Raw genomic sequence first — 144,179 nt, forward strand, 5'->3', positions numbered from 1 at the left:
ATACCGTATTTATACGGATTCCAAGGAAATGAGACATCATATTTGTATGATGCTCAAAGAGAATAAGAGACCATTTTTGAATGAACTCAGAGGGATTTGAAATACCGTATTTATACAGATTTCAGGAAAATGAGACATCATATTCATATGACGCTCAAAGGAAATTAAGAGACCATTTTCAAATGGACTCAGAGAGAATAAAATACCGTATTTATACAAATTCCAAGGAAATGAGACATTATATTCATATGACCCTCAAAGATAATAAGCATTTTCAAATGGACTCAGAGAGAATGAAATACTGTATTTATACGGATTCCAATGACATGAGACATCATATTCGTATGATGCTCAAAGAGAATAAGAGATCATTTTCGAATGGACTCAGAGAGAATGGAATACCGTATTTATACGGATTCCAAGGAAATGAGACATCATATTCGTATGATGCTCAAAGAGAATAAGAGACCATTTTCGAATGGACTCAGAGAGAATGAAATACCGTATTTATACGAATTTCAAGGAAATGAGACACCATATTCGTATGATGCTTAAAGAGAATAAGAGACCATTTTTGAATGGACTCACAGAGAATGGAATACCGTATTTATACGGATTCCAAGGAAATGAGACATCATATTCGTATGATGGTCAAAGAGAATAGACCATTTTCAAATGGACTCAGAGAGATATGATAATTTGAGTTTTGACAAAGATTGTCAGAAAAAGAAAATCGAAATCCCAATTTAACAACTTTGGAAGCAAAAGATTTAGTAATACCATATAATAAAGGACTTAAGACCCGAATTTGAAATGCTACTTCAGTAACAACCTGGCCTAGCTTGAGGCATCCTGACTTTATTCTTTCACCAGAGTTTGTTCTTCTCAAAGATTATTCGCCATTCATGACAGTCTTGCTTTTTCCAAATTTTTCAGAACTTGTTGATGAACCTTTTTAAGAGTGATTGCACCCTACAACGATTTTTAAAAGAGAATTTGTAAAAAAAATTCTAAAAATAAAACCACAGACATTTGTAATAAAATAACAAATAAGAAAGATTACTCAAGTAATCCCGTGATGCTTCTGACAGTATTTTCTTTGGGTTAAGTTAGCCTCTTTTAAAGAATGTTTCTCTATTGATAAACATCTTCACTTATTATTTAAGACAGTATGTATTTTTCTACCAGCCTTCCGATTGCTAGAAATTAATGCCCCTAGTTTCAAGAATTGTTGTTATTTTTATGCCTGACCTACTGTGATTTCAGAGATCAATGTAATTCTTCAGGCGTGAACCCAATCTTACCACGACCAAGTCTCCCTTTTTGGATTTTCAACTTGGCGGACTGCTCGGCCTTAACTTTTGCCTAAATCGCCTTTTTAGGTTTTCAACTCAGCAGGGGAATGATCCTAAATTTTGCCTAGATCGCCTTTTCAGGTTTCAATCTAGCGGATCTTCAAGCTCCATTTCTTTTCTTTCTTTTTTTACTTTTTTTTTTCATTTTTCTTTCTTTATTTGAACACCAAAAGGACTTTATAGGTGAGGTATGGAATTCAAATATTAGATTTCCACTTGCTTTTAATAAAATCACTCCAATGAGACCCACCCAAAATCGCATGTGAGAAAGAGAAGGTCGGTGGGAAAGGTCTATCAAATGTAGGGCTCGGATCATCCCATGGTGTGTATCCATCAAGCATTGAATGGTTCGGATCTTTTACGGTGTAGGCAGCACTCACACGGGTGAAGGCTTACCTTGCTTTAGGGATTTGAACGAATTAATTATGGGATCCATCTGGGCACAACTAGGGCTGATTTTGGGAATTCATATCGAGTTTTTTTTTCTTGAAATTGGGTTGGGACAGGGCTGATTCCTATTCAATTTTTTAGCAAAAGCCTGACCCCAAATTGCACCCCTAGGCCCATCAAATGGATGGTTCGGGCCATTACCAATATACACAGGTGGGAGCTATCCCATGGGTGGTTCGGATCATCCCCATGGTTTGGTCTGTTCATGGGTTTCAATAAATTAATATTGGGCTCACAAAATGAACTCCCTGAGATGATGCTAACTGTTCATTAGATGAGTCAAAACATAAATGGGTTCAAATGTAAATTGGTCATGCCCTTAATCTTTTCTACAGGATGATCTGAACTATTCATTTGAATGAGCTATGGCATAAACGAGTTGCGCCCTCCTAAATCACTCCCTAGAACGATCCAAACCCTTCAATTGATGGGCTGCAACGGATATTGGCCGAAACATATATGGACCCCAATGCAAAGCGATTTTATTTGTCGGATCCAAATAAGTTCAAAAGTCATGTTTCCCGTTAAAAATAATGCAGGGGACACTTGCTTGATCAAAATGCTCAATGTGGGCCCACCAAATGGGTCCAAATTCTCTCTTGTTCGGATTCTTGTGAATAACCATTCTCAACACCTGGCGGAAAAAATGCAAAACATGACGGAAACGACCAAAAATATTTAGAAATATAAGAGACGGACGCGGAAAGGAAAAACATTGATAAACCGATAGAAAAACACTAATTTCTTTGTTGATTAAGGCAGAGCTAAATGGGGGTGTCTACACTTGCATTTGTCTTTTATGTAAAAGGGAGAATGTAAAGTTTGTTGTTAGTATCTGCCGGGTGTAACAATTCGTTAGTGGCAGCCTTTTATGGGTGTGAGCCAACAAATCAGGTAACGAGTAAAACAATTTCTTTTTCTCCTCTGATTCTCTCTTCTATCTCCTTCTTCTTCCCTTTGCCTGTAACTTCGCAACTTCAAGAACTCTCTGAGCTTTCCCCTCTGCAACCGTATCATTGGTGCTTCCATTGATTCGTCCTCACCTCCTCGCCATGGCCGACAATATCCGAGCTCAGTCCAAAATCGACGAACAACTGAAACAACACCAGCAACAACTTAATGAATTGCGTTTGATGCAATCTCAGCAACATGAAGAGCTTGTCAATCTTTTTTTTTTTTAAATTAATAAACTTGTAATATTTAAGAAGAGCTTGTGAGTCTAATCAAACAATTACAGAGCAGACCACAGCTCGCTTCGATTCCTCGAACCAGTGGAGACGAACACTCTTCTGCAACTTCAGAGGAAACAATCGTTCCAACTAAGCAACATTTCAACAAGTTCATTAGAAAGGATGTACCAAAATTCGATGGGACCGATCCAATCGGGTGGACATTCAAGGTAGAACATTTTTTTTCTTATTATGGAACACCAAATGATCAGACATTAGCAATCACTTCGTTCCATCTCGAAGGCCCTGCCCTTTCTTGGTTCTAATGGGCTAAAGCAAACAACCTACTGCATTCATGGAAGGGTTTCTTAGACGCCATACAACTCCGATTTGGCCCATCGCTCTACGAGGACCACAAAGGCGAGTTATCAAAGCTTCACCAAACGTCTTCAGTGGAGGATTATCAAACAAGATTTGAAGATTTGTCTAACAAGGTCAGTGGACTATCCGAATCGTTTCTCATAAGTTTTTTTATTTCTGGGCTAAAACCAGATCTGAAGAGGGAACTACTTGTTCAACAACCAACTTCTCTGTTACAAGCAGTGTCCTTAGCTCGAGTTTATGAGCAGAAATATGAAGATCTAAGAAAACCCTGGAAACCTGCCTGGCCTAAACCTCCAAGCGGACCTGGTTTGCTGCCAACTCCTAATTTCCCCGTTAAAAATCCACCTACAATCCCACAGAAACAAATTCCGGTGAGAACTAGACAATTGACAAAGGAGGAGATGAAACTTAAAAGGGAAAAAGGGGTTTGCTACTTTTGTGATGAAAAATATGTTCCAGGACATGATTGTCGAAGAAGGTTATACCATCTTGCAGCTCTGGAAGATGACAACGACCTTGACATTGACGAATAAGAAGACAATGCCCCATCGGACTGTTCTGAAAAAATGTCAGCGGATACTTCCGTAGGAATTAGTTTTCATGCATTGGTTGGACAACAAAACCCAAGCACAGTCAGAGTTACTGGGTTAAGTGCTACACATTCCATTCATGTCTTGATAGACGGTGGTTCAACTCATAATTTTGTCAGAGAGAAGGTTGCCGACTCTCTGCATTGGCCTCTAATGCCTACAGCACCTTTCAAGGTCCTCATTGGTAATGGTGAGTATTTGCTCTGCACTAAGAAATGTGTTAATGCTAATGCCTACAGCACCTTCAAATTGACCTCTTCATCCTACCGATCAAAGGAGCTGATGTCATTTTAGGAGTCCAATGGTTGGCACCATTGGGACCTATCCTAACTGATTATAAGTTAGCGACAATGGGGTTCACTTGGAATGGGAAACCTGTAAAGTTAGTAGGTGAAGCAGAATTGAATCCTTCTCCCCTAAAGGGCTACTCACTTAAAAGGCTCAACCAAAACTAATTCAATTGCTTCATACTTTCAGGTAATTTGCATTGAAGATACTTAGGATAGCTCTTGCCTGGGTGAATGCACATCAATTGAAGTTCCTGAAGGTTTACCAGCTACAGCATCAAACATTTTGCACCTTTTTGCAAGAGTGTTTCAACATCCAACAGGGCTACCTCCTAACCGTGAAGTGGATCATCAGATTCATCTAATTCCCAACTCATCTCCTGTCAATGTGAAACCATATAGATACCCCCATTTCCAAAAAAAATGAAATTGAAAGATTGGTCAAGGAAATGTTGTAAAATGGTATTATTACTCCCAGTCTTAGTCCTTACTCATCCCATGTTCTTTTAGTCAAAAAGAAAGACAGCACCTGGCGTTTCTGTGTTGATTACAGGGCTTTGAATGCTATCACAATCAAAGACAGATTCCATATACCAACGATTGATGAACTGATGGAAGAGCTGTATGGGGCAAGGGTGTTTTCCAAATTGGACTTATGATCGGGCTATCACTTGATTAGACTGTGAAAGGAGGACTGTGCTAAGACAACTTTTAGAACCCATGAAGGCCATTACGAGTTCTTGGTGATGCCATTTGGCCTCACCAATCCACCATCTACGTTCCAGCGCACCATGAACCAGATATTTAAGCCCTTCCTCCGAAGGTTTGTCATTGTCTTTTTTGATGATATCCTTGTTTATAACCACTCTATGGAAGCTCACCTGCGACACTTAAGCTCTGTTTTGGATTGCTTGTGTACTAACAAACTGTTTGTCAAAATGACTAAATGTCAATTTTGCCAACACAAGATCGATTACTTGGGACATTTAGTTTCGGGTATTGGTATGCAACCTGACCCTGACAAAATCCAAGTAATGAAAGATTGGCCTAGACCGACAAATTTAAAACAATTAAGGGGTTTTTCAGGTCTTACAGGTGACTACAGTTTGTCCAACACTATGCTACAGTGGCATCTCCTCTCACCAACCTTTTGAACAAAAATGCTTTTCACTGGTCTCAAGAAGCTCAATTAGCTTTTGATAAGCTAAAAACTACTGATGACACAGGTACTAGTTTTAGCATTACCAAACTTCTCACAAGATTTCATTTTAGAAACAGATGCCTCAAGCATTGCCATCAAGGCTGTTTTAATGCAAGACAAACACCCAATTGCTTACTTCAGCAAAAAGATGTCTCCCACATTGTCATTGGCTTCAGCTTATGTAAAAGAGTTATTTGCGATTACAGAGGCTGTACAAAAGTGGAGACAATACTTGCTTGGCAGAAATTCATTATCTATACAGACCATCGTAGCTTGAAGAACCTTATGGCTCAAACCATCCAAACTCCACAGTAGCAACAATATCTCTGCAAACTGCTAGGATACAATTACACTATTATGTACAAGTGTGGCAAGGAAAATCAGGTTGCAGATGCATTGTCTTGAATCGAGGAAGACCTGCGACCAGCAGATTCAATTTCTTCTGCTCAGCTGCAATTGGCGATATCTAGACCAATTTTTGATATCTTGGCACAACTTCAATTGGAAAACACCACTGACAGTGAATTTCTAGAGAAACACAGCCAAATTAGCCAGGAAATTGCTCCAGCAGAGTTCACAATCAGAAATGGAATCATCTTCCATAATCACAGGTTATTCATCAGCAGTACTTCTCCACTACGATTCAACATTGTGTTTGAATTTCATAGTACACTGCAGGGAGGCCACAGTGGGGCACTACGAACAATACTGAAAATCTCAGTAAATTTTTTCTGGTTTAAAGTGAGGAAGGATGTCAAGCAGTTTGTCAAGGACAGCCTCATATGCCAGCAGACGAAGTATTCCACTACCCCACCAATGGGATTGCTACAACCACTACCCATCCCTCATTTGATCTGGGAAGATATCGCAATGGACTTCATTACTGGGTTACCATTATCTCATGGTTTCACCACCATACTGGTAGTGGTTGATAGATTGTCCAAGTATGCCCATTTCAGAGCACTTGTTGGTAGTAAAACACCATGGCATGCCAAAGTCCGTTGTTTCTGACAGAGGCTACATTTTTGTAAGTAAATTCTGGTCAGAATTTTTCAAATTAAGTGGAACCTCATTGAATCTTTCATCAGCTTACCACCCATAAACAGATGGCCAATCTGAAGTACTTAATCGATGCGTAGAACAATATCTAAGGGCTTTTTCTCATGACAATCCAAAACAGTGGCATGATCTTTATTATGGGCAGAATACTCTTACAATACTTCATTCCATACTGCCATTAAAATGACCGCATTTGAAGTTGTCTATGGGAGACCACCTCCTTCTATACCCTCCTACATTTCAGGTTCTTCTACAATCGAGGCCGTAGATACTGAACTGACTCAAAGAGATACTATTTTGGCGAAACTCATGGCAAACTTAATTCAGGCTCAATCCAGAATGAAAGGCATGGCTGATCAGAAAAGACAAGACAAACAGTTGGAAGTGGGCAGGTGGGTTTTACTCAAACTTCAACCTTACAGACAACAACGATCGCCAACAGATCATCTCAAAAGCTGAGTAAGAGATTCTATGGACCTTATGAAATTATCTCCATAATTGGAAAGGTAGCCTATAAATTGAAGTTGCCTGACTGTACAGAATCCACCGTGTTTTCCATATATCCTTGCTCAAACCATTTCATGGACCCGCACCACAATCAATCTGCACTGTACCTGCTCAAAGTGGAAACAATCAACCCCTCATCTCTCCATTAGCTATCTTGGGAACTAGAATTGTGCTCCAAGGAAATAAACCAGTGAAACGAGTGCTGGTCCAATGGACAGAACTACTACTGGAGGACACCTCTTGGGAAAGTTTACAGGAACTACAGCAAGATTATCCGCACTTAAACCTCGAGGACAAGATTAATTTTCAAGGAGTGGGCAATGGTAGTACTACATATATGCCATTAACAATTGAACAAGTGTTAAGCAATGGGATTAAAGGGTTGGATGATGAGGATCATGAAGAGGACATAGAGAAATTGCAGGAATATGAAGAACAGAGCAGAGGACAAAGGGTTAGGCGTAAACCAGCATGGATTACATTGGTAATTAGGGATAATCTAAGGATAAGTAGCTAATAGCTGTTAAGTCATTTTGTTAATTTCTTGCATTTGTCTTTTATGTAAAAAGGAAGAATATAGAGTTTGTTGTTAGTATCTGCCAGGTGTAACAATTCGTTAGTGGCAGCCTTTTATGGGTGTGAGCACAATGAATAACGTAATGAGTAAAATGATTTCTTTCTCTCCTCTCTGATTCTCTCTTCCCCTTCTTCTTCCCTTTGCCTGTAACTTCTCAACTTCAAGAACTCTTTGAGCTTTCCCCTCTGCAACGGTATCAACCTCTAAACCATCTAATGACATTGAGAGAATCTCCTTCTACTACCACATTGTCTAGTTTGTTCCTTTCTAGGTGCACAATCTCCTGATGAGCAGCTCTAGCTTCCGCTTTACTCGCATATGAAAACCTAATAGGCCCAGAAAAGGCCCAAATGACTTCACTCCTGGAATCCCTCAAGACGTCACCTATACCTGCCGGCCCAAGATTTCCCATACTAGAACCATCAAAGTTGAGTTTAAGCAACCCTTGAGAGGGGGCCTGCCACTATTGTAAAATAGAAGGTCTAAGCTCTACACTGAAGCAATTCTCCTTCCACCCCTCCCACAAAGAATAACCCGGGAAAAAACGGAATAAAGGAAGGGATTTAGCCCAAGCAATTGTTAAAGCAATGACTTTGATAAAAAGAAATGAAATACTCAAGAGGGGGGGTGAATTGAATTTAACTCAATATTAGGCCTTTTGAAAATTACCTATGAACCCTAATTGGAATTTTTCTTCACTTAATTAAATATTTGGTTAGTGCAAATATAATTGAAAAACAAAGTAAAAATCCCAAGCCAAACAATAATGGAAATGCAAGAGTGAGAAATGACACACCGATATATAGTGGTTCGGCCAACGGCCTACTCCACTCTACTCAAGGTCGCACTTGAGGGATTCCACTATTGGAGACCTCCACGATGCCCGGCTCCGAGGCGGTTACAATTCCAAGGGATATTAAACAAGGATGCCCTTACACCTTTACAAAGACTCTCCTTCTCCGCCGAGTTCTAAGCGGTTGCTCTCTAGGGAATTAAAAACGGAATACCCTAGCCACCTATACAAGATATGAATGATTGATAGCTTGGCTTCTTCTTGAAAGCTTGATGCCCTTTGTAGTTCCTTGATTGCTCTTCAACAAGGATTTGCAAGTGATAGCTCTAAAATATCCAAACTCAATAGGTTCACAAGTGAAAGGCAAGTTTGGGAAAAACCAAAAATCTTAAGCTTGAAAGGGTTGCAAGTTTGCTTGAGTGCTTAAGAGGGTTTTTCAAAAATCAAGAGAGAGGAAATAATCCTCTAGATATTGTATAAATAGTCTCTCCTCAAAATATGACCGTTTGGGGGTGTAGATAACAAAAATCAAATTTTAAATCAAAACCCAACGGCTCTTTTTTGAGCTGTCGCAAGGTTCTCGGAGTTCCGAGAACCATTCTCGGAGTTCCGAGAACCATTCTCGGAGTTCTGAGAATTCTCGGAGTTCCGAGAAATATTCTCGGAGTTCCGAGAAATATTCTCGGAGTTCCGAGACAACGGCCAGAAACTGGAATTTTTCTACTGGACCATTTCTCGGAGTTCCGAGAAAATTTCTCGGAGTTCCGAGAAAATGTCCAGACGCTACTGGACCTTTTCTCGGAGTTCCGAGGGAACTCTCGGAGTTCCGAGCTCGGAGCTCCGAGAAAAAATCTCGGAGTTCCGAGCTCGGAGCTCCGAGAAAAAATCTCGGAGTTCCGAGAAGCCTAAAAATCCACATATTTTGAGATTTTATTTCTTGTTTGATTTTTGGCTTTTGGAACTCATCTCCTATGATTATTTTGGAATGTTTATGAGGGTCCCAACATGTTGGTCCACCACATAAGCATTCACTAATCCATTTTAAGTTCTTAAGTGTTCTTTGAAAAACATTTTGAAAACACTTTGCCTTGACTTGGAAATCTAAAGAGAAATGATGTACAATGATACCTATGTAGCTTTCAACTTCTCTTTAGTCTTGGTCTTCAATTGATCTTCCATCTTGTGTTTGCTTGCTTGAGAGATGAGGTGAGCTTCACTTAGCTCCTTTGACTCTTGTATGGGATATCTCCAAGCATGACCATGTTGTGTGTTGGTTTCTTCAATGATCAATCCTATCTCAAACACAACACTTCAAAGCAAATTGATTAGTATTCAAAAACACAATCAATTATGTTTAGAAACATCAAAACAAGATAGGAGAGTAGACCCTTGGGCTTACAATCTCCCCCTTTTTGATGATGACAAACAAAATTGATTATGAGGTGTGTGTGGAGTGACATAGTAGGCAAGTGAATACTAGAACTCCCCCTCAATATATGCACACATATACATGATACAAGTTATAAGCATGAGGTGCATATAGTAAATTTGAATAGATAATCAATTTCAAACCTTCTCCCCCTTTTGTCATCGACAGAAAGGGTGTAAAAAAAAATTTAGGAGTAGATAACTCCCCCTAAATCAATGCTTATGGTATAAAAATATTTAACCAAGTAATGCACATATACCTGTTCATGATCGAGATGTTGACATATGTCAAGATGTTAGGTATTTTAATTAAAGTGAAGATACCTCTCCAACTTAGAAAAACTAAGAAGGCTAAGAATATCAATTGAGTGATTTTTAAGATTAAAAGTTTGACATCTCATTCATGCAGATACTACCAAACAAAGATTATATATATAAATACTATATAAATAAGCTGGTTAAAGGCACAAAGTATTTATTTGGCAATTTCTTTAATTTGATCCGCACTCCAAATGTTTAAGGCACTTCGGATATAACAAATTCTATCATCACTAAGGGGTTTTGTAAAGATATCCGCTAATTGATCTTCAGTGTTGATATATTTTAAGCAAATATCCCATTTTTGTGAGTGATCTCTGATGAAGTGGTGCCTAATCTCAATGTGTTTTGTTCTTGAGTGTTGTATGGGGTTCTTTGTTAAGCATATAGCACTAGTATTGTCACATTGGATGAGAATATTTTCCATTTTGATTGCATAGTCCATCAATGTGCTTTTCATCCATAGGACTTGAGCACAGCAAGCTCCAGCTGCCACATATTCTGCTTCTGTTGTGGACAGAGCTACTGAATTTTGCTTCTTGCTAAACCATGAAACAAGTGATTTACCCAAGAATTGGCAAGTCCCACTAGTGCTTTTCCTATCTACTCTACATCCAGCAAAGTCTGCATCTGAATATCCGATGAGAGTGAAGGAAGATGATCTTTCATACCACAGTCCTAGACTTTGGGTTCCTCTTAAGTACTTGAAGATCTTCTTAACTGCTGATAGGTGAGATTCTTTAGGATCCGATTGAAATCGAGCACAGAGACAGACAGTAAACATAATGTCTGGTCTGCTGGCTGTCAAATAGAGCAAACTACCTATCATACTCCTATACAATTTTTGATCCACAGATTTGCCAAATGCATCTTTTTCTAGCTTAGCAGTAGTACTCATGGGGATTCTTGATGTCTTACTGCTATCCATGCCATACTTCTTTAATAACTCCTTTGTATATTTTTCTTGATTTAAAAATATTCCATTTTTGTATTGTTTAATTTGGAGTCCTAAGAAGTAGGTTAACTCTCCCATCATGCTCATTTCAAATTCATTTTTCATTAAGGTTGCAAATTCATCACACAATTTTTGATTAGTTGAGCCACAGATGGTATCATCCACATAGATTTGGACAAGGAGGATATCATGATTTTCTCTTTTGATAAATAAGGTTTTATCCACCTTTCCCATCTCGAATCCCTTTTCAACTAAGAAAGTGCAAAGCCTCTCATACCAAGCTCTAGGAGCTTGCTTTAATCCATATAAAGCTTTATCAAGCCTGAAGACATGATTTGGATGTTTGAAGTCTTCAAAACCTGGAGGTTGCTCAACATACACTTCCTCTTGGATATAGCCATTTAGGAAGGCACTTTTGACATCCATTTGATATAGTTTAAATCCTTTATGAGATGCATATGCCAAAAGTATCCTAATAGCCTCCATACGGGCAACAGGAGCAAATGTCTCATCATAATCTATCCCTTCCTCCTGATTGTACCCTTGGGCTACAAGCCTAGCTTTATTCCTAGTGATAATTCCATTTTCATCCAATTTATTTCTATACACCCATCTCGTGCCAATGACTGGATGATCACTAGGTCTAGGCACTAGCCTCCACACTTTGTTCCTTTCGAATTGACTTAGCTCTTCTTGCATAGCCATAAACCAATATTCATCCTTTTCAGCTTCCTTGATGGATTTTGGTTCTAATTCGGATAGGAACGCCAAATTGTTACTCACACTACGATAGTATGATCTAGTTCTTACTGGCAATGTGGCATCACCTAAAATTTGGGATTCAGGATGATCTACCAATGTTCTCCTATCCCTAGGCAATGAGTCATCATTTTCATTTTCTACTTCCTCACTAGGTAATGTATGACTTGTTGATGCATGAGGAGGAGCACTCAATTTTGGAAAAAGATGTTCAATGGGTTCATCCTCATCATGTGGCATTTCTTGTGGTGTTGGCTCTCTTTCATCAAATGTCACATGCATGGATTCTTCTACTACTAGGGTTCTCCTATTGAATACTCTATATGCCTTGCTATGAGAAGAATACCCTAAGAATATTCCATCATCCGATTTCCTATCAAATTTGTGTAGATTATCTTTGATGTTTAAATAAAGCATTTACATCCAAACACTCTAAAATAGCTTATATTTGGTTTCAAGTTTTTCCAAAGCTCATAAGGTGTCTTCTTATAAATTGGCCTTAGATATACCCTGTTTATGATATAGCAAGCGGTGCTAACCGCTTCGGCCCAAAAATATCTAGGGAGATCATTTTCATGCAACATAGTTCTAGCCATTTCTTGGAGAGTTCAATTCTTTCTTTCTACTACTCCATTTTGTTGAGGTGTTCTAGGTGCGGAAAAATTATGTTTTATGCCATGTTCATTACAATAAGTGTCAAAATGTACATTTTCAAATTCCGTTCCATGATCACTTCTAATGTAAGAGATAGCAACACCTTTTTCATTTTGTATTTGATTGCACAATATAAGGAAGTTTTCATAAGTTTCATCTTTGTGTGCTAGAAATATGACCCAAGTGAACCGTGAGTAGTCATCCACAACTACGAACACGTACCTCTTTCCACCTAGGCTACTTGTCTTCATTGGTCCAAAAAGATCCATATGAAGTAGCTCCAAGGGGTAGGAAGTTGAAATCATATTTTTAGGTGCAAATGAGCTTTTCAATTGTTTTCCTAATTGACAAGTTCTACAAATGTGATCCTTGATGAATTTGAACTTAGGCAATCCTCTAACACTTTCTTTTGAGGAGAGGGTCGAAATGAGATCCATTCCGGCATGACCCAACCTCCTATGCCATAGCCAAGAATCCTCACTAATGGCATTAAGACAAGTTACATTTTGGAGTCTAAGATCATCTAATCCAATTGTGTAAATGTTATTGTCTCTAGAACCTATGAATTTGACTACTCCATCTATCTTATTTTTAACAATGCATTTATCGGGATTGAAGACAACTTCAAAACCATTATCACATAATTGACTAATGCTAATAAGATTATGGGACAAGCCATCAACAAATAATACATCATGTATGGGAGAGGTAGAGTTACCTATGGTGCCTTCACCTTTGACTTTTCCTTTCTTATCATCTCCAAAGGTAACGTCTCCACCATCCTTGAGCGATAGGGATGCGAATTGAGTAAGGTCTCCGGTCATATGTCTAGAGCATCCACTATCAAGGTACCATGTGTTCTTCTTGTTATGGCTTTTAAGGCATACCTACATATGAATAGGCAAGTGAGATCCCTTAGGTACCCAAATCTTCCTAATCTTGCTATGTTCATTTGTTTTCACATTAGAGTTCAACTTAATCTTATCTTGTTTAGCATGTAAGCAAGCAACCTTGTAATGACCTTCTCGACCACAATAAAAGCAAATTTTGGTACCGCTAGAAGAAACCTTTTCAAGTTTAGTTTTATAGTTGGATATTGTGGTGTTCTATTTATGTCCAAGTCCACTTTTGTCACTTGACATTCTTTGAAGATTTACAAGCCTATCCAATTTTAATGAACTATTTTCAAATTTTTCAAAAAGTTTCTTTAGTTCATCATACTCAAAAGATAATCTACCATTTTCATGCTTTAGATTGTTGTTTTCATTTGAGAGTTCTTGTCGGTTTTTATTTAAGATTTTGATAGAAGCATTTAACTCATGAATTTCTACTTTGTATTTTTCATTCTTATCATCTAAAAATTCATGATCCTTTTTCAACCAACCAAATTCTTTTGTCATGTTAGCAAGAGAATTTTCAAGAGATGCAATTTTATCAAATTGAATTTCAAGTTCATCATTTGCATTTTGTAGGGAATCAAGAACTTCTTTTAAAACAATGACATCATTTAAAGTGTTTACCTCATTGTTGTCGTTTGTTGAGGCCATGAAGCATACGTTCTTTGCTATCAAGCAATCTTCGCCATCATTTTGTTCGCCTTCGCTATCAATTTCCTCATCCCATGTGGCGGTCATTCCTTTCTTGCCTTCTCTTCTCTTGAAGCGGTTGTTTGAAGTGGGTTCATTGTTGAGTGGACAATCCGGGCGAATGTGTCCAAGCTTCTTGCAACCGTAACATCATGGTTGAGTGGATCCATCACCGAATTCTTCTTTCTTCTTAAATGGAGGGTTTGTCCTTCTATTTCTCATCCCTCCCATGTTCCTTTGCAAGAATTTGATCCTTCTTGTTAGGAGGGCAACTTCATCTTCCATGTCTTCTATTGCATCTTCGTTTTCACCTACATTACAAGCAAAAGCAATTCCTTTTCCTTTTTCGATTTTAGTTTCGATTTCGGGTGCTTTTGTTTTGAAAATCATTTCATGGGTGATCAAGGACCCTATTAGTTCATCTAGGTTCAATGTGTTCATGTCCTTGGCTTCGGTGATTGCGGAGGTTTTGGATTCCCAAGACAAAGGTAAGGACCTAAGGATTTTAGTCACTAAATCTCTATTGGAAAATTGTTTTCCAAGACCCCTTAATCCATTTACAAGATTGGTGAATCTAGTGTACATGTCAGCAATTGTTTCATCGGATGTCATTTGAAAGAGTTCGTATTGCCGAAAAAGGTGGTTCATTTTGGATTCTTTTACTTGATTCGTTCCCTCATGGGTGACTTCTAAAGTGTCCCAAATTTCCTTAGCCGAATTCAAATTTGATACTCTATTGAATTCTCCGGGAGATAGAGCACAAATAAGAGAATTCATGGCTTTGGCATTATAATTCGAAGCTTGTTGTTCGGCTTCGGTCCAATCATTTAAATTTCTTGTGGGTAAGATGTATTCATTATTAATTGCTCTCCACATTTGATAGTCTTGGGTTAAAAAGATTTTCATTTTGGTTTTCCAAAAACCATAGTTTGTTCCATCAAAATAGGGTGGCCTAGTGTTTGAATAACCTTCATGGTGTTGAGGGTAGTTTGCCATTTTTAGAATCTTTACTCTAGACCGGTTAGGGTTTTCAAAAAAAAAGAGACGAGGCTCTGATACCAATTGAAATACTCAAGAGGGGGGGTGAATTGAATTTAACTCAATATTAGGCCTTTTGAAAATTACCTATGAACCCTAATTGGAATTTTTCTTCACTTAATTAAATATTTGGTTAGTGCAAATATAATTGAAAAACAAAGTGAAAATCCCAAGCCAAACAATAATGGAAATGCAAGAGTGAGAAATGACACACCGATATATAGTGGTTCGGCCAACGGCCTACTCCACTCTACTCAAGGTCGCACTTGAGGGATTCCACTATTGGAGACCTCCACGATGCCCGCCTCCGAGGCGGTTACAATTCCAAGGGATATTAAACAAGGATGCCCTTACACCTTTACAAAGACTCTCCTTCTCCACCGAGTTCTAAGCGGTTGCTCTCTAGGGAATTAAAAACAGAATACCCTAGCCACCTATACAAGATATGAAGGATTGATAGCTTGGCTTCTTCTTGAAAGCTTGATGCCCTTTGTAGTTCCTTGATTGCTCTTCAACAAGGATTTGCAAGTGATAGCTCTAAAATATCCAAACTCAATAGGTTCACAAGTGAAAGGCAAGTTTGGGAAAAACCAAAAATCTTAAGCTTGAAAGGGTTGCAAGTTTGCTTGAGTGCTTAAGAGGGTTTTTCAAAAATCAAGAGAGAGGAAATAATCCTCTAGATATTGTATAAATAGTCTCTCCTCAAAATATGACCGTTTGGGGGTGTAGATAACAAAAATCAAATTTTAAATCAAAACCCAACGGCTCTTTTTTGAGCTGTCGCAAGGTTCTCGGAGTTCCGAGACAACGGCCAGAAAATGGAATTTTTCTACTGGACCATTTCTCGGAGTTCCGAGAAAATTTCTCGGAGTTCCGAGGGAACTCTCGGAGTTCCGAGAAGCCTAAAAATCCACATATTTTGAGATTTTATTTCTTGTTTGATTTTTGGCTTTTGGAACTCATCTCCTATGATTATTTTGGAATATTTATGAGGGTCCCAACATGTTGGTCCACCACATAAGCATTCACTAATCCATTTTAAGTTCTTAAGTGTTCTTTGAAAAACATTTTGAAAACACTTTGCCTTGACTTGGAAATCTAAAGAGAAATGATGTACAATGATACCTATGTAGCTTTCAACTTCTCTTTAGTCTTGGTCTTCAATTGATCTTCCATCTTGTGTTTGCTTGCTTGAGAGATGAGGTGAGCTTCACTTAGCTCCTTTGACTCTTGTATGGGATATCTCCAAGCATGACCATGTTGTGTGTTGGTTTCTTCAATGATCAATCCTATCTCAAACACAACACTTCAAAGCAAATTGATTAGTATTCAAAAACACAATCAATTATGTTTAGAATCATCAAAACAAGATAGGAGAGTAGACCCTTGGGCTTACAAGAAAGTGTGGGGATTTGGATACACCCTCAAAAACTCTATTATTTCTTTCTTTCCATAGAACCCACATAGTAGTTAGGAGGGAGAGAGAGAGAGAGAGAGAGAGAGAGAGAAGAACTTTCCCTTTTTCTTCCATGGGACCATCAACTAGTTTTCAAAACGCTCTTGTAAAGTGGATGGGAAACCCCAAAAGATTCTAAATCTGGAGAGAATGCCACTCCACACCGCTCTGGCCACCTTACAATAAATAAAAAGATGATCCACAGATTCCTCGGCCGCTATGAATATTGCACAATGATCAACTATCATCATCTTTCTGCGTCTAAGAAGGTCCACCATCTAAATCCGATTACGGAGAGCCGCCCAACTAAATATACAAACTCTTGGCGGAGCTTTGATCTTCCATACCTTTGTTTCAATAGCGAGCAGAGGGCTAGGCACCATATGACTATAGAATGATTTAACTGAAAAGACCCCAGTAGAATCCCAAATCCATACTCTCTTATCCACGCCTGAAAAACTGATATAGCAACTCTCAAGCAAATCCAATAATCTTTCCACTGATTCTAACTCTCCGTAAAAAAAATTCAGAGCTAGGCACCAGATGACTGTAGAATGATTTAACTGAAAAGACCCCAGTAGAATCCCAAATCCATACTCTCTTATCCACCCCTGAAAAACTGACATAGCAACTCTCAAGCAAATCCAGTAATCTTCCCACTGATTCTAACTCTCTGTCAAAAAAATTCCTTCTGACGGACGGTTGCCAGATTACTCTTTCACCTTGTCTCTCAAAACACACATTTACCATAGCATCCTTATAGGCAACGGCTGCAAACAAATTTGGGAAGATCTCTTTAAGGGGCTGAGGGGAACACCGGCTCACATGCAAAAAACTAATTCTGTCACCCGAGTAAACTCCATCTCGGATACCTTGATTAACGTTGTAGCTTGTTTGCATTATATCCCGCCAAATAGTTACCCCTTGTTTGCTGAAACAATCTGTGGGTTTCCAATTGCCTTGCTTAGCTCCGTACTGATTGACAATTATCTTGGCTCATAACTGTGATTGCTCTGCCGTGGACCTCCATAACCATTTTCCCAGTAAAGAATTATTAACTTCCTTTATTTTCCTTATGCCCAAACCGCCACCTTTGATAGGTTTACAAACATCATCCCACCCAACTAAGGGAATTCCCTTTTCTCTTCTCCCCCCCCCCCCCCCCCCCCCCGAAAAAAAAAAATAAGAAAAAAAGAAAAAAAAGAAAAAAGAATCTCCTTTTGAAATCTGTTCTGTGCGTTTCGCAACACTGACACGTGAACAAAGACAACTGGTAAATGAGAATGTTTGACAAAACAGCCTTAATGAGAGCAACCCTACCTCCACCAGATTCTGCTTCCAGGTGTCTAACCTCTTTTTCTGTTCTTTCCACTATGGGATCCCAAGCTGACTTGCGAGGTATTTTCATTCTCTGCTAATTTTGGGAGATTTTGTTTCATACTAACCTAGTAGTCATGGCAGGTTGGTACCATTAAGTCTGAAGTTTAGTGTTTCTTTTAGGATGCCACACCTTGATTAAGTCTGAAATTTGTTTGACTCCTTCAGGTTGCAGGGTACTTGCAGAGACACATATAGTTGCACAATAGATTAGATGTTTATCTCTTAATGGGCTTTTAATGAGCACTTCTTATTAGCCATTTGCCTTCAGTTTCGATGCAATTATTTCTTGCATTCAACAGACAGGGTCTTGTTCTCCAGTTGTTCATGTGGTAAGACTACAGGGTTTAAAAACGCGGATGCAGGTCAAAATGCGACCAAAGAAATATCCTTGTCGACTCCGTATTGACCCGGCCAAGAATGTGTTTGACGTGGCTCAGTACATGGTTGATGCAGTCATTACTTGGGAGAGTCGAAGGAATTTTTATTGACTCTGTAGGACAAAACACGGAATGTGGAATGCGACCGAGGGAAAGGAAGTCGACTAGGGGTAGTGGAAGAATGTGGAGGGACTTGTTCTCCAGTTGTTCATGTAGTGGTAAGACCACAGCCTCAGGGTTTAAAAACACGGATGCGGGTCAAAATGCAACCAAAGAAAAATCCTTGTCAACTCCGTGTTGACCCGGCCAAGAATGTGTTTGACGCGGCTAAGTACATGGTTGACGCTGTCATAACTCAGGAGAGTCAAAGAAATTTTTACCGACTCTGTTGGACAAAACGCGGAAAGTGAAACGAGACCAAGGGAAAAGGGAGTAGACTCAGGGGAGTCCGCAATGACGCGGAGTTTTAAAACTATGGGTAAGAGTAGACCATCATTGTGAAATGTAAAAGTACACGCTCTTCAATTGTCTCTGGCATGCTATTGACTCATGTTAACATAGTTCTGACAATAGAAAAGCAGGTTTTCCCTAGTGTTCTTATGGGGTTTTCCCTAGTGTTCTTATGGTTCCCAGTGAAGCTGGACTTCTTGCTTCTCTGAAAGATGAAGGAGATGGTTTGCAGCTAATTTCTGGGTTGCTCTTACGTTATTACATAGCTGGTAAATGTTACTATTTACTTTATGGTATGGAACATGTCTTCCATCCTTCCAGTTGAACCTTTCAAAATGATTAAACAGATAGGTTTGTGATTTGTCAATGCCTTGGGGTTTCTCCAGAGTCTTTGGTTATAAATTTAGGAATCTTAGTTTGCATCCTTCTTAGAAGACTAGGTATCTTCTCTTAACGTTGCTGGCTATCATTCTCAAAAACATAATATTGTTTTTGGGGATGAATATAGGCTTGGAAAGTGATTTACTTTTTTTTATATCAAGTCAGAGTATAAGGGACTCTTTTACAGTTTATTAGTTTCAATCTTCAATGAAGGGCGCTGAAAATTATTTTTGATCATTAAATTTTCAGTTTGAGAAATTGCTGTTTTTCTTAGTTCTTACAATGGCCAAAGCTGCAATGTCCTCGTACGAAAATTATGATGTTTCTTTTTTTAAATGTGTCCTGTATTATATAACACTCTGCATTATTCAGCATTTTTCTTGACATTTTTTTACTGACATACATTCCTGAAGATTATTGCTGCCCCCTCTATTGGTAGTACTCCTAGAGCTTTACTTAAGACATCTTCTTACTTTTACATATTCTGTTAATTTTGTTTATCTTGTTCTTAGCCATGTGCTTATTTTACATATTCTCTTCTGTCTGTTGATCTTATTTCTCATGGTAATATGGCATAGATCCAATAATAAGAAAATTCTTGTATTACATTGTATCTACTTTGTAAGTACTAAGATTGAACTTTTAAATGCATTGCAATTGGGTTATTTGAGCTACACCTTTACATCTATACAACCTTATAACAAAAAAATGTTGTAAGCTAATATTAATCTTTTTATTAAATAGAAGCTAATACTAATCTATTAATTATAGCACAATATCCAACTGGAGTAAACTTTGGTATCCTGACCTTCCAAAGGACATAACTTGGTGCATGAGTACCTGTTTTAACCATTTTATATCTTTTTTTGAAAATCTTTTCAAGACCAACTGGTGCTATTTCTACATAGTGTCATGCTTAACAAAACTAATCCAAAGTTCTAAAACAGGATTTGTTTTGAATATTTGGTAAAAATTCAAACTCTTATAGTTATAGGTTCATTTCATTTTTAGAAGTCCCTAGGTCATTAAGATTGGTTTATTAAAATGAAGGATTCAAATAAGGAATGAAAGAGTGAGATTAAAAGCTGGTTTTAGGGTTTTAAAAGAAGCTATGGTTTATGGTAGGGTTTGAGATTAGGATTTAAAGGAATATGTAAAAAAACCAAAGGTTTCTATGGTTGGCGATTGGGGTGAGAATTATTTCTCTAAGGCTCTGTTTGGTTAGATGAGATTTTAGTGGAAGTAGTAGTCAACAAGGAGGTGACAAGGGTGGGATATGTGTAGACTTGTCTGAGAAGATTAGAGGGAATTTTGGAGAATTTTGGTAGTGTGTTTGGTTAGATGTCAAAGCATGTGGGAGAATGGAGGAGTGTCATTAACAAAATAAATAGTAGAAGAGAGAGAAAGAGGAGAGAGAAAGAGAGAAAAAAGTAATGATTACACATGGCATTTCATATTCTACTCTTCTCCCCTCTAAATTTTACCAAAAACAAGGTTTGGCATTGGAAAAGTAGGGGAGGGGACAATCCCGCCACATAGGCGCCACCTAAGCCAAAAGCTAATAATTATGTCTCTTCCATGTCTAGAAGTCCAATGGGATTTGAGCTAAAAAATGACAACCAAACAACATTTGGTATTTCATATTCCTAGAAATGCTCAGCCGCCTTCCCTACTTTTTGCAACCAAACAGAGCCTAAGGCTTTTTGAGGTGGTTTCTTGATTTTCTTGGAACGACCAAGAAAAGGGAAGTTTAGTTACTCGGCTAGGTATAAGATTGGGGGTTAGGGATAGTGTAGTTGATAGGGATGATGGTCATGGTCGGTTGGTTTCTTGAGGAAGATTCTAGAATCACTCTAGGGTTCCTAAGAATCACTCCTAGATTTTAAACAGCACACAACAAAGCACCATGGTGACAATGTAAAATTTTGTATGTTCTATTTAATAAGAGAGGAGAGTGGTACAATGGTATATAAATATTGCTTGACGTCACATTCTAATTGTATTCCTACTAGGATTGAAAATATAAGTTTGAAAAGTCAAACTTGAAGACTAAAGTTAACAATTGTGCCCAAACATATTTAAACAAAACTAAACCGATCCCAAATCATTGTATATAATTCCCAAACAAACAAAAGGAAGAGCAGACTGAACCCTATAGTCAACCAAGCACTAAATACTGAAATTACAGAAATACCTCTGCTTCCTATTTATTGAAAAACTGAAAATAACAACTATAGAGATAATCTACTCAGCTTCAATCCTAAGTGAGCCCCATGGCTTGGGAATCTCCCACATGGTCTCCACACCATCCTCATCATGATAAATCAGAATTCTGGCTTTGGAATTCAGTTCTTATGTCTCCTTTGATACACTTTAAAGGGCTATATTTTATTCCTATCATCTCTCCTCGACTGAAAAGAATTCGACCCTGAAGAGTTAAAATAATGGCATTGTTCATAAATTTCAGAGTTGAGGCCTTGTAACTCCTCTACTGTAATCCAAGTGCATTATGATAAAGTAAACACAGTTGCAAAGACCTGCTCATGAGAAAGTAAACTCACATACGTGATCATGCTAAATCAGAATTCTGGCTTTGGAATTCAGTTCTTATGTCTCCTTTGATGCACTTTAAAGGGCTGTATTTAATTCCTCTCATCTCTCCCTGACTGAAAAGAATTCGACCCTGAAGAGTTAAAATAATGGCATTGTTCATAAATTTCAGAGTTGAGGCCTTGTAACTCCTCTACTGTAATCCAAGTGCATTATGAGAAAGTAAACACAGTTGCAAAGACCTGATCATGAGAAAGTAAACTCACATACATGATTTTTTACTAGTTCCAGATTCTATATGCTATAGGTATGGTTGGGCAACTGTGGTAATCCTTCAAACAAGCCAACCATAATTTTGAAAAAAAACAATTGAACTACCCTGAACTTTCTATGATCCACGAATCTTGAGTTCCAGAACAACTATTTTAGGACTAAATACTTTATAACTTTTCAGATTCTATATGCTATAGGTATGGTTGGGCAACTGTGGTAATCCTTCAAACAAGCCAACCATAATTTTGAGAAAAAAAACAATTGAACTACCCTGAACTTTCATATATGATCCACGAATCTTGAGTTCCAGAACAACTATTTTAGGACTAAATACTTTATTGAAAAAATGCATAACTATCTTTTTGTGATTTTATATCTAAATATCTTGAGCTTAAATCTTGAAAACTAACACTATTTACAATGTAGCGAAATGTGGAAAACTACTTACAAAGGATAGGAAGAATAGAAGAGCAATTTTCTAAAAAGAGATCCCACTTAAAAAAGAAAAAGAAATTTATGCATCAGGTAAACTCCAAATCTCCGTCAATTTCCTCTTGTTCTCATACCCCATAACAAAATCACCTATAGAAAGGTTTGTTTCCTAAAACATCACTTCCCATTCCCATTGTATTTTCTTTGACCACAGGTCGTTGGGAAATTTCCCCCAATTTTTAATAAAATTTTCATCATTCAAAGAAAAAACACAGCCTAATAGCTAGATGCTTCTATATTTTAAAATAAGAAGGTATTATAGGTAACTGCTTTATTCAATTGAACTCTTTTACATATAGCAACCACCCTTGCATGTTTATTCTAAGAAAATTCTCGCTACTTACAGGCGTACTGCATATCAACTACCTATCTCCACTAACCTAAACTTAGCAATGATCTTCAACACACCCACTATATGTTTTAAACAATCATAAACTCATGTCCCTTTGTCCAGCAGAATAGGGGGAACCATCAAAGATTTGGATTGTTCATCGGTTGCTAGCATGGTATGCTATAGTAAACATAAGCTACAGAACCATCATCTCCATCAAAGTACACTAAAGAAGTCAACGAACTTATGCAATCACATGCGATGCTCTTAAGAAGACAAAGAAGACAAGATGAAATCTTCAACATACAATACATGGTAGTGCGTTTACATTATTAGTATGTCTTCATCCATGAAACAGAAACGCAGAATCGACTCAATCAAATTGTTAATTTTCTTTGCAATTATCTATCTTCAGCATTACAATCTCAGTATCCCTTCCACACAAAATTTAAAATCTACATACAGAAAACTAATTAGATGTTGCCTATGTATATTATAGAACTACCTGATAGACGATCGAGTATTTCAAATTTTCAATACATTCACCCTATATTAATTTTCAAAAAAAAGAAAGATTCACCCTAGATAGCTAAACCTCTAGGTCGACCTTATTAGGTTCAAACTAGGGGTGCAACTAGGGTTGAGGCTAACTCGAACCCGAACCGAGGAACCATTTACTCAACCCAACCTGCTTCTATCACAATGGCAGTCAGATCATCTTCATGGAGCACCTGTAAAACTCACTCTTCGTTGCTGCTTTCTTGTTTGTCTGCGTCATGCTGCAGTGTTTCCTTCAACCCTCAACATCTTGATCTTTTAATCCTTTGATACATACATCCTTGATTGGCCACAGAGACAGAGGGCCCCTGTTTTCCATCATCGGCCTCTGCGCTGAAACAATTTGCAGTGCATGCCTACTTGAGGCCTTCAGTTCTCGTAGGATTGATCCACTGAAACCCTGCAGTGTCGGTCTCTGACTCATCTGATTTTCTCAGGTTTTGGCCCTGCCAAGTCAATAGAAAACTCTTTGTACTCGCCCGCAAGAAAGAACTTGTCATGTCAATCTTCGACTGACCCAAGTCGACTAGGTTTTCCTTGAATGACTTCTAAACACTGGTTAGGTTAGATATGTAAACTTCAAAACACTGAGCAACATAAAATTGATCCCATCAATCATTAAAAACAATGGTCAATTCCTACTAAAGGAAATGACCTAGAAATACTAATTACCTCTCTCTCTCTCTCTCTCTCTCTCTCTCTCTCTCTCTCTCTCTCTCTCTCTCTCTCTCAGATAACCTTTGATGCTCTCATATCACTTATTTATTCTCTGCACTTCTGAAATTCTGGAAACATACATAAGTAAAACGTAGCAAAGACAAGATTGAGTAATATTTACAGACATTCAACTACAAAAATTGAATAATCTCTACAGTAATGAAACTCTCCTCTCATTCTTCCTTTACACAATATAGCAACCTAAAGTCTCATCCTTCTAAGAAAAATAACAATTTTATCTCACATTCTAGATCCTACCACCTAAAATAACGTGCTAATTTGGTTATGTTACTCAACCTAAAATTTCTCCGTGCTCTGACTACTGTAGCGACCCTGTCGTGAGTTATGTCCCAATAATTCGACATAGAATCTATCTCCAAACCACAACTACAAGCCTCCAACTCTGAAATGACTTTCAGTGGTAAGTTGTAATGTTTTATTTCAAATGAATGTATATCTGATTTCCTGATTCTGACAATGGGTTCCCACTTGTAGTTTCCCCTATTGTCCAAGAGTGCACTCTTGCAGAAGTTGGTTGCAAATACTAATGAGGAAAATGAAGATGAATTCCTGACATTCCTGGCGGCGCTCCTATCTTTGAATTATGTGCTAAATTCTGTTATGGCATGACCATCACCCTCAATGCATACAGTGTGGTTGCAGCTCGCTGCTCAGCAGAATACTTAGAAATGCATGAGAATATTGAGAAAGGAAACCTTATCTATAAAATTGAAGTCTTCCTTAACTCCAGCATCTTTCGCAGTTGGAAAGATTCAATCATCAATCTTCAGACAACAAAGTCTCTGCTAACCTAGTGTGAGGACTTGAAGCTGATCGCCCGTTGCATTGACTCTATAGATTCCAAAGCCTTCATTGATACTTCTAAGGTTTCATGGTCTTACAGCTATAAACAGAAATATCTCTCACAGAGAATGGCACTGAACCAGAGTGAAAAGGTGTCAGAAAAGAGCAGCCAGTTCCAAAAGACAGGTGGGTCGAGGATATGTATGAGCTTGAAATGGATTTCTACAGGCGAATTATAATGGCCATCACAACCAAGGGTAGAATCTCCAGTGTAGTGATTGGGGAAGCTCTGACAGCTTATACATTGCGAAGGCTCCCGAGCTTTGGAAAGAGAACGGATAAGGGTGGGGATGTGGTAAAAAATCTGTCACATTTAGAGACCATTGTGTGGCAGTTGCCTATGGAAACTGGTAGTATTCCATTTAGTTTTCTACTCTAGATATAAAGGCAGCAAGTGTATTGGACTCCGGAGAAATGGAAAAGAGAGCTGGTCAAGAAAATAGGGTTTTGATTCCGGCTCCTACAGGGGAGAATTTGATGTGTGATGTTGCTGTCGTTCAAAGCATAGTGGAGGAGTTCTTGATGCAGCAAACAAGAGGCCCTGCATTTGTACCAAGTGCTTCCAAGCTTGCCATGGGAAGACTAATTGATGGGTACCTTGCTGAAATTGCAAGGGACCGCAATCTTCCTCTGACAAACTTTGATAATCTAGCTGAGACGATAACAAGCGACTCGCGGCCAGTTCATGATGGACTTTATCGTGCCATTGACATGTTTCTGAATGTATGATGTTTCTGAAGGTATGTTAGTGTTCTCTTTTGCTTTGGTTTGTTCATTTTTTGGGTTAATGGATGGCTTTCCCTCTATAGCACTACTATCACTGATTTGTTAGGAATTAGAAACATGACATGAGGCTTTTGCACCAGTTACCTGCCAATATTTTGAAATGAGCACGCTATTCAGGTTCACATTGGCAATAAAGTTCTTTATGAATTTATGATTTGGGCGGATGGGTAAATCAGGGACTTGTGTTTCCTATCGTTTCATGCACTTGTCATCATCCTACTGCAACTTGATGTTTTTCCCCATACTCAAAAGTCGGGGAAATGCAGTGGGTGCGACTCTGTTTCCCCATAAAGATATGGCAATCTTTTGGGGATTAGAGGAGTTTTTATCTGGTGCCCGACCGTCAAGTCCCTTGTGGGCGGTACCACCCTTAATGTTTGATCCAACAGCAGACCACTTTTTAAGAGGCTGCTGATGTTTGATCCAACAACAGACCACTTTTAAAGAGGCTGCTGTTGGATCAAACATCAAGGGTGGTACTTTGGATGTACCACACACGAGGGACTTGACGGTCCGGCACTATATAATTTCTAGGGATTAGAGTTACCTATTAATAGCTTTCTTGTTAAAATTTTGTATATATATAGTTGGGATTAGTCCCCATATAATATAGACCTTCAGTGCCCTTTCTAATAAAGAAACCCGTCTTTCTTGCTTTCAGGTCAAGCTATATGTGTGTGTGTGTATATATATATATATATAAAAGAGAAAATGAGAGAAGCATTTGAATTTCTCCCAAAATTCTAATAGAATTACACATCACTTTTTTTTAACAAAGGCACTCATTCAACCTACATATTTTCAATCATACCCCCTCCTTTATGCTTTTTAACAAAGGCACTCATTAAAGCCACATAATTTCAATCCTACCTCCCTCCTTTATGCTTTTTGTAATAAAAAAAAGTGGACAAAGTCAACATAGTGATGTTTTTTCTTTGCAAAATTACGGATTTGGTACATATGTTACATAATACTATGGATTTTTGTGAACATATTACATAATACTACGGATTCAGGACGCCTTTCAAAATATTGACGAATTCCGGACACCTTAAGAGGAACAACATATTATGGAAACCTCTATAGATTGGAGGGCTAGGCTCAGCCTATGGAAATAATTTTACGGGCACAACCTATTTCTGTTGTGTTCCATCACATGGACGGTTTGGATCAACCTATGATGTGGTCCATACAGTTCTTTGTCGGCCTGTGCATCGCACGGGGTTTTTTTACTAGTGTGTGTGTGTGTGTGTGTGTGTGTGTGTCTATATATATATATTTATATATATATATATATATATAGAGAGAGAGAGAGAGAGAGAGAAGTGTAGCTACACATACGTGTAGCTAACTTAGCTACACCAACGGCTTAAAATACAGTGGGCCCCACATTGTTTGGGTGATGCAAACCATTCATTTGATGGGCCCTCACATAGATAGGGTGTGCCAAAAAAATCAGCTCCATAGGATCATCCCAACCCTACGATTTGTGGAGGCAAAATTGGACGTGTAAAAACCTTCACAAATCTATCAATTTTTGCCTTCACAGTTTGAAGGGTTGAGATGATCCTATGGAGCTGATTTTTTCGGCACACCCTATCAATGTGAGGGCCTATCAAATGAATGGTTTGGATCACCCAAATAATGTGGGCCCACTGTATTTTAAGCCGTCGGTGTAGCAAAATTAGCTACGCATATGTGTAGCTTCACTTAACTCATATATATATATATATATGAGGAAATGGTTTGTGAGCAGCTGCTCAGATAAGCTTTTCAGAGCAGGAGCTCACATACACATGTGGCCCCACATTTTTGAGGAAATGGACACAGTGTCTGTCCATTTTCTTCTCCACCTTTAATTGGGTTAGGATGATCCTCTTAATCTGATTTTTGGTACACACCTAAGTTATAAAATCCGTTTCGTTCGCCATTTTGCTTTAGCCACTGAAATGGTACACTTCAGCGTTTCGGCCGTTTCAGTCGAAACCTTTTGTTCCGCTTCCCGGAAGGATTTTTTTAAAAAAATAGTTAAAAATATGAAAAAAATAAAATAAAAAATCAGAAATTGTTAGAAAATTATAAGAGACAATTAAATGAAGCAAATATGTAAAAAGGCATCAATTTTATTCCTTAAAAAAGTTCAAGCACACTCACAAGCACACTAAGTTAAGTTCAATACATAAAAAATAAGAAAATACAACACAAAACAAGAAAATATATCTCTAAATCACATCTCACATCATGTCTCTAATACATAACTCACTACATCATGGTGAATAGGGTGGTTGAGGATCATCATACTCAACCGACTGGTAGCCCTCATCGTCGCCACCTGCACCACCAACTCCAGAAGGAGGATCTTCAAGGATTGTGTCGTCGTTGGCCCTAACAGTTGGCGCTTCAATGTTTTCCCAACCAATATTTTCAGGGGTGAAAATAACATCTTCATCTTCTGCAACCCAATCCATCATAACATCTAGGTGATCTATACACAGTGGGTCGCTAGTAGTAGAAGATTTTCTCTTTAAGTCACAGAAAATAATGTCCAACACAAATGACTTTAAAATTTAAACCGTTAAGACAAGTGGTGAGATCTGAGAACATTAACTTCAATTAAGTAGCATACCTTTCTCGAAACTTAAGGTTGTAATGCACAATCACTGAGTCATTCAATCGGCCATGCTCCAACCTGTTTCTCCTTACCGAGTGGATGTGTTCAAAGGTGTTCAAGTTCCTTTAACATCCAGTCGCACTACAGGTTTGGCAAAGAATTCTAACGGCGAAACTCTGTAATTCTTGGACGTCATTTCCAAATTGGTTCCACCATGCACTTGTACAAAACCAATGAATAGTTAATCATTTACCTATAGAAAGTTTAAATGAAATAAACTTAATTAAATGAATAAAGCAATAAATATACCTGGTCCCAACTTTCCTCGGTTGCGGATTGCCAACTTAGTTCCAAACATACTGGAAGACTCCTGATAGCACTCAATTTGACTGGTGATGGTCTCCCGCATTCCTTCATCAGCTACCAATCGGCGAACACTTTCCATCAAGCCTCTGGTGACTTCATTATGCTTAGAGAATGTTGGACTGAAAAAAGAGAGCAGAGTTTAGAAAATATCCCGTTGCGTGGAGGGGACTGTGAAGTTGTTTATCCCATTGTTGGTCAATAATCCTCTAGATGGGCATATAATTTGATTTTTTGTTACTTAACATGGCCTTGATATTTTCTTTGGCCCTATCCATGGCCTCATACAAGTAACCCATAGCTGGTTTGTCTTGCCTATCTACCAAGCGTAGCACTCTCACTAAAGGCTCGCTGATGTTTAAAATGTACTTACACTGGTCCCAAAATTCTTTGTCCAACCAACTATCTCTTCACTCAATTGGTGTCGGACATACCTACTAGCACTATACTCACCAGACACGATCATCTATTGAAGGGCTTTCCTATGTAACACCAGACTTTGTATGCTAATGAAATTTGTAGCAAATCTGGTCCACGCAGGACGACACAAGTCCCTCCCACCTCTGAAATTCTTTCTCATCAAGTTCAGTAGGGCTGCCTGGTTGTAGATAAACCTTATAATCTTTCGAGCCTTCTCAATTGTGCTTCCTATGAGAGGAAACACATGAGTTTTGCCCAAATGCTCTAAGATTAGATCTAAGCAATGAGCTGCACATGGGGTCCAGAAGAAGGTGCCATATTTGATTTCTAATATCTTCCCTGTAGCTTTATATCTCGGCTCACTATCAGTTATAAATTAGAATACATTGTCCGGACCCATATCTAAAACAATATCATCAAAAATCTTAAACAATGCATCGGCATTCTTCACTATGTCAGATGGATTAATAGATCTTAGGAAAACTACCCCTTTAGGACAATAAACCAAAAAGTTAATTAAGGCACGTTGTTTGGTGTCTATTCATCCATCGGCCATAATGCTACAGCCACTGAATTTCCATGAAAATTTAACTTCCGCTAAGTGGTTGTTTACTTCCTCAACATTTCTTTTTAATATGCCCCCCCCTCAAATCATGATAACTGGTTTCTTGTACCTGACCCTAGGCATTTACTGCATCAAACATCGGTTGCCAATATGGTGAATTGGCAACATTGAAAGGCAGGTTTGCATCGTAGCAAAGCATGTCAACCGCCATATTTGCACGATCAACGGTTTCTTTCGTTGCCAAAGCACTCTTAATGCTTGGCTGGGATCCAGGAGTTGTTCATGGTGCAAAAATATCTCTTAACCCCCTACAATACCCTTCTTCTTCCTCTTTGTCCCTCTTGGTTCTACAACAGTTTCCTTCCCCTTACACCTAGGCGGAGGTGGTCTCCCACTGTCAATGTCTTCTTCTTCCTCCTCCTCCCCCTTCCCCTCCTCCTCATCCTCATCTTCTGGTATGCCATAAAAGCCACCTACCTCTGCTCTAGTTACACTTTTTCTAGCCCTTTCTTTTTTCATCTGCTCTAACAGTTGTCCCATTTTCCATTTTACATTGGCATTGACTTTTTTACGTGCCACTACTTCGCCAAAAACACTCGCTAGATGTTGTTTAAGTCGTGTTATACCTCCATCCTTTATGATTTTATCACAAAAAGTGCACTGAACATAGTTTCGTTGACCCAGAAATACTAGGCCATAAGCCTATGCCGGGTCATCTGATCTTGCGAGTGCGGAACCAATAGATGAGGCTCCTCCAGAAGGTCCCGAACTCATTGTATTTTAATTTTAAATGAAAAAAGAGAACAAGGGAATAAAAGAAAAGAAAGTTCCACTTCCCTGAAATTGAAGCCTTTTGTTGGATGAGAGAAAATATAGTAGAGAAAGAAGAATCCTTCTAAGTTGGAGCCTTCAGAAGAGGAAGAGATCGAAGAGATAAGCCCTTTGTCTTATATGTTGAAGCCTTGTCCTGTATGTAGTTTTCAAGCTTTGCTCTCCCCTTAGAGAAATGATATTGATCTTGATCTTAGATGGTGGGAAAGAGTGTAATAGTGAAATTAGAAGAAGATTAGAGAAGCTTGAAGAGCTTAGAAGAAGATTAGAGTTGATCTTAGTTGGTGGGAAAGTGTAAATGATGTTTGTAAGAGAAGGGTGAAAGAGAAGAGTGTGGAAAAACAATGGTTAAAGGGGTATATTTAGGCTTGTGGATGCGAAAAGACGGAAAATTCCCTTTCAATGACTGTAAAACGGTCATAAAATGAGGGTCGAATCGTCAAAAAAATCCCCAACGGCTATAATGGCATACAGTGTAATTTTTTCTAACTTTTTCGCTTTTTCAAGCATTTTCAGGCGAAACAAGGTGTTTCGGACCGAAACGGTCCAAAATCCGAAACGAAACTTGAATTTTGTTCCAGATTTCGGACCGAAACCGAAATTTTGGTGCGTTTCGGCCGAAACGAAACGAGATTCACATCTTATGTACACACCCTATCCATGAAAGGGCCATCCAAATGAATCCTTTGGATCCCCCCAAAAATGTGGCCCCCTTATGGTTTGTGAACTCTGCTCAGATAAGCTTATCTGCGCTCGAGCGCAAAAACCCTTTACTCATATTATATTTTATATATATATATATATATATATATATATATATATATATATCTAATCTAATACTATATAGTAGAAGAGAAAATAAGAGAATTTTTTGTGGAATTACACATCACTTTTTTTGACTTTTTTTAACAAAGACACCCATTCAACACACATATTTTCAATCCTACCCCCCTCTATGCTTTTTTAATAAAAAAATCTATGGGGTGATCTTAACCATCCGATTTAAGAGGAACAACATATTATGGAAACCTCTATAAGATTGGAAGGTTAGGAACAACCTATGGAAATGATTTTTGGGGCACAACCTATTTATGTTGTTTTCCATCACATGGGACGGTTTAGATCAACTTGTGATGTGGTCCATACAATTCTTTGTTGGCCCGTGCATCGCACGGGGTTTTTTACTAGTATATATATATATATATATATAGTAGAAGAGAAAAGAAGTGAATTTTTTGAATTTTTTGAAAATTCTATGAGAATTACACATCACTTTTTTTGACTTTTTTTAACAAATGCACCCATTCAACCCACATATTTTCAATCATACCCCCTCCTTTATGCTTTTTAACAAAGGCACCCATTAAAGCTACATAATTTCAATCTTACCCCCCTCCTTTATGCTTTTTTAATAAAAAATCTATAGGGTGATCTTAACCATCCGATCGAAGAGGAATTATGGAAACCTCTATAGATTGGAGGGCTAGGATCAGCCTATGGAAATGATTTTTGGGTAGTAGAAGAGAAAAGAAGAGAATTCTTTGAATTTTTTGAAAATTCTATGAGAATTACACATTACTTTTTTTGACTTTTTTTAACAAATGCACCCATTCAACCCACATATTTTCAATCCTACCCCCTCCTTTATGCTTTTTAACAAAGGCACCCATTAAAGCCACATAATTTCAATCTTACCCCCCTCCTTTATGCTTTTTTAATAGAAAATCTATAGGGTGATCTTAACCATCCGATCGAAGAGGAATTATGGAAACCTATATAGATTGGAGGGCTAGGATCAGCCTATGGAAATGATTTTTGTGGCACAACCTATTTATGTTGTGTTCCATCACATGGACGGTTTAGATCAACCTATGATGTGGTCTATACAATTCTTTGTCGGCCAGTGCATCGCACGGGATTTTTTGCTAGTGTATATATATATATATATATATATATATATATATATATATATATATATTTATATATATATAGGGGAAAGTGATTGTGAGCGGCCCCTCATATAAGCTTATATGAGGTGACCGCTAAAAACATGGTGGGCCCACATTTTTGGGGTGATCCGAACCGCTCATTTGATAGGCCCTGACATAGATAGGGGGTGCCCAAAAACTCAGCTCCATAGGATCATCCCAATCCTTCGTACTGTGGAGGTGAAAGAGGGGGAATTGGACGGGTAAGTGGGCAAATTTATACCCACCCATTTTCCCCTCTTTCACCTCCATAGTTGTAAGGGTTGGGATGATCCTATGGAGCTGATTTTTTGGGCACCCTTTATCTATGTCAGTGCCTATCAAATGACCGGTTCGGATCACCCCAGAAATGTGGGCCCACCATGTTTTTAGCGGTCACCTCATATAAGCTTATATGAGGGGCTGCTCACAATCACTTTCCCCATATATATATATATATAGAGAGAGAGAGAGAGAGGTTTCTACACACAAGTGTAGATAAGTTATCTACACACTAGCTTAAAATACAATGGAGGCCCACATTGTTTGGGTGATCCAAATCATTCATTTGATTGGCCCTCACATAGATAGGGTGTTCACAAAAAGTCAGCTCCGTAGGATCATCCTAACCCTTTGAACCGTGGGGGCAAAAAATGGATAGATTTGTGAAGGTTTATACATGTCCATTTTACCTCCACAAATCGTAGGGTTGGGATGATCCTATGGAGCTGATTTTTTGTCGACACCCTATCTATGTGAGGGCCAATCAAATGAATGGTTTAGATCACCCAAACAATATGCCCTCCACTGTATTTTAAGCTAGTGTGTAGATAACTTATCTTCATTTGTGTATAGAAACCGTTTTCTCATATATATATATGTATATATATATATATATATATGTATATATATATACAATATATATACATATGTATATATATATCTATATATATATATAGAGAGAGAGAGAGAGGAAATGGTTTGTGAGCATGGTGGGCCCACATTGTTGAGGGGATCCAAAGCATTCATTTGGAAGGCCCTTTCATGGATAGAGTATCCACCAAAAATCAGCTCCATTGGATCATCTTAGGATGTCAATTTGTGGGGTGAAACAATGGGCAGATCAGTGGACAAACAATATCTGTTCATTTTCACCCCCCCCAAATGGACACCCTATGATGATCCAATGAAGCGGATTTTTGGTACACACTCCATCCATGATGAGGCATTTCAGATTAATGCTTAGGATCACCCAAAAAAAATGTGGGCACACCATGTTTCCTGCACTCGAGCGCGGGAACTTTTCTCTCTCTCTCTCTCTCTCTCTCTCTCTCTCTATATATATATATATATATATATATATATATATATATATATATATATATATATATAGCAGAAGAGAAAGAAGAGATTTTTTTGAATTTTTTGAAAATTCTATGAAAAAAGGAGAGAATTATTTGAATTTCTCCCAAAATTCTATGAGAATTACACATCACTTTTTTTTACTATTTTTAACAAAAGCACCCATACAACCTACATATTTTCAATCCTACCCCCTCCTTTATGCTTTTTAACAAATGCACCCATTAAAGCCACATAATTTCAATCTTAACCCCCTCCTTTATGCTTTTTAAATTATGGAAACCTCTATAGATTGGAGGGCTAGGATCAGCCTATGGAAATGATTTTACGGGCACAACCTATTGATGTTGTGTTCCATCACATGGACAGTTTGAATCAACCTATGATGTGGTCCGTACAGTTCTTTGTCGGCGCACGGGGTTTTTTTACTAGTATATATATATATATATATATATATATATATATATATATATATATATATATATATATATATATATATATATATATCTACTATTATATAGCTAGAGAAAAAAGGAATGTCTTTTCTTTTTCTGTGAGATTTACACACAGCATTACTCTCTTACTATTAACCCCTTTGCTGATATCTAACATCTATCTCTATGAGAAATTATTTGAGGGTAAAATCGTAATCTACATACAAAAAGTACCGACCTAGGATACCTGTCTATAAAAATTACGAAAAAAAACTATCAAGAAGAGGTAAAGACATATGACAATGACGAAAGAATTACTTTATATTAATCATGCAGGGCACTTGAAAAATATTGACGGATTCCGGGCAACTGAAGAGGAACAACAATTATGGAAACCTCTATCGATTGGAGGGCTAGGATCCACCTATATCTATTGGAGGGCTAGGATCAACCTATAGAAATGATTTTACGGGCACAACCGATTGATGTTGTGTTCCATCACATGGACGGTTTGGATCAACCTATAACTCGTTATAGATCGGAGGGTTCGGATCAACCTATCAAAATTATTTTTTGGGGCACAACTTATATAGGCAGTGGCCCATCTAATGGACGGTTTGGATCATCCTATGGTACGGGCCATACCGTACATTTTAATAAAGTGAGAGTGCGATCATCAAAATACGGTGAGTAGTGTCATTATAAAATATGGTAGTGAGGACAGTAACACTATATATAATTTGAAACTATCGTTGTTACTTGGATGTTCCCACGCGGGTTGGGTTCTACCCGAATTTGGGTTGGGTCAGGTTAAGCTTTTTCGTAAATCGGGTTGGGTTGGAAAAAATCAACCCGAATTGAAAATCTGGTCGGGTTGGGCTGTCGGGCACCCCGACCCAACCAGAAACCCGAATTTGGGTTCCATCTGAAGAATTTATGTATATGTGTTTTTTCTTTTTCAACATTGAAATAGTCTCCACAGTCCACAATGGACGGTTTGGATAATCCTATGGTGCGGGCCATACCGTACTTTAATAAAGTGAGGAGTGTGATCATCAAAATATAGTAGTGCGGATAACATTTCCCTTTCTTAATTATTATTCCCTGTTTGGTTTGGATTTTGAGAATCGATTGTGAGTTAAAAACTGATTATTGGTGACTCACTATTAGTTCTCAAAATCCAAAAAAACCCGGCTTGAGTTGAGGTGGTCAACAATTGGTACCATATCAAATCAGGTCAACCCGACCCAACCCAACCCGAATTGGAAATCAGGTTGGGTCAGGTTGAACACAGTCGGGTTGGAAATCGGGAACTACTTTTCGTTATTCACTATGTGCGGATCAAATTACGGAAAGTTTGATATTACGAATGCAGGACACCTGTAAAAATATTGACGAATTCTGGGCACCTTAAGAGGAACAACAATTATCGAAACCTCTATAGATTGGAGGGCTAGGATCAGCCTATGGAAATTATTTTACAGGCACAACCTATTTATGTTGTGTTCCATCACATGGACGGTTTAGATCAACATATGATGTGGTCTACAATTCTTTCACAGCCGTGCATCGTACGGGGTATTTTCTAGGATATGTACAGCAGAAGAGCAAATGGCGATTTTTTATAATTTCTTCAAACACGTTAGCGCTATTCCCCATCCATCGATTACGATTCTACACCTCTAAAGTTCTCCACTTCCTTATTTACCCCTGAGCTGCTGGGTCTCTGGATGCCTATTTGGAAGGGTAAAATGGTGCCCAGTTTCTTTTAACTCTGACTCTCTCTTTAGTATCTGTCCTCCGTTCCCTTCTCTCTCTCACGGTCGAAAGTCAGAGATATTTTCTGCCTATTCTCAGCTTTGTGAATAATTATGAGGGTTTTTCTCCGTCAACGCACCGTATTTTAGGGTTTTCCTCCTTCAACACCAGTCGCCAAAGACACAGAAAGAGGTCGATAAATGGTTGATTTCTAGGGTTTTCTCATTCAACACCCGTCCAAGTCTAGAGGCACCAAAGAAACACAGAGAGGTCGATTAATGGTGGATTCTAACAAAATGGGTATTGATAGGGTGTGAAAACACCAGCCTCTCACAGGCTGCCACCTGTCCCAGAGTAGGTGAGACCCAGCCTCTCACAGGCTGCCACCTGTCCCAGAGCAGGTGAGATCCAGCCTCTCACAGGCTGCCACCTGTCCCAAAGTAGGTGAGACTCAGCCTCTCACAGGCTGCCACCTGTCCCAGAGTAGGTGAGACTCAGCCTCTCACAGGCTGCCACCTGTTCAGAGTAGGTGAGATCCAGCCTCTCACAAGCCGCCACCTGTCCTGGACACCTGTCCAGGACACCTCAACAGATCTTCCCTATAAATAGGGGACGAAAGCTCAGACTCATGGGTAATGCTAAAAACCCTCTTCTCCCTAAAAACTCTGACTTCCCTTCACTCTTGCTCATACTGACTTGAGTGTCGAAGGACCTGTCCGGAGTAAAATCCGGTCTGGTCTTCTGACCTCGTTTGCCTTGTGCAGGACTAAGCACTCAGGACTAAGCACTCAGGTCTCATACTCAATCTCCCTCATCAGTCGCTCTCTGTTCTTACGCCACTGCTGTACCTGTTACCGATTTTCGGTCTAACAGATTGGCGCCATCCGTGGGACCAAGAACTAAAAGCTGTTCTTACATCTCACTTACAAAATGGCAGGGCGCAAGAGTGCGCGATTAGCTTCTGCGCAGAACGACCAAGCCGCGCTACCTCGCAGGACCCGGAGCGGTCGAATCGCCTCAATGGTAGTGGCAGCTTCTGCCGACCAAAGCCTTTCTCGCTCGGAGCATCACAATCCCGTGCCCACCTCGGAGCAAGTCCAAGCCCTCTTCCAGCAGATGACGGCCCTTGTTGGTCAGTACCAACAACTACTTCAAGCACCCCCTCTACCTCCTCCAGAGGCCCCGCGATCTGCCCAAGGAATCCACAGGGGAGAGTCATCACGTCATGGGGAGGGCAGAACTCATCACTCCGCTAGACAAGTTTATCGCCCCATAGTGAGGCACGCCCAGACAGAACCTCATCACCGCGAAAGATCGCGGTCTCGCTCCACGCAGAGGCGCCGGCCTCACGAAGATCGTTTGCCACCGGCAAAATCTCGACCTCGTCGTAGGAGTCCGGAAAGTCAGTCCGGTTCTGCGGCAAGCCCATTTGTGGGAAGAATCAGGTCCCCAGACCGCAGAACGGATCCGCTGCTACAGAGAATGGAGGAGATGAACCACCGGATAGAGGAATTGGCGAAGGATCAGAGCCGGCCCGCCTCTAGAGCGTTCTCAAGCAGAACGCCGTTCACTAAGGATGTCCTGAGTGCCCCAGCACCCAGAGGATTTAAGATGCCTGCCGTCCCTCAGTACGACGGCACTACCGATCCCGTGGATCATCTGGAGACATTTAGAACAATGATGCTCCTCCACGGCGCCTCCGACGGCTTCATCTGCAGAGCCTTCCCAACGACGCTCACTGGCGCGGCAAGAGACTGGTACTCCAGGATCAAACCAAACTCCATCAACAATTTCGACGATTTTGGAGAGGACCTCGTCCGCCACTTCATGAGCAGCCGCAGGCCAAAGAAAACAACAGCTTCCCTGATGGCCTTGCGACAGGAAGACAATGAGCCCCTGAAGGTGTTCGTCCGCCGCTTCAACAGGGAGGCACTACAGGTGCCCAATTTAGATCCCTCAGCGGCTATGAACGCACTCCTCACCGGTGCAAGATCTGATGATTTCCGTCGAGCGGTGGCTCGGCAAAATCCGCACTCACTGGCGGATCTCATGGCCGGGGCAGAAGAGTACATAACAGTGGAAGAAACACTGGCAGCTCTTAATTCAAACCGGAGGATAACCTCTGAAGAGAAGAATCTGCCTAAACAGCGTAGGGAGGATAAACCTCCCAGGAAAGAGAAGTCTCCACCCCCTCAGAGAAGAGAAGAGAACTTCACACCTCTCAATACCTCTAGAAAGCACATACTGGCAGCGATTAGTGAGGAGGAGTTTGTGAAGTGGCCGCCTAGAATGATCTCCAAAGGAAACAGAAGAGATCCATCAAAGTACTGTCGGTTCCACAAGGACCACGGCCATGACACAGAGGATTGCTGGCAGCTCAAGGGAGAAATTGAGCAGCTGATCAGCCGGGGTTATTTGAAAAAATACATCCAGAATGACGGCCGCACCCAAGGGCGCAAAGGAAAGAGTCCGCAGGGCCGTAGCCCTCGAAGATCACCGCAGCCGCCTCCTCAGGATAAGACTTCTCAGGTCACCAACGCGCAGCCTGAGGCACCCCGATCTCAACCAAGGGGGGTTATCAATACAATCATGGGCGGACCAGCCGCCGGGGGCACCTCCTCTGCTGCTCGAAAAGCATATGCACGGCAAGTTAACGCCGTTCACTCAACCAGCAAAAAGTCAAGAACGGAGAATGAGATCTCCTTCTCAGACGCAGATCTGGACAGCCTTATTTTGCCCCACGACGATGCATTGGTGTTAACCATGCTCGTTGCCAACTGGGAGGTAAAGAAGATTCTTGTGGACAACGGGAGCTCAGCGGATATTCTATACTACCATGCCTTCGAGAAAATGATGATAGGCGACGACCGTCTAAGGCCGGCGAACTCAGACTTGTTCGGCTTCTCCGGAGAGGTCGTAAAAGTGGTAGGGCAGATCGAGCTCCCTGTTCTTGTCGGAGATTCACCATGTCAAGCGTTCGCCATGGTTAACTTCCTGGTAGTGAAGGCCACCTCGGTCTATAATGCTATCTTGGGACGGCCTGGCCAGAATCTGATCCGAGCAGTCGCCTCAGCCTACCACCAAAAAATGAAATTCATAACCCCTAATGGTGTGGGGGAAGTCCGCGGAGATCAGCCTCAATCAAGGGAGTGCTATGCAATGGCACTGAAAGGAAAAAACGCAGTGGAATCACTGCCAATCGAACTGCTTGATATAAGGGACGAACTCAGGGGTACTCAACCCGCTGAGGACCTACTCTCCATCCCACTGTGCCCGGAGGACGGTGAGAAAGTCGCTCTGATCGGTTCCTCCCTTAGTAGTAGCCTTCAACATCAACTCACCGAGTTTCTCCAGGGCAATGCAGATGTCTTTGCATGGGTTCCTGCCGATATGCCCGGCATCGATCCAGAGATCAGCACTCATAGGCTTGGTGTCGATTCAACCTGCAGACCGGTGAAACAGAAAAGGAGACACTTTGCTTTTGAAAGGCGACAGGCAATAAAAGAAGAAGTGGAGAGGCTTCTGAAGGCTGACTTCATTCGCGAGATTCGATATCCGGACTGGCTAGCAAATGTAGTCCTAGTCAAAAAGACTAATGGAAAGTGGAGAACCTGCGTCGATTTTACTGATCTGAATAAGGCTTGTCCCAAGGACAGTTATCCGCTCCCGAAGATCGATCAGCTCATCGACGCCACAGCGGGTCATGAACTGTTGAGCTTCATGGACGCCTTCTCCGGATATAACCAGATCAGGATGTACGAATCGGATATACCAAAGACCTCATTCGTCACAGATCAAGGGACTTATTGCTACCGAGTCATGCCCTTCGGCCTCAAAAACGCCGGAGCTACTTACCAAAGGCTGGTGAACAGACTTTTTCAGAACCAGATCGGCCGAAATATGGAAGTGTATGTGGATGATATGCTGGTCAAAAGTCGAAGCGCACAGGACCACGTGTCTGATCTCAGAGAAACATTTCAGGTCCTCAAGAAGCACAACATGAAACTCAACCCCACCAAGTGCACCTTTGGTGTCAGTTCAGGGAAGTTCTTGGGATTCATGGTGAGTCAGCGAGGGATAGAAGCAAATCCCGAGAAGATCAGAGCTGTGATAGAGCTTACCGCCCCAAGAACCATCAGAGAAGTTCAGCGGCTCACGGGAATGATAGCGGCGCTGGGTCGCTTCATCTCCAAATCGGCGGAGAGATGCCTGCCTTTTTTCAGTGCGGTTAAGGGCCTCAAAACTGCGCCATGGACGGAAGAATGCCAGATTGCCTTCGACGAGCTGAAAAGGTATCTGTCCTCCCCGCCATTATTAACAAAGCCGGAGCCAGGTGAGGAGTTATTTCTATATCTCTCCGTTAGCTCCACGGCACTGGCAGCTGTCCTCGTCCGCGAGGAGCACCGCCAGCAAAAACCAATCTATTATGTCAGCAAGGTTCTTCACGACGCAGAAACAAGGTACTAGCGGGTCGAGAAATTGGCTTACGCGCTGGTAATGGCTGCAAGAAAATTAAGACCGTACTTTCAAGCTCATACTGTAAAGGTCTTGACTGACCAGCCGCTCCGGCAAGTACTCCATCGACCAGATATCTCCGGACGACTTGTGAAATGGGCCGTAGAGCTGAGCGAGTTCGACATCCAGTACGCTCCAAGGCCAGCCATCAAGGCCCAAGTACTGGCAGATTTCGTAGCAGAGTGCACCATCCCCCAGCAAGTCGCCGACCCTGAAACGGTACAACTCCCAGTTGCAGAGAAAGCGGTTCCTGACGAATGCATAGCAGAAACTCAGACAGAAATCTTGCAACCCCTGGCAGAGCAGGACTCCATGACCAGCACACCAACTTGGGAAGTATATGTCGATGGTTCTTCAAATAAAAACGGCTGTGGAGCAGGCCTCATCCTCACTGGGCCTGAGGAGTTCACTGCGGATTATGCTCTGAGATTCGGATTCCGTGCGTCCAACAATGAGGTAGAATATGAAGCCCTCCTTGCCGGAATGAACCTAGCAATTCATACCGGCGCCCGGAAATTAAAAGCATACTGCGACTCACAGCTGGTAGCAAATCAGATCCAAGGGGTCTACGAAGCTCGAGATGAGCGTATGGTTAAGTATCTTGCTAAGGTTCATCAACTCTCCAGCCGGTTTGCCAGTTTCGAGGTCATCAGAATACCACGGACAGAAAATGCCAAAGCAGATGTACTGTCGAAGCTGGCTGCTTCTGGATACACCACTCTTGGAAGCATACGTATGGAATTTCTACAAAGATCTAGCATCGAAAGAGAAGCCGCAGATATAATGCAGGTGGAGAACGAGCCGTGCTGGATTGATGAGATCGTTCATTACTTACGGGACGCGAAACTTCCCGAAGATAAGAAGGAAGCCCGTAAGGTGATACAGAGAGCCGCCCGATTCTCCCTCAGCGGTGACATTTTGTATAAAAGGTCCTACACTCTCCCGTACCTGAAGTGTCTGGGACCAAGTAACGCCGCGTACGCATTGCAAGAGACTCATGAAGGAATCTGTGGAGAACATCTGGGGGGCAAAGCCCTGGCGATCAAGGTACTCCTCAGAGGATTGTATTGGCCCACCATACGACAAGATGCGCTGAATCTGGTTAAAAAGTGCGAGAGGTGCCAGAAATTCTCCCCCACCATCCACCAGCCTGCTGTGGCGATGGCCCCAATTATCAGTCCACTCCCTTTTGCAGTATGGGGGATGGACATTCTGGGTCCTTTTCCACCGGCTTCCGGAAAGCGCATATTCGTAGTGGTGGCAATCGACTACTTCACCAAGTGGGTGGAGGCAGAACCTCTAGCCCAGATCACTGAGCAGAATATACAGAATTTCTTCTGGAAGGCAGTGGTCTGCAGATTTGGGATTCCCCGTGCCTTAATCACAGATAACGGCAAACAGTTCGACTGCCGAAACTTTCGGAAGTTCTGCTCTGACCTAAAGATTGAACAGAGATTCACTTCGGTAGCTCACCCCCAGACCAATGGGCAAACGGAAGTAACCAATAGGATCTTGCTTCAAGGGATAAAGAAAAGGCTGGATGAAAAGGCTGGCCGATGGGCAGATGAGCTCTACCATGTTCTGTGGGCTTACCGCACCACTCCTCGCACGACGACTGGTGAATCACCATTCAACCTCTCTTTTGGAACTGAAGCCGTGATACCTGTTGATATAGGCACCCCATCTCCCAGAGTCATCAGTTTCCATGAGCAACTGAACAGCGACGGACTCCGCGCCAACCTCGACTTACTAGAAGAAATCCGGGAGGAATCTCGAATCCGGGTCGCCGCTTATAAGCAGAAGGTGTCGAATTATCACGACTCCAAAATCCGCCCCAGAGAATTCAGGACAGGGGATCTGGTCCTAAGAAAGGCAGCCGTCTCCCAGCCGACGAAAGTAGGGAAACTTTCCCCAACTTGGGAGGGACCCTATCGAGTGAAGGAAGTTATCCGGCCAGGAAGCTACAGGCTAGAGACACTGGAGGAGCACCTATTACCTCATGCATGGAACTCCAAAAACCTCAGGAAATATTATCAGTAGTCGAATTATCCGGCGTGAAAAGGTGATCTTGTAAAGTTGTATATTTGTATATTTGTTGTTATGAATAAATAATCTTCTTGCAAATTCAGTGTCATTTTTATATCTGGAAACCCAGTTCACAAAACTTGGGTACTCACTGGAAACCCAGTTCTTAAACTTGGGTACGCACTGGAAACCCAGTTCTTAAACTTGGGTACGCACTGGAAACCCAGTTCACAAAACTTGGGTACTCACTGGAAACCCAGTTCTTAAACTTGGGTACGCACTGGAAACCCAGTTCTTAAACTTGGGTACGCACTGGAAACCCAGTTCACAAAACTTGGGTACTCATTGGAAACCCAGTTCTTAAACTTGGGTACGCATTGGAAACCCAGTTCACAAAACTTGGGTACTCGATGGAAACCCAGTTCACAAAACTTGGGTACGCATTCGACCATCAACGGCCTCACTCACAGGTTATCAAAATAAAAAGACAAAGTCAAGCAAATCACTCAGCTGAGAAGTATCAGAGACAGACAAATTTCATTGATCAGAATATGTGGGGCCTCGAGGGCCATTACAAAATTCACTTTAAACATGCTGGTAAAAGCTGTAGGGTCTCAAGGACCATTACAAAAAGAGGCCAAAACAAAACAAAAAAAATAAAATCTAAGCATCTGGAAGAGAGGTGTTGTCAGCAGGAGTATCAGCAGGAGTATCTGGCTCCTCATCAGTAATCTTCGGCCTGGCAGGGAGAGTCATGTTCTGCATCAACAGATTTGGATTGCAGGCCTGGAGCTCCTGGAGGCAGTCGTAGTATCCAAGACTGTAAGCCTCGCTCGACAGGCTGAAAAGTTCAGCCTCCTTTGCCTCTGTGGCCTCTTTTACTGCCTTCTCCTGTCTGTCAGTGGCCCTTCCTCTTTGAGCCTCCATGGCTTCAGCAGCCTTGGCCAGTTTCCTCTTCTCTGCGGCCAGATCTTCTTTTAACAACTTCCTCTCCTCCTCTATTCGCCCGATGCTCGTTTGAAGCTCCTGCACCTCAACGGCCAACTTTCCGTTCACCTCTTCAGATGAAGTAATGGCTTGGGAGAAGCTCTTACTCTTCTCCTTGAGGTCATTATAGTATAGCAAGATCTGAAGAAAGAACAGAAAGAAACAGGCATCAGTATGGTGAAAGGAAGAAATGGGCAGAAAGTTAGCAAATCGAAGCACTACTTCCTTACCTGGTAAGCGGAGGACAACACAGCCTCCTCTCCTGTAGCTGGCGGCTCGTAAAGGACCTGTTGCTTGTCCTTCTGCAGCAAACACTTGCTCATAAGCTCTGCTGCTACCCGGCTCTCGCCTAAGGCAGTGTCATCCTTCAGAACGGCCCAATTGGGTCGAAAGACTTGCTCACTAATCCCCGCAGGAGGGCGAGCCCCAGAACCGGCTCCGGTAGAAGCACCACCGGACTTAGAAGAGCCACCGCCCTGAGCAAAGGGGCCTATTAGCTTCACCTTAGTCTTGGGCTTCTGGGATGGGGGAGGAATGCCCTGTGACGGGGCCGGACTCCCCAGCACAGTCGCTTTTCTCTTCTGGCGCTCCTGCTGCGCCTGTTGAGCACCTTCTTGTGCCCGCGGCTGAGCTCCCTGCCTGATTTTCTCGACGGTTGATTGTTTCTTCATCTCTGCATGACAAATGAGCAGCCAACGGTCAGAAGCAAGTATATAAAAAATAAACAGATTGCATAGACAAGTCTAGCTACATACGTCCTGGAGTCGCGGCACTCACGCCCAGCCCGACCAGAATCGCCTCTTCAGAAAACTCCTTACAGCGGATGAGGCCCGATTGCTCGATCTCCTTCCGCATCAAGGCGAATGTTATCCTGTCCTCACCTTCGAGGAGCGGCTTTCGACTCAGTTTTGAGGTATCTGGAGTGTCCCAGACTAGAGGGACGGACCAGGGCTCACTGGCCTCCTGATCCACAACATAGAAGAATCTATTCTTCCACGAGTGAATCGACGAAGGAATGCCAGTGATTATCTTCCGTTCAGGGCGCTGGCTAATGTAGATCCAGCCCCCTTCTTTATGCTTCTTCAGGTGTGCACAAGCACGGAACAGTGACAAAGTCACACTCCTCTCTAACCGACCGTGGACGAGGTATAAAAACCCAACTAATAATCTCCATGAGTTCGGAGCTACCTGGGCCGGGGCTAGTCCGTAGTAACGTAGCACCGCTGAGAAAAAGGGGTGCAACGGAAATCGGAGTCCTGCCCTCAGTGACTCCTCATAAATACAGAGATCCTGGCTCTCGTTGCAGGCTCTGTCTCCCTCTATAGCTGCCCTCAGTTCAAATCTCGGGGGCACGCAGTATTTATCCCTGATATCTCCCAGCATAGACCTGGTGAGGTAGTTCTCCTCGACTAGAGCTCGCAAGTTGTATTTTGGATCGGCATCCATCCGCGCTCTAGCGATCACCTCCACCGCCCGGCCAGGACGGAATGTTGTGGACGCTTCATTAACGTCGCTCTCAACACTCCCTCCTGCTTGCGGGAGACTGCCAGTCAAGGGAGGAGTGGCATTCAGGTCTAAGATCACTTCATCCCTATCCCCTCCATCGTCACTATCTACAAGGTCTATCCTATCAGACGGACTAGCCAAAAAAGGCTCCTGAGGCATCCTAAAATCCGAAATACTGCTAGTGGAGGACCCCGTACCGGACTCGGAAGTGGAAGTACTACCAGACATAGTAAAAGGAAGGGCTGAGAGGAATACCGGTGAGTGGAGCCCTTAACTGATCTTGGGACGCGACTGCGAGCTACGAACTGCGAACTGCGAACTGCGAACTGCGATCTGCAATCTACGAACTGCGAGCTGCGAACTGAGAAGTTGAAACTCCCAGAGCAAGAAGAGGAAAAAGATGAAGGGTAAAAAGTAAAAAGTGAAGGGGGGTAAACCTCCTTATATAGTTTTTTCAGAGGCGGTGGGGTAATAAATGCCATGCACGCATCTCGAGGCCATCCGGGTTGCGCCACGTGTCCCCTATTTATGACGGACACATTCTCCCACCATCAATACGATCAAGCACGCGCGTAAACATTCACGTCCCAAAGATGGATCTCCGCACTCCGCACTCCGCACTCCGCACTCCGCACTCCGCACTCCGAACTCCGCATTCAGTCCGGAAAAAACCGTACTGGATATAACGCGTTCTCACAAGACGACAAAAATCAGTCCGGTCCGCACCGAACTGGCCGCTAGAAGACAAAATTCAGTCCGGAAAAAACCGTACTGGATATAACGCGTTCTCACAAGACGACAAAAATCAGTCCGGTCCGCACCGAACTGGCCGCTAGAAGACAAAATTCAGTCCGGAAAAAACCGTACTGGATATAACGCGTTCTCACAAGACGACAAAAATCAGTCCGGTCCGCACCGAACTGGCCGCTAGAAGACAAAATTCAGTCCGGAAAAAACCGTACTGGATATAACGCGTTCTCACAAGACGACAAAAATCAGTCCGGTCCGCACCGAACTGGCCGCTAGAAGACAAAATTCAGTCCGGGAAAAACCGTACTGGATATAACGCGTCCTCACAAGACGACAAAAACCAGTCCGGTTGAAGCCGTACTCCGGACTGCGAACTCCCAACTCCGGACTCCGGACTGCGAACTCCGGACTGGATATTTGACTCTGTGTTGCGCCAGGAGCCAGTCCGGTTGAAGCCGTACTCCGGACTGCGAACTCCCAACTCCGGACTCCGGACTGCGAACTCCGGACTGGGTATTTGACTCTGTGTTGCGCCAGGAGCCAGTCCGGTTGAAGCCGTACTCCGGACTGCGAACTCCCAACTCCGGACTCCGGACTGCGAACTCCGGACTGGGTATTTGACTCTGTGTTGCGCCAGGAGCCAGTCCGGTTGAAGCCGTACTCCGGACTGCGAACTCCCAACTCCGGACTCCGGACTGCGAACTCCGGACTGGGTATTTGACTCTGTGTTGCGCCAGGAGCCAGTCCGGTTGAAGCCGTACTCCGGACTGCGAACTGCGAACTCCGAACTCCTAAATCCGGACTGCGAACTCCGGACTCCGTGCTAAATTCTTCGATTCACCCCCGAACAACGTCTCCCCATCCAGAAAAACGAGTGATCACACTTTCCCAAGTCCTTCAATGACTTGGAAAACTGGGGGGCAACTGATAGGGTGTGAAAACACCAGCCTCTCACAGGCTGCCACCTGTCCCAGAGTAGGTGAGACCCAGCCTCTCACAGGCTGCCACCTGTCCCAGAGCAGGTGAGATCCAGCCTCTCACAGGCTGCCACCTGTCCCAAAGTAGGTGAGACTCAGCCTCTCACAGGCTGCCACCTGTCCCAGAGTAGGTGAGACTCAGCCTCTCACAGGCTGCCACCTGTTCAGAGTAGGTGAGATCCAGCCTCTCACAAGCCGCCACCTGTCCTGGACACCTGTCCAGGACACCTCAACAGATCTTCCCTATAAATAGGGGACGAAAGCTCAGACTCATGGGTAATGCTAAAAACCCTCTTCTCCCTAAAAACTCTGACTTCCCTTCACTCTTGCTCATACTGACTTGAGTGTCGAAGGACCTGTCCGGAGTAAAATCCGGTCTGGTCTTCTGACCTCGTTTGCCTTGTGCAGGACTAAGCACTCAGGACTAAGCACTCAGGTCTCATACTCAATCTCCCTCATCAGTCGCTCTCTGTTCTTACGCCACTGCTGTACCTGTTACCGATTTTCGGTCTAACAGGTATGTATTTTGGATTTTAATTCAGTTTCATAATTTTTATGCTACCATTTTGATTATTAAAATTTTTTGTTCATACACTTTGATCATTTTTTCATGTATCTGAATTGAAACTTCTCTGGTCTGTAGAAATATCAAGTTGCCAAGTGCACCCCTGATTCTACTCAAGCTAAATTCACTTCAGCCTTACTGTTAATATTATTTACTATCTATATCCATGCATTTTTGTTTGTTTTAAAAGTAAACAATTTTTATGCATCAGTTTATTCTTTTCCTCTGCTTTTATTTTATTTTCATTTTCTTTTCCTTTTCTATTCTACTAGGTTTTGATGGGTTCATTATGTAGTGATAAATGGGTGGTGAATGAGAGAGCCTGGTGATGTTAACAACTCAAACCTCTGATCTACAAGACTAAGAAAAACAACCCACTTTTCCTTTTCTTGTGCTGGGTTTTCATCTTTGAAATAGGTTATTGAACTTTTGTTCTTCTTGGGGATTTACGGAAACGAACTCAGTCACAAAATGTCTTGAAACGATTATTTGTCGTGGAAAGTTTCTGGTGGGAAAATTTTATTTTTCTATATATATTTTTTCAATTTGGTGATGTATATTTAAAAAAATGCTTTAATTTAATATTTTTCTATCCTATTGAGTTCCTATTTGGTTATTATTTTGTTATTTTCTTAATTCTTTTGAGTTTTGACCAATTTCGACTGTCGTTGTTTTACATTGGTGTTTTCGGGATACTGTCATCTGTTTGATGAAATGCCACAGAGAAGGTTTAAATTTCTAGAATTTTTTGGGATGTATCTTTTTGCATTAGGGATTGCACTAAAAAGTTAATAATTGTAGTTTGAGTCTATATTTTTAGTTTATGTTGAATACTTACTCCACTGCCAATTAGTATTAGTGTTACTCATTGCTTTTGCCATTTACCTATTCATTTCCATATGAAGTGAGCTAATGTGATATTTTTACTTTATGTAGGCAATTCGAACCCTTCCTCAAAGCCTTCCTCAAATGCTACATCTCTCAGAGTATGTTCTTAAATGTTCAAGCTTTTTTTCCTTAACTAATAATTCCTTTTCAGCCTTGCAAACACATATTTTGTTTGGAATTCTAGATGCAAATACAGAGGCAATGGTAATCGCTTTCTCCACAATTCGGTTCTTTCGATACAGACTCCAGTGAGTGACAGACGACCGTAGGTATCTTGCAGAACAAGAAGGCGGCACCGACGGGGATTCCCTCTTAATTAGTGGATTATGCCAATCAAGGTTTGGATTTTCAATTTTTTTCATTATTTTGCGATTTTGCTTATTTTTATCCATGTTTATGGCAAGTGAGAAACCTCTTCAATTATGGGACCTTTGTAACTATCATCTCTATGTTTTACTATTGAATTTGAAGTTCGTACAAGTTTTTTGTCTTGCTTCTGATAAGAAAATCATAATAGTTTTCCTCTATCTGTGTGTGTATATATATGAAAAGATTAGATGTTCTGTCATATTAAACTACTTATGATATTTGAAATGGTACAGCCTTGAGCACAAAAATTACATGGGTTTAAGAAGACCACAGGCCAGTAAAGTTTAGGACTAGCTGAAAATATGTTCATTGTATTTTGTACAGTTTAATAGCTTTGTACAGGTTACAACAATTGCATGTTCATTATATTTTGAAAGTTAACAACAAATGATTGCATGTAGCAATCAAGCCTCTTATTTATTTCCTTATGTTTATATTACATGTTTCATCGTGTTGTGTCTCTATCAGGTCTCGATTTTCTTTTGCAATAGTAATGGGATCATGTAGTTTGGATAAGCAGCAGAGGAAAACCAGAGGAGAACCAGCAGCCAAAGCTTTTCATAAGATTTTCTCTTACTTCCTACAAGTAGTCTTCGAAATTTCACCAGGTACGGTTTGCTAAGTGTTTTTTTCGATGTTTTTCTGTTACCCTGTTTGTTCATCCTTCCTGGATTATCTATCTTTTATTGGGTTTCTTTCATTATTTTTGGAGGTGAAGTTCGTGCAACTGGGTTTTTCTTTTATTGGTGTTTTTCTAATTTTTTTCTATTCTTCTTTAGCAATCCTCCTTCTGTCTCGCCGACAATCCGGCTCCGAAAATATTGATTCCGAATCTCAGCTTTGATCATAAAGAAGCATGGAGATTGTTTCTGGACAGATTCCTTTTTTGGAGCTGCAAATGTTAGTCTTCAGGCATCTTCTTTCTTTCAGATGAGCATGGGTTCAAAATCGCAGATGACGTAAGGTGATTTCTTCTAGGTACAGATTTTTCGGAAAAAAAGTCCCATTTAAAAAAAAACTGGGTTTTTTTTCACTTCGGTTCAGAGACTACACTAAAATTATCTTTCTTTTATTAGGTTTTAGTAGATGAACTTCATAAAGCAGGGATCGAAGCCATATGCATTTGGCGCTTATGGGAATGGTGTAAGTGAGGATTTATTTTTGGAATTGTGCGGGTATCTTTTGGGTCTAAATGGCTGGATTTTTTGTTTTTACATTGGAGCCAGGATAGTTGTTTGCTATATCTTAGAGACTGTAGTTATATGGGACATGGTTATTTTCTGATATTTATTGAATTGTTATTTTTTTAATTCTAATTTGGAGCTCAAGATAGTTGTTTGGAATGAACTGAAAGTAAGATGCGAGGTTGGATTACTTTCTTGGATGCATGCAGCGAACTATTCCAACTATTAAAAAACGTAACTTATTCTATATTTTCATATCTATGTGACATAGGTTGTCAAGATGAATCTTAGTGCCTTATTTTGGCATGGAAAAAAAAACAAATTAAACTCCAATATTTAATATTCTTACATCCAGATTTTTCGATATAATTTTGCATAGTTCATGCATGGATCTGTCTTGCATATTTTAGCATTGAAAGTTACAGCTTTTATAATGGCTTTTCATTGATCAACCGTCCACTATCTACACCTATATTAGGTTTGAAATCTTATGCTTGGAAAAAAATACCGATATAACAGCATATATTAATCATATCTGTTATGTACATCTCTTCTTCTACTTAATTCCAATTCTTTGTAGATTACTTTTTCTTACTATCCATTTGAAATGGGATTTGCTGGGGAACATCACAAAAGGAACAGATGTTGAAAGGGAGAGCAGCCACATACGCACAATTTTTGAATAATTGAAACTATGTGGCTGCTTTCTCATACGACAGCAGGTCCTCGAAAGGTCCTCGAAATGCCTTCATTTAATTATCCTTCTCAATCCCAACTTTGAATCATTTTGAATCATTGACTTTTTCTTTGTTGTGTTTGTTATTTTGCTACCTGTTCTGTTATTCTATAAATGATTGGAAAATGTATGAAAATGACAGATAAACCCAACTTTACTGACTTGAACCTTTCTAAAATGCATTTTTTTTTTCCATTTAACTAGAGCTGGAGCTGCCATAAGAAAAGCTGCTCCGAATGGGAACGATGTATGAAACCCTGGATACGTTCCACAAGCCCACATTTACAGGAACTCATGCATTGTATCGGTACTGTTTCCAAACTTCTATTCTTTACCTTCTTTTTCTGTTGTGGATTCTTCTTTCTTCTTATGTGCTCCATGGGCTTCTACACATGTATGAGGCTGAAACAGATAATGGATTGCATAGGTACCTTTTTTGGATTTCTATCTATAGTTCTTGGTGAAGTTTTAATGCATTTTGTCCTATTTTTGTTAATGTGTGGGTGTTAATGTATGGTTTCTTCTATATGTAAACCCTGTAAATCAGTGTCAGATGTTAATATGATGATACAAGAAATCCTTGGTATTTTTGGTTTTCTTTGCGTCTTTTTTTTCTTGTAACTGTACTTAAGATGGTGTTGTTTGCAAGTGTAGATGTTTTCCTTCAAATGAGTTATCCTACACTTTAATTCGTTCCCACTAGATCTATAGTCTAATTTGGTGCTTTTTCCATTTATGTTATACCCATGATTTCAGGCTTCAAACATGCAAAAAAAAAAAAAAAATTTGAAAAAATACTGCACTATTTTCTCTTTTATTTCGTTGACCAGCATATCTCATTTTATATTCAATTAACAGTCCATTCCTCTATTGGTTTATGTTTGAACGTAGCTGCTGGATTCTTTTAAAATATTCGTGTGAATTGTTTACCTGATTTATGCAAAACATATGCTTCAAATGTCAGTTTGGGGATTACTTTAGTGCATTTTAATCTTATTAAACGTCAATGGTTCCAACAAGTTGCTTTAGACTCCAGCATTTTTTTCCATTTTTCAGGCACATGCTGCATTTTCAACTTCCATCTTTTTTCAAATGCATCTTTTTTTTAATAGCTTTCATGCGCACTGGTCGTGCTGTTTATTCTATTCTGTAGTACCTCAGAATTCTCTTCTGTAGTTTTTATTTTCACAAATTGCTATATATATAATTTTTTATTTATCAAGGTGAAGACTATTAATTTCGGTTACTCTGCCTCTGATTTTAGCATCTTTCTATGTTGGAAAATTTGCGAAGAGCAAGGCTAAAGATATCTCTTGCCATTGCAGGTATCCTAGCAGAATGGTAGAGCCTCTTTAAAGGTCTTTGCTGATGGGAAATGCTTGAGAAGTGGGGCCATATTAATGCTGCTGCAACTAAGCCGTCTTCATGCTCAGCACCAAGTAGACCTGGCAAAACCGATCCGTGCCCACGGGTCGGGTCGGGGTTTTAGTGACCCGCCAAAATTGACCTGCGGGCCACTGAACCCGCAAAAACATGGGTTGGGTCGGGTCAACCGCGGGTACCCGCGGGTTTTATGCCTTTTTTTGGTTTTTATTATTTCTTTAAAAAACCTAAAAAAGACCCAAACTTTTTTGTCTTTATGCCTTTTAGTTTTATGCCCTAACTTAGCCACTTAGGGTTTCTTTCTTCCTTCATTATTTTTCTCAAACTCAAAGACAGAGAAGGGGATGCCACTGTCACCACCTCATTCCCCAGTCCTCACTCACTCCCTCACGAGTTACGGCCGAGTCATCGCCCTCTCTCAGCCTCTCTGCCGAAGCATAGGTACTCTCTCTCTCTCTCTCTCTCTCTCTCTCTCTCTCTCTCTCTCTGCCTTCTATAATATTGGATATTTCTGCTTCTCTTTTTTTTTTTAAAATGAAAATCCCCTCAATAGAGATTCGATTTATAAATGTGTGCTTCAAACCCTAATAGGGTTTGTTCTATTTGCAGATCTCAAATTGCTAGAGTCTAGAGATAATCTCTAAGAAACTACAAAAATAAAAAAAAGCACTCTTATTCTCAATTTGTGCAAGCTTCTCTTTCATTCATTAAATATTCAAAACCTAGGGTTTTTTTCTTGTGCAAAGATTTGGGTTTCTCCTTTTCTTGCAGAAACTCTTGGGTTTTTCTTTTGCGCAGTAATATTTTCCTCCCCCCTAGTGGATACACCCCCCCCCCCCACAGAAATCGTTAACTTTAAGCCTGTAGGAGTTAACGGTGGCTCCTCCACCCTTTTGTATATCCAAACAATTTCTGTTAAAGGGGGGGGGGGGGGGAATATCACTGCCCGTTTTTTTGGTATGTGTGTGTGCAGATTAGAGTTTTTTTTGGTGTATGTGTGCAGCCTAGGGTTTTCTCTTTTCTGTAAGTAATTCAATTTCTTTCAAGATAAAACCTACTTCGAATTCTTTCCTTATAGATTTATGCCGTTTGCTTTCATGAATTTTAACTGTTTTCAAATTTCAACTGTTTTCATCAGATCTCTTATTGGAGGAATTCTCGATAGCTGGGAAGAAAATTTTATCATTGATTTTCCTCATGGTATCAATGAGGAAAATCATTGATACCATGAGGAGTCTTATGGAGTCTACGAATAACAATATTCCTACGACTTCTGAAGATCCAAGTATTGCTACTATCGGTAACACTTTTAAACGCAAATCTCGTATTTGGGATGAGTTTGTAACCTATAAGGATGAGAATGGAAAAGATAGAGCAAAGTGCAAGAAATGCCCAAAAAGTTTTGCCATAGGTAGTAATACTCATGGGACTTCAAATTTGAAAAACCATGTTGAAACTGTTGGAAAATGTATTGGACGTTCCCATAAGGATGTAAATTAAATGCATATTGGTTATGATGCATCCTTGCGTGGCAAGAGAATAAGTCAAGAGACTTATCGTGAGAAAGTGGCAATATCCATTATGAAACATAATTATCCATTTTTCATGGTAGAACATGAAGGCACTAGGGATCTTCACATCTATCTGAATCAAGATGTAAAACCCTATTGTAGGAATACCGCTAAATCCGACTATTTGAAAATATACAAGAGAGAGAAAGAGAAGCTTATGGTTGCTTTGGGGAAAGTTTCAAGTAGGATATGTCTCACTTCGGATGTATGGTCATCAATCACAACTGAGGGGTATATTTGTCTTACGGCATATTACGTGGATGACAATTGGAGGTTGCATAGTAAAATTATTAAATTTTATCTCTTTCCTCCCCCACACAATGGTGTTCTTATGGCAGATAAGGTTTTTCAATTTCTTAAGGATTGGGGAATTGAGGAGAAATTTTTTTCTCTTACTTTAGACAACGCATCTAGCAATGATAGCATGCAAGAAATTAAAAAAAACCAACTTATTGTGCAAGATGCCTTGTTATGTAAGGGTGATTTTTTTCATGTTCGATGTTCTGCCCATATCTTGAACATAATTGTTCAAGATGGTTTGAAGATTGCTAATGTAGGTATAAAAAAGATTAGAGAAAGTGTGAAATATGTTAAAGGATCTGAGAATAGAATAATAAAGTTTGCTGAGTGTTGTGAACAAGTTGAAGTGAGACACTCCATGGGTTTGCGGATGGATGTACCAACTAGAGGAAAGCCACATTTTTAATGCTTGAAAGTGCCATCAAGTATCATCTTGCATTTCAACATTATGCTATGATAGAATCAGGGTGCAACTATTGTCCATCAATTGATGAATGGAAAAGGGGGGAGGAAATCTGCAAAATGCTGAAGCCGTTTTATGACATTCAATGCTTTTATCGGGTTTCGATTACCCAACGACAAATTTATATTTCCAATGTGTGGAAAATTCAAATCCAATTACTTGAAGAGAAGGAAAGCGAAGATGTTGTAATTAGTAGCATGACAGATGAAATGATCCCAAAGTTTGAAAAATATTGGGAGTCTTACAGTGTTCTGCTGGCTATGACTGCTTTTTTCGACCCTCGGTACAAGATGAATGTTGTGGAATTTTGCTATAAGAAGATTAATGACAACACATACAAGGAAAATGTGGCATGTGTCCGAGCGGCTTTGAATTTACTCTTGAAGAATATGTTTCCTAATTTTCTGTGGACACTTCGAATCATGCTTCAGCTATGATTAGTGACGACAGTTGCATAGATGATGACTTCAGTGTAAGTTACACTTCTTTTAATATTCTTATTGTATTTAATTTTTTAAGAAGTATATTTAATATAGTTGATGTTTAAATGATTTAGGAATTCGATTACTATGAGAGTGAACTTTGTACCTCCAAGAAATCCGAATTAGACATCTACTTGGAGGAGACAAAGTTTGATCATAAACAACAGTTGAATGTTTTAGAGTATTGGAAAGACAACGCCGGTAGATATCCTATTCTCTCTAAGATGGCACGTGATCTCATGAGTGTGCCAATAACTACCGTTGCTTCGGAATAGGCCTTTAGCATTGGAGCTAAAGTTCTCACCAAATATAGAAGCTCGCTAAGACCGGAAAATGCTGAAGCCGTAATTTGCACTCGCAATTGGTTATTTTGTTATCAAGATTAATGTAAGTTTTAATATTTAGTTTACCTACCATAGTCCATAGAACTACTAATATTTTTTAAAACATTTACGACTACTAATAATTACTAGATGAAGATCCTATGATATTTAATTACTTACATTTGCTAAATGTAGGTGAAGATCCTACGGATGAACAACTCGTAGTACCATTATCCAAGGTTTCTCCTTTGGAATCAAGAGGATCAACTAACACTAATGTCATTTGATTTGGTATAGTTTCTATTCATTGATTTGGTATAGGTTTTATTCATTGTTTCTATTCATTGATTTGTTATAGTTTCTATTCAATATTTTCCAATAGTTGACTTTTCATTGGTTTATATTCATTGATTTGATATAGTTTTTATTCATTGCAGGAGCCTTCTTCACCGGAGTTGGGAGACAACTGTCACAACTCTAAAGCATAGTCTCGCAAGCAAATGCAAGACCTTTTTGTTATTAATATTTCTTGGACTATTCTATGATGTTTTAGATTTAATGGGGATTATGTTTCTATGATGTTTCTTTTGGGAAAAGTTTCTATGATGTTTTACTTATGGATTTAATGGCAATTATGTTTCTATGATGTTTGGATGGTTAAGTATAAAAAGATTAGTTCCCAAGGCATTTTTCTGATTTATGTTGTAACATGAGATTCTTTGGTTCATTTTTTGACATTGGATTTTTCTTGTATTCCTTTGAGGGGAAATACTGTACATCTCCATGTGATTGTTAAGAGCTTTGCATAAACTCTATGGGCATGATGTGTGGATCATTTGTGCAGGTTGATATCAATGTATCTCCAGGATCCCATTAGAGCATGCTCCCCATACTTTTGAATTTTTATTTTTAGGTATATAAGTTTGGGAAATGATAGACTAAATACTGTATATATGTTTTACTAGAGCACTCTATGGGCATGATGTGTGGATGAGGATCATTTGTGCAGGTTGATATCAATGTATCTCCAGGATCCCATGCAAATGAAGAATCAGGTGCAATATAAATAGGTTGAGGCTGGCACCATTACTATAAATCCAATCTTAACATTAGAGGCTGATAAGTTGGTTGAGCTCAAGTTTTTCTAAATTGAGTGGATATTTATTAATATCAACTTGTGGCAGTTCTTGGTTTACTGCCTCTTGAGTTTATAGTTAATCAATTGATATGATATATTGATATGAAGTTAATGGTTTAGGATGAAAATGTCTGAAAGATCCAACAGGCAGACTGAGTTTAGTCATGCAATCAAGGGATTAACCAAGGGATTAACCTTCTAATGCAAAGGATAGTGATTTTGTCATGCTAATCTATTTTTTAAGGGTTTGATGCCTGATGAATAATAGATTCAATGCAGTTATTTCCCTCATGCTGCTCATTTACTGAAACTCTAGGTTTATGAAGATATCAAGTCATATTTAGTTCCTGAATGTTTTCAGAGCTCCACGGCGAGTTGCAGATTAGCGATGGAGGTGGTTTTAGATGCGTGTGATTAAGAAAAAGAGGAAATCATTAGGGCTTTTCTCCGCCCAATATAATTATAAATAGGTTATGGCTGGCACCATAGAATATAAATAGGTTGTGGCTGGCACCATAGGTTGATCCCAACCCTCCGATCTGAATGTTAGAGGGTTGATCACTTGATCCTAACCCTCTATAGATCGGAGGGTTAGGATCAACCTATTGAAATGATTTTTGGGGCACAACCTATTTAGGTTGTGGGCCATCTAATGGACGGTTTGGATCATACCACGGTGCCGGCCATACGCTACTCTTAAGTTTTAACATTTCCCTAAATTAAAAAAATGGTTTGAATTAAAAAATGGTTCCAATTTCCGGGTGAGCTGCAGGTTGACCCTGTCCACCCGCAGGCCGCGCAGGTCATGTAAATTCTGACCCTAAAAAATGCGGGTCATTTCCTGACCCGACCCGCACCCGCATCACCCGCTGGTTGACCCGGCCCGGCCCACCTGTTTGCCAGGTCTAGCTCCAAGTATTCACAGAAATTTTAGATGCTTATAACTTCAGAGTATTAAAGACGAAAAATATTAAAGACTCTTCAGCTAATTGATTTCTTGAAATATCGTAATAATGTTCATATTCATTTCTTATGAGCCTCTTCTCTGTTTTGTTGTCCTCTTCTTTTTGTTGGATTTTGGATTCTTCATTTGGTCTCAACGTTAAACACGCTAAAGGCATGCAGCATTGCTCTTTGGATATGGGTTATCCGTGAATTATATTTCCATCCACTATCAACACCTGTATTAGGTTTGAAATCTTATGGTTGGAAAAAAAACTGATATAACAGCATATATTAGTCATATCTGTTATGTACTCTTCTTCTACTTAATTCCAATTCTTTGTAGATTACTTTTTTTACCATCCATTTGAAATGGGATTTGCTAGGGAACATCAAAAAAGGAATGGGTGTTGCACGAGAAAGCAACCACATAGGCACACTTTTTTGATTTGATTAAGACTGTGGCAGCTCTCTCATAAGACAACAGCTCCGTGAAATGCTTTCATTTAATTATCCTTATCTGCCCGTGCATCGCACGGGTTTTTTTACTAGTGCATATATATATATATATATATATATATATATATATTGAGAGAGAGAGAAAGAGAGAGAAGTGTGCAGCTGCACAGATATGCTATATGTGCATGGGTACATTAAACACTTGTGACCCCACATTTTTAGGGTGATCCAAAGCATTCATTTGGAAGGCCCTTCCATGGATAGGGTGTGTACCAAAAATCAGCCTTATAGGATCATCCTAACCTTGTTATTTGTGGAGGGAAAAAATGGGCAGAAACAGTGTCTGTCAATTTTCCCCTCCATCTTTGATTGTGTTAGGATGATCCTATAGGGCTGATTTTTGGTACACACCATATCCATGGAAGGGCCTTCCAAATGAATGCTTTGGATCACTCAAAAAATGTGGAGCCACATGTGTTTTATATACCCATGCACATATAGCTTATCTATGCAGCTGCACATACTTTATTTTCTCATATATAAAGCCATTTCACGGATGACTTTTGCATAAGAGAACATGCTCACTTTTCAGCAGAGAGAGAGAGAGAGAGAGAGGTTCCTGCGCTCGAGCTCAGATAGCTTATCTACGCTCGAGAGCAGGAAACAAGGGTGGGCCTACATTTTTGGGGTGATCCTAAGCATTCATCTGTAAGGTCCCATCATGAATGGGGTGTGTACAAAAACTCAGCTCCATTGGATCATCTTAGCATGTCCATTTGTGGGTGAGAAAATGGACAGATACTGTTTGTCACAAATCTGCCCATTTTTTCGCTTCACATATGGAAGGGTTAGGTTGATCCAATGGAGTATTTTTTTGGTACACACCCCACCCCATCCATGATGGGGCCTTTCAGATGAATGCTTAGGATCCCCCAAAAAAAGTGGGCCCACCATGTTTCCTGCACTCGAGCACAGATAAGCTTATTTGTGCTCAGCACAGGAACTATTTCCTCTCTCTCTCTCTCTCTCTCTCTCTCTCTATATATATATATATATATATATATATATATATATATATAAAGCCATTTCGCGGTTGACTTTTGCATGAGAGAACAGCCACACAGGCTCACTTTTCAGCAGATTTTGTCTTATTCACTTAATTCATCAGAGGCGGGTGTTCTTTCATGCAAAAGTCAGTAAAAGTCAGCCGCAAAATGACTTTCCGCAAAATTACCGAGCAAATCCTGCACACTTCCAGTGGAACAAAGTGATGATATGATGTACCTTTTTCTAAATTTACCTGTGTTGCTTTTGGATTTGATAGATTTGATTCATTGGTCTTTTTTTTTTTTTTTGAATTATGGAAACGATCCTTCTCTTAGAATAGCCATTCTGGCAGTTATTCCTGTATTTAACAGTTAGCCTACTAATTCCTCACTCATTTTGTCTTTGGTTGTCTTGGTGCTGGAGCACCCTGGCCTGAGCAAGGGTTAGAAGAGGAAATGCAGGTTGATGGACTGCAAGGAGTCAACGGATGCATGTATGTACGCAGTACGTTGCTCAAAATGAGCGGCTACCTCTGCCGGTGGTTGTCCAAGTCCTCTTCTTTGAGCAAGTGAGAGCTACCACTGTGAACACCTGAAATTTTTGGGTGCCCAAAATACCCCCAATGCAAAATTCGTCCACCCTCTTAAAAGAGGGGTGTTTCAGTCTTTATAAAACCCATTAGGGATAGGACTCTAATAGAAAACTATAAATATACTCTTTAGGGTTCTGCAGAACATAATTCAACCCTAATCTCTTCTGCAGCCCTAAAAGAAAGAGAACCCAATTGAAGGAAAAGAAGATCAAGACCAAGAAATCGGAGAAGCGATCGTAGAGCCTTCGACCGAGAATCTGGGTAAGAACTTTGAGTATTCTTTGTTTGATACGAACTAAAAACAAGATTGATAGATTTTGATAAAGTCTAGATCGGTTAGAACTTGGTCTATGATTTATATAAGGGATGAATTCATGGATCCCTAAAAGAACTTTGATTTAGAACTATAATTAGAGTTTAGATCGATCCTAAAAAGATTTGATTATTGTTTGGTAATTAGATCTGAGGATTTTTTAGCATAAAATTAGATTAGATGGATTCCTCTCATCGATACGAGTCCATCAGATCCAACCATGCGTGCTTTGGGTGTCAAACGAATGAGTTATGGCCGTTTTAGTGTAAAAAATGGTGAAAAATCCCGTTTCGGGGAAAACTGGGTCCTCCCATGGGCGGACGACCTGCAAAAGTGGTGGTTGACTGGCGTTCTCTCGGGTTTGATCTCAGTCGAACGAACTGAGAAGTTCCCGGACGTCTGTCTGGCGTGGCAGTTTTTCCCCCGGCAGCTTAAACTTTGGAAATTTGTAACTTCTTTGTTTCTCTTCCGTTTTTGACGTTCTTGTACTCTACAAACATGCCGGAAATACGTTCTTTCTGTTAAAAATAGTTTCAAAAAGTTTTGGAAACTTTATAATGATGAAAATTCTAAAATACTAAAAAGAACCCTAGGACGATTTACCGATTCTTTTCCGATTGAGCACTAAAGGGTGTCTTATGTCAGTGGAAGGATATATATGCCTTATAGGACTGAAATTAATAATAGAATTCATGGGGAATATTCATACTATTAATTGTAGGTAACTAAGGTACACTGTGAAAATGATTTTGAACTTCAATCAAGGTGAGTAATAAGAGACTATACTGATGGGTTATTCCAAACCCTTTTTGACAATATTCTTTTTCTTCACATGCTTTACTGTTTGAAAACCAATTCAGATTATTGATTATTGCACCCTACTGAATATTGAGAACCATGATACCATATAAAATGAGACTGTACACCCATTATGAATCTTTTTGAACCACATGCTATTGAATACCTAACCCTTCTGAATATCGAATAAGTTTTCTTAGGATGCTAGTTTATTTCTTGACCCTTAGCCAATGGGGGAATGCATAATACTGTTGGTACTTAGATACCTCTGGCCAGTGTAATTACTGTCATGTAGTAGATAGATATCGAATCAATAAACATAGCACTATCAATGTCTCAAGAAACTCTGACCTATCGAATTTAACACCTATATCGAATATTGAAATTGAATGATGCCTTATTCCTGAAATTGATGCCCATTTAACTACCAATTTTTGTTATCGTTGAATGCCTTTGTAGACAACCCATTTTGACCAAACCCTAAACCATCATTTTGGATAAAATTCCCATCAAATGTATGAATTAGTATCCCAAATTTCATTATAGGATAATTTAGTGTCCTAAGTAGGTCCCTATAGAGTTTAAGGAAAATTCGATAAAATTGCCAAAAAGACGAGCTACACTGTGCAAGTTTATGTTTTTATCATTAATAAATGGAGTGTGATTCATCTAATTTGGAGTTGCTTAGGAAGGAAAAGGAGTAGTATATTATCCTAAGAAAAGGGGAGTGAGTAATCCATGTTGTTATTGCCTTGAGAAAAGATAAAATAATGTCACTTATGGTTTGTCGTATAAGGAAAGGGGAGGGAATTATCTAGTAAGGGGGTTGTCCAAGGTAATCGAAGGGGTGCAAATTTATCCTCCCTATATATTACAATCGATTAAGGGTTTTCAAGGGACTCTTTTTTTTTTTTTCGATTTATACACACACACACAGATAGAGACAGAGGGCGAAAAACAAATCATCAACCCTAGCTTTTATACTCATCTTCTCCGGCAATACTGCTTCTCCGGCCGATCTTTTCCTGCTAAACTCCGGTTGAGTACCTTCTCTTTTCTTTCTTAGTTTACCTCTTAGCCATCTCTTAGGTTTTGAACCCTAGCTTTCTCTTAAACCTTGGATCTGATTTATGAAACCCTAGCTCATCTATAAACCCTAGCTTTCCTTTTGTTACCTCAGATCTATTCATTTTTTTAACAAAAATTTCATAAGATCTGACCATCCTATTTCTTCTATTTCATCTTCTCCATAATTTATCATCGGTTTTAACCTCCATTTATTCTGGTCGAACCTCGGAATTTGCGATCTGCGGTCAAGGTATAAATTGCAGAAGGGAGAAGATCAAGAGAGGAAGTATTAGACTCGAACTTCAGCTTCAACGAATTTTGATCTGTTGAAAAGTAGAGGTATTCTTCTTGCTTTTTGATTTTCGATGTTTGAGGTTTTGTGCCTACTGTTTAAGAAATGTTCTCTGGCTTTTAGTGTTGTTTTGTTTGGGATTTGATATGTGTTTTCTTTTCATTAGCCTATATTTAGCAGATTTTAGTTGCCATCCAATTGATCTTACTCAAATCAATAAGTTTTAGTAGAGTTCGATTTAGTCATTCTCAGTGAGTTTTGAACATTTTGATATATATAATCAGCACTAGCTATTTTCCTAAAGAATTTCATCTTTCTGGTTATGTTTGGCATTGATTGGTTATGTATATTAAGATTCTCTTTCACTGAAAGTTTTTAGCCTCAATTACTCGTCTAGCGTGTGATGTATTTGATGATCAACTGATTTTAATCCATAAATGTTATGTCTTTTAAAATATATGATTCATAAATTTGTTTAGGATTTGAAATTATGCTCAATAAATCATAGTATCCACGAACAGGTAAATACGATTTTTCTTTGTATTTCCTTAAGATCATTGTATGTTATGGCTGATTAGGTTCATAAGGGTGCTCAAGGTAATAGCTGAGACATATATGATTACTGATGTTGTTAGCATCACATGATTTACATAATGGTTACAAGGAAAATATTTTATTATAAGTATCATGTGTCATGTTTTGAAGCTTGTGAAGGAGCAGAGGATGAATTAGCTTTATTCATGTGCTGAAGTAAAAATTCTTGTAGTGTATTGTGCTGAAATGGGATTCTTGCTTGTTACCTATTTGGTATAGTGACTAAGACAAGAAGTGTAATGGTTCTTGAAAATGAGGGTGTGGAAAAACTATACAACTTGATAAGGTGTGTATGTATATGTGAGTTTATGTCTGTGTATATGTCTCTGTGTGCAAAGTGTAAATGTGTGAGTGTGTGAACAAATGAGGTTGGGATTAGTTTTGCATAATCCAACCCACAGTTCAGCCCCTTGTTTTGCACAAGTTCAGTCTATGATTTAGCCCTTTGTTTTGCACAAGTTCAAGCCATGAATCAACCCTTGTTTTGCACTAAATAGTGCAGCCTTGTTTTGCACTAAATTCGGTCTATAGTACAGCCTTGTTTTACATCAATTTAGTTATTGTTTTGTGCTAAATCAAGCTCATAGTTCAGCCCCTGTTTTGACACAATTCAGCCCCTGTTTTGACGCAATTCAGCCCATAGTTCAATCATGTTTTGCACTAATCCAGTCCATGGTTCAGTCCCTGTGTTGCACAATATTAGTCCATGGTTTAGTCCCTGTTTCGTGTAATACAAAATCAACATATTGCATGTCAGCTCATGTGTTTGTGTGTAGCTGTGACAATGTACATATGTGCATGTAGCTGTGGGTGTGTGTTTTGTGTGCATAGGTGTATATGTATGTCAGCTGATGAGAGTGGGGTAGTGATTTGCTATATGGCTGTTCTCTCATGTAACAGGAGTTTGAGGTGTATGCGTAGAAGTCTGTGTGTAGGTGTGAGTGTGTATGAGTGTGTGTATGTGTATGTGTCTGTGAATGTATATCTATGTGTATGTGTGTGTATTCTCCTCGCTATGGTGATCCTTATGCTGTCCAGTTCTGAATTTTTTCTTTTTCGACTTCAAATGCTCAAAACTTCAAAAACAAACATCTCAATCTTGTATATCTCGTCGAGCCGGTCATTTCTACTTATGGCGGCCCAAATTTGGCCAAAAGATGAGAGAGTTATGCTCTTTTTAAGTTTTAGTCATTCAAGGTGTTAATTTTCTTAGTTTTTGAAAATTTATCGCATCGAACAACTTCTAGGCCACTTCTGGCTGATTCGGTCGGAGCCGTAGAAGAAAAAGTTGTTTGTTATGAGATTTCCTAAAATTTTGTCAATGTGTGCATTTTTCCAGAAACAATGTCCAGTGTGTCAAAAATCACTTTCAAAATTTCAGTTTTTTGGAAAAACTGTGTTTGTTGTAACAACAGATTGTCGGTCATTTTTGGGGCATTTCTGGCGGGATCTGGCCGGATCCGTAGAAGACAAAGTTATTCCTTGAATGATTTTCTAAAACTTTATTTTGATCAAATTTTCCAGAAACGATGTTTTGAATGTCAAAACTGAGTCCGAACTTTCAGTTAAAACACTAATGTCTTTTAATGGCGATGGATCAGAGGTGGCCATTTTTCGGTCACTTCTGGCCGGATCCAAACGAAGTGGTCAACTAAGAGAGTATCACTCATGCTGAGATCTACAATTTTTATTAGTAGGGTTTTTTATGGTTTTTATGTATAAGGGGTCTAAAATTCAATGCAAAGTTGCATTTTTCACACTATATGACATAACTATGCAATTTCTTGAAATTCATGGACAACATGAGCTCTATTCAATTTTAATGATTGTTTTGGATGTTTTGAGCTTGGTAGCAAGTTTTAGATCATATATTGAATCATTTTCATGAATTGTTTGGCATTTTTTACCCTTTTTGGTGAAAATTACATGTTGGGTGGAAATTTCACCTTTTCTTTTTCTTTTAAATTTTTTGAGCCTATATTGATTCTAATGCTTGTATTGAGATATGATGAGCATGCTAGCAACTCATAAATCATGTATTGATTAATTTTTATGATTTACTTTGTATTTCAGAGCCTTATTTGTCAAAATTGCATGTGTAGAATGCTTTCAATTTTTTTTATGCTAAATGAATGGAACCCGTGCTGCATGTCAACCTAGACATCTAAACTTCTAGGATCACTTCTAAATCATGTCTAAACCTTCCAAATTCTATGAGTTTTCCATTTAGGAGACCATTGTGGTCTCATTAGAGAGTCACACTAGGAGACACACTCTGTCTCATTAAGGCAGTTATCATTTGGAGACAAGTCTTATTGTTTAAGGCCTATCCCTTAAGAATTAAACCTTGACCTTGGTATAGAGTTAGCCCATAGGAGGCATACCCTGCCTCATTCATGGAATTCTTTCTAAGTTGTACCTCAACTTGTACCCACTACTAGTTGGAGACCAACTTGGTCTGTTTGTTGCCTTAGCCTTACTTATTCATTGCAAGGGCAATGATGAGTTGGAGCCCACCTTTGTGTTTAGGAGACTTGCCCAGTCTCACTAGCACCCTTGTATATCTTATTTGCATTTAGGAGTCATTCTTTGACTTATTTACACTCCTCTTAGAGCTGTTAGACATATTTTGATCTATTTGCACCTGTTTTAGTGTTGTTTGTTCAGTAGTCTATTTCATAGACTGTTAATTTGTCATCTAGCTTAGGAGTTTGTCCTTTAGCGTTTTTGTCACTCCTCTTTATTAGAGACTATCTCAGTCTTATTAGAACCTACCTATTTGAGATTTAGCTTTCATATTTGGGACACTAGTTTACCTTTTCATGTCTTTCCTTTTAGCCCTAGGGGTTTTACCTTATGGTGTTTACACTCTTCCACGATTTGGATTGCAGTGTGTTTTCTTATTTTGTTCCCTTTGGCTAAAAGAGTTAAAATTTTTAAATCCAAAAACACTTGAAAACATTTGGAGATTCAAAAACATTAAAATATTTTAAAACAATAAAAACATTTGAAATGTCAAAAAGTTAATTGTTTTAGGAGCGTACTAGGAAAGTTTATTTTTGAACTACGATGGCTTGATCCTTTTTCACGAGGTACGTAGGCAGCTTGGGATATATTTCCCAAGTCCAGCAACTTTGTAAATAAATCATTTAGACAACTTTAAAAATCTTATTTTTTTCAAAGACTCTTCCTCTAGAGTTAGGAGTTTGTCCTAGATAGAGAGTTTTAGAGTTAGGAGTTTGTCCTAGCTAAGAGTCTGTTACGCCTTCGTCCGGTCAGTTGGCAATCCACATCACCGACTGATGACTAGAATATAATGCGTTAGCTTGCCCATTATTTTCCTTAGGACATACAGCCTAGTTACACATAGAATATAGGAACCACTTGCATTAGTTTAGGGTTAAAAAACTTATATTTAGTTAGGGCATATAGGAAGTCCTAAAATTCACAATCCACTTAAATTTGAATATTGCTCAAAAAGCTTTAAAAATCAGTATGATCTTTTAGGTTGAGTCTAGTTTAGTGGTTTAGATGTCTTAGGCATCACAGTTTAGAATATGTGCGAAGAACTACGTGACTCTGATTCTTGTGGAGGCGGGGATATGTAGGCGGCTTGGATGAACATTAGACTATCCAAGAGTCGAGTAATACATTTAAAGTTTAGGGTCTGTTGTTAGTATTTTAGGAGTTGTGTTTGTTGTTCTCTAGTGTTTATTGCATAGGATTATGCTAGTATGCTTTCATTCTTTGATTGTCATTTGCAGTTTTAGTTGTAGCCGTTATTTATTCGCTATAGACTTGTTTAGTTGTAGTTTATCATGCTTAGCCTTAGCCATTTTTTGTTCTTTACAGTTTTCATTACTGCTCATAATCTTGCTTAATTATAAGTTATTCACCGCTCTTTTTATTGTCTTAACTCATGTGCAGCTGTAGTTCTTTCATTTGTTCATCTCATCATATACATCTATTCATTTTGCTGCATATACAGGATCTTATATTATATTAGGCGTTATGTGTTCACCCTAATTTATAGGCGCTATGTGTTTGCTCTAATTTAATAGGCGCTTTGTGTTCGTCCTAATGTATATAGGCGCTATGTGTTCGCCCTAAGTTCTCTTCCATTATTCTTTTATCTGTCTGTCATTTTATTTATTCTTTATTTCGTTTACTGTATTCTTAATTCATTTCATGATTAACTGCTAGTTTTAGATTTCTTTTCCTATACAGACCTCATACCTTTAGCTGTAGCATGCATGTGTTTGCCCACTAGAACTTAGACACCCATTAGACATGACACTCATAACTTAGCCATGTTTAGGTTCTATAGACACCCCCATTTTGCTCCGCTTTAATCAACAAAGAAGTCAGTGTGTCGTTGTCGGGTTTTAGTGTTTTCCTATCCCGTGTCTGTCCCTTATGCTTTCTCGATCTTTTCAATCATTTCCGCCATGTTTCGCATTTTTCCGCTAAGTGTTGAGAGGAGTCATTCACGAGAATTCGAGCAAGGGAGGAATTTGGACCCATTCGGTGGGCCCGCATTGAACGTTTGTTTAAATTCGGATCAACCGGGGAGCCCGCATATTGTTTTAATGAAAAATGATGGTTGAGCCTGCTACGATCTAGTGCATAAAGATGACCATCAAGGGAACGGTCAAGATCTCAGAAAAATCATTTTTTACACCTAATTTGGTTGCGACCATCAAGTTGAATTATTCGGATAATTCTTGGGAATAATTTTTAGGCACAAATTGGCGTGGATCATCCCATGAAGATGATTTAGGGGGGCAAGATCGGATTACTCTATGGAACTAATTATTGAAATGATTTGGGTTCACATCTTATGTATAATGCGGCCCACCCAATTAAGCGGCTCAGGATCATTATTGGAGGGGATTTAGAGAGGCCTGATTAATTTTAGCGGGACCCGTGTGGAGTGTATCTTGATTCAAATATACAGGGTGATTAATTTTAGTGGGACCCACTTGTTTATTTCGTTGTTATTTGAAGGACTTTTGCGACTAAATGTATAAGGATCTTGGCTATGTGGGTCAAGAACAAAGGGCCCACTAAAGTGTCGCAATGGCCCGTGTTAATTGGATATTGAAAAAGTAATGGACCGGCTGTGATGTCCTTGTTAGTTGTATGACCATGTCAATTACACATGTGATAAGGTGACTGGCTTAAGTTTCTAAATTAACGAGGTGTTGAAGTGGCCTTCTAATTAGAAAAGGGGAATATGTTTAGGCTTTGGTAAAATATCTTCAAGCAGCTTTGGTGGTGGATATGGACAGCACGTCTAATGCTACTATGGGCAACTTACCATATGGAAGGCATATAATTGGGAAGGGAATTTTGTTGAAGCATTTTGGTTGCCTTCCTAATATACATGCTCGTTTAAGGTCCAGCCTCAAGGAGAAAATATCCAAAGGTGAGGTATTATGCCACATATTATTATTTCAAATTAGCAATGGCTTTATTAGTAGGAAATAAGGGAGCCAAGGATTTTGATCCATAGCATCTTGTTTGTCTTGTGGTAACCGTATGGCCTAGGAAGAATAGAAGGTTCCCATTATATCTTTTTTTGGTTTCATATGTAATAGAAAACAAGACTAGGTGATTAGAAAGGATGACTAGCTTTCCATTCTAAGAAGATTAATTTAGCAACATCATGGTCAAGAGAATTGGAATATAAAAGAAAAAGAAAGAGAAACATGGAGGGGGGTGACTGGCGGTTCAAAAAAAAGAAAAAAGAAAAAACAGAGCAATCGGGTCTGTCTTCCTTTGAGATATCTTCGCAGCCTTTTTGTCTCTCGATCCCTCGGAGATATCTTGACAACCTTTTAGTCTCTCCATCTCTCTGAGGTATCCCCATAAGCCCAAGCTCCATTTCAAGAAAAAACAGAGTCTTGTCCTTTCCATTTCATAAAAACGAAAAAAACAGAGCCTCATTGCTCTCCCAAAAAAAGAAAAGAAAAAGAAAAACTCTTATCTCTCTCTTATCTCGCACACTCTCTATTCATCCCTCAATAGTTCACTCCCTCTCTCAACAGTTCTCTCTCTCTGTGCCTCACCTCCCATCCTCTCAACAGCAGATCGTTTTTTTTTTTGAAAAAAGAAAAAAAAAACAACAAAAAAAAAGAAAAAAAAGAAGAAAACAGAGTCTCGGTTTTTCTTTAAAAACTGAGGCATATTATTTTCTCTCTCTCTCTCTCTCTCACTCCCATCTCTCTGATACTCTCACTCACTCTCCCTCTCTGCTACCTACGCCCCTCTCCCTCTCTGTCACTCTTTCTCGCTCACAATCTCTCCACCACTATATTTCCCTCTCATTCTCTGTGTCTGTCTCTCAATCACTCCCTCTCTATCTCTCTTGCTCTCAATCACACTCTCTCCATATCTCTCTATCCTTCTTCACAGTGGTTTTAAAAAAAGAAAAGAAAAAAAAGAAGAAAGAAAGAGAAGAAGGCGGAGCGGATCGAGCGTCGGCGAGTTTTTTCAAATTTTTCGGCTTTTGGATTCGGCGAGGATCTCCATCACAGGTCAGTACATTATTCTCAGATTTTTCCCGGATGATTTGGTATTTTTTAATATTTTTGCATGATTTTTAAGCATTTAAATGAATTTAATTTAATGTTAAATGTGTATGCTCAAAATCATGATCTGCATGGGTGTTTCAATTCCGTTTCGTCTCGAAATTTAATACAATGATCTACTTAAATAGACTAAAATAACTGTAGGATCGGATCGGACATTGGATCAAAGGTTTTTTAGAATTTGAGTGAAGAGTGGAATTTTATTTAAAATAATGGCTGAGAATTCGAAAAAATAGCCATCTCAGGATGATCTATTTTTTGGAATTTAAAATTTTTCTTGTGTTCATCATATCAGAACAAGATTAAATGACGTTCTCCGGAGTCGTAATTTTCTCGAAAATCGTGTTTTAAAAATAGAAAACTCTTCAAAAATATCTTTTTGACGAAGAAAAATAAAATATATACTAAACAGATTCCAAAATTAATGAAATTTCGTGGGAAAATAATATGGTTCTGATACATTCTACCATGAATGTTTAAAGATTTTTGGATTTTATTTGGTATATCATTTGATGCTTTCTTTGAAAATTATCTGATTTTGTGAGAATTTTTACTGACATCAGATCAAGTTAAAATTCTCAAAATTTTTACAGTAATCTTATATTTCATATTTTTTGCTGCTGTAAAATTTTTAATTGATTTGAATCTTGTTCCCTATTGGTTGTAGTGTAAGTTCATAATCTGGTTTTACAATTGAAAAATCCGAAACTGGTAGTAAATAGTCTTTAAAATTCATGAAAATCTCACAGTATGCTATTTTTACTTATATCTTACTACTGTAGAAATTTCATTGAATTTTGATTTCTATTTGTAGTAGTTTCCGTGTTATTTTTGCAATCTGGTCTTATTATTGTTAAATCAAAATTAAATATGAGCTTAATGTAAAAATCTGTAAAACTCTTTCGGTAAGCTACATTCCATCATATCTTGCTTCTGTAGAAGTTTCAACTCGTTTCGAATTCGTTTGCAATAATTTCACTTGTAAAATCACTCATGTGTTTAAAATTGATAAAATCCATTGAAAATTCGAAATTAATTAAAAATCATCATAAAGTTTCTAAAGAACCTTGAATTTTTGTCACATGTTCACCCCTTAATTCATTGAAATCGAAATTTTAGGATTTTTAGATTTCCCTGGAAAAATGGCCAGTGCATCCATAATCGTATCCCTATTGCACTCGATCTTTGACAATTTGAATATTTAAGCTATAGCATGTTGTTGGCTCTGAGGTTACTGTCCACGGAAATCCTGAGATATGCCAGGCAATAAGATGCTATAACCTAAGTATTAAATTGCACAAGGAAAGAGCGCACGATTCCCTCCCTTGGATGCCATTCAAGGCCGAAATTGGTAAACCCTAGAACCATTGGTATTCCTTAAATGTCCAGAAATCGAAAATCCTCGAAATCTGAAATTAATTAACTTCAAGAACTGAAATCGATTCATCTCGTGTCTCTCGGAATCGTTGGATTATGGTTTCCGTCATAAGAACCATTAGAGCCCAATTTAGGAACACTGGTGTCGTGTCTTGTGCTAAGTTTTAGGGAGTCTTAGGTTTTAAGGAGTCCTAGAGTTAGGAGTCCAGCCTCATCACGGACGTTTGCTATGGATAGCAACCGTGCCATAGGTCTAGTTACACTAGTCACCCAATCTTTCCCTAGGACAAGCATAGTAAACTAGGATGTAGGCTAACCTGCATTGGTCTAAGGAACGACTTGCATTTAGATAAGAATCATATAACATCTTAGATGAAATCCTAGGATAATAAAATCCTCAACTTGAATTAAAATAATTTCTCTTAAAACTGTTGAAACAGTCAATCCCGTCTAGGTCGGTGTCTTAGTTGAGTTAGGTATAAGTAGCTTAGCTTAGGTGCACCAAACTACGTCGACTCTGATCCCAGTGAGGCTTGGGTACGTAGGCAGCTTGGATGTCTGATGGCATACCAACCGCGAGTCGGCTCCACAACAAATTGTGAGGTTTTGTATATTAATTTTCTTGTAAATTCTTAATTAAATCACTTAGGATTTTCCATGAAATTAGAATTTTAGGAGAACATTCACTTAGATTGAATTCAAATAAATTAAGAAATCAAGATACACATTTAGGATCTACATTGAAATTAGATCATAGGATGCATGTCATATAGTTCGCACATTAACAAAGAGTTGAATGAGCCATTTAAAATAAATTTAAAAGAGTTAACTTTTGAAATTGAAGACCGATTATCGGGCATGAATGGTGCATGTGGTGGATAACTCCCCATACCTTCCATTCTTGTAACCAGGTAACGAGTCTAGATTTCTGGTTAATTATGGGTCCTAGATCCCACATCTCGGTGGCGACTCTGTCACTCTCTTTTGTGTGGAATTCGGATTGCGTTAGTGATCCCAAGTTCACATAAAAGATGAATTAAAATCAATAATAAAAATGCACACGCCAATCGCGTGGGTACGAGAGACCAAGAGAGGGCAGTGGCGGCTCGCGCCCCACCCCTCTCGCGGGATCGGGTCCCACAGTGACACTTATTTTATTTATTTTGTATGTGCTTACTATCCCCGGGTCATGCATGTTTAGGTAGACGTTTTCCTCTAGGATATTCATTCCCATTTCACATATTTTTGCCCAAAACTCTTCAAAGTTAATAAATAAATGGCATAACAGACCAAGTGCTTGCACTAAGGCGGATTGAGATGCTCTTCGGACCTTCCTCATCCGTAATCAGGCACGGACCCATATATATTTCAAGTTATCCATTGCACAGAGGATTTTGTTTTTAGGTTCTATGGCCTATCCATGGATGGCGACTCTGAGTTATTTTAGGTACGTCTTGGCTTCGAGCCTTGGCTCCGGATCAAGAGGTATCTCATTCATTTATCGCCACTTGTGTTATGCTATGAGAGTGGCAACCGTTTTAAGAGTTCCTTCGTAGAGCTCCCCTTCATGTGGATGATCCAAAGGACCGACGGGGAACCCGTTCCTCATCGCCTCCTCAGGATCGGGCTCACAGCCTTACCGTATTTTGATTACTTTTGCTTTTGATGCCATATCTGTTAGTGTAGTTTCTTATTACATCACACGAGCGTGTTTTGCTCACCCCTTATTTAACAACTTTCAGATCATTAGGCGTGATTCCTGGTTGACGTTGGAGCAGTGAGGGAGTATTATCTAAAGATTTCATTATTTTCTTTATTTGGTTACTAGTGAGTATTAGAGAGCTTTAGACTCATCTATTTTAATTTCTTTAGCCTTGGACGAGAGAAATTGAATATGGACTGTAATGGTTTTATTTACTATGAGGTTTAATGGTTTAATGGTTTTATTTTCTTTAGCTTTAGACTCATTTATTTTGTTTATTGCTTGGCTTGCATGCTTGTGAAGGCAACTTTACAGGTATGTGGCATTGTCGCACCCCTAAGCCTTGTGATTGTAAATTAATATGTTTGTGAGTGGCTTGGGGGTGACAGAAAAGTGGTATCAGAGCGGGTTGGGGGTTGACAGAAAAGTGGTATCAGAGCGGCTTGGGGGGTGACAGAAAAGTGGTATCAGAGCCAAGGCTTTTGATCTTGGGCAAAAATTTGAAAAAGATCATAAGAGTGAGATTCGATAGTTAAGGAGAAACTTAGGAAGTGCTTGACGAACTTATGTGTATCGGGGACGCTTGACCACGCATGAGTTTGTCGCGCGAGGAGGACCCTGTCACAGGCTTTGGTGCACTTGGGGACGCCTACGAGGCAACATATTTTGTGGCAGGATAAAGAAATAAGAAAACATAGTAGAGCTCCATGGGAGGATTAGATTTGATTGAAATATAGTAAATATTGAGTGTGTAGACTATTACTGATCAGAGTTGTTTTATTGGATGATAGGATGGCAATTCAAACTGCTAGAGGATTTCAGACTGGACTTAGGAACTGCGGAAGGCGTGGAACCTGCGCTAGAGCCCTCCAGTGGATGGCAGCACAAAATGGCAATATGAATAACCCAATTCAAGAAGGACCTCAGATTAATCAGGATCAACACCCTCAACAGAATGATCAGCAGCCACTAGTAGGAAGTCAGGGTCAAGGAGTTCAGAATCCTCAACAAGGACAAAGAAATGAACAGCCAAATGAGGGAGCTCAAAATCAGCCACCAGTAGTGAATCAAGCTGCAAACCATCAGGGAGAAAATCTTAACATTGAATAAGGAGAGGTTCAAAATCTCATGCGCAGTGTGGTAGGATTGATAGATCGTCAGGGGCAACCGCAGCCCCCTCCTGTTCAGCATCAACACCTTGCAAACAATCGCCCTCATCAGACACAGGGGATCACTGAGTTTATGAGATTGGCACCCAGGATCTTTATGGGTACCACCAATGTGCAGGATGCTGAGCTATGGCTTTCTGGAGTGGAGAAAGCTTTTAGAGCAATGAACTGTGTAAGGGATGTGGAGAAAATTCGATATGCTAAGTATATGTTGGAAGGAAATGCCCTTCACTGGTGGGAAGGGATTGTACAGTTGAATGAAGATATAGAGGAGCCCTATACTTGGGCAGATTTCAGGGCAGACTTTCTGGATAGATATTTCCCTCACAGTACACTTTATCAGATGCAAAGGGACTTCATTGAACTATCTCAGGGTGAGAGGACTGTGGAAGAATATGAGATTGAGTTTGACAGACTGTCAAGGTATGTTCAGCTTGTCCCTATTGAAGCCATTAAGATAAACAAGTTCGAATAGGGACTTGCCTTGTATATCCGGAAGGGGATCACAGGACCCCGTTTTGAAGATTATAATGACTTGGTGGATCTGGCAAGACGGTTTGAGATGATAAGTAAGGAATCTAGAGAGAGTTTTCTACAGAATAAGAAAAAGAGGGTAAGAGAAAATGGAAACCAAAACACCCAGAACAGCGGGTTTGCCCCTAGAACCGAAATATGGTGGCCAAGTTGCACAGTCAGGGACAGGTGCAAGGATTAAGAATCAGGAAAACTTTTGGAGCACGTCGTGCTAATACAGAGATAAATCAGAATGACAAACCGAAGTGTACCCACTGTGGTGGTGTTCATACAGATGCTCAATGCAGGTAGAACCTTGAGGCTTGTTTTATATGTGGTGAGAAAGGTTAAAAAATCGCACAGTGTCCGATTGCGGCTGATGAAGTTCAGATAGTTCAGGGGCCTCAGATGACGAGAGCGCCGAGGCAGCCAGTTCAGACCATCCAGAGTCAACACGTACCCGCACCTTCTACAGGGCAGCAGAGGACAGGTGGACAGTGAGCCCCAACTCGTTTGTTTACCCTTACAGAGCAGGATGCACAGGAGGCTGGCACTGTAGTCGCAGGTATTTTACTTGTTGCTTCCTCTTTTGCTCATGTTTTATTTGATTCCAGTGCCACCCATTCCTTTATTTCAGGTAGATATGTTGACATTCATGATATTATTACTATGCCTATGGAGTCCGAGTTAAGTGTTAGTACTCCTATGGGAGGAAGTATGATGTCAAATAAGATATGTAGAATGTGCCCAATCAGAATAGGAGAAAGAGAACTACTGGCTGAGTTGATAGTCTTGCCGATGCATGACTTTGATGTGATCTTAGGGATGGACTGGTTGTCCTCCCATTATGCGACTGTGAAGTGTCATGAAGATAGTGGTCTTTCAGATTCCCGGTGAGGAAAGATTTAGTTTTGAAGGGAGACGTGCCAGACCTACTCCCAAGATAGTGTCGGCAATGAATGTAGGTCAATTGTTAAGGCAAGGGTGCGAAGCCTATTTGGCGGCTGTGACTGAGACCTCAAATGAGGATTTGAATATCAAAGATATACCTATAGTAAGAGAATTTTCTGACGTCTTCCCAGAAGACCTTTCTGATCTACCTCCTGATAGAGAGTTAGAGTTTTCTATTGATTTAGCACCGGTAACAACCCCAATATCTAAACCCCTTATCATATGGCCCCAACTGAAATGAAAGAGTTGAAAGAACAATTAGAAGAGTTTCTTGAGAAGGGTTTAGTCGACCCAGTGTATATCCGTGAGGAGCTCCTGTCTTATTCGTGAAGAAGAAGATTGGGAGTATGAGACTCTGTATCGATTACCCTGAACTGAATCGAGTAACTATGAAAAACAAGTACGCCTTACCCCGAATAGATGACCTATTTGACCAGCTTCAAGGAGCTAGTGTGTTCTCTAAGATAGACTTGTGATCGGGATACCACCAACTGAAAATAAAATTAGATGATGTTCCTAAGACAGCATTTCGTATTCGGTATGGGTACTACGAATTCCTCGTAATGCCATTTGGTTTGACAAACGCTCCAGCAGCATTCATGGATTTAATGAACTGAGTATTTAGACCCTTCTTGGATAAGTTCGTCGTAGTATTTATAGACGACATTTTGGTGTATTCCAAAAGTAAGGAAGAACACGAGCAACATTTAAGGCTAGTGTTGCAAGTGTTAAGGCAGGAGAAGCTGTTTGGCAAATTGAAGAAATGTGAATTTTGGTTAGACACTATATCATTTATGGGCCACTTAGTGTCGAAGGATGGTACTACAGTTGATCCAAAGAAGATAGAGACAGTTGTAGAGTGGGAAAGACCGAACAATGTGGCTGCGATTAGAAGTTTTCTAGGGCTAGCAGGATATTATAGAAGATTTGTAGAAGACTTTGCCCTCCCTGCTGCCCCTCTAACCCGACTGACCTGAAAGGAAGTTCGCTTTTCTTGGACGAAAGATTGTGAGAAGAGTTTGCAAGACCTGAAACACCGACTAGTGACCGCACCTATTCTTACCCTACCAGTCAGTGGCAAGGGATTTACGGTGTATAGTGATGCTTCTAAGAAAGGGATGGGATGTGTATTAATGCAAGATGGTAAAGTTGTTGCTTATGCCTCACACACTGACGGAGCCAGAGGGGGGTAGGGAGGGCAATTGCCCCCCCTGCAAATTGGATTTTTTCCCAAAGCCTTTGTATATAAGAACAAAGCCAAAGGGCAAGGAAGCAATTGCCCCCTTTGAAAAATAGTATTTTTCTATTCCATATATCATACTACTATTTTAAAAGTAGTATTTTTCAACTCTCTATATACCTAGTCTTTTTTGTGATCATATATGGTGTTTGCCTGCGAAGGCTAACGTAGTTTTCAAGAAGTGCTGTACGGGCCACACCATAAGGAGATCCAGATGGTCCATTTGATGGCCACAACGCAAATGAGTTGTGGCCGATCTTTAGAGGTTTCCATATATGCGGCTCCTTTATAGAGTGGAGGGCTAGGATCATCCTATGGAAGTGATTTTATTAAAGGGTGTAGGGCTAGCTAGGATCATCCTATGGATTTGTTTTTTGGGCACAACCAATTTATGTTGTGGCCCATCAAATGGACAGTTTGGACCATCCTATGGTGTAAGCCATACAATACTTTTTGAAAAATATCGGACTACACAAGCTTACAACATATAAAATCTCTTTTTCTAGTTTGAAATTTTGCAGAGTCTCATCAGGTTTGAGTGAATTTTGCAAATCAGGTCATGCCATCGATTTGTGACCAAAATACCTATGGTGGATTTTCTTTTCTTTTCTTTGTTTTTGCATTTTGAAAATGACTAAACCTATGGTGGATTTTTTTTTGTTTTTGCCCACTACAATAAACTCATGTCAGGAACTATGCTCCGCCCCCCCTCGAGCAAATTCCTGGCTCCGCCCCTAGCCTCACGACAGCTTAGATCTATGAAGAAAATTATCCCACCCATGATTTAGAATTAGTAGCGGTTGTTTTTCGTTGAAAATTTGGAGGGATTACCTCTATGGTGAAACTTGTGAGATCTTTACGGACCACAAGAGCTTGAAGTATGTGTTCACTCAGAGGGAGTTGATGAGGCTGCGTAGATGGTTGAAACTTCTGAAAGACTATGATTTGACCATTAGCTACGATCTTGGGAAAGCTAATGTTGTGGTAGATGACTTAAGTAGAAAATCCTCTGAGAATCTGGCTACCCTTATCACTTCACAACCACACATCCTGGAAGATTTGAGGCGATCAGAAATTGAGATTTTTGGTTATGATAGGCTTGCATTTACTTCTGCCATTCAAGTGCAGCCCACATTGTTGGAAAGAATTAGAATTGCTCAAAAGGATGATTCTCGATTGCAGAAAATTAGGGATGGATTGGGAACCGAGGTAGAGTCAAAATTCCAGATTCATGATGATGACTCTCTTCGATTTGGTAGTCGAATTTGTGTACCAGGCATTCCAGAACTTGTAGACACCCCCATTTTGCTATGCTTTAAAAAGCAAAAGGTTTGTTTGGTTTGTGTCAGTCATCTGCATTAGGTATTCTTGCATTTTAGGATGAATTTCACCTCATTTTAGGAATTTTGAAGTTGATTCGCAATCCTAAAGGTCTCTAGGGAGTGCCATTGATCTTCAGAAGATAAAAATTCAAGTTTCCAATCAAATAAGAAAATCTGCTATTTTTTGGTTTCTCAGGGTTTCCCTCATTTTTGCTTATTTTTGCACCTCGGGGGTATTTGGTCATTTTCAGTGTGTCTCATTTGATCATTGTGGGACATGATCCCGCGAGAGGGGCGTGGGGCGCGAGCCGCCGCGCCTCTCTCTCTCTTGGTCTCTCGTACCCACGCGATTGGCGTGTGCTTCTTAGTGTTGATTTAGATTCGTCTTTTATGTGAACTTGGGATCACTAAGGCAATCCGAATTCCACATAAGAGAGACTGACAGAGTCGCCACCTAGATGTGGGATCTAGGACCCGTAATTAACCAGAAATCTAGACTCGCTACCTAGTTACAAGAATGGAAGGTATGGGGAGTTATCCACCACATGCACCATTCCTGCCCGATAATCGGTCTTCGATTCCAAAAGCTAACTCTTTTAAATTTATTTTAAATGGCTCATTCAACTCTATGTTAATGTGCGAACTAAGTGACATGCATCCTAGAATCTAATTTCAATGTGAATCCTAGATGTGTATCTTGATTTATTAATTTGTCTGGATTCATTCTAAGTGAAAGTTCTCCTAGAATTCTAATTTCATGGAAAACCCTAACTGATTTGATTAAGTATTTACAAGAAAATTAATATACAAAACACCACAATTTGTTGTGGTGCCGACTCGCGGGTGGTATGCCGTCAGACATCCAAGCTGCCTACGTACCCAAGCCTCACTGGGATCAGAGTCGACGTAGTTCGGTGCACCTAAGCTAAGCTACTTATGCCTAACTCAACTAGGACACCGACCTAGACGGGATTGACTGTTTCAACAGTTTTAGGAGAAGTTATTTAATTCAAGTTGAGGATTTTATTATCTTAAGATTTCATCTAAGATGCTATATGATTCTCATCTAAATGCAAATGGTCCCTTAGACTAATGCAGGTTTGCCTACATCCTAGTTTACTAGGCTTGTCCTAGGGAAAGATTGGGTGACTAGTGTAACTAGACCTATGGCACGGTTGCTATACATAGCAAACGTCCGTGATGAGGCTGGACTCCTAACTCTAGGACTCCCTAAAACCTAAGACTCCCTAAAACTTAGGACACGACACGACACCGGTGTTCCTAAATTGGGCTCTAAGGGTCCTTACGACGGAAACCGTAATCCAACGGTTCCGAGAGACACGAGGTGAATCGATTTCAGTTCTTGAGGTTAGTGAAAAAAGGGATGGAAGAGATGATGAAATAGTGTGAGGGAATGAGAAAGATAGAGAAAGGTGCGACTGAACTTGGGAGTGCCAAATTGCCTACGTACCCCGCGATGGGGATCAAGCCACACGTAGTTCCGCTGGCGAGGTTGCTTGGATTTTGGAAGACAGAATTGGTATTTGTATCTGGAATCGGGTTTGCATTTGAGCATTGGACTTGAGATTCAGAAACATTGATCTAGCAATGGGATTTTGGAATTGGGAATTTGCATCAAAGAATTGAGCATATAGGAATCATCAAGGGTTTGAATTTTCGGAATTCAAAGTGGGCGGGCTTATGAGATTCGGCCAAATGGATTCAGACATGCGACTTGGATTGTGTTGGGATATTACTTGGTTGGATTGGGTTAATGGTTAGGGTCAAGTGAGTCGGGTCTAAGTTAGGAGCAAACCCGAGACTAGCCATGGTCTAACTAGGAGGAAGCAGGGTACAAACCAGGGTGCGGACCAGGGTGCACCAGGGTGCGAACCAGCAGGGAACCCGGGTGCGAACCAGCAGGGAACCAGGGTGCGAACCAGCAGGGGAACCAGGGTGCAACCAGCAGGGAACCTGGGTGCAACCAGCAGCGAACCTGGGTGCAACCAGGGTCTAACCAGAGTGCGAACCAGCAGGGAACCAGGGTGCGAACCAATATCGAACCAGGGTGCGAACCAGTAGGGAACCAGGGTGCAACCAGCAGGGAAGCAGGGTGCGAACCAGTAGGGAACCAGGGTGCGAACCCGTAGGGAACCAGGGTGCAACCAGCAGGGAACCAGGGTGCGAATCAGTAGGGAACCAGGGTGCAACCCGCATCGAACCTGGGTGCAACCAGCAGCGAACCTGGGTGCAACCAGGGTCTAACCAGAGGCTAACCAGGGGGAAAACAGACCCTACATGCTTCCTAACATGGTTTTTCTTTTAAAGTAAAAGATATGCATGAAAACAGACCCTACATAGAATTGAAATAAATGCCTACCTCTTTGGAAACCCACTTTGTGTTTGATTTTTCTTTGATGGTAATTCCTTGAAGATGATTCCTTGCTTGATAATGACTGCTTTTGATATATATCACCCAACGTATAAAATCACCCGATCCGGCAAGGATGGCCGAACCCTTGAAGAGATGAGGGAGAGGGATGAATTTTCTAAGAGAGGGGTTCTTTTTCTTCTTTTTCTTGGATGGTGGGATGAGAGGGTATTTATAGGAGAATGGGATAGGAGGTTAGGTGAGGTTAGGTGAGGTTAGGTAAGGTTAGGTGAGGTTAGGTGGTTAGGTGAGGTTAGGTGAGGTTTGGATGGTTAGGATGAGAGGAGAGGTTAGGTGAGGTTAGGTGAGGTTTGGATGGTTAGGATGAGAGGAGAGGTTAGGTGGTTTTGGATGGTTAGACCCAGGTCAAGATCTGCCATTGATCTAACGATTTACGGAAATCGGGTCTCGGAATGGAATCAGGGTTCGGGCTATGAAGTGACCCTATCTTATTTTGTCCCGATTGATGATCCGTAAAGTCAGATCAAGATATTAATGACCTAAAACATATATTAGGTTATTGTTGGTTAAAGTAAAGCAAAATGTGGGTGTCTACAGATGCCCCTCTTTGGTAGAGACGACGTAGTCATCGAATACCAAAGTTAAAATGACAGAACCATTTTGCGTAACTTTAATCGACAAAGGAACCCCCTAAACACAATGCAACCTAATATAATGCAAGACCTTAGATGAAATCCTAGAATTGGAATGCAATAAAACAAACCCGCTGCGGTGCCGCTGGCAACGAGAGAAATGGGATACCATTTTCAAATGGATTTTCGGAGGGAAAGGAATATCGCTTTTGAACAGCTTCAGAGGAAATGAGACGTCATTTTCAAATGGTCTCAGAGAGAATAATGGATGACTTTTGAAAGATTCTTAATGAAAATGCAGCATCATTTTTGAATGGGCTTGGGCAAGATAAAATACCGTATTTATACGGATTCCAAGGAAATGAGACATCATAGTTGTATGATGTTCAAAGGGTATAAGAGATCATTGTTGTATGGACTTGAAGAGAATGAAATACCGTATTTGTACGGATTCCAAGGAAATGAGACATCATAGTTGTATGATGTTCAAAGGGGATAAGAGACCATAGTTGTATGGACTCGAAGAGAATGAAATACCGTATTTGTACGGATTCCAAGGAAATGAGACATCATAGTTGTATGATGTTCAAAGGGTATAAGAGACCATAGTTGTATGGACTCGAAGAGAATGAAATACCGTATTTGTACGGATTCCAAGGAAATGAGACATCATAGTTGTATGATGTTCAAAGGGTATAAGAGACCATAGTTGTATGGACTCGAAGAGAATGAAATACCGTATTTGTAAGGATTCCAAGGAAATGAGACATCATAGTTGTATGATGTTCAAAGGGGATAAGAGATCAAAGTTGTATGGACTCGAAGAGAATGAAATACCGTATTTGTACGGATTCCAAGGAAATGAGACATCATAGTTGTATGATGTTCAAAGAGGATAAGAGACCATAGTTGTATGGACTTGAAGAGAATGAAATACCGTATTTGTACGGATTCCAAGGAAATGAGACATCATAGTTGTATGATGTTCAAAGGGGATAAGAGACCATAGTTGTATGGACTCGAAGAGAATGAAATACCATATTTGTACGGATTCCAAGGAAATGAGACATCATAGTTGTATGATGTTCAAAGGGTATAAGAGACCATAGTTGTATGGACTCGAAGAGAATGAAATACCGTATTTGTAAGGATTCCAAGGAAATGAGACATCATAGTTGTATGATGTTCAAAGGGGATAAGAGACCATAGTTGTATGGACTCGAAGAGAATGAAATACCGTATTTGTACGGATTCCAAGGAAATGAGACATCATAGATGTATGATGTTCAAAGAGGATAAGAGACCATAGTTGTATGGACTCGAAGAAAAGAGGCACCGTTCACAAACGGGCTCAAGGAGAAGACAAGACCATTCACAAATGGACTCGAGAAATGAGGCACCATTCACAAACGGGCTCAAGGAGGACGATACCATTCACAAATGGATTCGAGAAAAGAGGCGCCATTCACAAATGGGCTCAAGGATAAGACAAGACCATTCACAAATGGACTCGAGAAATGAGGCACCATTCACAAACGGGCTCAAGGAGAAGACGAGACCATTCACAAATGGATTCGAGAAATGAGGCACCGTTCACAAACGGGCTCAAGGAGAAGACAAGACCATTCACAAATGGACTCGAGAAATGAGGCACCGTTCACAAACGGGCTCAAAGAGGACACGAGACCATTCACAAATGGACTCAGAAAATGAGGCACCGTTCACAAACGGGCTCAAGGAGAAGATGAGACCATTCACAAATGGACTCAGAGAATGAGACACCGTTCACAAACGGGTTCAAGGAGAAGACGAGACCATTCACAAATGGACTTGAGAAATGAGGCCCCGTTCACAAACGGGCTCGAAGAATTTAGAGATTTTTTATGAACTTGAATTTGACGTAGGATTGGATTTTTTTTATTTTTTTTTTAATTAAGGATTTGGATTTGATAAATTTTTTTATTTTTGGAAAATGAGGTACCGTCCGCAAACGGGCTCAAGGAGAAGATGAGACCATTCACAAATGGCCTCGAGAACAGAGGCACCGTTCACAAACGGGCTCAAAGAGGACATTAGAGCATTCACAAATGGACTCAGAGAATGAGAAACCTGTTCACAAACGGGTTCAAGGAGAAGACGAGACCATTCACAAATGGACTTGAGAAATGAGGCCCCGTTCACAAACGGGCTCGAAGAATTTAGAGGTTTTCATGAATTTGAATTTGACGTAGAATTGGATTTGATGAATTTTAGATTTTTTTTTTTTTTTTGAACTCAATGAAATCGGGGATATTATGGATCGTGCCCGACAAAGATGTTGGAAACTAGGACTTTGACGAATGATGAAACGGCAAACCTTTGGAACGAAGAACCATTACTAGCAAGAATGGATTAGGAACATTTTTATGAAACTTCAACAAGATTTTTCTCAAAGAGACTGCTGGTCTTGTCTTCTGGGGATTTTGATAACTGAAACCTTGAACAAGACATTTGAGATTGGTAATTTAGAACAACGACTCTCTTGGATATTAACATGGAAAAGCGGGATCTGCTTCTTGACAGGTGTTTAGATAAACATTTCTTGACCAGGATAACTAACCGGAAGGGAATTATGAATTTGAATGGTTCATCTTTCTGAGAAATTGGCTCAACCACCATTGCATCTGAGGTTCTTCCAAGCTTAAGGTGCCTTCCTGGGGTATGATCTTTTTACGGAAGCTGGGCTTTCTGATGTTTCTACTTCTGAATTTTTCTGAGCTGATCTTCTTTGAAATGAAGTTGTTTGACTAAATTCTCGAGCTCTTTCAGGTATAATTGTAGGGAGCTGCCTAGGCCTGGCCTCCTTCACCAAGACAGTTACATCATTTGGACATAGGAACGACAATTGACTCTTTCTAAAGAGAAAACTTAGATGAAAGGCACTACTCAAAGGATTGAGCAGCCCTGAAGGAGTGAACTTAGAATAATAAAGATTGACTGACTATACTGACAAACATAGTGATGCTTCTGACTTAGTTAATGTTTTGTTTGGTAAGTCTATCCTTTCAAGGAATAGTTTTTCAATTGGTAAACACCGGACTTCTTCCTCGAAACAGTAATGCCTCAAGAATTTAATTACGACCCCTAAGATTGCTTAGCTTCAATGCCCCCAGTTTTGAGGATATCACTTGAATTTGCTTGAACTTCAGTTGATCTTCAGTCTTGATACCGGCTGTTGCCTTCTTATACTGATTCTCTTACCGTGACCAAGTCACCTCTTCAGGGTTTTTAACTTGGCGGACCGCGCTAGCCTTAACTTTTGCCTGAACCACCTTTCTAGGTTTTCGATCCAGCAGGCTATCCCCTTAGCTTTTGCCTAAGCCTCCCTTTTGGGTTTTCAACTTAGCAGGGGAATGATCTTAAATTTTGCCTAGACCGCCCTTTCAGGTTTTCAGTCTAGCAGATCTTCAAACTCCGTTCTTTTTCTTATTCATCATTTTTTTTTATTGTGTCTCGGGATCTAGCTCATTAGTTCTGAACACCGGAAGGACTTTATAGGTAGGATAGGGTTTTTCAAAGAATGGCTTAAGGCTCAACAAAGATTTCGACCGAACCTGTGAACAGGTTGCCTACATATCCCAAGGTAGGAATCAGGTCGTGTGTAGGTCAAGGCGAATGCCCCTAGTTTGAAGATAAATTGTTTGAAGGTTAATTGATTTTTCTTTTTTTTTCTTTCATTCTAGAATGATTGACTTCTCCTCTTTTGGAACTTGTCCCTTTTTTTTCGGGAACGATTGAATTTCTTTTTTTTTTTGGAACTTGTCCCCTTTTTTTTTTGGGAACGATTGAATTTCTTTTCTTTTGGAACTTGTCCCTTTTTTTTTCGGGAACGATTGTATTTCTTTTTTTTTGAATCGACCGAACTCGGTTCAACCGAGTTGCCTACGTACCCCAGTGTAGGGATCAGGTCTCGCGTAGTTCGGGGAAATGCCCCTGGTTTGATGGGTTTTCAAGAAAATTTTATTCAGGCTCGAAGGGTTTGCAAACCGGTATTCTTTTGACATTGGTTCTGATTTTGGGATTTATTCGGCCAAAGGGGGCCTTCCGATGTTCAGATTGGCTAGAGTCCGTCTGGTACTGATTATTTTTTTCTTTTTTGTTTTGTTTTGTTTTTTTTTTTTTTTACGGAGTTTGACGGCATTTCCAGGTAAGAGATAATGGATCTTCTTCTTCCAAGATTCTAAAGTGTGCTTTCGACTTTCATAGAGCGAAACTTGTTCTTTGACATCCTCCATCTATGGATTCGTACTCTCGATATCTGATGATAACTTTTCATTGTTTGCTCTTGAACTTTTCATCTTGAATTTGTTGGCTTTTTGCTATGAATTTGAGAACCAAGGTCATTGATTGGAAATATGAAAGTTGTTTCCACTCTATGCCCCTTGTATAGCATATATCTTCTCACTTTCTTCATTTTCTTTGAGCTTTCCATCTATGTCTTGCCCCTGGTATCGGTTGTAGCTTTTCTAGACAATCTTCTTATTCTTGAAATAATTTTATCAATTCTTCACACTCTTTAGAGGGTAATGTATTTTCAATCGGCATTCACTGAATCAAAGTTTCAGTGCCAGTGTTTATCATTTCAATTTCATCTTTGAAAGGTTGGGATTGGCGCTCCTCCTCTCGTTCAAGTAATTGCTGTGACTCAAGTGGAGTTTCGTCAATTTTGTCCTCATTTGAAGAGGGAGTCTTATTTTAAGATCAGAAGCACACTTAAGAACAGACACAAGTGAACTTTTTGGAACTGACTGAAATTTTATTTAAAGAAAAGCTATTACATCAGACGACCTATCCTGAACATGCTCAGGATTCACAACTCTAAATAAGAAAGGGAAACAGAAGATAAATTGCCTGGACTAGGCATTGACCTTTAACTGTAAGACCGGACTCAACAATTATACTGACCATGATGACTGACTCAACATAAAATAGTAAGTGACTAAAACTTTAACTGCTGCAACTGTTTGGCGTTGAAGGCTCGGTGAAGGCTGGTTCGTTCTGAACATCATCATGGCTGATACTTTCAATTTTGGACAATGATGACTGATTCGCATAGGGAAATGCCCCTAGCTCAAGGATTCTGAGAGTGAACTCTGAAGGACTTAGCAAAATAATCTTGAAAAAGGTAGCCCCTAGAGGAGGAACAGACCAGGGGTACAAGCAAGATTGGATTATCTGGACCAGGCATGATCAGATCATGAGAACGCATAATCGAAAATTGTGAGATTCTGCATCTGCCAGTTAGGGGATGGCATGAAGATACGATCGAATCGTATGACAGAAGAACGAAAGACGCACGATCAAAAGATTAGATGAGATAGCATAAGATTGCTTTCAACGGATAGATCATGAATGACTAATCCTATGAGATCTTTGGAAATGATGGGATTTATATCCTAACTCAAAGGGAATTTTTTTTTTTTTTTTTTTTTCACATTTTATCAGTGTTACCTGAAGGCATCAACCTTAATCCTAATCTATCGGAGTGGAGAGAGAATCTCGACTCATGACTTTGTTCGTGTATATAAGGACCGATCGTGACCATTGGAAGATGGACCACGGCCTAATCTAGACACCAATGGGTAGGATATCCTAAACTAGGCTCACACACGTGATGCACATGTGTTCGTATACTACATGCATGTGTGGGTTAATCTAGGGGTAAGGCCAAGAGTTCCCTTAGCGCGAATCCCTGCTCGATATACTGTACCAGTGTCCGGCGTATCAGTACGTGAACAAGAGATCCGTTTACGTACCATAAAGGTACCAGGCTAAGGGTGGAATGCTTCTCTAGCACAGAGGCACCAGGTGATGAAATCCCAGTCAACCATGCTAGATAACACTCCGGGTTCCTAAAATAGGACGTGTGTGCACGTGAGATGCAAGGGTTTAGATGCAAGTGATGTAAGTGTGTGCAATAAGTTCGCGCGATCTATGATGCCTTCAGGTTTTGTTAGATTAAGTTTGAGTAAAATGTGATGAGAAAATAAAACAAGACAAACTAATCTGACAAGTATACAAGAGATAGAGTTCTTATGAGCCAGTTAAATTAAATTCAAATGAATTATCTTTTGGAATTTTAATGAAGTTAGGTGATCCCCAGCAGAGTCGCCAGACTGTGGGACATGATCCCGCGAGAGGGGCGTGGGGCGCGAGCCGCCGCGCCTCTCTCTCTCTTGGTCTCTCGTACCCACGCGATTGGCGTGTGCTTCTTAGTGTTGATTTAGATTCGTCTTTTATGTGAACTTGGGATCACTAAGGCAATCCGAATTCCACATAAGAGAGACTGACAGAGTCGCCACCTAGATGTGGGATCTAGGACCCGTAATTAACCAGAAATCTAGACTCGCTACCTAGTTACAAGAATGGAAGGTATGGGGAGTTATCCACCACATGCACCATTCCTGCCCGATAATCGGTCTTCGATTCCAAAAGCTAACTCTTTTAAATTTATTTTAAATGGCTCATTCAACTCTATGTTAATGTGCGAACTAAGTGACATGCATCCTAGAATCTAATTTCAATGTGAATCCTAGATGTGTATCTTGATTTATTAATTTGTCTGGATTCATTCTAAGTGAAAGTTCTCCTAGAATTCTAATTTCATGGAAAACCCTAACTGATTTGATTAAGTATTTACAAGAAAATTAATATACAAAACACCACAATTTGTTGTGGTGCCGACTCGCGGGTGGTATGCCGTCAGACATCCAAGCTGCCTACGTACCCAAGCCTCACTGGGATCAGAGTCGACGTAGTTCGGTGCACCTAAGCTAAGCTACTTATGCCTAACTCAACTAGGACACCGACCTAGACGGGATTGACTGTTTCAACAGTTTTAGGAGAAGTTATTTAATTCAAGTTGAGGATTTTATTATCTTAAGATTTCATCTAAGATGCTATATGATTCTCATCTAAATGCAAATGGTCCCTTAGACTAATGCAGGTTTGCCTACATCCTAGTTTACTAGGCTTGTCCTAGGGAAAGATTGGGTGACTAGTGTAACTAGACCTATGGCACGGTTGCTATACATAGCAAACGTCCGTGATGAGGCTGGACTCCTAACTCTAGGACTCCCTAAAACCTAAGACTCCCTAAAACTTAGGACACGACACGACACCGGTGTTCCTAAATTGGGCTCTAAGGGTCCTTACGACGGAAACCGTAATCCAACGGTTCCGAGAGACACGAGGTGAATCGATTTCAGTTCTTGAGGTTAGTGAAAAAAGGGATGGAAGAGATGATGAAATAGTGTGAGGGAATGAGAAAGATAGAGAAAGGTGCGACTGAACTTGGGAGTGCCAAATTGCCTACGTACCCCGCGATGGGGATCAAGCCACACGTAGTTCCGCTGGCGAGGTTGCTTGGATTTTGGAAGACAGAATTGGTATTTGTATCTGGAATCGGGTTTGCATTTGAGCATTGGACTTGAGATTCAGAAACATTGATCTAGCAATGGGATTTTGGAATTGGGAATTTGCATCAAAGAATTGAGCATATAGGAATCATCAAGGGTTTGAATTTTCGGAATTCAAAGTGGGCGGGCTTATGAGATTCGGCCAAATGGATTCAGACATGCGACTCGGATTGTGTTGGGATATTACTTGGTTGGATTGGGTTAATGGTTAGGGTCAAGTGAGTCGGGTCTAAGTTAGGAGCAAACCCGAGACTAGCCATGGTCTAACTAGGAGGAAGCAGGGTACAAACCAGGGTGCGGACCAGGGTGCACCAGGGTGCGAACCAGCAGGGAACCCGGGTGCGAACCAGCAGGGAACCAGGGTGCGAACCAGCAGGGGAACCAGGGTGCAACCAGCAGGGAACCTGGGTGCAACCAGCAGCGAACCTGGGTGCAACCAGGGTCTAACCAGAGTGCGAACCAGCAGGGAACCAGGGTGCGAACCAATATCGAACCAGGGTGCGAACCAGTAGGGAACCAGGGTGCAACCAGCAGGGAAGCAGGGTGCGAACCAGTAGGGAACCAGGGTGCGAACCCGTAGGGAACCAGGGTGCAACCAGCAGGGAACCAGGGTGCGAATCAGTAGGGAACCAGGGTGCAACCCGCATCGAACCTGGGTGCAACCAGCAGCGAACCTGGGTGCAACCAGGGTCTAACCAGAGGCTAACCAGGGGGAAAACAGACCCTACATGCTTCCTAACATGGTTTTTCTTTTAAAGTAAAAGATATGCATGAAAACAGACCCTACATAGAATTGAAATAAATGCCTACCTCTTTGGAAACCCACTTTGTGTTTGATTTTTCTTTGATGGTAATTCCTTGAAGATGATTCCTTGCTTGATAATGACTGCTTTTGATATATATCACCCAACGTATAAAATCACCCGATCCGGCAAGGATGGCCGAACCCTTGAAGAGATGAGGGAGAGGGATGAATTTTCTAAGAGAGGGGTTCTTTTTCTTCTTTTTCTTGGATGGTGGGATGAGAGGGTATTTATAGGAGAATGGGATAGGAGGTTAGGTGAGGTTAGGTGAGGTTAGGTAAGGTTAGGTGAGGTTAGGTGGTTAGGTGAGGTTAGGTGAGGTTTGGATGGTTAGGATGAGAGGAGAGGTTAGGTGAGGTTAGGTGAGGTTTGGATGGTTAGGATGAGAGGAGAGGTTAGGTGGTTTTGGATGGTTAGACCCAGGTCAAGATCTGCCATTGATCTAACGATTTACGGAAATCGGGTCTCGGAATGGAATCAGGGTTCGGGCTATGAAGTGACCCTATCTTATTTTGTCCCGATTGATGATCCGTAAAGTCAGATCAAGATATTAATGACCTAAAACATATATTAGGTTATTGTTGGTTAAAGTAAAGCAAAATGTGGGTGTCTACAATCATCGAGTTGTGTCTGAGAAATCTTTAGGAATTACATGAATTTTGGAAAACCTGCTAAATTTAGAATTTCTTAGGGGTTTCACTTGATTTGAAAATTTCGTGTGTCGAGGGCATTTTGGGCATTTTCAGGGGATTCCAAGTGATCCTGTTTGATATCACCCACCAAAAGAAGCAAACTTAAAAAAATTTCTTTTTTAGGTTTGACCATGAAGACTTTCTATTTTTAACTTTCCTCTTTGGGGGCAATCCAATTTAAGGTCATTTTAGTCGCCTTTGGCTGCGTAATGATCAAACATGGGCATTTTGGTTTGAAAAATTACTTTTTCTAAAGGGGATGGTTCGACCATATGTCGAGGGTGCACCATAAATGTCATATGGGTTGGGTTCATCAATAAAAATTTTGAATTTAAAGGATTTTATTGAATTTTCATTGAAAAAACCCAAAATAGATGTCATGAGGCCCATTGGGCTAAAGCCCACAAGGTGGGGGTCCATGTGGACCCACTCATGTGGGTCGGCCATATAAGTGGGCGCCCCACATGGGGAGGCCACATGCAAAAATGTCCAACATGGGATGAGGTGGTTGGTGACATCATATTTGTTTTGAAAAAAATAATAAAGAAATGAAGAGTTATAATTAGAAAGGGCTAGTATAGTCAGTTTACTAAAACAGGCATAACATTTTAACTTCTAGTTCAAAAAATTTGTAATTATACTTGTTTTGAACATATCGAAAAGATCTACAACTTTGTAGTTTATGACTTTTCCTAATTCTGCCCCTAAATAGGTTGAAAAAGAGCTCGAACGTTAGGCATTCCTTTTTGGACCTGAATCTTTCATATATATGTTATTTCCATTGTGTGAGAGCTTCTAGAAGAGTCTTGAAAGATCTACCTTATGTAAAATGGCATGCCTTGCTTTGCAAGTAATCCTAATTAGAAACTAATCTAATTTCATAACTAAAGAGAAAGAAAGCAAAAGAAGAAAATTTGAAACTAGCTAAAGGTATGAGCTCTCACATTGGAAATTATTATTCCTTTTCCAAACCTAACTTTTTCTATATAAACAACCAACCCAACCCTTGGAGGGGCTCTTGAAAATTTGTCCCACTCTTCTCTCTCCCAAGGAAATTCATTTCCCCCTTTGTGAGTGCTTCGGTTCTTCTTCCCCAAGTGTTCTACACAAAGTGCTATTGGATTTCTCCTCTTCTTCAACACACAACATATTGGAGATTATTCAATCGATCTTCGAGATTTTCTATGGTGTGTTAAGGGTTGGTCAAAGCGTATATCTTGGATTACCAGCCCTAGAGACAAGGAAAAGCGACTGACGGTTAGTATTCGTCTCCCTTGAAACTAGGAACTAGAAAAAACATGTTAGGTTAGGTTTTTGGGTTTTCTTTCATAGATGATGCATATGAATGTATTTTTGGATGAAATTTTGACATGATCTAATATGAATCATATTCTTTTTAAATCCAGATTTTTGCTGAAAAATTAATTTGCTATGATTTAAAAATTAATTTTCTTTCAAAGCTCTTTCGATATGGCTTTAAATCTGATTTTCAAAGCAAGTGGTTTGAATCAATAGTTTTCTTCAAATCTGATTTTTCTGAGAGTAAAACATAATTAAAAACTTTTGGAAACCTAAATTTTCAGCCAAGATTGGCTCGTTTTGACGCCGATATCGTTCTCCGAGCAATTGCCCAGAAAAGAGTGATTTTTCGATAAAAAAATCAAATCTATAGCAATATATGTTGGAATTGGCTGAAATTTTTGTTCCAATAGTTTTTTACTATTTTCAGTTCACTCGAAAAGTTTCATGATTTTTTGAATTTATTTACTATGATTTTTAATTGATTTAAGGTATGTTTTAATTCGAATAAATATTAAATGAGTTTGAAAAATCACGAAACTTTCCAGAATAATATCTTATAAATATTTAAGAGTTTTTGAGAAAAATATTTTGAAATTAATTTCCTTCATTGTTTTAAAATCACAACTCTGTTTTACGCATAAAATGGCTATTTTTCCAATAAAATTTGATTTTTTCTACTAAATTATGATCTTATGAAGCTGAAATTTGGAAAAAAATGATTCGTATTTGATCTTTTGTGAATTTTTCATGATTTTAGGATTAGAATTGATATGTTTTTTTGGTTTTTCTTTCAAAATTTTCATATTTTGTCTGATTTGTAATTGGTGATAAATCATAATAAAAATTATTAAATTTTTTACAGTAGGCTTATAATATTAATATCTAGTTACTGTAAAAGTTTCGATTGAATTAGAATAGAATTTATATATATTGCTTTGTAAATTTACTACATGGTCGGATTTAGAAAAAAACCTTATAAAAGCTTGATTTTAATTCTAACAATCATGAAAACTTTCATAATGTCATATTTTAGCATTATTGAATTTCTATGAAAGTTTTAGTCGAATTGGAATCGAATTGGTATGTGTTGCTTTGTAAAATCACAATCTGGTCTGAAATTGATAAATCCATTAAAAATCCAATTTAAATCCAAAAATCATGAAAATTTTCAGACCATCTTAACTTTTCAGTAAGCATGTAATCCTTAAATTATTTTAACAGAAACCATAAATGTTAGTAATTTTATTTGTAATTTAGAGTACTAGGATAGTTTAGATGCCAAGGTTGCATTCATAATCGTATCCTAATTGCGATCAATCATTGACAATTTGAGCATTTAAATTATAGTATGTTATTGGCTCCGAGGTTGTAGTCCACGAAAATCCTGAGAAACATGCCAGACAATAATATACTGTAACTTATCTGCTAAATTGTGCAAGGGTGGAAAGCACGATTCCCTTCCATTGGTGCAACCCAAGGATGAAACTTCTCAGCCTTAGAGCCATTGGTATTCCTTAGATTTTAGGAGTTAGAAACCTTTTAAAAAAACTGGAAATCATTAACTTGATAATTTGGGTTGATTTAACCCATGATCTAATCATTTATGGAACCGTTGGATTACGGTCCTACCTCGTAGGAACTCTTAGAGCTGATTAGGAACACTTACGTCACGTTGTGTTCTAGGTTTTAGGGTGTCATAGAGTTAAGGAGTCCAGCCTCATCACGACCGTTTGCTATGGATAGCAACCGTGCCATAGATCTAGTTACATTAGTTAACCCATCTCCCTATAGGACAAGACTAGTTAACCTAGGATGTATGTTCACCTGCATTGGAGACAACCCAATTGAAGGAGAAGAAGATCAAGACCAAGAAATCGGAGAAGCGATCGTAGAGCCTTCGACCGCAAATCTGGGTAAGAACTTTGAGTATTCTTCATTTGATACGAACTAAAAACAAGATTGATAGACTTTGATAAAGTCTAAATCGGTTAGAACTTGGTGTATGATTGATCTAAGGGATGAATTCATGGATCTTTAAGAGAACTTTGATTTTAGAACTATAATTAGAGTTTAGATCGATCCCTAAAAAGATTTGATTAATTTTTGGTAATTACATCTGAGTATTTTCGAGCGTGAAATTGGATTTAGATGGATTCCTCTTGTCGATACGAGTCCAACAGATCCAACCACGCATGATTTGGGTGTCAAACGAATGAGTTATGGATGTTTTAGTGTCAAAAAGGTGAAAAATCACGTTTTGAGGAAAACTGGGTCCGCCCAAGGGCGGACGATCGGCAAAAGTGGCGTTCAATCGGCTATGATCTCAGTTGGACGAATTGAGAAGTTCCCGGACGTCCGGCACGACAGTTTTTCCCCCGGCAGCTTAAACTTCAAAAATTCAAAACTTCTTCGTTTCTCTTCCGTTTTCGATGCTCTTATACTCTACGGATATGCCGGAAATGCGTTCTTTCTATTAAAAATAGTTTTAAAAAGTTTTGGAAACTTTATAATGATGAAAATTTTAAAATACTAAAAAGAACTCTACGACGGTTTACTGTTTCTTTTCTGATTGATCACCAAAGGGTGTCTTATATCAGTGGAAGGATATATATTCCTTATAAGACTGAAATTAATAATGAAACTCATGGGAAATATTCATTTTATTGATTGTAGGTAACCAAGGTGTACTGTGAAAATGATTTTGAACTTCAATCGAGGTGAGTAATAAGGGATTATACTGATGGGTTATTCCAAACCCTTTTTGACAATATTCTTTTTGTTCACATGCTTTACTGTTTGAAAACCAATTCATATTATTGATCATTGCACCCTATTGAATATTGAAAACCATGATACTTTATAAATTGAGACTGTACACCCATTATGAACCTTTTTGAATAACATGCTATTGAAAACCTAACCCTTTTCAATATCGAATAAGTTTTTCTTGGGATGCTAGTTTATTTCTTGACCCTTAGCCAATGGGGGAATGCATAATACTGTTAGAACTTAGATACCTCTGGCCAGTGTAATTACTGTCATATGGTAGACATATATCGAATCAATATACATAGCACTATCGATGTCTAAAGAAACTTGACCTATCGAATTTGACACCCATATCGAATATTGAAATTGAATGATGCCTTATTTCTGAAATTGATACTCATTGAAGTACCAATTACTGTTATCGTTGAATGCCTTACCTTATTTTGATTGCTTTCGCTTTTGATTCCATATCTGTTAGTGTAGTCTCTTATTACATCACATGAGCGAATTTAGCTCACCCTTATTTAACAAATTTCAGATCCTGAGGTGTGATTCCAGCTTGACGTTGGAGCAGTGAGGGAGGATTATCCAAAGATTTCATTATTTTCTTTATTAGGTTACTAGTGAGTATTCTAGCTTTAGACTCATTTATTTTATTTTCTTTAGCATTGGGATGAGAGAAATTGAATATGGATTGTAATGGTTTTATTTACTTTGAGGTTTAATGGTTATTTGGATTCAGTTTGTTGAGCATGGTTTTGTTTATTGCTAGCATGCAAGCCTTGCATGCTTGTGAAGGCAACTTTACAGGCGCTGTCGCACCCCTAAGCCTTGTGATTGTAAATTATTATGCTTATGAGTGGCTTGGGTCTTGACAACCACCCCATCTACTGACCTCCTAGGCTGCATTAGGGCTATCCTACAAAGCGAGAACGGTGGGTCCCATGGGAGCTCGAGATCTACAACAAAACACACAGGATGTTTGGGACGCTGCCGTGTTGAATGAGGAGATCTAGTCCCTCAAGGGGGAGCTTGCTTCCATGAGATTGGGAACTGAGAGGAATGGTAGTAATATTGTTAAAAGTAGTGGTGACAAGGAAAGTAACAAAGTGAAGGGAGGGATCTTAAAGTCTAAGAAAATATTGAACGGTCATGCAAAGGGGTGTAGCATGGTGATATCAGCAGCTCTGAGACCTATGAGAGCCCGGGTTCAGGTTTGGCCAACCCAGAGGAGAAAAAGTCCACGCCTTCTCTTAGTAGTTATTAAAGAGAAACATTAGAACTGTTGCCATTTTCTGGTTAACATGGAAGCTTTGGAGGGAATTTTTCCATCTTTTGAACAGGGTTGGTTAGTTGGCACCAAGGCAAGCAGGAGGTTTTCGTTTCTTTTCCTTTTGTTTTGTATTTTTTTGGGTGGGTTATGTTGATGACCCAGTTTTTCTGTACCATAATAAGAAAGGAAATGACATGTCTGATTTAGCTTTGTTTGCTTTTCTAGTAGAAGGTAGGGAGATAAATGGTGTAATTTTCACTAATTAGAAGCTGTGTAACAAGGACACTTCATTAAAATTTCTGTAGTGTGTCTGAGATGATAACGTTTCTAATGTATTGACATGTCTTGAATTGTTACTCCAGCTTCCATGCGAGTATTACATATCATCTGCTACTCTTGGCGAATGGATATGGATACCAGATTCACAAGGGGGATTCTCGGTTAGTTTGTTTTTTTCATCAAATTAATGGCGATTTTGGATCTCTCCCTCTGCGCACGTATATGGTGTACATTGCCTCCCTCTCGAATCACGGCGTTTGTGTGGAACGTCGCCCATAAGTGTATCAATACATGTGATTGGCTCAAACGTTGAGGATTCTATCTTGCCAACTGGTGTAAAGACCTGGTCCCACAAATGTTGGGGAGATTTTAATAATTTTAATGTAAATCTTGGCCGTATATCCTTAGGCCAAAATCATAGTGTATTTCCACCACTTTTATAGCTCATTTTTGGGATATTAAATCTTGTCTGTTCGACTTGATTTTGGCCTCGTTAGATGGATATTTTGAATACCTAGCCAACGGACCCAAGATCGTGTGATTTAGACACAATTTGAGGAAGTTATAATCATTTTTCTGTTGGGATTATGTTTTATTAAGTAATTTATCTTATTAGGCAATTTTTAGGGTTAATTTGTAATCTAAGGCTCTTGTTAATCATCTCTTAAAAACTCTATTTCATTAAAAATCTTAAAATTTCCCTTAGAATTGAGTTTTCGTGGAAAATAACTAAAATCGAGAAAAATCTGTAATCAGATTTCTGCCCAAGAGAAAAATTAGGAAGAGATAAACATTAAATTGGAAAACCATTTTCCATCCCAAAGTGGCCCCATCTTCTTAATTTAAAAACTTGAAACAACTTAAGTTAGGTTCTAAAAGTTGATAATTATACCCTTTTAAAGTGTTTCAATAAAGAAAAGGACTCGTTCTATTAGTGTTCGAGTTAGAATAGGAAAACAACTAAGTAGTTGAGGTTAATTAGAAAAACAAACTAAAATACATCACAAAAAGTGGTTTTTATAAAAAAAACCAAAGCGTGGGTTTTTTCCCCACTTGTGCATGCACGCAAATCAAGGCAGAGAGAGAGGAGAGAAAAGAAAAGAAAAGAAAAAAAAGAAGGGAAAGATCGGTTTTTCTCCAATCCGATTTTTGGTCTTCGAGTGAGTGCCCGAAACATGTTTTTTTCCGTAGTTCTTGCTTGAAATTAGTGTTTTTGTTTCATTTTTCAAACTAGGGGTTTAAATGTGTTTCTTGATTTATCTTGAGTCCTTTTGAATCCAGAAAAGAGTTTTTGATCCTCTTTTCAGGGTTTACAATGTAGAAATTTTATTTTTCTTATGTAAACTATTACTAGATATACTTGAAAGCGTTGAAGGTTTTGTTTATGGATGTTTTAATCCATATGTGAGATTTAAATTGGGTTTTATCATTGTTTCTCACAAAATCAGCACACAACAATGATTGTTTTTCTAAGATTTCATCGAGTACTTGTCGTATAGATTATGTATGATCTTTTTCAATGAAAAATATGATACCTAAGTATGTTATATATATAGTTTCATGGTTGTTTTTCAGCAAAATTAGCATAAAAATAGTGTATTTATGGGCTATTTTTTAAAGATCCAACTATATATGAGTTATATGACTTATATAAGTTGTTGTATGTAATGTATATATATATAAGCCCTAAAGGGGCAAATTTTCAAAAAAATAGCACCTAAAAGGGGTCAAATAATTATTTTAATCACGATTTTAAAAAAGATCGGATTTATAAGTATTAAAATATATGTTATACAATTGTTTTAAAGAAAAAAATCAGCACTTAGCTTTAAAATTCAAGCCTTAATAAGTTTTTATAAGGAAAAGTTCATAAATAGGATATGGTTAAGAAATGTGTCTTTTAAGAAAAGAGGTTATAGGTAGGTTTATGAGTAGGAATATATTTAAAATAGATTTAACAAGTGAAAACAAAGAGGTTGAGTCGAACAAATTAAATTAGAGAAGAATTTTTAGCCTTAGCTAATTTAATTGACCCCTTGACATGTAATATTTACAGGATTTCTCTAATTGATACGTAACTCTAAGGCAAGTGATATTTGACTCATATAATAATGTTTTCATTAATGACTTTGATATTATAATTCCGTTCCTATGATCATGTTCATGTTTTTCGTTCCTATATTTTAGAACTGCCAAAATATCTGTTGAAATAACTATTTTATGATTCTATTTTTTGGCCATAAGTATATATACGATGATTTGGACCCGCATTACTTCGGTCTGTGATACACACACACAAAGCGGAAAATGATTGTGCGTTCGAGTGCATATAGCTTAAATGCGCTCGAGGGCACAAAACTCATGTGGGTCCACATTGTTAGGATGATCCAAAGTATTCATTTGAAAGGCCCTTACATAGGTAGGGTGTGTACAAAAAATCAGCTCCATAGGATCATCCTAAACATCCAAAAGTGGAGGGCAAAATGGATAGACACCGTTTGTCCAACAATCTGGCCATTTTGCCCTCCACTTTTGGGTGGGTTAGGATGATCCTATGGAGCTGATGTTTTATACACACACTATCTATGTAAGGGCCTTGCAAATGAATGGTTTGGATCACCAAAAAAATGTGGGACCCATGTGTTTGGGCCCTCAAGCGCATATAAGCTTATATGCGCTCAAGCGCACAATCATTTACCTCATACATATATATATATATATATATATATATATATATATATATATATATATATATATATATATATATATATATATGGGAAAAGTGAGTATGAGTGGTCCCTCATATAAGCTTATATGAGGTGACGGCTAGAAACACGGTGGGCCCACATTTTTGGGGGATCCAAACCATTCATTTTATAGGCCCTAACATAGATAGGGTGTGCCCAAAAAATCAACTCCATAGGATCATCCCAACCCTTCGAACTGGGGATGGTATGTCCAAGAGAATAATTATTACGATTTAAAACTTTATTCTTGGGATCAGCATGACCAGTATCTTGAGCACACCCCTGGATGTCATAATTCCACAGTAGTGGCTCTAGTTACAGCTCTAGCTTTAGACCACATTCCTGAATTTCTTTTAGTAGATCTTGTGGGAAAAAAATTGGGTTCCCCATCCTTGTTTTGATACAAAATACTCAGCTGCCTTCCCTAGTAAGACCTACACCCTATTCATCTCTTTCTTGCTCAAGACAACCTGAACCCCATTCATCTCCTTCTTGCTTGTTGGAAGGCCCGGATGACGATTTACCTAAAAGGCCAAGAGTTTGGCATTTGGGAAATTATTGAAAAGGGGTATACCGAACCGACCACTGATAGTGAAACTTGGAAAGACACCAAAAAGGCCGAATTCACTTTGAATTACAAGGCAATGAATTCCCTCATATGTGTCTATCTCCGGATGAGTTTAATAGGGTTTCTACCCTTAAGACCGCAAACGACATTTGGGATACACTTGAAGTAACCCACGAGGGAACTACTCAAGTGAAAAAGACTAAAATTAATCTACTTCTTAGTGATCTAGAATCATTTAAAATGAAACCCGGTGAATCCATCACCGAAATGTATACTAGATTTACTAACATCATGAATGAGTTAGAAGGCTTAGGTAAAGTCTTTTCAAACGAAGAAATTGTCAACAAAAATTCTTCGATTACTTCCGAAGATGTGGGATCCCAGGACAACCGCCATTGAAGAAGCAAAAAATATGAAGACTATGAAATTGGAGGAGTTAGTTGGATCTCTTATTCTATGCAACTGAGAGCATTGCATTCCTTCTTAGATTTTTCAAGTTCAAGATTTAATTTTTCTATTTCCTTCATAAGCTTGATGTTTTTGGAAACCTCAAGAATGTGTGCTTCTTGAAATTTCTCACAAGCATCATATGGATCATCATAAGTAAAGAAAATATTTTCATCTTCATCATTGTTTTCAATATTAAGAGCGGATAGAGAATTTACCTCCTTAGGTGAAAAGTCTTCTTCAACTCCCATGAGGCATATTTGGGACACTTCACCATTGCTTTCTTCGCTTCCGGACAAGCAACTAAGCCCATCATATGTTGCACTAAAGCTCTTCTTCTTGTCCTATCCTCTTCTTTTGTTGAACTTCTCATCGAGCATCTTAAGGGGGCAATCAGATCTTACATGTCCGAGCTTGTGGCATCTAAAGCACCTTAGTTCATCATTGTCATCTTTCTCTTTTTCTTTCTCTCTTCTAGAACTCTTCTCCTTTTGGAAGTCTCTCCTATTGTTTCTTGTGAATTTTTTGAACTTCCTTGTGTGGAGAGAGATATCTTCCCTCATAGCGTTGAGGTTTTTTGTAAGCCCAAAGGTTCCCCATGGGTTCAATCAATCACCTTGTTTTGATGATTAACAAACGCAAATTGATTAGTCGTTTATGGACTGATCATTTGCCTTGAGTGTTGTGCTTTAGACATGTCCTACACAAGTCAAATCATACTAGCACACACCTTGTTGGCCTATGCTTGAAAATGAACCAACCAATGGACGAAGGAACTAGAGCATTCTTGGACAAACCACACCTTGGAGGATCTACTAAGGACAAGCTCAACATCATCCATATCAAACATTGAACATACAGAGAAGATCATGAAGGCCAAAGCTGGAGGATCAAGAATTAATGCAAAGGACCAAGGAGCTTGTACCACAACTTGAAGATGTCAAGCATGGAAGCTCAATCATAGAAGATCCCAGCTCAAGAGAAGAGTTCAAGAGAGTGATAGAAAGGGTAGAATGTATTCCTATCTCTTTTGCATTTTCTCTTGTCAATGCACATTGTTTTAAATCCCTAAAACTAGTGAAAAACAATATTTTCCAAAGAGATTACAACACACCCTTCGAGTCTAATTGGATTAGTGAATGACCATGTGGTGTTCCATCATTGTGGAACCCTCATGACATTCCATTTAACATGATAAAATTGAGTTCCAAAAGCCAAAGAAAAATCAGCTCTGAAAAACAGAAAATCTGCTGAATTTAGGCTTCTCGGAACTCCGAGAGTTTTCTCGGAACATCGAGAGTTTTCTCGGAACTCTGAGAAATGGTCCAGTAGTAAATTTTTATACTCTGCCCATTTTTTCGGAACTCCGAGAACACTATGAACTCAAAAAAATATAGCCGTTGCGGCTACAACGGCTAGTGGTCTTTTTGACCAGAAAATTACCAGTTTGCCCCTGAAACGGTAATATTGAGTTGAGAATTTATATATACGTGTTGTATGGTTTCAAAACATTATTGAGAATATTTCCAACTCTAATTAAACCTTAGAAACACACTTGCAACTATTTTGGGTTAATTTCCCTCACCAACCAAACTCATTGTGCCTTGATTTGTGAAAATCATTTGAGATTGGTTTAGGCTTAAACTTATTTAATTTTAGAGAACATTGTGAGAGCTTCAATGTGCATTGTAGCCTACTTAGAGGCAAAGCTATCTTCTTCTTTGGAAAGCGCTTAGATCTCGGCGGTGAAGGAGAGACAAGAAATGTGGAATCGCTTAGAACTCGGAGAAGGAGAGTCATTGTAAAGGTGGAAGGGCATTCTTATTTAATTCCCTTGGAGTGTAAAAGCTTCGGAGCCGGGCGTGGTGGAGGTATCAATAGTGGAAATCTTCAAGTGTGACCTTGAGTAGAGTGGAGTAGGCCGTTTGCCGAACCACTATAAATCCTTTTGTCACTTGTGTTGGTATTTTCCTTTCCTCTCTCATCCTCTCACTCTATTATTTGTGCTTGCATTTTTACATAGTTAGAATTAAGTGAGTAGTTAGCATGTTGTTTTCAATTGAATAATTGTACCATGCTAACTAGGCTATAAATCACCTAATTAAGTTTGGTAATCAACAAGGGTTTTGAACTTATATTAATTTGTAATATTGTTTAAGTTCAACTATTTCAAACTTAATTAAACAAGGGATAGGTCTTGGGTGAAATATTAGGAAAAGTTTTTAAAAGACAAAAGGTTTTATAAACATCCAATTCACCCCTCCTCTAGGTGGCCAAACCTAGTCACTACTTAGATTTCAATTGGTATCAAAGCTTGGGCTCTTGATTAAGACCCTAACCGGTTAAGAGTTAAAAGATCAAATTTTTGGCAACTAGAAGATGGGATCTAGACTATCAATTTTGGATGGTTCGGATTATGGATCATGATTGATCCATATGAAGACATATTTAAAAGGTCTAGATAAAGATATGGTAAAGATAATTGAAAATGAATTTGTTTTAAATGCTAAATCTAAAGGAATATAATAAAAAATTATCTTTGCTAAATATAAATGCCCTAATTACAATATGTTGTGCATTACCACCTAACATTTATGAAAAAATATCCTCTTGCAAAAATGCTAAAAATATTTTGGACTCTATTGAAAATCTTCAAAATCAAAACATGTACTTAATGGGATTATTTAATGAAGACCCCTTGGATAATGTCGAATTCACATTTGAAGAACTTGTTGAAAATGTCCAAGAATTATATAAGAAACTTGAGGATCAACTAGCTAAGAATTTAAACTTGAAAAATAATTTAGCTAGTATTCACAAGGAGTTTAGGTCACTAGAAATAGATCATGTACATCTTAGTGAAGAAAATAAAATTTTTAAAAATAATTTTATTGAACTAAGTGATACCATTGCTTCACTAAGAGAAGAAAATCAACTCCTTAAAGAAGAAGATAGAATCAAGAATTCCTCATCTCTTGAAACAAATAACTTCAAAATGGAAATCAATGATTTGAAAATCAAGAATGAGAAACTTGAGTTGGAAAATTACAAACTACAAGAAAGTGTAAAACATAATTGCCATCATGACCATTCTTGTAGATCATCATGTTCATCCCTTCCATCTATCTACTCATATATGTCTTGTGATTTTTGTGGTAGATTTGGACATTACAAATCTAAATGTAAGTTTAGGTTTGTAAAAAATAGTAAGTTTGTTTGGGTTAGAAAAGATACATCAACTAGAACAAACTTGCTTGGAACCAACATGGTTTGGGTTCCAAAATCCCCTACCTGAATCACATCATATGATTAGTAGATTTAGGGGTATGAGCTTTAATTTAAATATCATTTGATAAATTTGATTGTATAGATACCATGTGCTTAGTCTTGTTTTGATTCCATGTATCTATGCATGCTTGATGCTTAAATGATGGATCTATTTTTATAATCCAAAGTCTATATACTTAAAATTTGATTTGTATTAGACTTTGACACATTGCACTAATTGTAATATCCATTGAAAAGGTTCCCTAGATATTCCATGTTGATATCTAGTTTATGTTTGTGCTTAATGATCACATCTTTGTAAAGAAATAAAATGTAGATACATTAGACTTATCATGTTCAATTCCCATGTATCTATGATAAGCTATTTATACCATATGTGACATGAAACACTAGGATTGTCTAATTTGTAATCTCATGTCATTATGCCCAGTAGAAGTAAACTATCCTCTTTGGTATGAATACATTTTTGGCTAAGTGCACACACTATGACTTAGATCGTATTGCACTTAGTATCCATCCACATAACATGCCACACTAGAACCTAATGTGAAAATCATAAATTGATCATTATAGAATATTCAACCACATCACTTGCCCATGTGTTCAAATTGTACTCACAAGTATATCCTCAAATTTGAACATTATTTAGTAGTTGCTAGAAGCTAGATTATACGATCTATCACATCTCTCTAGCGAAACCAAAAAGAGAAGAAACCCATAGGTTTAAAGACTTGAACTCAAATGAAAATTTATGGCATCAAATAGTATTTGAGTGAAATTTATGAATATGCCAAAATATTATTCTTTAAACTCTATTTTGGACAAATATGGCACTTACTAGATAATTGGGTACTTAAATTGTTTTAAAATATTATTTCTAGCAAAACTAAAATATTAAATGTCATGTTTAAGAAAAAAAAAACACATCAAATCCTTTCTTAGACATTTCTTGTGCCCTAGGTGAGCAAACATTTCAAATGACCTAGCACCTAGTTGTCCTTCAAGCCCATTCTATTACATGCTTTATGATTGACATTAAATGTAATAAGAATCATAGATGGGTCATAATCAAATGTATTTCCAAAGACTTAATTGGATAATCTCATGACTAAGTGTTTTCTTCAAGTAGTCATGAAGGTTCTTTTTGAAATACATTTGTCCAAGGTGTTACCACTTGTTGAATATTCTCTAAGTCCTTGGATCATTCCCTAAACTTACATAAGAATACATTAGTTAGGAAAATTGAAAAATGGTATAAATTTAATGTATTCAAGTAAAATTGAAAAACATCTTGTGAATCTAGTATCTTATTTGGGCATATCTCACCTTGGTGGTTGATACCCCTATACCTTGTGATGGGAACATGTGTCTCCCACACATTTTGTTTTTCCTATGAGTTTATGTACTATGTGCTTAATGCCTTATCTTTACATATGTGGTATGTGAATGTAGGAAGTAGATGTTTGGACTTTGTACTTCATTTGTCATGTTCACCTTGTCCAAACATGATTGACTATCCATGAAGACTTTGATATGGATCATATCTTTCTCATAAGGTATACTCTCACCTTCATGAATCATGGATGTCTCTCTAAGACATGGTATGTAATTGACCATTCTTACTATGTCCTAGTCTTATAGAATTGAACTCAAATTGGTTTATATGTATGTATTCTATAGTTACCACCCCTTGTTTGATAATATCTACACGTATGAGATGTTATACTTTTATCTTAAAAATCACTCAATTGGTGCCCTTAGCCTTCTTAGTTTCTAAGAGGGAGATGGTACATTCACCTTAATTAAAACACTTAACTATGTGGTCTTGTGCCAACATCTCAACATGGAAAGATATATGATTGTTTAATCTTCCTTATCTAGTTTATATGATATACACTTAGGGGAAATAAAATTTAAAATTGTAATCATTAATATCACACTTAGGGGGAGCATGAGCTAAAGATTGAAAATCTTTTGTGCTATGCTTGTTTATCATGATGAGCTAGACTATGGCTATCATTTTATCATGATAAATCGACACTTGGAGAATAAGTGTCATAGTAGCCCAAGGGTTGAGTCTAACATGTCATCTTTTGAAAAATATATTCAAAAACTTTTGGAGTCTATGCAAGGACATCCCTTTGGATTCATGCATTACATGATTCATTTTCAAAGGGGCAGTTTAAAGGTGAATTTGTCCTTATTTACTTATCATATGATTCCTAATGTGGTTATCACATCACATATGATAAATACACTCATTTGGAGTATGGTTGCTCCATATGGGTTGTCCGGGCTTGTCTTGTGTTCTTATTTTGGTATCAATTCCTTTTTGTGCAGACGAAAAGCCCATAGCCTAGAACTCAGTGTCATATTTCTTTAGGCTTTTGACTTATCTTGGATAATCGAATGTGCTATCATCCATTCCAAGGATAAGGTTTGTTGGCTAAGTATTCAATTGTTATATCTTTTGCCTATTGTGTCATGTCATGCCTTGCTTCATATGGTTTATATAAGGCCAATGACAAATACAAAGGGGGAGAGCTAATCTTTGCTATTTTTATGTTTACATGGATTATTGTGAGATGCTCACATTGTCCATTCAAACATATCCCCACTAATAGTGCTAAAAATTGCATATCTCTCTAGATATACATTCATAGGAGTGAACAAAAATTGCTAATCTTAGTTTCTATGGATTTGATTGCTTATCATGTGTACCTTCACTTGGATATTTGTATTTTCATGATAAGTTTCACTGTCATGCCATATATCCTAATAGTTAGCCATATTAGGTTCAAATATTCATTTCTATGCATGACAATTCAAAAGAATATTTTTAACTTGAAAAATATATGTTCTTGCTTGTCATGATGAGTCTATAACTACACATCATCTCATGATAAGATTCTAAGAGGATTTCAAAAATAAAATGGGGCTTATCATGCTAAACTTTAAACTTGCTTGTTTTCTTTCATGATAAGTAAAATATATGCTTTAACTTGCTAATCTATTATCATATGATGGGTCATAGGGTAGATTTATATTGGATTTATATATATACTAAGATATATCCTAAAAATTTATGCTAAAATTGGAATGTCTCTATTTTTTCCAACATAGGCTTGATTTGTATTAGTTATTCATTTCCTATGTTGCTTATCTCTTATCATGCCATATATAATTGATTTCATTGGCTAATCCTGATAAGAAGCTAGGGGAGCATCATATTCTTATTGAATATCTTTGATGCTTTATGTAATTGTGCTTAAAATGCTTAATCCTTCCTTTTTGCTTATGCCAAAAGGGGGAGAAGTTGTATAATTGATTAGATCCATTATCATATGCATTCTTGTATTATAACTTGTTAAATATAACTCATGCATATGTTGAGGGGGCAGTAGTAATGAATAAATTATTTATCTAATCCTCATAAGAGGTTCCTCCCACATATCTAATCAATTTGGTTTGTCATCATAAAAAAGGGGAAGATTTAAAGCCCAAGGGCTCTCCATGGGTTCAATCAATCACCTTGTTTGGATGATTAACAAACGCAAATTGATTAGTCATTTATGGACTGATCATTTGCCTTAAGTGTTGTGCTTTAGACAGGTCCTACATAAGTCCTATCATACTAGCACACACCTTGTTGGCCTATGCTTGAAAATGAACCAACCAATGGACGAAGGAGCTAGAGCATTCTTGGACAAACCACACCTTGGTGGATCTACCAAGGAGAAGCTCAACATCATCCATATCAAGCATTGAACATACAGAGAAGATCATGAAGGCCAAAGCTGGAGGATCAAGAACTAATGCAAAGGACCAAAGAGCTTGTACCACAACTTGAAAATGTAAAGCATAGAAGCTCAACCATAGAAGATCCCATCTCAAGAGAAGAGTTCAAGAGAGTGATAGAAAGAGCAGAATGTATTCCTATCTCTCTTGCATTTTCTCTTGTCAAGGCACATTGTTTTAAACCCCTAAAACTAGTGAAAAATAATATTTTTCAAAGAGACTACAACACACCCTTAGAGCCTAATTGGATTAGTGAATGACCATGTGGTGTTCCATCAATGTGGAACCCTCATGACATTCCATTTAACATGATAAAATTGAGTTCCAAAAGCCAAAGCAAAATCAGTTCTGAAAAATAAAAAATCTGCTGAACTTAGGCTTCTCGGAACTCCGAGAAATGTTCCAGGGAGTATAAATTATACTCTGGACATTTTTTCGGAACTCCATGAAATGGTCTAGTACTAAATTTTTATACTCTGACCGTTTTCTCGGAACTCCGAGAACACTATGAACTCAAAAAAATATAGCCGTTGCGGCTACAACGGCTAGTCGTCTTTTTGAGCTGAAAATTACCAGTTTGCCCCTGAAACGGTAATATTGAGTTGGGAACCTATATATACATGTTGTATGGTTTCAAAACATTATTGAGAATATTTTCAACTCTAATTAAACCCTAGAAACACACTTGCAACTATTTTTGGTTAATTTTTCTCACAAACCAAACTCATTGTGCCTTGATTTGTGAAAATCATTTGAGATTGGTTTAGGCTTAAACTTGTTTATTTTTAAGAGAACATTGTGAGAGCTTCAATGTGCATTGTAGCCTACTTAGAGGCAAAGCTATCTTCTTCTTTGGAAAGCGCTTAGATCTCGGCGGTGAAGGAGAGACACGAAAGGTGGAATCGCTTAGAACTCGGTGGAGAATGAGAGTCATTGTAAAGGTGGAATGGCATCCTTATTTATTTCCCTTGGAGTGTAAAAGCCTCAGAGCTGGGCGTCGTGGAGGTCTCAATAGTGAAAATCCTCAAGTGCGACCTTGAGTAGAGCGGAGTAGGCCGTTTGCCGAACCACTATAAATCCTTATGTCACTTGTGTTGGTATTTCCCTTTTCTCTCTCATCCTCTCACTCTATTATTTGTGCTTGCATTTTTACATAGTTAGAATTGAGTGAGCTGTTAGCATGTTGTTTTCAATTGAATAATTGTATCATGCTAACTAGGCTATATACCACCTAATTAAGTTTGCTAATCAACAAGGGTTTTGAACTTATATTAATTTGTAATATTGTTTAAGTTCAACTATTTCAAACTTGATTAAATAAGGGATAGATCTTGGGTGAAATATTAGGAAACGTTTTTAAAAGGCAAAAGGTTTTATAAACATTCTATTGACCCCTCCTCTAGGTTGCCAAACCAAGTCACTACTTGGATTTCATTTTCCTTCCCATTTTCACTTTCACTTCCACTTCCATTATCTTGAGCTTTGAAGGCTATGCTTTTCTTCTTTGGATCTTCTATTGGAGTTTCTTGCTGTTCCGTCTCCCTTTTCTTCATCTTCAAACCTCCATAGTTCAAAGGGTTGGGATGATCCTACGCAACTAATTTTTTGGGCACACCCTATCTATGTTAGGGCCTATCAAATGAATGGTTTGGATCACCTAAAAAATGTGGGCCCCCCATGTTTCTAGCCGTCACCTCATATAAGCTTATATGAGGGGCCGCTCACAAACACCTTTCCCTATATATATATATATATATATATATGAGGAAACTGTTGGTGAGCTTAAGCTCACCAAACTTATGGTGAGCTAGCTTGCCCAATCACATGGGGGCCCACTTTGTTAGGATGATCCAAACCATTCATTTGAAAGTCCCTTACATAGATGGGGGGTGTACCAAAAATCAGCTCCATAGGATCATCCTAACCCCTCCATTTGTGGAGGACAAAAATGGACCGACTTGTGACTGTCCATTTTTGTCCTCCACAAATGGAGGGGTTAGGATGATCCTATGGAGCTGATTTTTCCTACACCCCCTATCTGTGATAAGGCCTTGCAAATGAATGGTTTGGATCACTCCCCAAAATGTGGGACCCATGTGATTGGGCAAGCTAGCTCACCATAAGTTTGGTGAGCTTAAGCTCACCAACAGTTTCCTCTATATATATATATATACACCCTATCTGTGATAAGGCCTTGCAAATGAATGGTTTGGATCACTCCCCAAAATGTGGGACCCATGTGATTGGGCAAGCTAGCTCACCATAAGTTTGGTGAGCTTAAGCTCACCAACAGTTTCCTCCATATATATACAGATAGGGGGTGTACGAAAAATCAGCTCCATAGGATCATCCTAACCCCTCCATTTGTGGAGGACAAAAATGTGGCAGATTTGTGTCTGTCTATTTTTGTCCTCCACAAATGGAGGGGTTAGGATGATCCTATGGAGCTGATTTTTGGTACACCCCCTATCTATGATAAGGCCTTGCAAATGAATGGTTTGGATCACTCCCCAAAATGTGGGACCCATGTGATTGGGCAAGCTCCCTCACCATAAGTTTGGTGAGCTTAAGCTCACCAACAGTTTCCTCATATATATCCTATGGAGCTGATTTTTGGTACACCCCCCATATATATATATATGAGGAAACTGTTGGTGCGCTTAAGCTCACCATACTTATGGTGAGCTAGCTTGCCCAATCACATGGGGGCCCACTTTGTTAGGATGATCCAAAGCATTCATTTGAAAGGCCCTTACATAGATGGGGTGTGTACCAAAAATTAGTTCCATAGGATCATCCTAACCCATCCATTTGTGGAGGTCAAAATGGACAGACATTGTTTGTCCACAAATCTGCCCATTTTTGTCCTCCACAAATGGAGGGGTTAGGATGATCCTATGGAGCTGATTTTTGGTACACACCCTATCTATGATAGGGCCTTGTAAATGAATGGTTTGGATCACCACAGAAAATGTGGGACCCATGTGATTGGGCGCTTAAGCGCACCATAAGTTTGGTGAGCTTAAGCGCACCAACAGTTTCCTCTCTCTCTCTCTCTATATATATATATATGTGTGTGTATATATATATATATATATATATATATATATATATATATATATATATATATATATATATATATATATGAGAAAAGGGTTTCTGCGCTCAAGCGCAGATAGCTTATCTGCGTTCGAGTGCAGGAAACAGGGATGGGGCCACATTGTTCGGTGATCCTAACCATTAATTTGAAAGGTTCCATCATGGAATGGGTGTGTACCAAAAATCAGCTTCATTGGATCATCACAGGGTGTCCATTTGTGGGGGTGAAAATGGACAGATACTGTTTATCCACTAATATACCCATTTTCACCCCTCAAATGGATACCCTAAGATGATCCAATGGAGCTGATTTTTGGTGGATACCCTATCCATGAAAGGGCCTTCCAAATGAATGCTTCGGATCCCTCCAACAATGTAGGCCCGCCTCTGTTTTTGTACGCGAGGGCAGATAAGCTTATCTGCGCTCGAGCGCAGAAACCCTTTACTCACACACACACACACACACACACACACACACACACACACATATATATATATATATATATATATATATATATATATATGAGAGAATGGTACCTACACACATGTGTAGATAAGTTATCTACACACTAGCTTAAAATACAGTGGGGGCCGCATTATTTGGGTGATCCAAACCATTCATTTTTAAGGCCCTCATATAGATAGGGTGTCCACAAAAAATCAGATCTATAGGATCATCCTAACCATTCGAACTGTGGAGGCAAAAAATGGACTAATTTGTGAAGGTTTAAAGACATCCATTTTACCTCCACAAATCGTAGGGTTGGGATGATCCTATGGATCTGATTTTTTAAAGACACTCAATCTATGTGAGGGCCTTTAAAATGGATGGCTTAGATCACCCAAACAATGTGGGCCCCCACTGTATTTTAAGCTAGTGTGTAGAGAACTCTCTACACATATGTGTAGGAACCGTTTTCTCTCTCTCTCTCTCTCTCTCCCTCTCTCTCTATATATATATCTATGTGTGTGTGTATAGAGAGACAGAGAGAGCGGTTTCTACACACTAGTGTAGATAAGTTATCTACACGCTAGCTTAAAATATAGTAGGGGCCCACATTTTTTGGGTGATCCAAACAATTCATTTGATGGGTCCTCAAATAGATAGGGTATGCCCAAAAACTCAGCTTCATAGGATCGTCCTAGCCCTTCGAACCGTGGAGGCAAAAAATGGATAGATTTGTGAAGGTTTATACACGTCCATTTTACCTCCACATATCGTAGGGTTGGGATGATCCTATGGAGCTGATTTTTTCTGGACACCCTATCTCTATGAGGGCCAATCAAATGAATGGTTTGGATCACCCAAACAATATGCCCTCCACTGTATTTTAAGCTAGTGTAGATAACTTATCTACACTTGTGTGTAGAAACCGTTTTCTCATATATATATATATATATATATATATATATATATATATATATATATATATATATATGAGAAAACTGTTTGTGCGCTTAAGCGTTCGAAAAAATGGTGCGCTGAAGGGGTTTTTTCAAAACGCATGAATGAAGTGGGTCCCACTATCGAACGAAAATAGAAAAACCCAAATTAGACTCTCGTCTTCATCGTCTTCTCTGGACGAAAAAAGAAAAACCCAAATCAACCTCTCTCTCTCTCACCGATGCTCTCTCTCTCTCTCTCACCGATGCTCTCTCTCTCTCACCGATGCTCCTAAGAGGGAAAACCCAAATCGCACGAACCTCTCCTCGTTCTGTAACAGACTCTCAAATCGCACTCTCTCAAGCTCTCTCTCTCTTTCACCGATGCCTCTCCTCCTTCTGTAGAAAACCCAAATCGCACTCTCTCTCTCTCTCTCTCTGTTTTTCCTGGTTTTGGGTTTTGAAAATAACCCAAAACCTTCACCGCACTCTCTGTATCTCTTTCTTGTCTCTGGGTTTTGAAAGAAACCCAAAACGCTCAGCGCAGACTCTCTCTTTCTCTGTATCTCTTCGCTGGGTTTTGAAAAAAACCCAAAAACGCGCAGACTCTCTCGCAAGAAGAAAGTTGGGTTTGAAGAGAAAGCGAAAGTTGGGTTTGAAGAGAAAGCAAGGTTCGAGGTGAGTTTTCAATTTTCTTTCTTATTATCTACTAATCACAGCAAGAAGAAAAATCCGAAGAGATGTTTTGAAAAAAACCCAAAACGCAGACTCTCTATCTCCTCGGATTTTCCACAGAAATCTGTCGTTCGAGGTGGGTTTCTACTATTTTCGGTTTTTTTTTTCAATCCTCTGATTTGGGTGTGTTGGTCCATTTTTAACTAAATAAAGAGTGGCATAAAAGGAGTTCTTCTAATCATAGTTTTTCCTTTGAAACATCTCCAACCTAGGGTTTCTCTACCCTTCTTGGTTAATTAATTTTTTTTACATTTTCGTTTTCTGATCTGTGAAGAAAATGGGATTTTCTGATTTATGAAAATAATCTCTGATTTTTCAATCCATTTCTCTGCAACTTACAATTTTTTTTTTGTTTTAGGAATAGTTTCTCTCTGAGTGATTTGTTTACTTTTTTTCTTGTCTTGGTGATTGATTGATCTAACCCCCCTCCCCTATAAGAAGAATTTTGTTGACTTTGAAAGAAAAAAAATGGAGGGTTTCAGTTTGATTGTTTATGGTGTGTTAATGTCTGGAAAATTGGGGTTTACTATCAGAAAGAACATAGCTTTAACTCTCTTTCAACATGAAAATATCACTGCCTTTATTTTTTCTATCATGTCAGTACATTCTTATTTTTCTCTTCTTTCAATTACTAGGAAAATGGAACCAACCTCTTCGCAACCGTGTGGGTCACGTATCGAGGATAATGACCATACACAGTCTACTTTTGTTGATAATGCTTTCTCGCAAGCCTCCAGGTTAGGTATTGAAGAAGTTGACGCCCATGGTCTTATTGTGGTTGATGATGGGGTTAATCTGATTGAAGATAATATAGAATGGGCAGATACTGATATGAATGACGAAGATGAGAGTGGTAGTACACCCAATAAGGCTATTAGTGAGAATAGTAGTGTGAAGAAGCCGTTTGTGAACCAAGTGTTTGATGATTGGATGTCTGCGTTTGAATTCTACAATTCTTATGCCCTGGCTACTGGTTTTGGATTACGGAAATCCAGTACAAATAGTTCTAAAAAAACAAATGATGTGAACTCAAGGAAATTTGTGTGTGATAGAGAGGGGGTGAAAAAGTATAAGGGAAAGAAAGTGGATGATGGTAAGGAAAAGAGGGAACGACGAGCTGTCAGATTGAATTGCAAAGCTAAGATGATCATAAAACTAAGAGATGAGAAGTGGGTAGTGACCACCTTTGACGACATTCATTCTCACATTCTGACCTCCCCACTTAAGAGGCAAATGCACCGTTCCCATAATAGATTCAGTAAGAGTGAAAGTGTTAAGACGTTGATTGACTGTCTCGATGAGACTCAGATGCCGGCTGCGAGGATTGCAAAGGCTATTAATTCAACAAACGATGGAATATCAGGTGTGGTAACACCTGATCAAGTTGCTTCCCATTTGAGAAAAAAGAGGGTGAACAATATAGGCCAAGAAGCTGTCTTAGTGGCCAATCATCTCCAAAAGAAGAGATCAGAAGACCCGAATTTCTTTTTCTCAATGGAGTTGGATACGGATGGGACCTTCCGATCTATGTTCTGGGCTGACGCTAGGGCTAGAGATGCTTACATAACATTTAGCGATGTCATTGTATTTGATGTCACTTACAAAACCAATAGGTTATCTCTGCCATTTGCACCGTTTACGGGAGTGAACCATCATAGACAATCGACCCTATTCGGATGTGCCCTGTTAGCTGATGAGACAGAAGAAACCTTCAGTTGGTTATTTGAACAGTGGTTGACGTGCATGCATGGCAAAGCACCTGATGCAATAATAACTGATATGGATCCAGCCATGAAAAATGCAATTGGAAGAGTTTTTCCAGACACCCATCATAGATTTTGTTCGTGGCACATACACAGGCATTTGCTTGAGCATGTTGCAGAGATGAGGGATTCGACTAGTAAATTCTGCCTCGATTATAATCGGTGGTATTTTTCAAAAAACATAGAGGATTGTGAGCAGTTGTGGGAAGATTTGGTTTGTAATTATGAAATCGGGGACAGTGATTGGTTATCTAGGATGTGGGAGCAGCGAGAGCATTGGGTTCCGGCATATTGGCGAAACACATTTACTGCAGGAATGACTTCAAGTCAACGTAGCGAAAGCATGAATGCATTCTTTGATGGATATGTGAATAGCAAAACTAGCTTGCATGAGTTCTTAGATGCATGTGATAGGTGTAGTCACCCCATTTTGACTAAGCCCTAAACCCTCCCGGCTCATGCCAAATCTATCCGAATCTCAGCATTAGGGTCTCAAACTTCGCCCTCGGCTGGATTAGGGTCTCTTCTAACCCCTTGCAGAATTTCATCGAGATCAGGACTCGTTTGCCCAGCAATCGGGTTGAGAGGGTGTGTGTAGTGTAAATAGGGGATGGCCCACTAAGTTTTTCATTTTACCCTGAAATCCGTGTATTTGAAGGAAAATTCCAATCATCCAAAGACCTTAAGTGCCCATAAATACATTTTTAGAAGCCTTAGGACGTCAGAAATGTCCTGGCAAAATTTCAGAAAAATCCGACAAAAAAATTCGAAAAAGACAAGCGGAGTTAGTGCAGTTATCAAAATAAGGGGGTGATTTAGCTAGTCAAGATCGCGCATTTGTGCGCTTATCAATGGTAGTGCCATTATCATCACTCGAAAATGCCTAATAAAGGTCGATTTTTTTCGTCTCATTGGCCCTCTGGATTTTTACAGAAAAGAAAAAGAAATTCTGTTAGAAAGAGAAGAAAAATTCGAGAGAAAGAGAGAGACCTGTGCGAGAAACCCTAACTTTCCCATCTTTCGTCTTCTCCGATCTACATTCTCCGGTGAGCTTGAGTCCGGCCAACCATTCTTCATTTCGCCGCCGGCTATACTCCGATCTGAAGCTCTAACATCAGTTCTCCATTTTTTCCGATCAAGCCATCTTCTCCGGCAAGATCTTGCTAAAATCGGGTCATCTCATCGGAGATTTGATCTCTTAACAGGTAAATCTAGTCACCTCTCTCACTTCTTTAGCTTCCATAGCCATCATCACTGTGAAACCCTCGATCTATCACATTTTTCAACTTGAAACCCTAACTGAGAAATCACATTTTTATTTTTTATTTTTTTTTGCTCTGAATTCGTCAAAATGGAGCATCGATCAGGATTTCTTGAATCTTTCCCTGAGATTTTGTGATTTTCCTCTGGCATCATTTGATCTGATGATTTTAATTTGGGAGAGACGATTTGGAAGCGGTAATCTTGAATTTTGTATGATTTCTTCTCCGTTTTTACCGGTATCAAATCCAAAACTCTCTGATTTCCTTTTGTACATCTTTGATCTTCTTGAACTGGTTTTCTGCGCGAGATTTGGTGTTCTTCTTCAATTCTTCCAACTTCTCTTTTTGATTTTCGATTCGCACCTTTCGGTTCTTTGAACTTATTGTCTGTTGATTTTTCTGCAAAATGTCAAATTTCGCGGTCGAGTCACACTTTTTGCTGATGCCTAAGAGCATGTTTTTGAACTTTTGAGATTTAAAAAAAAAATCCTGCTTGAGCTCGTTTCTGGCATTTCTCCTGTTCGATCTGCAATTTTCCGAAGTGGAAAACTCGAATTCAAGCTCATCTTCTGAGCAAGCTCTATTCTTCTTACAATCGAAATTTTTTTTTTTAAAGAGAAGCTCCAGAAAGCATGTTTAGGATCTTCATATCTGATCTGGTTATTGTCATTTCTTTCAATTCATGTAAATTTTTTTTTTTCTTTCGATCCTTTATTTATTATTTGGATAGAGATTATGTTTATTATGATGGTGCAGGGAATGCAATTTAGTTTCAAATTCTGGTTTTTGCCTAGTGTATTTCTGTAATGTATAATTTCCTACTGTGTTGCATTGCTGATCTGAATCTTACTCCTCTGTTTTTGGATACATAAGCCTAGTCCATCTTGTCGCTTGTTTTAACTAATTTGTATGTTGGGATGAGATCCATTGGTTAGAAAATGCTATTTGAATTGAATTGTCACTCTTTAAAAATATGAGCTCACTAATGGACCTCATTTCCTTCATATATCATCAGTTATCTCCTTTTGGATTGTTTGCTTTATTGCTTATGATTCTATTTCAAGATAGCAATCCCAATGTGTGATGTCTTCTTTGTTCTTAGAGTTAGCTATCCATGGTTATATGTAGTCTCTTATTCTATACCTACCAAAATTTGTCTTTCATCAAGCTGGGTTTTGAATTCTGATTTGAGTTCGTAGTTATAAAAATGATGAGGACCATGGCAAAGGTTACAAATGAAGTTGAGCTTGTGCATTTAATAAATACATTATAAGCATCACTTGAAATTAAAGAGAAATGGATTGTTCAGGTGAGATCTCGAAGCTTATTATAATCATTCATTTTTATTTAAATAAATTGTTAATAGGAAGAAGGAGATCAGATGACTACTCTATTCGATATTATCGACATGAGTACTGTCTGATGTCAAGGCGGGATTAGAAATATTATCATGTGTATTTGATATCAGATGATTACTTTGGCATCATCTGATTTCATTGGAGTCCCCGCATTGGGGTTTGTGGTTGGTTTTGAAGTATTTTGATATTGTTTTTACTTTATTAGGCTATCCAGCGGCTGGTCTGGACTAATTAATGTTATTTATCATTTTATGATTGCTATTAGATTGTATATTCTTCTTTGCTTAGCATTTGATTTATTCTTAGAATAAAATTTGCGATTATCTGGTAGCCTTTTCGTCTCTTTTTGATAGACTAACACAGTCTTATAGATTTCTGTTAAAATTCTTTGATATTAGAATTCCCTCTCGTTGTAAGGGCGATGAAGGCGCTAGCCTAAGCCCATCCTTAGGGGACTCACTTAGTCCAAGTAGCACTCCTCTCATTTATTTAAAGACTTGTCCAAGTCTTTATGGTGTGTATTCCCTAGAAATTAGAAATCCATTCATTGCAAGGGCAATGAAAGAGTTCTCTAGAGCCCTCTCAGGGAGACAGGCTATGTCTCAGACAGAGAAAGTTGTATCCTTTAGAGACAAGCTTTGTCTCGTTAGTGAGTCCATCCTTAGGAGACATGCCGTGTCTCGTCAGCACCTCTTGGAGCTTATCTTTTTGTTTAGGAGTCTCACGCAATCTCATTTTTCTTTCTAAACCTCATCTTTGTGCGTCTCTTGGTTTTTGGAAGAACACCTTGCTCGGCTTGGCATCATACCCCTTACCTTATGGGTATTGGGTTGCACATTTGTTGCACCCTAGGGCTAGGTAGCTGTCCGGCCCGGCTGGGTGTTTTACCTAAACCAAATATGCACAAGGTCTCTTTTCCTTGTTAGCATTTTTCTCTATCCTACCTATATGTCTAAGAGACTTGCCCAGTCTCATTCTATTAGCATCCTCCTCTTTGTACATCATTTGGTTTTGGGAGAACATCCTACTCGGCTTGGCGACATACCCCTTACCCTTATGGGTATTAGGTTGCACATTTGTTGCACCTTAGGGCTAGGTAGCTGTCCGGCCCGGCTGGGTGTTTTACCTTTGCCAAATATGCACAAGGTCTTTCCTTATTACTTGTTGAGCTTTATCTTAGTTTGGTTAGTCCACTAGCACAGGAATCCGTCCTTAGTCTAGAGAGTCAATCCTCTTGTTCAGAAATCAAATTCTATCATCATAGGGGTTAGGATTCTATTCTACCTCTCATCGTATCATGTTTTTATCCACTCTTGCAAGGTATAGGATGCTGTCCAACCCTTGCAGAGCTGTGTTTCTGTTCTTTTCCCCCGCAAAGCATAGGATGCTGTCCAACCTTTGCGGGATGTCAGGAGTCTGTCCTCCCCTTATGATGATAGGATTTGTCCCCCTTGAGTCAAAAATACTTAAAAACAACAAAAACATCTAAAAAACCAAAAATCTCAAAAATCTTGAGTCATTAGGAGAGTAGTTAGGAATTCTGTTCCGAACTACGTTGGCTTGATCCTCTTCCACGAGGTACGTAGTGCAGCTTGGGATCCATATCCCAGGTCCAGCCAAACCTTTAAAAATAAAAGTTTCGAACCTTCAAAAATACAAAACTTCTTCAAAACCTTCTCAAAAAGATCTTCCCATAGAGTTAGGAGTCCGTCCTAGTTTGTTTGGGATGTTTTAGAATTAGGAGTCTGTCTTGATTTGTATTGATATGGTATGTCCCGTCGTGTGAGTGTCCCTAGAGTTAGGAGGCCTCAAGTCGATCGGTTAGACATTTAGTCGAACCGATGGCTAGACTAGGAAGCATATAGTTAGCCTTTGGTTTTCCTTAGGTTGCACAGCCTAGATACATATAGGATGTAGGGCCCACCTGCATTAGTGTAAGTCTAACCAACTTGCATTAGTTAGGGCATATAGAGAGTCCTGAAAATTACAATTCACTTGAATTTAAGCAATCATACAAAAAAGCTTTAAAAAATCAGTTGAGTCTAATGGATCGAGTCTAGGATAGCGGTTCTAGATGGTTAGGCATAGTAGTTTGGAATAGGGCATCGAACTACGTTGACTCCGATTCTTCCCGAGGCTGGGATACGTAGAGCAGCTGGGATGGACAGCCATCTTGGTTCGAGTCAGGTCGCATTAGAGTTAGGACTCATTTTGTCCAGTCAGGTATAGAGTTGATTTGTGTTGTATGTTTTTGCTGTGTTTTCTTACTTTCATGTACAGATCCTATACATTTAGCTGTGACATGCATGTGTTTGCACACCAGAACTTAGACACCCATTAGGCATGTCACTTATAACCTAGCTATGCTTAGGTGACACATGTTTCTTTTATTTTATCTTGTGTGCCTTTGATTTCATCTCCGAGACATGCATGATTAGATAGACGTCTTCTCGGAGATATTCATTCCCATTTCATATGATTTTCACCCAAAACTCTTCAAAATTATTAAGTAAATGGCATAAGAGACCAGGTGTTTACACTTGGGCGGATGAGGTGCTCTTTAGACCTTCCGAATTCGTAACCAGGCACGAACCCTCTTTTTATAATCTTTGGTTATCCGTTGCAACAGAGCATAGTATGGGATCCTTGGCCCACTTCCTTGGATGGCGACTCTTCTTTGTTTAAGGTACGCCTCGAATCTGGGCTAGTCCCCGAATCGAGAGGTATCTCACCTTTTATATCGCCACTCATGCTGTGAGAGGCACTTCTTTCGAGAGTTCCTTGGTAGAGCTCTCCATTCACGTGGATGATCCTGAGACTGACTCGCGTGGGGGCACACGTCCCCGACGCCTCTCTCGGATCGGGGTCCACAATAGGGCACTGGTTCAACGTCGTAAAACAGAAGCTGAAGAAGATTTCAAGTCGAAATATTCGAAAGCAAGTATGAAAACGAATAGCCCATTGGAAGAAGAGGCGGGGATATTCTATACGAGGAATATGTTTAACATTTTCCAGGATGAGTTGAGGGATAGTAGTGGTTGTTGGCACGACCACTTAAGCAAGGATGGGGCCGTGGAAGAATATTTGGTAGGTCTCAGAAATGATGTGAAGAGTAGATGGTGTAGGGTATTTTATTATGATTCTGATGGAATGACCTTCAAATGCGATTGTGCTTAGTTTGAAAGGGAGGGGATCTTATGCAAACATATCTTTCGTATTATGGATATGAAACAATTAAAGAAGGTCCCCGACCATTACATGTTGAGGAGATGGTCTATTCAGGCAATGTATCAAGTAGGGGGTACAATATCTACAAGGCCACAAGTGGGTAGTAGCGTCAATCCGTTTGAAAGGTGGTGCCTAATCTCAAGATGGCAGCGACTGGTTGATGGACCTGGAAGAGATGAGAAAGTTTTCAAGAGGATGACTGAATTTTGTGATCTTCTTTTCGCTGAAGAAGAACAAAAGCAGAAAGAAAATGAAGTTACATTTGAGGCAAGTGAGATACCAATCGTTGGTAGCAAAGTATATTCAAACTTTCCTGTGAGTCAAATAGCTGAAATCACAATTCGAGACCCACCAGTTGCGAAGACCAAGGGCCGTCCAAAGAATCCAACACGCTTGAAATCTGGCTTAGAGACATCTGTATCCGAAGCAAAGAAACGGACGTGCCAATCCTGTGGCGGAAAAGGACATTATAAGTCGACATGTAAAAATAAAGGCCAGGTTTGTTTTGTTCCGTACTTACTCATTTGTATGTGTACATGGACTTTCTTAAAGTGGTAATTGTAAATGTTTATATACTGATTCTGTTATGACGAATGGTAATAGAAGCCTAAAAGAAAGCGCCAAGAGGGAGAAGACGTAGAGGCAGAGGAAGAGGCATAGGAGGAGTACGTATAATTTTTTTTTTTTTATCATGATTCGCAACAGTTCTTATCTGTTTTTGAATTTGGTGGAGATGATACATGTACTTCTAATTGGTGCTGCATCAGCAGTGTTCGTATGCAGTTTTTGTAGTTGCAGGGATGAGCTACTTACTCATGCTCATTTGTGGTCAATGAGGGAGGAGTACTACTTCACAATTACATGTAGTGGTAAGGAGATTCTCGAGACAGATTTTGAAATTTAATGTCTTCCATATTATCAGTGTTAAATTATTGGGTGATCCAAGCCAGTCATTTGTTGGGCACTGCCCAAAATATAGCAATTCAATCCCTATATTTTCTGACCTTTACAGCTTTACCTGTAGGGTATTTTTATGTAGTCTTCTTTACACCTCAATTTGCATCTGTAGTGCTTCACTTATCTGCAGCCTTTTGAAAACCAAAATCCTATTGGCAGTGCAAAATTTTTACACTGAGCAATTCAGAAAATTTCTATTTTGTGCTCTACTTGCTTGTCTGGTACCCATAATCTGTATCGCTGTCCTCTTATCATTCTTGTTACTCACAATATTAGCTTCTACATGAAGATTTTTGCTAAACTTGTACTTATGCAAGGACAAAGTCTAACTTAGTTGTTAGGAGTTAGTGCATTTCATACCAACTTTGTGTAGGCCATCGCATCTATGACATTCTTAATCATCGGCAAAGGCTGATAATGTCGAGAAGTATCTGCACCACATTCATAACTAATGATTAGAAATCTTTGACATAGCTTAGAGATTAAACATTATCTAGATACTTAGATAGTAATATAATGCATAAATAAGGAACACTTTGAAGAGATCCAACTATTGCGTGTCTATAAATTTGATACAGCAGCACAAAGTCGTTTCCTGATAAAATTCTATGCATTAATAACAGCATTGAGAATATAAAAACAACCCTACAAATAACGGAAAGTCTTAAGGGACAGAAAATATGTAAGATAAAATGACAGGAAAATCCTTGGATCAAATGCATCTAACTCCAAACACCAACCCTCAGAACACTGTTATGTAATTTCTAATTTTTCACAGGAATTGAGACATTTTCATTGCTGATATAAATTATAATTGGTTGAAAAAAGCATGAATAGGATAACATGCGTGTCCCAAAAACATGTCCAACTAATGCCATGGGAAGGCACAAAGAGAAGGATTCACACTCTCATGAATCTTCCAAGAAGGATTCACATGTCCAACCTAAAACTAATGCCATTGGTTGTTAGGTAACTAATTAGTAACCAATACAGCAAAAGCCCAAGACTGGTGGAACAACAGTTTGGTTGTTAGGTAACTAACCAATATGCGAAAAGCCCAAGACTGATGGAACACTATGCCCTTAAACCACTTAGGATCGTAGTATTCCATCAAAGAATGATGGAACACTATGCCCAAGACTGATGGAACACTATGCCCTTAAACTGATGGAACACTATGCCCTTAAACCAATTTGACAACAAAGTGCTTGTTGAAGCGTATATATTATTGATTTTAATATATTAAACCGGGGTGTTAGGGTCACCCGGATTATCATTTATTACATCAGCATTTTCCAAAAAGGGGAAATTCTTGGCCTGATTCTGTTTAAAGTTTAAAACCTTATTGGATTGCAGCTACCATCTGAATCATTGAGCATGCTGATAGTTAAGTTAAATGTGTTTCTATTAACTATGAGACATCCAGCATTGAATGTGTTTTCAGAAACATGGATGACATTGTTTCCAAACAATACTGTTCAGACTGTCTTATTGAATCCTTTCTGTAATTTAGTAAATATTATTGGATATTTATCCTGTTCTCATGGTGATTGTATTATACATCTGCATCCTGGTTAGCTTCAAACTTGACCTTCAAGCCTAAAAAACCCGCTTGTAGGCTTGGTCCTTTTGAATTGTCCAACGAACCACAAATGTATATGTTTTTTCTCGGCTGAAGGGCACTGAATATTTTGTTGACTTTGTCTGATAAATTTGGTCTATGCTCCTTATTTGAACCGTACACTATTGTATAAGCTTTATGTTCTCAGTGACATGATAAAATTGTACTGTCACCTGTCATATGCTTTGTTTTAACTTTTTTTTATTTTTCGCAGATTTCCCTGATGAAATGCTAGAACTGGTTCTGTTTGCCCTGAAAGATTTAAGAAATTCACTGGTGGGATTATGCAATGGAGGTTCCAATGGAATTTTGTAGTGTTTCTGTTAACCCTGCCATTTGTTTTAGGTTTAAAATTGTGAAATGGCTCTTTTAAGTTAAGCAATGATTGTTATCTTTCAAAAAAAAAAAAAAACAGTTAAGCAGTGACTGTTAGTGCGGTGAACTTGCACTATGTTAATACTTAATAGTGGTTCATTACATAATGGACTCTTCTTTTTTCCTGTATGATCGGTTTCCCAATTAATGGATAGTGTCTATGGCATGATTTTGTTACTGCCCATGCACGAGTACTGTTTGTTCATGTCTTCCTTTCGTAGTTGTTCTATCCCTTCATTTTCAGGTGTGATAATGATTGGTGGCATGGTGCTGCGGTCAGGGCATTTTCACACTGTTAAGACATGCCTGCAGTTTTATTTCCACACGTTTGATTGGATGGTGTTTTACATTTCTTTGAGCATCACTAGTTTCATAGTATCTCTCTAAGCTTTTTGTTGGTTTTTTGCAAAATTGGCTACCAAATCCCCAATATTTAAATTGAAAATGATACATTCAGAGTTTGTCTCTGTTTGATAATGACTTCTGAGGATGGAAAAATAAATTCACTTTGCTGAGATGGTAAAAAGGGGTGGCCCTGTAGCTGGTTTTTTGGCAACCCCTTCATAAATATGAATGTGCTGTCAGCCCCATGGATGTGTAACCCCTTCATAAATATGAATGTCTACTTAGAACTTGAAGGAGCTACCTGCATCATACCGTGATTAGTCTACTGATATTGGCACTACCTTGTTTTGATAACTGTACTTACCATTTATTTCATTTCTAAGTGGCTTCTGCGAGCTTAAATTCATACAGTACAATAATCAATGGCTAATAAAAAATATGGAGAAGTAAATTTTTTGAACAAATGGCATGTTCTCATTGGTGGTACTCTCGGTTTCTATATCATTTCCCATATAGGGAATGGCTTTCCATCAAGTTAAATCCACCTAACTCATGAAGTTAAATCCAATCCCTCTATTGTCGGATGAATGGGCCCTCCTAAATGGATGGGCACTCATGTTAGGGCCCATCAAAATAATTTTTGGGGTTTTGAACCCAATGTAGGTAGGCCATATGCCTTGCCCTAGAAAGTTTAAGTGACTCTACTAGTGATAGCTTTGCACCATTTGATACTCTGTCGAAGTGTAGTAACTGGGCAACGCTTTTTTTGGAAGCTGTAGAAAGCTTAAAGAGCAAAGGTTACATAGTCTGGTATGGGATATGTTGGCAAATGTCTATTCCCGATCAGAAATGGTCCATGATGCCCTTTTTGTTCTCAGTAAGATGAATGAATTGAATTATAAAGCTTCCATATCGACTTATGACAGTCTGTTGTACAACCTGAGGCATACAGATATGATGTTGAATGTGTATGATGAGATTTTGGCCAATGGGATGTAATCAAATATTAGTGTGTAGATGCTATATGTGTACCTTTTCTTGGTTGAAAGAGAACACACTACAAAAAATAAAAACTGCATCTATTTTGTTATTTGTAGTAGTTATATTTTCAAATGCAATCCATTTTTATGTGAAATTTTCAAATTTTCAAATGCAATCCATTTTCCACCTTTTCCAAATTTATGTGACCAAATATCAACATGGATACAGGCATAGGAGGACAAGACCAAGTCCCATAAAAGAAGTACATTCCAAAAAAAGTTGAAAAAAAAACTACAAAGTCCACTAACGAAAGAAGTACATTTCATGCTTTAACATGAATAAGGTACAAGAAAAACATAATCCCTGTTGCTCCTAAGACTTTAAGGAAGCTGTTTTCATTCTTGAGGAAGCCGATCTCACTCTTGAGGAAGGCTATCTCATTCTTCATGAAGGCGATCTCATTTTCCAGTGCTTTTATGCGTTCCTCGTTTATCCCCTTCTCGCCACGATCTGCACATCCGTTGCTGCATGTCTCCGCTTCGTCATCCCAACGAAAAGATTTGCAATTGCGAGCCTGCATGTTATTTAAACATTACATTCCTTAAGTGTTCCAACATCTATTTCAAAAAGAAAATAGATAACAAGTAGAGAATGGCAAGTTTACTCACAGCACATGCCCAAAACGGCCGGCCTTGGTTATTGTTTATGTTGGTCCGAGTGATTCTTCGAACTAGTGGCTGTTTACACAAACATAAGTTTGAGCCCAATCCCTGGCATGACGTACCACTTCTGTTGCCTGAGGATGCCATAACGTTTCAATATGTACTGCAACATAATTGAATCGAAGAACATACATGAATATTGCAATCTGGCAGTCCCTCGAAAACGACCAATATTTAGGAACACAACAAAAAAAATACAGAAACACAAAAACACAGACAAATCACAGAAACAAATTTGGGCTAAATTTGGGCTTGTATGCAATCTCAAAACTTTGTAATTGCACTACAAAATATATTGATTTCAATTTCATAACTATTAAAACTGCAACCGGAAAATTTGCTATTAACAGAATTTATCACACAGATATGAACACTAAAAAAACACAAAGAACAATCATGAAAAATAATAGATAGAAAAGCCCAAATACCAGAAATTGAATGCACAAACAGGGTGGAGAAAAGCCCTTCGCGGAGAAAATACCAGAAATGTCGTGGTGAAGCCCTTCACGGAGAAAAAACATAAGCTCTCGACGTTCGAAGGGTTGAGATTTTTCATTTTTAACTTACAATGTACAAGGACCAAGGAGCTGATAGGCTTCCTCTCATTCTATTAGAGAAAAGGAACAATAAATAGATTCAAAATTACTCCATTAAGTACAGGGTTTCATCCAGAAAAGACATTCCTGATGTTTCAAGCATACATCACCAATGAAATTCCCAATTAAAACTCCCAATTATTAAACACAGATTGGACACTTTCTTTATACCTCCAACTCCCTACTCCACCTTTCACCACACAAATGTAACTAAAATTGAACATGGGTTTATAGTAGGATGTGAGTAGAGTTAGATAAATTAAAGAAAGAAAAGCCCCAATTCATTATAGCAAGAAGAAACGAAAAAAAAAAATCAGAAACAAAGAAGACGAAGGCAAGAAGCAGAAACCCTACTTCTCGTTTTTCCGAAGGGTTTGAAGGAAAAAAAAAGGGGTTGAGGGAAAAATTCTTTCCTTCAATCAAATTCTTGGTACTAACCTGGAAGGAAAAAATCAGATTTCACCATCAACCCTCGTGAAGCAGAAAACCCAACCCTCTTTTCTCTGTTTACAGAAACCGAACCCTCATGAAGCAGAAAACCCAACTTCATTTTTTTGTATTTGGGTTTTCTGATTCAATAAAAAAAAAAAGGGATTGAAGGAAAAAAATTTTGAAAAATCGTACTAACCTGGAAGAACGAAGCCGTCAGAGAAGAGAGAACTACGATCGTTGAAGCAGAAAACCCAAGGATCTCTTGAAGCAGAAACCCAACCTTCGTTCATTTTTCAACGGAACCCTTCAAACCTTTCCTTCAATCCCTCTTGAAGCCTTCAAACCCCAACCCTCCTACGATCGGAAGCAGAAAACCCAACGATCGTTAAACGATCGGAAGCCTTCAAACCCAACCCTCCTACGATCGTGCGCAGAAAACCCAACCCTCCTCCGTTTTTCCTTCAAACCCAACCCTCCTCGTTCTGTACAGAAGCTTCAAATGGAAGATTTGGTTGAGAGAGAGAGCATCGGTGAGAGAGAGAGAGAGAGCATCGGTGAGAGAGAGAGAGGTTGATTTGGGTTTTTCTTTTTTCGTCCAGAGAAGACGATGAAGACGAGAGTCTAATTTGGGTTTTTCTATTTTCGTTCGATAGTGGGACCCACTTCATTCATGCGTTTTGAAAAAACCCCTTCAGCGCACCATTTTTTCGAACGCTTAAGCGCACAAACAGTTTTCTCTATATATATATATATATATATATATATATATATATATATATATATATAGAGGAAAAGGATTGTACGCTCGAGCGTACCAAGCTTATGGTACGCTCGAGTGCCCAATCACATGGGTCCCACATTTTTGTGGTGATCCAAAGCATTCATTTGCAAGGTTCTATCATAGATAGGGTGTGTACTAAAAATCAGCTCCATTGAATCATCCTAACCCCTCCAAAAGTGGAGGGCAAAAATGGGTAGATTTGTGGACACAGTGTCTGTCCATTTTGACCTCCACAAATGGATAGGTTAGGATGATCCTATGGAGCTGATTTTTGGTACACACCCCATCTATGTAAGGGCCTTTCAAATGAATGCTTTGGATCATCCTAACAAAGTGGGCCCACATGTGATTGGGCACTCGAGCGTACCATAAGCTTGGTACACTCGAGCGTACAATCCTTTTCCTCATATATATATATATATATATATATATATATATATATATATATAGAGAGAGAGAGAGAGAGAGAGAGAGAGAGAGAGAGAACGGTTCATACACGTGTGTAGAGAAACTCTCTACACATTAGTAACCTCTTAAGCGCCTTTTAATAGAAGCCCTTGGATCACTTTGATCTCAACCATCCATGTTTGAGAAAATTAGGGCGTCGACCAAAAGCAACGAGTGAAGGAAAAAACCCATCTTCGTCGTCTCCTTTAGTTGCTGGTTTTGAGGAGAAACCCACCCAAAAACCTTCTTCCGTCTGTAACGAAATCTAAGGCCCTCATCTCCTTCTACGGATATCATCTCCCTCCTGCAGGTAAGGGTGTCTCCACTTTCTTTCCTTCTCTCTTTTATTTTGTGACCTAAAATGTAGGTTTTCTACCATTTTCTTCCATTCTATCCGTTGGAAAAGGGGTTATGGTTTCTTTTTTCATTTTTTAGCTTCGGTGGGAGGGGAAGATGGGTTTCAAAATTCAAGAAATCTGGATTATTGGAAAAGGGGTTACGGGTCCTTTTTGTTTTTCCTCACTTCTCACCCTCTACCCATTCTCTCCACTTGACAAACTAATTTATCATAAAAATAAAAAACATGGCCTAAATTTCAAGTGGATTATTGGAATTCTGTATTATTGGAAAAGGGGTTAGGGTTCCTTACTGTTTTTTGTTGGAAAATCCTAAAAAACAAGGAAGCAAAAACTCCATTCAATCCAGGTTTTATTTTTTCCTTGTTTTTTAGCCACTTCTCACCCTCTACCCATTCGTGCCCTCCCAAATCTCTCCTCCTACCACCTGCCCTAACCCTTTCTCCACTTATATTGCTTGCAAATGATTTTTGGGTTGTGATGTTGGTTTTTTAATGTGTTTTTGTGTATTTTAGGGGGATTTGGTTAGGGTTTCACATGAGTTGTAGATGAACCAATGCTTTCTATAAGTAGCTACTATATACACTTCTTGGTTTTTGGTTTCTTATAATGGTGGTTTTTGGTGTGAGATTCATCTTTAAGGTTTCTATTTACTTACATCTCTCATCAATTTGCAATTTTCTAAATTTTGAAGTTTTATGTTTATCTCGATCTGATGTATTTTGCGTTTGTATGGTTGATCACTTGCATCTTTAGGTTTTTTGATTCGCCTTTAGAGTATATGGATTCGTTGAGGCTCTCTATTGTGGAGGTTGATGAAAATAGATTAATTATGGGTGATGATACATTGTCGCAAGCCGATAGGTTATGTGTTGATAAAGGAAATAGATTAGAGATGGGTGATGAAGAGGAACCATAGGTTCATCTAGGTTGGGTGGATAATGACGAGGGTGGTATTGGTACATCAGAAACGCCTAGTAAGGATGATGTGGGGAGTTTTTAGCTAGCAAACCTTTTGAATGCAAACTTTTTGATAATTGTGAAGATGCCTATGCATTCTATAACTCATATGCGTTGACTACAGGTTTTGGAATTCGAAAAGGCAGGACCAATAGGTCCATAAAAACAGGTGAACCTATAAGGAAGAGTTACATATGTGATAAAGAGGGATTGAGAAATCTTAATGATAAGAGACAGATTGGGAAGTATGTGAAGCAGCGTTGTGAAATAAGAGAGGGTTGCGAGGTAAAGATGGAGATCAATTTCACAAAAGAGCAGAAGTGGGAAGTTAGAATTTTTGTGGAGGAACATTGCCATAATCTTACATCTCCATTGAAGACATAGTTGCATCATTCACATAATACATTACATAAGAAAGCCTCATGTAGGAACTTGATGGATAAAATGCACAGTGATGGGTCTACTGGCATTGCAAGGGCAATTAACGCTTCAAACGATGGTTCATCTAGTGCTCTCACACCAGATCAGGTGTCGTCTCATTTGAGAGCACAGAGGGCCAACAATATGGGACGTGAAGCTGCCACAGTAGCTAATTAGTTTCAACAGAAACGGGCGGAACATCCGGATTTTGAGTTTGCTATGGAGATAGATGTTGATGGAAACTTGAGATCGATATTTTGGGCGGATTCGAGGGCCAGGGAGGTGTACCTAACCTTTAGTGACGTAATTGTTTTTGACGTCACTTAGAAGGCGACCTAACAATGAGTACTTGCAAGGTGTAATTGATGAGATGGAGAAGCAATCTCTAAGCAGGGCAGGATCTCATAAACAGATTGTTGATGAAATACAAAAAGAGTTCCTTAGTAATGAAGAATTCCAAAGCTTGAGTAATATAAGTGATCTAGGCAAAAGTCAAGATAAACGATCTGCAAAATTGAAACCCTGGAGACAATAGTCATGGATTTCCATCTGAGGAGACTCGAATGAGATGGAAAAACAATCACTAAACAGGGCAGAATCTTGGAATCCGAGTAGTGTGGTGAGACTTGCTTTGATACTCTTTTAAACTAGGGGCATCGAAACTGAGCAATTCGAAGGGGGTAATAACCATGGCGAAAATCCTGATGAAGGAAATTAGAGCCTCTTGACATGGTTTTCGAGATTACTCTGAGAGCGGTTAGCCTTACCATAAAAAATAACACATCAAATTAAGGGTGAATCAAAAGTGAGTCGAGTCCTTCGAATAATGTACATCTTCTTTGATAGGGTCCTTCGAAGTCTGTTTCTCGTTCATATTCATTTTCCTTCAAGGTCCAAGTTGTCTGGCACTGAAAGAATGGGTGTATACCTTTCGAAGTGAAAAAAAACTCGGAATAGATCCTGGTTTAGGTATCAGAGAAAGGCAAGAAATATCATGTTCAGACATGATGGAGATGTCAAGTATCAAGCAATGGTCAATGCAAGGAGAAATTTTTGTGCTCAGTTATAATCCGATCTTTATTCTGAAGAAAGAACCCATGCAAATCCAAATTCCCCTACCAACCTTGGTTCTGCTTTCCTTGAGACTCTTGTCATGGAAGTACAATACACTAGGGGAATCTTTTATAACTTACGTCATAAAAGATATCAAACACACAAAGGCAATCAATGCCAATGTTTACAACAAGTTGAGATAAGAGAGATATGAGCATATTTTGAGCTAAATCTCTAAACTACTCAAATGAGTTCACTCTCTAGAAGAGTTAACTTTCAAAGAAAATTAATTTTCCCAGTGGAGTGTAGAATTTGCTCCCGCAATCTTCAAACCCCAGCGTAATGCTTTTTCACTTGTTGAAAGGGTCAATACCCAAGAAAACCCATCAAGTTATTTAGTCCAATCCTCAGCAAGGAACTCGTACTCCCCAATCTTCTCAGCAAGAGACATTTAATCCCAGAAAAATCATTCAAAATCAATCAATTTTCAACTCCTATTGGTTCCCAGGGCTCTTCGTGGTTTGCCAGTTACGTACACCATGGACCCTTGCATTCCTGTGTGCTCTTCATGATCTGTCTGTTAGGCTGTATCACGGACCCACTACCCTTATTCATTCAAGGCTCTTCATGGTCTACCATTCAGGTACACTATGGATCCTTGCTCCTTGAGTGGCTCTTCGTGATCTATATTTTGGGTTGCATCATGGACCTACTATCCTTATTCATTCAAGGCTCTTCGTGGTCTACCATTCAGGTACACCATGGATCATTGCTTCTTGAGTGGCTCTTCGTGATCTGTCTTTAAGGCTGTATCATGGACCTGCTATCCTTGTCCATTCTTGGCCATTTGGGTACACCATGGACCCTTGCTCCCCTAGTGGCTCTTCATGATCGGTCCTTGAGGCTATATTATGGACCCACTATCCTTATTCATTCTTGGCTCTTCGTGGTTTGCCAGGCAGGCACATCATGGACCCTTGCTTCCTGAGTGGCTCTTCATGATATGTCCTTTAGGGTATATCATGGACCCACTATCCATGCTCATTTCATTCATCTCAAATACTTGTTATTCTTGTTGGGCTCTTTGTGGCTTATTATCACAGACCCCAAATTTAGTGCTAGGCTCTTCATGGCTTATTGCCATGGACCCTAGATTCATCGCGTAGCTCTTCATGGCTTGTTGTCGTGGACCCTCGATTACTTCTTGGCTCTTCGTAGCTTATTGCTATAGACCCTCGAAATACAATTTTCTAAAAAAAATGTGTTTTTTCCGCGAGGCACTTCGTGGCTTACCACCATGGACCCTCGATTTTTGCTTGCTGGGTTCTTCGCGGCTTATTACCACGGACCCCAAATTATGGCTTGGCTCTTCAGGGCTGTGTGCCGTGGACCCTCGATATACAATTTCCAAAAAAACAAAAAATGTTCTCAGCAAGGCTCTTCTTGGCTTATCGCCATGGACCCTTGATCAAAATTTCCATTCAACTGTTGTTCTTTTTTGTCTAATTTGGTGAAAAGCTGGACCGCAACTTTATCTAGTTATTTTGTTGTTAGTAATGAAAGGTCAAGTCATGATCCGTCGTTCCACAGTGTATCGCCATCCAAGTGCAGAGTCAGGAATACCTGTGTAACCGATGTGTTACCCAAGTTATATGTTTGGTGGGAGACTATCTCACCAATATGTTTTGAATGCCGAGTTATGTGTCCATCGTTTCACCAAATTAATCATAAGTCTGTTGAATGTGAAATTTTAAAACTAAAATCCATTTTACCCTTGTGAATACCGTTTCAAAACCTAAAAACCCAAAATTTTGTTTTGTTTTGACCTTTTTTGCTAGTTTACCTTTGTGAATATCATTTCAAAACATAAAATTCAAAATTTTATCTGTTTCATTTCGAGTGGTCAAAATGTGTTGTCTGTTCAGCTTTGGCATTCGGGTGACAAGCACACTGCTAAAGAGGGGCATCTGTAGACACCCCATACCCCATTTTGACCGAACCCTAAGTAGCCAAGTTCTAATAAAATCTTGTCAAATCAGTGATCTAGAATCCCAAATTTCACCCTAGGGTAGGTTAGGGTCCCCCATAGGTCTCCGCAAAATTTCATCGAAATCCGTCAGGATTTGCTTAGCAAACGAGCGCAATTCGAAAGATAGTGATATAGTGTAGCAGAAGGAGAGTGATTTATCCAGTCTAAGGGGTTGTCTGGTTAGAGTAATTTGTAGCAGAGGATTGTTTCTGGGTAACTTAAAGGGGCAAATTTATTCCCTTAAATTTCATTAAATTCTTTTCTTATGGATCACCTTTGCCCATTCAACACAAATGTAAAATGTTTTGCAAAGGGGTGCCTGGGAAACTTAAGGGGCTTGAAAAATTAGCCAAAATCTCTATAAATATGAGGCTATGGCTTATTTTTTTCTAATTTTAGGGCTTATAGCAAAACCTAGCAGAGAGAACCTAGCAGAGAGAGGTAGAGAGAGAGAGAGAGAAAAGAAACCCTAGCTCTTGTTCCCTTCCTTCTCCGGCTTGCTCCGGTCATTTTCTGGACAAACTTTGATCAAGCTCCGGCTGGTACAAAGTAAGATTCAAGTGATTCAGTTGAAGAAAAAAGAAGAAGAAAGAAGAATCAAAATAGAGATAGAATAGGAGGGTGAAAATACATTATTTTCTGCATGAGGGGGTGCAATTACCAAGCTTAAGGGTTGTTAATTTCAGCCTCATTTTCACCTATAAAAGGAGAGATCGGCTGGGATTTTGGGGGGATCTACAGATCTGATTTCAGAGAAAAAAGAGATAAAGAAAGAAAGTTAGGGTTCCTTTTGCCTTTCTTCCGATCATCTTCCCCGGTGACCTCGCCGGAGCTCCGGGCAGTCGATTTCAACTTGTTATCTTGCTCTTCTACTTACCTCTAACCCTAGAGCTTGCTGTTATACCTTAGATCTGAGGTGTTCTTCCACCAAAACCCTATTTTACTTCAAGAAACCCTAAACCTCTTCTTTTTCTTTTCTCCGGCTCTGTTTTGTCTATGTACCCTAGCACAAGAGAGAAAACCCTAGAAAAATTGCGGAGGAGATAAAGGGAGTTGGAACTCCATCTTCATTTTCCCCATTCACTGCCACCATCTCAATTGATTCCGGCAATTTTGCCTGAATCCTTCCAAACCTTCTTGAAATCCGGCAATTACAACCTCCATTTCCAAGATCTGATGCATTCCCTACAAGATTTTTTTAAAGAAAAATCTGAGATGAGATACAAAAGAGAGATAAGCAGTAGAGTTGATGGAGAAGGGAATTAAGGTGTTTTTGAATTAAGAGTTGTAGAGATAAAAGAGAGGTTTGTAAAGGAAGCTTAGAAAGTTGAAGAGGAGATTCACATCTTGTAAAGACGTATTCATTTCCTGCTCTCAATTTGAAGGTATGATCTCTTGTTTATTTTATTTTTTTTCTCTATCTTTGTACTGTTGATCTTGTCTCGAATTATTCATTTGTGTTGAGAATAGAGTTGGAATTTTCTTAGAAAGCATGGAGGTATTCACTGTGTATTTTTTCCCATGAATTTTATTCTATTTAGAACTTTATATAACTACATCAAAAATATTTTCTTTACCTAATTTATGATAGATCCGTATCTTTAAGATTACCTCCATGACTCTAGGGGATTGACTTTGAAATGTATTGCTCCATGGTAATGTGTCTGATGTGTCAGTTCTTCCCTTTTATTTCCATAGCTTACCGGTAGATTTTTTTTTATATATACCAGTTTTTCTTTGTTTAGGAATAATGCTTCCAGCTATAGAGTGTATCTCCCTGTTATGTTTCACCCTGAATCTTTGAATGTGTAGTAAAGCGATTCTTTTCTTTGAATTTTTGTTGTGTTAATTACATTGATAAACCAGTGTTTAGGCCTCAAGTATTTTTTACAAACTTTATCTTTAACAAGAAAAAAGAAAGATTCAAATAAATTTTGTCTTGATTGCAACTTTTTGATAGTTCGTGTTGATTTTATAGTGCTCTGTCTTTGTTAGAAAATTATGATAACATTAGCATAACCCTTTGTAATAAAGCTAGTGGGCATGGGTCTAGTTTCTTGTGGAAAATGGTGTCAGCATTCTTATGTTTGGATAAAAGCTGTGATTTAGGGTGTTATACTTAATGGGCCTACAAGATATTTTAGAACTGTAATGCCTTACTAGCAGTCTTTGAATACAAATATATAAGGAATTTTTGTATACTCTACCAAGTCATAGCCTCGTGTCTCAAGCTTGTATATACTCAAAGTGTTTATGATCCTTTCATTTCGTTTTCATTTGTTTTATCTGGTCATTTGTTCCTATGTCTCATAATCTCAAAAGTTTTGATTATTCTTATAGTAAATTTAGAGGATAGCTACTGATGGTTATTTTATTATGATGGATTGGTCAGTTAGTTTTTATTTCTACGGGATCCCATATTCAAATGTTTGTGTGTTGATTAATGTACATGTATGTTTCAGACGAATATCCTGCAGGTTATGAATTTTGACTTAGTAATTAGGTGTTGCAGGGGCTTTCGTACAAAACAGTGAAATAGACGTAATGTTTTCTTTTACTCTAGCCTTGGAACTTATATTAGGAGACATATTTTTGATTTGAATCTGTTGTGGTTCACTTTGTTAAGTGATGGATATAATGTTTGGACAAAACTTATTTCGGTCTTAAGTTTCTTTTTCAAAAGTTTGTATAAGAATTCTTTAGTAGGAGCAGCCCTGTAGTGTTTTTAACTTGAGAAACATCAGTAATAATAAGACTCAATTATCATTTGTTTTGAAATTAGAAGGGTAATTTTAAGCAGGGCTTTCACCTAGGAATTTGTTCATGGAAATGGTTTTACTTAAGAACCTACACATGTAGATATCACTTTTATGATCTTAGCGAATAAAAGTGTTGCAATTTTGAGTTGGTAAGATATTATATTGAAGGATTTTCATTGGGATTTGCACTGTGTTATTTGGTGGTTTTGAGATTTGTCAAGATCCCAAATTTTGGGTTGTGTACTGTTAAAAAAAATCATGAATAACTCGTGGGAATTACTACTGTGAGTTTCCATATTATGTAGCTTCAGCTCTATTGTTTTAAAGATCAGGTTGGGAGTGGGTAAATTTTGACTAGTATACTGGAATGGTTACATTTGGTTATTGGTATTAGAGTTGCATGACCGTTTGGACTACCCAACTGCTCTTATATGTCTATGGCTATTGCTTCTTATTTATGTGATGTATTTGATTTACATGCACAATTTCAGTTAGTATCTTTCCCTTTATGAAGCTTACCAAGGCTTTCCATAGGATTTGTTTGAACTTTTTGACTACTCTTCAAACACCAAATGTCAAGCTGGGTTGGTGCTAATGCTGAAATATGATTATGATGATATCATTCCCTATTGATTACCACCATTCAAAAGCCAAAGTGTATTAGATAGCCCTTTTTTAAGGGCGATGAAGGCGTTAGCCCAAGTCCATCATTAGGGGACTTGCTTAGTCTGAGTAGCACTCCCCTCTTTTATTTAAAGGATTTGTCCAGTCTTTTAGATGTGTATCCCTTAAAACATAAGGTCCTCCTATTCATTGCACGGGTAATGAAAGAGTCATCTAGAGCCCCCTCTTAGGGGACAAGCTGTGTCTCATAAAGAAACAAGTTGTACCCTTTGGAGACAGGCTTTGTCTCACTAGTGAGTCAACTCATAGGAGACTACCCAAGTCTCATTATTAGCACATTCTTATTAGAAGTCTAACTTGGTCTGTAAGTTGCTGTAAGCCCAATGGTTTTTACCTTGGCATTCCCATCTTGTTTTGATGATTCCAATACACAAGTGATCATTTATCACTAATGTGTTTGTTTGTCTAAGTTGTAGATCTTGATAAAGTAAGATCAAGGATGCTTGGATTGAAGGCCAAGAAGCCCACATTGGACCACTAATTGGAAGGCCAAAGTCATCAAGCAAGAAGTCATGAAGACTTGAAGACATGAAGAAATTAATATTGAAGACCATTTTTTAATGTAATTGATCCAAACCTAGATTAGGTTTTTAGAGGCATAATTAAGGTAATCTCACACACCCTAAATAAACAAGTGATTGTATTTGTGGAGTTCCAACACCTTGGAACCCTCATAGCAATCCCATCTTGGTTGAGAACTGGAAGCCCAAAAACAGAATTGAAAATCTGCTCTGCATAGGCTTCTCGGAACTCCGAGAGTTTTTCTCGGAACTCCGAGAATTCTCGGAACTCCGAGAATTATTCTCGGAACTCCGAGAAATGGTCCAGTAGACTTTTTCCAATTTCTGTGTGGCTTCTCGGAACTCCGAGATTTTTTCTCGGAACTCCGAGAATTATTCTCGGAACTCCGAGAACACTCCAACGGTCTGAAAAAGAGCCGTTTGGAATTTTGCTGGAATTACCGTAATGCCACTGAACGGTCATATTTTGTTTTTCCTATAAATATGGGTGTTCTAAACATACAAACTATCAATCCTAACACTCTTAAACTTCATTTGAATACCCAAGAGTGAATCAAGCTTCAATTGTGCCTCTCATCACCAACTCTAGGATTTGGATCATAGGCTCTCAATTGTACATCTTTTGTAACCCTTGTGAAGGGATTTTTTAGTTCTTTCTTTCATCTTTCAAGATTTGTATTCGGGCGAGTATTCGGAGAAGCGGAGCCCTTTTTCTCCGTGGTGAGGATTGCCACCAAGGTTAAAGCAATTGTAATTGGCACCGATCTTCGCCAATGTTAAGAAGATCAAATAGTGAAGCCATCAACGGGTTTGGTTGGTGGAGTGGAGTAGGCCTCGGGTTTGAGGACCGAACCACTTTAAATCTCGGGTGCACTCTTTCTATCTCTTTGCTCTTTCATTTGCATTGCACCATTAGATTTAACTTGTATGCTTAAAATATTGTTTTTGATCTCTTAATCGGTTTAAGTTTTTCAAATTGGTAAATTCTAGTTTTCTTAAACAACCGTATTCTCCCTCCTCATAGTTGCCATTTCTATTATAACTTGGGACCCCCTATATCGGATTTTCAGTTGCCTATACCCATATTCTATCTATCATTGCAAGGGCAATGATAAGGTTACTTGGAGCCCTCCATAGGAGACATTCAGTGTCTCATTAGAGTTAGCTGTTTCTTCCATAGGAGACAGGCTTTGTCTCATTGGCCCTAGTTATCCTCTTGTTTTATGAGACATGTCATGTCTCATTAGCGCCCCTCTTAGAGTCACTAGCATAGGAGTCTGCCCTTAGGCAGAAAGTCTTTCCTCTAGATAGGAGTCTGTCCTTTAGTGTTAGGAGTCAGTCCTTCAGTTTCAGAAGTCAGTCCTATCATCATAAGGATTCTGTCCAACTTTTCATCAAGTCATGTGATTCTGTTCAATCCTTGCAAGGCATAGGATTCTGTCCAGCCCTTGTAGAGTCGGGATTCTGTCTCCCCGGCAAAGTATAGGATTCTGTCCAACCTTTGCGGGATATTACAAGTTTGTCCTACCCTTATGATGATAGGAATCTGTCATCTTGAGTCAAAATAACAAAAAACAATTGAAAACATGAAAACTCAAAAACATTCAGAAATTTCAAAACATCAAAACATCTGAAAAATTCAAATCATCTGAAAAGTCATTGAGTCACTAGGAGAGTAGTTACGAGAGTCTGTTTCCGAACTATGTTGGCTTGATCCTCTTCCACGAGGTACGTAAGCAGCTTGGGATCCATATCCCAAGTCCAGTCAAACCTTCAAAAATAAACATTTCCAACCTTAAAAAACAAATCATTTCAAATCTTCTAAAAATACAAAAATTCTTCAAAACCTTTCCAAAAAGATCTCCCCGAGAGTTAGGAGTCTGTCTTAGAAGTTTGGGGTGTCTTAGAGTTAGGAGTCTCTTATGGTTATGTTGATGCTTTGCGTGTCTTGTCGTGTGAGTGTCCCTAGAGTTAGGAGGCCTCGAGTCATGGTCAGTTAGACATTTAGTCGAACCGATGGCTAGACTAGGATGTACTTAGTTAGCCCATTATTTTTCTTAGGACATATAGCCTACTTACACATAGGATGTAAGGCACACCTGCATTAGTTTAAGGCTAAAAACTTACATTAGTCAGGGCATATAGGGAGTCCTAAAAATTACAATTCACTTGAACTTAAACAATCACACAAGAAGCTTGAAAAAATGGTCGAGTCGAGTATAGTTGATCGAGTCTAGGATAGCGGTTCTAGATGGTTAGGCATCGTAGCTTAGAATAGGCCACCGAACTACGTTGACTCTGATTCTTCCTGAGGCCGGGTGTGGATCCCGTCCCGAGGGGGGGTGGCCCCACGAGAGTGTGTGTCTTGTGATGATGATAGCGCCTTTGTCCATTGGATTTGAATATGATTGCTTTTTCCAGAAATTTAGGATAAAAATCCTAACTTCACGAAAGAAGCAACTGACCAGAGTCGCCACCTAGAGTAGGGATCTAGGACCCATGATTAACTCTGTTAATTTGGTCTACGCTTTGAGTTCTGGGTAAGTTACCTGGTTACGAAGTCGGAAGGTGTACCGCACGAAGTGCACAGCACCGACCTTGCCTAACTTTTGAAAGCTTTAATTATTTAGGTTTAACAAAGGGGGTGAATGTGAACTTTATTAACCTAGATGCATTCTAATTTTACTTTTTTAGCTGTTCACAGTTTAGACTCATGCGGGCCAGGAGTGATGATCCTAAATGCCTAGCTAGAATGCTTAGATGCCTATATGAGTGATTTGACATTTTATGAGATTTAGTTTAAGTTGAATTTGATTAATTGATTTGACTTAGAATGACCTATGCTATATGAACCTAGATCTAATGCAATGGACCTAAGTTGCATTTTCAGTATATTTATGAAGTTTGGGCTCTAAGATTCTATTGGGGAACCTAAAGTGCAACCTCTAAGTTTAGAACCTAAAATATTTTTACAATTGATCTTGAATTGTAATTGTCCAATTAGGTGAAAGTTCTTAGGTTCTTTAAGGATTTCAAATTTCAAAGAGTTCCCAATTCAAACAAAATAACTAAACATGCAATTTCTGTCAAAGACAAGTAACATGCTATTTTTAAAACATGGGAAGCAAAGTAACTAATCATGCAAAATGACCAAAGAACTAAACATGCAATCAATGATTTGAGAATGGGAGAAGGGATAGAAAGAGGGACGGAAGAGACGAAGAATGGTGTGAGGGAACGGGAATGATGGAGAAAGGTGCGGTTGAACTTGGTTTTGCCAAATTGCCTACGTACCCCGTCGCGGGGATCAAGCCACACGTAGTTCCGATTGGTGGTTGAGATTGAGAATTGGAACTGAGATTTGGGATTAGCTTTGGAAGCTAGGATTGAGAAGTGGAAACTTGGATGGGGAATTTAGATTGAGAGTGGGATTTTGGGAACTTGGAAGGAGGAATCGTCCGTAAGATTCGGCCAAAAGTTGTTCGGCTAATTAATTAGGCTCGGGGACATGACCAATTGGGTTTGGGAATGGGCATAGGAGAAGTTGAGTTGGGTGGGCTCGGACATGGATGAAGGTCCACTTGGGTTGGGTAAAGTTAGGTTGGATTGGGTTGACTCGAGTTAACTCGGGTTGGTTTGGGTTAGACCTGGGTACATGGAACCCGCATGGGTTTGGGTGGAAATAGTTCTGTTGGGATGGCGTTGATTGTGCACATTACATGCATGATTAACATCCCATGATTTGATTTCCAACTTAAGTTCGGTTGGGATGAATCCAAGCATGTTTGAGGTCAGCCTAAGCTCGGTTAGGGGTGGAACCCATATGGGTTTGGTTGTGCTGGACCAATTAGGTCCGGTTGAAATAGTTTGGGTTGGGTTTAATTCTTATTCGGCGGTGAGATGGGATACTAACTATGGGTATAGGGGTAATAGGCCTACGGCCATGGGGATGGGGTAATGGACCTGTAGTTAGATGATTTACTATTGAGGATGGAGGGGGAGATCATATGTATCATGAATGGGTATACGAATCACAGGGTGCTGCATGGGTTTGATGAAGTACACGGACGGGTGTTGGGTCATTGGATGAGAGATAGGCCTGGAGGTAGATGACCATGGGATGTTATGATGATCATGTGGTGGTGGGGTGCGAGCTGCAAATCCGAGTTCGGGTCGGGTTAACCTTGGACCGGGTGGGTTGAATCGAGTTTGAGGGGCTGGTCTGGGCTGGGTTGGGTTGAACCAGTTCGAACTGAGTCCGGGTTGAACCGGGATGGCTCGGATTGGGTCCGGCTTGGACCGGGCTGACTTGTATTGGGTCCGGATTAGACGGGCTGAACCGGGTTGACTTGGATTGGACCGAGGTAGTGGGCGAGGTGAGGCCGATTAGGGCTATGGATAACATACTACGGGATGGGGATGGGCTATGTGGCTGTAAAATATATGGATGTGGAACATGGGACGGGGATGAGGGCTGCTCGGTTGGGGTTGAGATCGGGTTCTGGGTTTGAGTTGAACCGGTTGGGTTGGGGCTGAACTGGGTTGGGGCTGAACCGGGTAGGTTCAGGTTGGCTTGGGTTGGACAGGGTTGGGTCCAGGATAACTCGGGTTGGGTTGGATTGGCTTGGTTGAGGGTTTGGGTTTGGGTTTGGTGTAACTTGGATCCGGTTGGGTGCGGCTCGGATTAGACTTGGCTTGGGTGCAGCTTGGGTAAGACCGAGTTGGGATTGGCTAGGTGTGGTTCGGGTTAAACCGGGGGTGAGTCGGGGTTGGATGTGTGTGACTCGGGTTGAGTAGGGATTAGACCGGTTGGATTCGATTGGGATTTTTGGTGGTTAAATGTGCACAGCACATGTAATTTGGGGAATCACACGGTGTACTTGAATATTTCAATTTGGTTTGCTTGGGTTTGGATAGGGTGGTGGGGTACAGTGCTAGAATTAATGGGTGGGGGGCATGTGAATTATGGATGTATGGATATGTGTGTGGATATTAGGATTAATGGTCATGAGTGTGGATGTGTTCTGATGGAATTAATGGGTAGGTAATAGATGTGGAGGTGGGAATAGATAATGGATGTAGATTGATGTTCGACTATGGATATAGAGGATGGGGGATGATGGGATTAATAGACATGGCATAGTCTGATGGGGTAGGTGTTGGGGTTGGGTTGATAGCCATAGGCCAGTTGTTGGCCGAGACCACTGGGATGGCAAGTTTGGTGGCTTATGGCCATGCGGGGGATGTGACATTAATGAAGGAATGCATGTGCTGTTTGGTTATGGGCGGGAGACATGGGGTTTGATTTAAATGATAAGAGGGCTGACGGCACATGGTTAGGTGAGATGGCGCTATGGATGGGTTGATGGTATGAATGAGATGAGAACATGGGCCATGGGATGTAACATTTGGGATTTACGCCATGGGTGAATGAGGTGGCTGAAGTTAGCTATGAAGTTATAGCTGCAGGCATGTGATGGTTATGAGATTGGGCGATGGAGATTGTGTGGGGTTGGGATTTAATCTAAGCGGAGGGGGGCTGTTTGGTTGGATGTGGGACCCTAAAGCATAGTCGAATGGGGACGGGACCCTAAGAGGTTTTGGATTGGATTTGGCTCGGGTTTAACTCGAGTTGGGGTGCAGATTACGGGTGAGGGTTAGGGGTGCAGCCTAGGGGTGCAGTCTTAGGGTGTGGCTTTGGGGGTGCGGCATACGGTGTGGTTTGGGGTATTTGATAAAAAAAAAATAGACAGAAGAGGGATGGAGAGAGACATGAACTAAGAGAGATATGCATGAATACCAGCCTTATATGCCATGAATTTTTAATTGAAAAATAAAAGACCTACCTCTTTTGCCGTTTGATGTCGATCCTTGATTTTTAGATGATTCCTTGAAGATACTTTGAACTGATTCCTTAGTGATTCCACGACCAAAGAGGGCGAATGAGAAGAAATGAGGGAGTGAGGGGGTTTGGACGAAATTTTGGAGGGAAGAGTGGCTAAGAGAGTTCTTCGTCGGCTCTCTTGGAGTATTTCCTTGTCTAGAGGAGAAGAGAGCATGAGTATTTATAGGTGAGGGAGGAGCTGAGTTGCCATCTTTAGGTTCTAGAGGTGTAGGGTGGAGGTTGAGTGATGGAAAAAGGAAGGGGAATGAATGACCAAGATCAAATTTTTCTAGAATATTCTCCCTCTTCTTTGGCATCTTCCATTTTAGCCATGGCCATGTTCAAAATGGCAGTCACTTATGCGGCCAGGATCAAGCACTAAAGATTTATGAACAATTCAAGGTCCAAGATGATCCCACTTGTCCTTGGAATCTTTGTAGATTTGGAAGCAAATTTCAAGGCAAGGAAAATGTCCAATTTGGTTGCCTTTGTAGATAATGGCAACGATTTGGATGGTTGCGATTAACTGCAATCTCCATGTGATCGAAAGAACGGGCGAGATCGGGTCTCCAAATATCCTGAAATCTTTGCAAAAATATGGAATAAGATTGGGTGGTTGAGATCAATTGCAATCCTTAGGGGATCAAAAGAATGGATGAGATGATGCCACCAAATCTCCTAGAATCTTTGTCAAAGATTTTCCAAATATTTTGAATGTGAAAATCGAAAAATGCGGTTTTCAGGAGATTTTGAAGTCCGATTTCGATAATTCTTTCGCCGTTGGAATCGTTGATTTTTCCTCTTTCATTTGAGCCCAATATTGCCGTAGAAATACTATTTTTCAAAATTTTTGACCAATGCGAGCCTCCGATCTCCGTCGGTAGATTATTTTTTCAAAGATCGAGCAAATCGGTGGTCCGAAGAAACAACTGATTCGATCAACTTTGGGCCAACGGTTAAAACTATTAAACCATAATATTGACAATGATTGAGACATAAACAAATTCTGTTATCAATGATTTAATGGGATGATTTCGACGGATCTCGCTTAACCCGCCTTGATCCGTGACTTTTCACTAGTTTTTTGCTTAGTTAAGTAACCCAATGTTTAATCCGGATTTGAGATTAACCTTGATTGATATTATTTTGACTAAATGATCACAAATCCTTGGTAAAGAAATACACCCAGGTCAACGTCTACCCTCGATCTGAAGATTTACGGAAATCGGGTCTCGGAATGGAATCAGGGCCCGGGCTGTGAAGTGACCCTAGCTTATTTTGTCCCGATTGATGATCTGTAAAGTCAGATCGAGATATTAATGACCTAAAACATATAAATCCATGATAGAGGGACTCTCAAAGGGATTTAACACACTAAATTCACCAATCAGGGTATTTTTTCAATTTTTCGAATCCAATCATCTCACCAGGTACATCTCTTTATTATTTTGGTTTTCAGAAAATTTGAGGATGCATATTTTACCAATGAAATTCCACGGATCAATATATTAGGTTATTGTTGGTTAAAGTGTAGCAAAATGAGGGTGTCTACACCGGGATACGTAGAATAACCGGGATACGTAGAATAGCCAGGATGACCATCTTGGTCCGGGTCAAATTTCTCATTAGAGTCTAGGGTTTGTCATGTTGTATCATGTGTGGTGCCGAGTCATGTTATGTGTTTTGTTATGTTTTCTTATTTTTCTGTACAGACCTTATACCTTTAGATGCAATATACATGCGTTTGCCCACCAGAACTTAGACACCAATTAGGCATGCCACTCATAACCTAGCTATGCTTATGTGACATTTCTTTCATTTATTTTGTGTGTGCTTATTATTCCCATCCCCGGGACATGCATGCTTAGGTAGATATTATCTCGAGGATATCCGTTCCCATTTCACATGATTTTTGCTCAAATTTTTTCAAAATTAATAAATAAATGGCATAACAGATCGGGTGTTTTACACTCGGGCGAATTGGGGGTGCCTAACACCTTCCCCATTCGTCATCAGGCATGAACTTTTGTATCTCTGGTTATCCGTTGTGATAGAGTATAGTATGGGATCCAAGGCCTACTTCCTTGGATGGCGACTCTGAGTTATTTTAGGTACGTCTCGATTCCGGGCTCGTTCCCGAATAAAGAGGTATCTCTTTTTACATCGCTAATCATGCTGTGAGGGGCACTCTTTCGAGAGTTCCTTGGTAGAGCTCTCCTTCACGTGTGGAGATCTTAGAGGATTGACGGGGATCTCGTATCCTCGCCGCCTTCCTTGGGATCGGGGTCCACAGGCTGGCGACTCTACTGGGGAGTTCTTGGAACATTGCCTGACTCTATTATAATGCTATTTTAATTAATTTTAAGGAAATTTGGGCCAAAATTTAGCTAAATGAGAACCTTTTCATTAGAATCCAGGGGCACCAAATAGTTGCGTAAATAAAACAAAGGTTCACACACTTCACTTCATGTTTTATTTTATTTTTGGTTTTGATATATATATATATATATATATATATATATATATATATATATATATATATATTAGAGTCGGCATCAGGGTATAAGTACAGTCAGGCTTGGTAGGAGGTGATTACCTGTACGGGGCACTGGGTGAGACTTATATCCAGGGCTATGCAGCCAATGAGCGTGATCCATTAACTCTGTGCATTGCTTAGATCATTTGTGATGTACAAGGGCATGGATCATAAGCATAGTTCACCTTTATAGTGTATAATGGGGCGATATTTTTGACACAACTAAATATATATGTATATAGGACATACATGTGCGACTAGCACATGTGAGCCTGGTTACAGCCTGGACTTGACCCATTTAGTATAGGAGAGTGGTTCGTCTTGTGCGCCCATTTGCACCGTTGTTTAGTACTCATCAGTCATTTATGAGTCGAGACTTCCTTGACTCCGCTAGACTAGATTAGGGTTGGTGCCCTTGGTTAGGATATATATATATTGATTATTAGATTAGGGCCTACTCCTAAGTGAGGTTTTCTTATCTAATTCAATCAATTATCTCAATTCATTTTTCATATGTAAATCTGGTCAGTGGCTTTTACTTGTCACCCTTATGGCCATAGTCTATCCTTTGACCCTTTGACTATATATCTGATTCATACCCTGTATCATGGATCCATATCCTATATGTGCATTATTAGATTATGGTTTACCTCTTAGTTAGGTTCTCCTTCATAATCTAATCAATTCTTTCTATTTGTCCATTCTGTGGATAATCATTAGATTATTGGCTCTTTATTCATAATCTATCCCGTGATCTATTATTCATAAAATTGATCAATGTTTTCCATCGTGGATTTACATTATTAGATTAGGGTTTACTTCTTAGTTAGGTTTAATCTAATCAATTATCCTTATCCATTCATCTTTTGGATTATGATTAGATCGATGGCCTTCAACCATCATTCTTATGGCCATATTATCCTTCGGTCTTTTGGTTGTAAATTGAACCCATCTCTAAATGTCACCGTTCATGGTCAGACCTTCATTTGATTATATATCTCTGATGACCATGTTTCGTTCACTGCTCATGAGCCCATCTTGCTACCATCATTTGGGTACAAATATCCTTGGTGAGGTTCTTATACTACAGAGTTTATTCACATACTCTTATGATGACTTGTGGGGATCTCTTTATATAGCCGTCATGCTGTCAAATTTTACCTAATACATTTTCAGTGTGATTGCTATTCTTTTGGGTTAGTTGATAAACCATGAGTTCACCTTACCCTGATCCTTTTGAGGGGCCATCGTCCTTTTGAGGATAGACTCCTAACT

General features: G+C 39.2%; 4 protein-coding genes and 1 long non-coding RNA gene across 14 annotated transcripts; 4 read left to right on the forward strand and 1 right to left on the reverse strand.

Moving 5' to 3' along the window:
* Nucleotides 1-36,007: 36,007 nt before the first annotated feature.
* On the forward strand, nucleotides 36,008-55,936 carry LOC143849925 (uncharacterized). Of its 10 annotated transcripts, XR_013235906.1 has the most exons (12): nucleotides 36,016-36,336; nucleotides 48,298-48,347; nucleotides 48,434-48,587; nucleotides 49,087-49,226; nucleotides 49,398-49,582; nucleotides 49,695-49,761; nucleotides 50,743-50,845; nucleotides 51,864-52,362; nucleotides 53,060-54,727; nucleotides 54,812-55,124; nucleotides 55,256-55,351; nucleotides 55,498-55,936. XR_013235906.1 is itself a non-coding variant. In XM_077359228.1 (11 exons), the coding sequence occupies exons 1-6, from the start codon at nucleotides 36,315-36,317 to the stop codon at nucleotides 49,521-49,523; spliced, it is 405 nt and encodes a 134-aa protein (XP_077215343.1). In that variant the 5' UTR covers nucleotides 36,008-36,314; the 3' UTR covers nucleotides 49,524-49,577; nucleotides 49,695-49,761; nucleotides 50,743-50,845; nucleotides 51,864-52,362; nucleotides 55,256-55,351; nucleotides 55,498-55,936. The 10 variants fall into 10 exon arrangements, 8 of the variants coding, with proteins under 8 accessions (XP_077215343.1, XP_077215342.1, XP_077215341.1 ...); XM_077359228.1 differs by lacking the exons at nucleotides 53,060-54,727; nucleotides 54,812-55,124 and having other exon boundaries at nucleotides 36,008-36,336; nucleotides 48,434-48,453; nucleotides 48,519-48,587; nucleotides 49,087-49,204; nucleotides 49,398-49,577; XM_077359227.1 differs by lacking the exons at nucleotides 53,060-54,727; nucleotides 54,812-55,124 and having other exon boundaries at nucleotides 36,009-36,336; nucleotides 48,434-48,453; nucleotides 48,519-48,587; nucleotides 49,087-49,204; nucleotides 49,398-49,596.
* Nucleotides 43,240-80,296, reverse strand: LOC143849384 (uncharacterized). The gene is made up of 3 exons (XM_077358393.1): nucleotides 79,551-80,296; nucleotides 43,794-44,236; nucleotides 43,240-43,704 (listed from the first exon to the last, which is right to left on the reverse strand). The coding sequence occupies exons 2-3, from the start codon at nucleotides 44,232-44,234 to the stop codon at nucleotides 43,240-43,242; spliced, it is 906 nt and encodes a 301-aa protein (XP_077214508.1). The 5' UTR covers nucleotides 44,235-44,236; nucleotides 79,551-80,296.
* LOC143850221 (uncharacterized) lies at nucleotides 73,104-74,554 on the forward strand. The gene is made up of 3 exons (XM_077359485.1): nucleotides 73,104-73,567; nucleotides 74,043-74,222; nucleotides 74,272-74,554. The coding sequence occupies exons 1-3, from the start codon at nucleotides 73,104-73,106 to the stop codon at nucleotides 74,552-74,554; spliced, it is 927 nt and encodes a 308-aa protein (XP_077215600.1).
* An 11,990-nt stretch (nucleotides 80,297-92,286) lies between the features above and the next one.
* LOC143849927 (uncharacterized) lies at nucleotides 92,287-94,825 on the forward strand. Its single transcript, XR_013235908.1, has 2 exons — nucleotides 92,287-93,840; nucleotides 93,990-94,825. It is a non-coding gene; the product is annotated as an uncharacterized LOC143849927 (long non-coding RNA).
* Nucleotides 94,826-111,473: 16,648 nt separating this feature from the next.
* Nucleotides 111,474-113,042, forward strand: LOC143850222 (protein FAR1-RELATED SEQUENCE 5-like). The gene has a single exon (XM_077359486.1). The coding sequence runs from the start codon at nucleotides 111,474-111,476 to the stop codon at nucleotides 113,040-113,042; it is 1,569 nt and encodes a 522-aa protein (XP_077215601.1).
* The last annotated feature ends 31,137 nt before the right edge of the window (nucleotides 113,043-144,179 follow it).

The sequence above is a fragment of the Tasmannia lanceolata genome, unplaced genomic scaffold (genome assembly GCF_043159265.1).
Source record: "Tasmannia lanceolata isolate RefF3 unplaced genomic scaffold, GAP_Taslan_0.1 ptg000018l, whole genome shotgun sequence".
In the NCBI taxonomy this organism is placed as follows: domain Eukaryota; kingdom Viridiplantae; phylum Streptophyta; class Magnoliopsida; order Canellales; family Winteraceae; genus Tasmannia; species Tasmannia lanceolata.

Bases quoted from the DNA above. Each gene is read 5' to 3' on its own strand.
- LOC143849384 (XM_077358393.1), bottom strand. From the start codon at position 44,234: ATGAAGAAACAATCAACCGTCGAGAAAATCAGGCAGGGAGCTCAGCCG. The intron at 43,705-43,793 runs GTAAGGAAGTAG...TTCTTTCTTCAG, and splicing joins TGTTGTCCTCCGCTTACCAG to ATCTTGCTATACTATAATGA.
- LOC143850222 (XM_077359486.1), top strand. From the start codon at position 111,474: ATGGAACCAACCTCTTCGCAACCGTGTGGGTCACGTATCGAGGATAAT.
- LOC143850221 (XM_077359485.1), top strand. From the start codon at position 73,104: ATGCGCAGTGTGGTAGGATTGATAGATCGTCAGGGGCAACCGCAGCCC. The intron at 73,568-74,042 runs GTATGTTCAGCT...CGGCTGATGAAG, and splicing joins GAGTTTGACAGACTGTCAAG to TTCAGATAGTTCAGGGGCCT. The intron at 74,223-74,271 runs GTATTTTACTTG...ATTTGATTCCAG, and splicing joins GGCTGGCACTGTAGTCGCAG to TGCCACCCATTCCTTTATTT.
- LOC143849925 (XM_077359228.1), top strand. From the start codon at position 36,315: ATGGTGGATTCTAACAAAATGG. The intron at 48,454-48,518 runs GTAATCGCTTTC...AGACGACCGTAG, and splicing joins ATGCAAATACAGAGGCAATG to GTATCTTGCAGAACAAGAAG. The intron at 48,588-49,086 runs GTTTGGATTTTC...TGTCTCTATCAG, and splicing joins AGTGGATTATGCCAATCAAG to GTCTCGATTTTCTTTTGCAA.